At 37.7% G+C, this 121,896-nt stretch overlaps 1 protein-coding gene and 3 long non-coding RNA genes across 4 annotated transcripts; 2 read left to right on the top strand and 2 right to left on the bottom strand.

Annotated features, from left to right (window-relative positions):
- The first annotated feature begins 699 nt into the window (after nt 1-699).
- On the top strand, nt 700-49,252 carry TINAG (tubulointerstitial nephritis antigen). The gene is made up of 11 exons (XM_080586010.1): nt 700-1,593; nt 5,931-5,994; nt 7,015-7,104; nt 8,706-8,820; nt 14,030-14,153; nt 15,598-15,748; nt 24,233-24,413; nt 24,867-24,912; nt 29,055-29,160; nt 44,995-45,040; nt 46,069-49,252. The coding sequence occupies exons 1-11, from the start codon at nt 1,224-1,226 to the stop codon at nt 46,177-46,179; spliced, it is 1,404 nt and encodes a 467-aa protein (XP_080442136.1). The 5' UTR covers nt 700-1,223; the 3' UTR covers nt 46,180-49,252.
- A 4,116-nt stretch (nt 49,253-53,368) lies between these two features.
- On the bottom strand, nt 53,369-58,699 carry LOC308192432. Its single transcript, XR_013948812.1, has 3 exons — nt 58,632-58,699; nt 55,024-55,121; nt 53,369-54,111 (listed from the first exon to the last, which is right to left on the bottom strand). It is a non-coding gene; the product is annotated as an uncharacterized lncRNA (long non-coding RNA).
- Nucleotides 58,700-58,829: 130 nt separating this feature from the next.
- Nucleotides 58,830-80,883, top strand: LOC308192430. Its single transcript, XR_013948810.1, has 5 exons — nt 58,830-58,957; nt 63,888-63,985; nt 64,712-69,326; nt 77,293-78,274; nt 80,362-80,883. It is a non-coding gene; the product is annotated as an uncharacterized lncRNA (long non-coding RNA).
- Nucleotides 68,382-69,914, bottom strand: LOC308192431. The gene is made up of 2 exons (XR_013948811.1): nt 69,516-69,914; nt 68,382-69,378 (listed from the first exon to the last, which is right to left on the bottom strand). It is a non-coding gene; the product is annotated as an uncharacterized lncRNA (long non-coding RNA).
- Nucleotides 80,884-121,896: the final 41,013 nt, after the last annotated feature.

Below are 121,896 nucleotides of genomic sequence, written 5' to 3'. Positions count from 1 at the left end.
CAGTTGTGCTTTCAAAAGTAGCTGTCCTTTGATTCTGTGACCTTCTGCAGCACTGAACAATCCAGTAGAAATCACAAAGGGAAAGATTCCCTTCATTCTCTGCCATTAACTTCTTCAGGGTCCTCTCATTCACTACAAAATGGAAAAGGAAGAATGACATTTTTTTTTTACCTCTGCTTTTTCAGCTTTGAAGACTTAAATTGTCTTGTAACTGTTCATATTTCAAAGTATGTTATTTTTCTGCAACTTAGCCTTGTTATCTCTGCTAGCAGCTTCAAAATACTTTGCTCTTTTTTTCTGAATCTTTTAGGTTTTGTCAACTGTACCATGCATATTTAAGTCTGCAGTCAAAAAACCTGGAGAGCACGGAACAATTAATAAAGGCTGTTATGCATGTGTTTTGATATCTACTGTTTATCTTCATGGTTTTATTATTCCAGCCATTTACTTTTTAAATTGGAATGAGGACTCACTAGTTAGTATTTATTACCCTATTTACATAGATTTCCAAGTTCATTTTGAATCAAGAAATGTGAACTTAAAAAGAATATCTTTTGGGTAATATTTTATGTTGAATATCACCTGACTTTTAAAATGTGCCCACAGTAAAACAGCGCAAAATTAAGCATATAAAGGAAACCTAGATCACTGGAAACAAGATAGAAAAGGGGGGATGCAGGATATGTTTACTGCAGTGAAAGTCAATGATATATAGCCCTGCATATCAGATAGGAAAATGAAGGTGAAATGTAATCTAAGTATAATTTCCAGTCATCTGGAGAACATATTAGTTACAGGTAAATGAAGCCAGGAGGAAAGAGACACTCCTTTAACACCATGTGCTCATTCTTCACGTTTTGATTTTAGAAGCTTAAAGTATAGAACTAAGATATTGGACCGTGTATATTCTGCATAAGAAACCTTTACTACAAACTTTCTTACTCACAAAAGAATTTACCCAACATTTCATAATGATGGATACATAGCTGTGGCTTTATTTCCAGTATCTTTTTTTTTTTTATCTTGGGCAAATAAAACAGTTTATAACATGTCTGACTAATGATTAACAAATACAGAGCCTTCATAAAATATTGTAGTCTGCAGTTTTCTGTTCAGATTTGTTTCTGAATAGTAAGTGGAGGTATTGCATCTGCAGTAAATGGATATTTGCTGATAAAAGTCAAGCACAGAGAGACTTAAAAAAGGTGTCTAGAGGTGGAAGAATGTGGCTCAAAAGTAAGATCTTGCTCTTATATTGCATTGCAAGTGAAGTCTGGATGGCAAAGCAGCTTGACTCTAGAAGAAATTTGCCCCGGGGACTTTACTCTGTTGAAGATGGTGGTTCTTCAGGGTGGGACAGGCTGAAAAGGAGTCTGTATCAAGGAAAGTCCTGCAGGATACGAGGCTGCTGCACAGGAAGAAACGATGACTGCAGCTTTACCATTGCCTCCAGAGCAGCTATATGTTACTGTGACCAGTTCTGTGCCACAGGTCCTCCTGGCCCTGTGGACTGTTGTGCTGACTACTGGGATGTCTGTGACAACACTGTTGAGCCCACCAGGTCAGATGAGCCTTGGCCACCTCCAACATCAGGTAGGTATAGAGAAAAGACCCAGTTGGTATTACTGTACCACAAGAAAAATATAGTTGGAAGTAAAATTGCTGATTAATCTTTAAAGTGTGTACATCCTGAAAACGTTCCTACAGACATAGTGGACAAAGACATTGTTTATAAAGCTGAAATAAGAATTATGCTTCCTGTTATTTCTTTGCCTCTAGGGATACATTTCTAGAGTTGGCTCGATTGTATCTCTGTTGGCCAGAACCTCTGTTTCACCTGTAACTTTTCTAGAGATAACCTCATCAGTTTGAAATTAATGTGATCTCATCAATCTCAGCTTCACAGATTAACACAAGATGAACAGAAAGATCTAAATTTTGTACCCATCAGTACAAACAGATCATTCTGAAAACTGATGATTATCCTAAATGGTACTGCTCTGAGGTATTCTGTAATGGCTTAGATCCACCAGAGCTCTCCTCTGGGACACCACTTTTCTTGCAGCATCTCAGTGCAGGATTAGCTGAAGGGATGTAATTAGAACAAGGATTTCTGACTGGCATATTGTCCTTTTATAGTTTCTTGCTGCTTAGCTTGTAGTGGAAGTTCCTCCAAAACTAATCTTAGTCTATTGTCTTTAGAACTAAAGATTGAAAAAAAAAAAAAAAAAGAAAAACCACAAAAACAAACAAACAAAACCCACAAATATGTACAAGCAGCATTTACAAATGGTTTCTGTGGAGGGCAAATCTCTGCTGGTGATACAGTTTTAGAATTGTAATTTTAAGACTATAGCTTCTTGCTAGGACAAATTTATCTGAAAACGTAAAGACTACCAAACTTGCAAAAGCCTAAAATCAACAAGAATACTACCATGGCTTTTAAAAATTAACTGTTCCTATGAGATATCTCTGCTGTTTGTACTCTAGCACTCAGACCACAAGCTCTTCATGAGCCTGTGCTCTTAAGCCAGGCACACAGCCAAAATCTGATAGGTGGGAGTAACAAAAATGCCAAACGCTGCAAAACAAGCTTGATTCTCCAAAGTGTTTCTAATCCTCTGAAAGAATGTTTTATGATTTATGTAAATAAAGACATTTGTTCCATACTTATTTAGGATGCACTGTTGCATATTATTTCCAACAGATTGGGGGGTTGCTGTCATAAGCTCTGTGTAAGCCCTGAGCACTGTTTCTGCTCCAGAGCTGACAGCCTTGGGATAAGGTTTTGCAGACTGCTTAATGGAGGGGAATCACTACAAAACCTGCAGCATTTTGCCATATGGGTCCTGTGACAGGCCTACCTCTGAAAGGTAAAAATGTAACAGAAGTTTTAGGTAACGGAATAAGTGACAGGTAATATTTGTACTGTTTTTCTCAATCCAACTTTTGCATGTGTGTTCACTGTTTTGTAACTCCTGGGTTATACAAGCCTGACATAGGTGGCAATGCTATTTAATCTATTCAAGCACATTTATTCATTCTATATGTGAGCTGCTATCTTATTTAATTTATATCTCACATCAAAAGATGCTGATGTTTTTCTGGTACAGAAAGTGTTTCATTGATGGAAAGTATGTATTTTTCTAAAAATCTGTTTATTGGATATTTGTTATAGAAGTAGTTTAAAGGGTTAAAGGAGAATAACAAAGCAGGCAAAATACAGCAGGTAAAAATATCAGTCAAGAAGGAACTTTCTAGAACTGAAATGACTGTGGGACAGGGAGCAAAGAATGAAATTGGAAGGAAAAAATGAAGAAACAAAAAAGACTGAGTGTCAGAAGATTAAGCAAACTATGAAGCATTTTTAGAAATGCCATAAGTATATTGGCTAACTTTTAATAACTGAGACTGCTTCTGCCTTTGGCTAAGAATTATTTAAGAACTACCAGACCACATACACCAAAGTACATTTCACCTTGAAGATTTTGATCTTTTGGCTGCCTGTGGTTTTGCTTTCAGTGCTTTCTGAGTCATATTGCTTTAAATAAACCAATAAACTTCAGTACTTTACAAGGGATAGAACGAAATGCAATAAAACTGCACAGTGCTGTGTTTCTGCATCCCAGCGCAGTGACTTGGTGCACAACAGTAGTGAGCTATTTTGTACACCCTAAGTGTCTGTCTGCATCATGCTGAGGACTCCAGATGTAAATGTGTGGAACTGCTTTGACTTTGTCTTTATGAACCCAGCATTCAGTATGTTTCAATGGCTTTCTTGTGCCATTTCACAAGAAGCTGTATATACTCATTCCTCTTTCACCTGTCCTAGACACTGAATAGAAGTTCTGGATTTGTTGTTATTGTTCTTATGAGAATTTTTAGAGTTTTATTTATAGAATACATTTATTATTTATTCTTTTTGTTTCAATTACTCTGATGGTACAAAAAGCGTTATCTAACTCAGTACACTAAATCTCACACTGGTAGTGGTATAAAAGGGATGCCTACAGAGTTTGCTAATTGATTTTACACTACACAGTCAGGATCTGGCCTACAAGTGTGTACATCTGGACACATTTCACTTAGAAGACTACTTACAACAGAGGTGGGGCAAATGAGGTGAGAATTATAGGAACTCAGGAACATTGAACCAGGAAGGAAGTCCTGGTTTATCAAGTCCTCTTCATTCCTACCATGATCTTCACACCATACAGTCCCATGAAGTCATCAGGCTGCATCTTAAAATGAATTAATTTCCCACATATTTCTCACTATATTTCCCACTATATATTTCCCACTATATTAATATTCCAGCCTAATATACTCATGGCCAGATAAACTACCTCTGTTCTTATGCAACCAGTGTCTTTTAGCTTAGACATCTCTACTCTGACACTGATATCTTAGACAAATTTACAGACAGCACTCCTGGCCTTTCAAGTCTTAATTTGGATAGGCTAATGAAACTGTTCTTAATCTTCTATTCCTTAAGCATGTATTTTTTGAAAGCTTCTTCTATACTTGTTCAGGCTTGCATTTTTTTCTCAGGCATGGGTTGTGAAGGCTGCTAGCAGAGCTCATATGAAGCTTCATCCTGTCTCTGAGACCACTGCTTTAATACTTCCTTCCCTTGCTATATTTTAAATAACTTGCTCTATGCCTCCTTCCAGCTACTGTCTGATGTTGGCACTGGGGCACACTATGATAAACTGTGACACTTAAGTAATTTGCCTTGGATATTCTCTGAAAAATGTCTCAATTCCTAGCAGAAATTGAATTAGAGCAGACACTTTGGGCCTCAGACTGCTTGGGCGAAATCACCTATGTCTGCACTAGTTAATGTAGTCTGCTGTATGGCTAACAGGGCAAAATAGGCATTTATAATTAACTAATTGGTTCTAGTCCACTTCTGCACTTTGGTATGAAGTTCTCTCCTGTCAGTAAAGGAGGTCTACGTTGCTGAGGAGTGAATGTGTATGGACTCTACTCCTCGTTGTGAGATGGAGAATAACTTTCCTTATGCTTGAAAAGAAAAAAGCATGGTATAATGCTAATGCAAGTCAACACTTTATTCATATAAAATATGAATAAAGAGGCTAAAGGTTCTTGAAAATGGAGGAGAAAAAAAAAAAAAAGTTTGGAGTTCCTTGCTCCAACTCCTTCACTGGGGGAAGAAACATAATCCCTTTAGGATTATGACCTTTAGGATCACCAGTGTCTGTAGAGAAAGCATGACAAAAGGCTGGAAAACAGAGCCCCATATGATAACTATTCTATATTTATTATAGATTTGATTCAAAGCCCACTGCAGGCATTCTGGATCTTTCTTTTAGTCTTGGAAGTTAAGTACACTGAATAATATGTTTATGTGGAAGATCTTATAACACACGCAAGGTCTTTTCTCAGTGAATTATTATCAAAAAAAGATATATACATAGGAGGAGTGTTGTATTTAAAAATAATTGCTCTCTTTTTTTTTTTTTCAAAAATGAATTAAACTCTGCCAAGAAAAGATAACATAATACAATACCTGTTTTGAAACAGGTATTATTTTTAAAAAAATCGGTAACTCGAAAACTGAATTCTATTTTAATTACCTATCCAAAATGATCTTTATTAAAATGTATTGTTTTATTACTAGAAAATAATTTGATTTGTGTTGTTGTTTATATCTAAGATAATCACTTTTCAGTGAGTGTTTTGAATCTGTTGTTGATTTTGTTTGGTATGAATAATAATGTAAATGGGAAAAAAATAAAATTCACCAAACTACCTTCATTACTGGGAAAAAAATGGAAATAGTTGTTTTCTTTCACCTAAATAAAGTATACTGCATACAACCTATTAATTCAATCGTAACAAAATTTTTGAATTAATTCAGTTCAAGAAAATTATTTTTTTCACACATCTATATGTTATGTTGGCAGGTTGTTATAAAGATGGCCGATATTATGGAGAAGGAACAATAATTAAAGACAACTGCAATTCATGGTAATGTTTCAGAGAAGAGCAAATTGAATTTAATTTAGTATATGTCATGAAACAGGAATTACGTTAGTGAGCATCCCTAAATTCATATTAAATGTAATCAAATCACAATGGTTGGAAGAGTAATTCTGTATTAAGATGTCATAGAATTAAACTACAGCCAACATAGAAGAATAGCAAGAGGTCAATGGGTTTTCTAATCAAGACATAAAACCAAGAGTATTAAAGTCTCCTCCCCACTGGCCTAGTTCTGTCCCTGTTCAATCTGCTGACTCTGACATGAGTGGAAATGGTTTTGGCATAGACCTAGACATTGACATGAATACAGAGAAAACCAATATCATTAAAATTTTGGGGAATATTTTTATAACGTTTTGCTCTGGCACAAGAGATGAACACTTTTGTAAGGGGGAGGATATATAATTTATGTAGGAAATGGAAGAACTGTTTGAACATCCCATTCCCCACCTTGGGACATCTGCATGGAGCAGGCAGGATGCTCTGCTGCTGGCCCTGGCAGTCAGCTGCCCCAGCTCTACCTGCTTTTCCTCTCCAAAAGCTGGCTCCATACCTCCAAACCCAGGGCAGCCCAGTGGGCTCCGGTGGCATCCACCTGCCTTGAACTTGTCCCAGGGTCTTTGGAGCAAAGTATCTGCAGCCATGTAGCTCCTTTCTGGTTCTCCAGAGTTAAAGATAAACTCTTTCTCTCTCTCTCTCTCTCTTTTTCTTTTTTTTTTCTTTTTTTTTTCTTTTTTTTTTCTTTTTTTTTTTTTTCTAGTGAGGCTTGGCCTTACAAAGATGGAAGCAAATTTTTTCAAAGATGATGTTTTCCACAAGCTGTAAACCTTCCCACCTCATTCCAATTAGGATTCATTAGGTACTGAAGTGACACTAAGTAAAATTGTGTTTTTGTAATTACTGTGACATTTATAGTTTAGGTTCCCCCCCTCCCTTCTGCTGTAAAAGTGCATATATTTCTTTTGACAATTTATTTTCTGCTCAATGATATTCTTGCCCTTTCAGCAAATGCTTCCAAAGTAACTGGAAATGTTCAAATGAAGTATGTCTTGTTCGCCCAGACTTGATTCAGAACATCAATTCTGGAAATTATGGGTGAGAATACTTTTATTTTAAGGTTTTGTTGTCATCTACTTTATTGCTTATAGTATGTAAGTGCAAATTACAAGTTATATGCTTCTCTCTGTCTTTTCCTTCCCCAGTTACATCCCATGAATATGATAGTAAAAGTGCATCTGTAAAACTTTTCTAAATCTCTGGCAGATTATAGAATTTTAAGTGGAAAGATACTGGAAGTCTCATGCTAGTAAGAGCTAATATTGTACACACCTATCTAAGACACTCTCCAAAATTCATATGATTTTATTTATTTATTTTTTTCCTCACAAAATGGTCTTTAGATCATCTTCCCTGATTCTTCACTTCAATGCTTAGGATAGATTTTTTTTTTAATTATTTTTTTTTTTTGGTGCCTACCCTCAAGAATATCATTCTACATACCAGGACTCTAAGTAGTGTTGGAAGAGGAGAGAATGGGCCAGATAAGGACCAAGACATCAGAACTTTGTGAGGTCCAGTGTTTTTCTTGTTACCAGTTCTTGTTCCCTGTAGTGCAGAAGGGCACCCTGGTATCAGAGCAGTGCCTTGGGAGCCTGCTGGTAATTTACAGACAGAGATATAGTGATTGCCTCCCTAGCAGCTGAGGTGCTAAATTCACCAATGAAACCTACACAGGTGCACAGATTTCAAGCTGTCACTCTGTACTAGAACATGTTGTACTTCATGGGAGAGATTCAAACCAATTGAGTTAGGACAGACAATTAAGTCAGGCATCTGGAGCCTGATAACCACAGAGTGCCTTAGTCCACCTGAGATATGACCCAGCTTCTTCAGGTGTCCATATTCTCCATTGATTACAGGCAGACCAAGAGTGATGAGGCTTCTCATTTAGGCAGCATGAATCTCACCTGTTTTCCTCATATACAAGCAAGAAAGAAATTAATGAAGAGAATGCTCTCTCCTGTGGCTCAGTCCTTCTCCAGTAATACATACAATTTCAGTTTGTTCAAAAAGTGTGTAAACGTAAGGTTTTTTTATGTTGTGCATATGGTTTTCAGGGTTAGTGCTAGATTCTGAGGCTAATCTACCTTCCTCAGGTAGAGTAGGGAGGGAATAATTAAAAAATGTTTCTTTTTCTGAATATTAATGTAAAACTGAGGCAGAACAGCTGGGCTTTCTGTGTGGTTCAGCAGTGTCTCACAAACACTGCTGGTGCGCCAGAGCTTGAAGTCAAAATAACCCACTATGTGAAGCTATTAGTTCTCTGTTGGCATCTGGTCTGAAGCATAATGTGAGCACAACTTCAAGACAACTGTAATTGCTTTTATTGAGCACCTTATTTTCTAGTGCTTCTCTGAAGCATTGCATGCTCATCTGCTGCAGGCTGACACAATGCTGACCTCAGATCATCACTTTTCATATCCTGCTGTGTTGCTCTAGTCTAAATTTATCTGTAGTGAAAACCCTGTACTAAAGATTGTCTCATGCACATCTAATAGAATGTCTCAAAACATAATTTGAAACATTTATTTCTGGATGTTATTTTTAGTCGTGCTCTTATAAAGAAGGAGCAAGGTATTAGTATGAGCAATATCTCAAATGTGGCTTTGTTTGCTTGTTTTCTGTCTGTGAGGAAGATGGAAAGCTGACAACTATAGTCAATTCTGGGGAATGACACTGGAAGAAGGCTTCAAAAAGCGGCTGGGCACATTACCTCCATCTCATTCTTTGCTGAATATGCAAGAAACTCCAGTAAGTATCAGGTGATTTATTTATTTTTTTAATATATTCATTATTGGAATAAATATAAGATTATGATTGAGGTATTTAACGCTAAATGCTTCCATGTTGTATATGAAACTCCCAGAAACTTCCAGAAACTCTCCTAGCCACAGAGATAGTCTGCTAGCCATAGTCATACCTATTGACATTCAGCAAGGAGGAGCAAAATAAAATGGTATCAATTGGGAAGCTGTGCACCATTATTCACATATCAGTGTTAGAGTTATAGAATGGCTTGGGTTGGAAGGGACCTTAAAGACCACCTACTTCTAATGTCCCTGCCATGGGCAGGGACACCTCCCACCAGACCAGGTTGCCCAAAGGCCCATCCAGCCTGGCCTTGAGCACCTCCAGGGATGGGGCATCCACAGCTTCTCTGGGCAGCCTGTGCCAGGGCCTCACCACCCGCTGAGTGAAGAACTTCCTCCTTATATCTCATCTAAACCTACCCTCTCTCAGTTTAAAGCTGTTACCCTTTGTCCTATCACTACACTCCCTAATAAAGTGTCCCTCTCCAGCTTCTGCTACCTTTTTGGTACTGGAAGGCTGCTATAAGGTCTCCCTGGAGCCCTCTCTTCTCTTGGTTAAATAAGCCCAGCTTCTCAGCCCTTCTTCATAGGGAAGGTTCTTGAGCCCTTTGATCATCCTTGTGGCCCTCTTCTGGACTCAGTCCAACTGCTCCATGCCCTTGTGCTGGGGGCTCCAGAGCTGAATGCCGCACTCCAGGAGGGGTCTCACAAGAGCAGAGTGTAAGGGGAACAATCACCTCCCTCGATCTGGTAGCTATGCTTCTTTCAATGCAGCCCAGAATACAGTAGGCTTTCTTTTATGTCCAGCCTATTGCATCTTTGTTATTAAGCTTCCTGTAGCTTCTTTGACAGCTGCACTACTTATGGCCTTTGTTCTGCCTGAAACATTTCTCAGGCACGTGTTGTCTAACTGCTCTCTTTTTACAAAATCTGTGAGCCACAACCCAAATATCTTTGGCCATGCCAGAAACCCTAGGAGCCTGAATGCATTCTTCTCCAGAAATCCAGCTCCATGAATTTTTCCATGTAACCCTCAGAAAGTCATAGATGTTGCTGGAAGCACATGCTTTGCACAGGAGTCTAAGAAATCTTTCTATTTACTTACAAAAGCTAAAAACATAAAATAATAATCTCTGTATGTCTTTCCCAGCTTCTGGAGAATTCTCTTTTTACAAAAAAATTATTCTGAATTGTACAGGAGCCCATCGTCTACCTATGGTTTCTCTTCAGAAGTATTAAAACTTCCTTGTTCCTACCCTAGGGGTTTCTGTCTTGGATTGTTTTGATTTAAAAATGTTTTTCTCTGAAACTTCCTGTGAAGCTCCAAAGCTCCCTGATCCTGTCCTCTTCTACAGTTTTCAAGAAGAACATCAGATCTTAAGTGTCATTATTCTGCCTCAGGAAATTTTCAATCTGCCACATTTTAATACTTCCCAGAAATGTAAGAAAACATGCTTTTATTCCCTTAAGCCAAACTTTAATCACTGTATTAGGTGATTCCATGTGAATCAGCAGTTATCAGGACCTAAATGCCCACTGTGTAAAGATGTGATAAATCATCTCTTCATAGCTGGCCCAATATCTACTGTCATTGAATGATCCAGAAAGCTCGTAGCATGGATCAGGCTCACCAGAGGTAGAGACAAATTCTTCCAATTGGCAGACCAACAGTAGTCATGGAGATAACTCCCAGGCACTTTTTAAGATATGTGTCTTCCTAGATTTTCAGATAAACTTGCTTTGGCTTTCCCTTCCATCAATAATTTTCTGTAACTGATATTTTGTGAAGCATACAAACGCATTTACAAACACGTAAGTGATAAAAAAAAAAAAAAGTGAGTTTTTATTAAAGTGTTTCCATTAAGCTTCTGCATCCAGGTGACAGCTCAGAAATGTGTAAAAATCTATAAATGATGAGAAATTCAGAAATGATGATTTTTAAATATATTTTTTTTTCAGAGGTTTTCTTCAAACTTTAATGGCTTGGCCTTCAAGTGACTTTGTTGAGTACTAATTTACCTGCAGGCCAAGGTACTACTTACTGTGGATAAAATAGGCACTATGATTATTACTGTCTTTCCCATTTTGCTAGTGTGAAAACTGTGAGTCACTTGCCCAAAGTCACATAGTTAGTCGATAAAAATGGTACAATTAGTGTTTGGGAGCTTTTGGCTCTATCTAGTGTTGATCTGATTAAAAGCTGCTGGCTTTGCTAATGGAGAAAGAAAACCATAGTTATCTATTCATTAAATACAACATTTTCTGACTTGAAATGAAAGCCATTTCTTCAGCATGCTAATGGTCTACTATCTTGAATATAAATTACAGCATTTGGTAACTAAGGGGCTGCTGTTTCCTTTTGTGTTTTAGGGATTCTTGAGAAAACCATTTTCGCGTAGAAGGAGCTCTTTACTCAATTTTGTACGACGAAAAAAAAAGATTCAAGAATGCAAAGCCCTTCTGTGTTAATCACTTTATCTACATCAGATTCTTAGTTCTTAGCAGTGTTTTGTCGTGGAGTAAAGGTTTTTTAGTTGTTTCATTGACTTGACATGTTCAGCTACAAATTTGGTTTCATAATATTACTCTGTGATAGAGCTACTTTCAATCTTAGGGAAAACACAGAATTCTTGAAGTTACTTACAAAGCTTTTAAAAATTCTGTTATTGTCTTTACAAAGCCCTGTGATGTCCACACCCCCTTCTTATTTTTTATATTAAAAATAATTTAACATTAAAAAAAAATCCCTCAGGAAAACAAACAAAAAACTATTTTTACATTTGTAAATTCAGTAACCTTTTTTTATCTGATGGGCCATCTAACATTTCTGAAGTCATAGGTGAAATCTGAGTATTCTTCTATATCTCCTTACCTTTCCATTTTGGCCAGACTGCTAGCTTCACTGCATAGAATACATATGAAGGTTTAAAAATGGTTTGCCAGTCATTTTTCTGATTGCTTTGTACTGTCTAATGGTGGTTTATGGAGCATACATTGAGAAACAATTGTCTAGACTTACCATTTATCACAGAACAGCAGTACTTCTCAATATCAGGGTAGCAATTTCTCAGACAAAAACTAATGTTTCTGGCTACAGGACAATCTTGCATTTTGAAATGACAAGGCTGAGGGTTAATAAGGGATTTGCTCTGGGATTTACAATTTGAGGCTATTAAATACTTTGGCAGTAGTTTAGGAATATATAAATTAACACATTGGCTTGGACCAAAGGTCTATTTATTTATTTATTTTTTTCAACTACCTCATTTGGACTGTAAATGGTCATTGCTCAGGCAGGCATGCTAAGCAAAATTTGCCAACTTTTATTTGTCTACTTGTTGATAGTGAGCAGGTTTATCAAATAAATGAAACGCTCTTTATCTGCAATTTTGCCAGTACGATTCATCTTCAAAGTAAATCTTGTGCTTGTGCTTGTTCATTAATAATTAACTTAATGAAAATTTAGCAAGATCTTTAACTTAGCAGTTATTTTGTGCATGACGTTTGTGGTTGCAAGTCTCATATTTCCAACAAGCTTTTGAAGGAAGCAGGCTTTCGAAAGCAATTAATGAAAATATTGAGATTAAAATCTTAGCAAGATTAAGATTACTGGTTTGTTATGTGTGAAGGTAAAACTTTCAGAAGAACATAAGTGACATACGAGATTGCAATATACTTTTAAAATGACTAATGGTATTTAGGACTCACAGCCTACATCTAAAGTGGTAAACCTCAGGCACTTCAGAGTTATTGGATCTGGGTGTAGGTACAGACTGTATCATTCTGTCTGCAAGTGCTGTATACCAGTCTAATATCAGATAAAGACCTGATGTACAAGCTTCCTTTTTTCTTTCTCACACATTTCTTCTCAACTATTGGTTTTATGTGGGAAGGAAATCCAGGTGTACAAGCTGGATGGAGATGTTGCTGTTTCCCAATACAAGCCACAAATTTATCTGTACGCAGCCAAAGTGGTAAAGTTCAGTTGCCAAAGAGTCCTGAGATAGCTTGAAAGAACTGGGCACAAATATGCAAATCATCTTAGAAAAAGGTACTTAGTCTTGTAAGTCACACAAGCAATTTAGAATAATAGTGCAGCAAGGACACACCGAATTAGAAGACTAAGGATAAGTAAACCAAAATAAAATAAAGGATTTTGATCAGGATAGAAGATTTTGTACTTCTGGGTGTGAGCCTGCAAAGAAACAACGGTAAATGTTATGTTTGGGAACAGATTATCATATTTCGTATGCTGTATATTCCTCTGGAACAGATGTTACAACCAATTGTTTGAGACAAACTGCTACTGGATGGACCAATCCTGTAGTTTTGTATAGCCATTCCTATTTCCCTGTGCAGCAGAAGCAATCAGTCCATAAAGTTAAACAATTTAAAAAAATAGGTCAGTGATTTTGATATGTCAAACATAGAGCAGATTATTAGCAGTTGTACCAGATGGTTCTTGCGTATGTGGATATTTGTTCAAAGCGTGGAGGACATAAATTAAAGCTGAGGGATGAAGATGCCAAAAATGGCTGTCCAAATGGCTTTACTGAGCAGGCCATGAATTCTCATCAGCTCAACATCAGATTGCAAACCAGAACGGAAATCACGGCTTTTCATTCTGGAATGAAAGTAAGTGCTGGAAATCGAAAAAGCTCTGTGTAAAAAGTGAATTAATGATACACTCTACTGATTCCCTACTAGTAACTGGAATTTTCTATTGCCAGCCATGTGGAAATATGTAAAGCATGTCAAGGAGAATAGGGTAGCAGGTACCTGACTTCACTACTGTTTGCAGCAGGCGGCTTTTTCTTCCAAAAATGCCAGCTGGGCCATAATTGACATGTTTCATAGGGAAGTGTTGCTTGAAATAAAAATCAGAGGAAAACTGGACAGGTTATTCAGGTTGGCAGCTGTGCAGCTCAGCTTTCCAGCTCAGACAGGGCAGTGCCAGAAGCCTCTGGCTCTCAAGGCAGCTTCAGCACACAGACAGGGTGGTTGCCACGTGGATGCTTGGCGAGCCACAGCTGCCGATGTTTTAGGTTTCCTCAAATCAAACATTAAGAATTTTTAAAACAAAATGAGGGAGATATTGAAGGCAAAAGTAGGAAATGAAGCATATACAGATCTCCTACATTTTGTTTTAGGGAAGTTCACCTCCGGAAGGAAAATTTCCTGAGTTTTTTGCAGCCACTTATGCATGGCCTGAGTGGATTCATGATCCTTTGGATCAACGAAATTGTGGAGCATCCTGGGCTTTTTCAACTGCAAGTAATATTCATGTTTTTACCTCCATATTAAAATATAATTCTAGGTTACATGTGTAATGAAAATGTACAGTGATTAGTAATGATGTAATTTCATTTAGCAATGAAAATTTCCACTTTCTGTTAACTTTTTATCAGCAAATAGTAATGTTTAAAATTGCTACACCTCTCCCTCTAATATGTCCCAAAGACAAAGAAACCAATACAAGCGGTAGGGATTTTTCTTTGCTTTTCATAAGTTTCTGTATCGTATGAAAATTTTTGATGACAGAAAGTAGCAAATGAATTGACTAGTAAAGTTTATCATAAATGGTGGAGTAACTTTAAACAAATCTGCATTCTTTGCTTGCACAACTGCATGCTTGACTTGAATGCTTAAAACAGGAAGGCATCATTATATATATATATTTTTTCATATCTGTGCATTTGCCATTGCCTAACCCTTGCTATTCAAGTACATTAGGTGCAATCTTTTTGATGATTTTATGAGAAGAAAACCCTGAAATTGGTCAGATATTTGTGGAAGAAATTATTTTCAAGGTTTATATATAAAAATATGTCAGTAATAAAATCATGTGTTACAACCTCTGGTTTTATGATAAATGGACATGAGTATTTGTGTCATTTTTCCCAAATAAAATATACTGATCAGTTACGTTCATTTATCTCATGCTGCAATAAATCTCAGTACCTATTAAGATATCTAAAGATGGAGAAAAAAATATTAAAATAAATCCTTATTACTTGATCTGGCCAGTGGGTCCTCATGGGTGAAGATTTCTTATTTAAATCACAACATTACAAAGAAGTCGTTTGATTTCACTTATAATTTAGTTAATTAATCTGCCTTTAAACCTCTGAATAAATATGTAAATACTTAGAATCGTGAATGCCTGATCTAGTTCAGACATCTAAGGTGACTATCTCAGAAGTAGTTTTGTGTGAATCCCATATTTATACATTAATATGAGCAATTCCAAATATTCTTTCAAAAAAAAAACCAATACATATTTTCAGTCTTGAATAGTCCTAAAGGAAGAAAAGGTAAAAAAGAAAGAAAAGGGACTTGGAAATTCAGCTTAAGAGATGTGGGGAGTATTTGTATCTTCTGCTGAAGATAGATGAATATGAATGTAGATGAATATTCATGTACAGACATAGAGATTATCAGACTATATTATCTAAAGGTCTCATCTGATGTTTATATTTAAGTTTTGATGATATTTGGTAAATCTATGGATTTATAAAATTACAGTGAAGTTGCTCACTGTGCTTTGCAGTTTCACAACTCTCTTAAGATTCTGACAGATAATATCCAAATTCTTTTGCAAAAATGTCTACAGACAGAAAATACTGATGTTATAATTTCAGTCACTCTTTCACAATAACTAGTAAAAAGCAGTGAGTAATTATTTGTTTCTAATAACACAAAATTTCTTTCAAAACAGGTGTTGCAGCAGATAGAATAGCAATTCATTCTGATGGTCAGATCACAGACAACCTTTCTGTTCAGAACTTGATTTCTTGTGATACCAAGAATCAGCATGGATGTAATGGTGGAAGTGTTGATGGTGCTTGGAGATATCTGAAAACACATGGGTAAATATTTTATCTGTTTAGTTTATCTGAACTTGACCCAGTCACTTAATTTACATGTGTGATAATGATGATTTCTGACCTTTCAAGATAGAAACATTTAGCTCTGTCTTAGGTCAGATTACCTGTGTCACCTCATCAGGACAGTCACTTTCTCTGGTTTACACCTTCTTTAAAACACCTTATTGAAGCCCAGGAGCTATGAATCATTCCCAAAGAGATAAATGAAGACTATTTTGAATTAGAAAGATAGGAGCTCTTGCTGAGAAAACTCTTAAACTACCCATCTCCTCTTCAAGACTTATTATATCTGGATGTTGTCTTTAGTTATAATACTATGGAGAAAAAAAGTAACTTCTCTAACAGCAAAAAAGCAAGAAAAGATTTTTTTATGTCTAGGAAAATACCATAAATGCACTCAAAACTTCTATAGTTATAGAGATACAGGCTTTTCATGTTAAACGACCTTGAGAAAGCAACCAGTTGCAAAAGACAATATTTTGAATATTTAAAAGGTTCAGACGTTGTCTTTATATAAAACAAATTGTAATCATACTGTATCAAGATTGTTTCAGAATGTAACACCGTAGCAAGGACTGTACCTGAATTTTTCTATCTTCGAGTTGGACTCAGCAAAATTAATAACCCTCAAACTCTACATGAACAGTTAGAAGCTTTTTGAAGTGACATGTAACAATTTATAGAATTACAGGATGACTTAGGTTGAAATGAACTTTTGGAGGTCACCTAGTCCACTGTCCTGCTCATGACTAACTCTGAAATTAGATTAGGTTGCTCAGGGCCATGTCCCCTGTCATGTCGTGAGTATCTCCAAGGATGGGGGTTCCACAGCCTTTCCTGCAATGTGTCTCTGGGTTTGATCATTCTTGCAGTAAAGAACTTTCTTCTTTTATCTAATCTGCATCTTTTTAGTAAAACTTGTGATCGATGCCTTTCATCTTTTCACTGTACCTCTTGAGTCTTGTTCTGTCTCTTCTGTGGCCTCTCCTTACGTAGCTGAAGACAATACTTAGAATACCTTTTAACATTCTCTTCTCCAGGCCGAACAAATTCATCTCCCTCAGCCTCTCCTTGTATAACACACGCTTCAGCCCCTTAAGCACCTTTGTGGTCCTCCACTGGACTTGACCAGCTTGTTGATGTCTTTACTGGGGATGCCATAAAAGAGCACAGTACTCTAGATGTAACCTTGCAAGTAACAGTTTGAGGGGGATAACCACTTTTCACTATGTCTTGGCAATGCTCTTGCTTAGCAAGATCAAAATCAGTATTGTGGGCCCACCTTTATCAGGAGTGCCCACTGCTAACCTAGGTTCAACTTACTGCCCATCAAGACCCCAGGTACTTTCCTGTAAAACTGCTTTCTCTAGAGGTGGTTCCCTGCCTGTACTGCTGCATGGACGGTTCTGGCTCAGTGGTAGGATGTGGCTTCAGTTTTTGCTGAACCTTATGAGGTTTCTGTCAGCTCATTTCTCCAAACTGTCAATGTCCCTGTGAATGGCAGCCCTGCCCTACTTTCCAGCATACCGACCACTCACCACTAATTTGGCATCCTCCACAAGCTTACTGAGCATTCACTATGTCCCACTGTTAAGGCTTTTAATATAGATGACACAATGTTGACTCCTGAGGAATGTCACTAGTAAAGAGCTACCAGTCACTTTAACAGTCAACCTTCTATCATGGCAGCCCAGTTCACTTATGGAAATTGTAAGCAACTCATCCAGTCCCTCTCCAGTTCAGCTAGAAAACACTGAAAAGGTTGCTAAAGTCAAGGTAAATTACATCATCTGTTTTTCTTATTCTCCATGGAGCTAGCAATTTCATCTCACCATCTCATCATGATGAGGCATGATTTGCTCTGGTAAGTCTGTGCCGTCTGTTCCCAGTCAAATCCTTGACCTTCATGTGCCTGGAAATGGCTTCTAGGAGGATATGCAATAACCAGATGTTATATACTCTATAATTAAATTCAGCTGTTTCTCACATTGTAAAAGTTATTTTTCTGTGCTTCCTGTTCCATACCATAATCTACTTCCCCTTGCTTTCATACACTCTCACCTTTTATTCTGTCTTTGATGTAGCTCATACCTGTAGATAGAGAGATCTCAGGCCTGCTGTCTGTCAACTTTTAATTTTAGTTTAAAAACAAACAAACAAACCATGAAAAGATCAGGAAAATGTCAGATGTGCTGCATCAGACGTCATAGTTGTCATGGCAGCATGGGGATCTAGGTGAAGACCAAAGCGCTGTCATTCACACAGTCACTAAGAATACGAAGTGATCATTCTGCTTGTCTTCAAATGCATTAAACAGGTGAACTATTTTTGATCTGACAAAGATCTCAGGGCTTCAACATTAAACTAGTTTTGACTAGTTTTGAGTGGCAGGCCCTTTAGGTAAGTGATTACTGTGGGAAGTAATGGATTCCACCCTGGTAAAGGCCTCTCAGCACCTCATTTAGGCAAAGGTTTCATTCATGAAGAAATGAAAGTTATAGCTTTATATTTTAAGTAACTCTTTTCTATATCTAGAAGAGCAGGCTCCTTTTAATCTGTAGCTCATGCTCTTTACAGAGTAAATATAACTCTTTCTCAATGAACTGTTTGCTTGCTTACCATGTTAAGGATGGGAGCAGAAGATTTGGTAGTGTAGATAAGATAAAAGATTCATTTTAATCAGTATTATCTCCACAACAGTTGGAGACAGCTATTTTTAGAGGGAAAGCCCTAAAGAATGAAGGAATCCTGCAGCCTCCTGGGTTTCTGCTCCCCCTGACTGTCATCCCTGTATGGGCATAACCACCATGAACCCGTAATAATAAGATTCTTCCTATACCAAGAAACTCTATCTTTTTTCACCTGAAGCAGTGTGATTAGTGACACAAAGCACTCTTCAGAGATAGTTTAGGCATACCAGAGTTAATATATTTCTATAAAGAAAGCAAGGCATGCTGAAGCTGTATGAGGCATTTTGCTATCTACCCAGCCATGTCTATACTCCAGATTTCAAAGTATGTGCACTATTGCTCATTCACTTGAGACATGACTTGCAGCTCATTCATCTGATTCACCAGTCTTGCAGCTGACTGAGCAAACAATTTGACAATTTGCAGAGCAGTTGTGGTGAGAACCATCAAGAACTTTTGAAGGCTATCTAGATATCTAAGAAATTTCTGCAGTCCAAGATCATCTTCTTAGCTGACCTTAGCTTTCTCATCCCTGTGGAGCCAGCTCCTACACATACAGCTTTGCTGCTCTTACAGAAGTTTGCCTGCCTTCCATGCTTACCCCCAGATTTTGCTTCACCATCAAAGTACCAAACATGAAAATATCTCTACTTACCCATTTTTATACACAATATTTCTAAATCCTGATTTTTATTCCTCAAGTTCAGATGATATTTCAAATCCTCCTCCAACTATTCTAGCCACAAATAAACACCTTAGATAGAAAGATAGAAAGAGTGAGGACAGATGCTGGAAGAGCACTAGAACGGTTATGCTGGGTCTAAGCAAGGGTCCTTCTAGTCCAATCTTCTCTCTCTGACAGTGGCCAAGAGCAAATGTTATCACATTTACCTGGAAAAAAAAAGTAAAAAATTTAATCCACTAATGCTGATGATTGAATCATTTTTATAGCTAAAACCCCACAACACTTTACTTTTGACTATGAAAAATTGGAATTTTATGGGATAAATTCCAAAGTGTTTTTTGAATGAGCCCAATTAAGTGGTGCTTGCTTCCTCACACTTTCAGGTAACTTTTATTTTATGAGCCAGTGTATTGCAATCTTTTTTTTTTTTTTTTTTTTTTTTCATTATCTCCATAGCTTGCAATAGGCAGAAAGCACATTGATTTTCTGTGTGGGCTTGTAAATTTTCACAGCAGGTGTTCAAAGCTGTTTTAAAGCTTCTGGCTTTCTGATTTCTGAAGTGTGCTTATCTCAAGTTTTTGATAGATTTTCAGGAAAATATAGTGCTGGCCTAAACTATTGCCAGTGAAGTCAAAGGAAGACTTCCATAAAGTTCAGTGAGGAGAGCTTTCAGAAAGGCTGAGCACCCAGTTAACAGTGAAATCTGCTGTAAGAGGAGCTGAATCACTGTCTAACTCTCTCCCTCTCTCTCTGTCTTCCCCCATTAATTAAAGAATAAATCTAATTATTAATAATTTTAGGCATCTCAATTACAAGCCATATTTTCATAGGAATCAATTAGGTTTGGAAGCTTTTTTTTTTTTTTTTTTAATCTGGTAATGGAAATTAAAGCTTACAGTCTTTATGAATGAGAAAGAAATATTTTACTTTCAGGAAGTAAATGGTTACACACTTGAATACAAATACTGCTTGTAATCAGGACCTGATCTGTTTCATAGCTTGGGCTCCTAGCGGTTGCAGGGTTTGATAGGGATGTTATTGTAATTAGGTTTGGCCAACTTGCAATTAACATAATCTAATATTTTAAACTATGTCCTCATTTCTCAATTCAGATATATATGCAATAAAAAAGGAAATATTTTGATAAAGCTAAACACATAAACATGACTAGATGAATTCACCAAGAATGTATGAGAACACCACAGGCTTATGATGCTTCTCCATGGATGTTGCTTGGTCCTAGTCCTAGTATTTATTTATATGCTTATATATATGTACACTTAAACCCATTAACATTTGTTTCTGTTTTTCTTCTATGACTCATGGCAAGGACTTCTCTGATCCACTTCCCTTAAAGGTTTTTAGTGTTTAATGTTGTACTGATGTTTCAGGATGTACAAACAGATGTTCTGGCAAGGAGTTAAAGGCAATCTTCATGTTAAATTATGTCAATCATGATGGCAAAAACTGTAGTTAGTGAAAGAATTCAAAAGTAACTGCTATTTCAGAATGAGTTGTCAAGTCTGTAATACTACACAGATCCAGAATGCCAGTTAATCATTTGCTTCACTTCTGTTACCATAAATGTAAGAGCCATCCATGCAGAATCTGTGACAACTCCAATGGGGTAATCAGACTGAAAGAAGGGGGAAAAAGATCCCCATCTCATGAATGCAGTTGTCCTCTGTTCTTTTCCATGGTGTTTCTAAGCACACTTACACTGGGTTGCAGTCACTTACTTCTGCTCTGCTTATGAGGGATTGTGTTCTAAGGGCTGTATTTACCCACCTTACCTGCTTTGCAGGCCTGACTGCACTCATCAGCAATGCTGTATTTCTCTTGGAATGCTATGATCAGTGGTGACTAGAGTAATTACATATATAGATACATTATATAAACATTATAAAAATATATATATGAAAACATACACATATATATAAAACAAAGTATTATTTCTACCCAGTGGAAGAAATAAAGTATAATACTTTTTAAAACAAACAACAACATCCTATGTACATGTAGCCTAAATACTTATCATTCCCCAGTTAAAATCTGGGGAATCAGACTATCTTCAGCCATTTCAGAAGGAATTAAAAGGACTTACCAGTAAGTAGGTTGAAGACCTAAACAATAACAGCCTGATTGCCCTTAGATGTGCAGTCTTTTTTTTTTTTGTAGGCAGAGTTACTGTTTTCTGCAACTCCTGAGTGTGTTGGTCTAGTTTGGGCAGAAACAATTTGCTAAGCAAAAAGACACTCCTCAGGGTCAATTGCTCTATAACCGAAGACTTAATGGGAAAATGCCAGAGTAGCTGAAGCATGAGTGTGCTCATCTTTTAAAATTCCTAATGACTAAGTAAACACAGGCAAATCTAATTATGCCTCAAACTGCATGGAAATGCAGTTTATTCTTTTTCAGATTCAGTAAGTTCAGTATAATTGTTGAGCTACTAAAATACATATCCTTTTCATAGGACTACACATTTCAAAATATTCTGTTTCAGTGAGCTACTTTATTCCATTCCTTAGAAGAGCCCTTCTGATATGCTTCCATGGCAACATCATAGAAGCGTGTATATTTTTTTAGAAACATATAGTGCTATAATGTAGAAAACCAAAAGGTCCCAAAATCTCATAAAAATATATAAAATAATGGTAGATTCTGGGTGCTTTTACTTAAATGTTTCATATTGTTAGTAAGTGTATTTTAAATATATGCTTTACTTGAATAAAGTGAAGCAAATAAAAAGGATGTTCAGTTAGTCAGACAGTCAAAATGGCTGAATATATCAGGATAAGCTACTGTATGAAGAAGCAGTTCATTATAATTAAGGTTTTGATGTATTGCCAAGGTAAAGAATTAAAACCTCTCCTTTCCTCTCCATGAAACTACCCCTTATTTTCATTACCAGTCTCCATTCTTGGATGCAATGGGGGTTCTTAACCCGTTCTTCAAAGCTCCTTTGATTTAGCACTTTGGAGATTTTCACATCCAAAATTAGCATGGGTTTAAACCTCAGGTGATTTATTGTAGCTCTTCCACAATCATTACTTTGACAGCATCAGCGTTAAATACCTTTGAGTCTTTGAAGCCTACAGCTAGAGGAGTGTCATCCAGAGGAATTTTTTCAGTTCAAAGATTTGTCTTTGATTGAGTTAGAACTATAAATTCATTTCACAGATTTTTCTATTGAACATTTCCTCCAAGATTCTTGCAGTAAATGGATATTTGTGATTTTGAAATCTTCATAACAATAGAAACTGTCCAATCATTACTGGACTTAATATTTAAAAAACATAATCTTTCTAGAATATACAAGTTTATTTAAAACTGTTAAAAATGAGTCATTTTCTATAACTAAACTCTAAAACCTTGAAATCAAAACCATTAATGCAGATTTATAGTGAGCAATATGAAAAAAATTAACTGTTGTATGTGTGAGCAAAAACTCAGCATTTGGAAAATGTTTTGATATAGATACTTTTCTAAGAAGTAGATAGGATGTGTTCAAGAGCTGCAGAGAGCAGACACATACTGCTGTTATATCACGGCACGGTCTGTCATTTCAGTTTCCTCAAAAGGGTCCAGCTGTCAATAACCAGAAACCTACAGAAGAAGCCCTGTGGCCTCATCATCCCAGGATAGTCACTGACCTTTTCTGAACACCAGATGCCACATGCTTACCAGCCATTTAAGTTTACCTCAGCAACCTGATCTAGTGGGTAGCCTCCCGGCCCATGGAGAGGGGTCGAAGTTAGATGATCTTTAAAGTCCCTTCCATGCCAAGCCATTCTCTGATTCTACGGTTTATGATTCTATACTTCTGCTTGTCCTTTTGGTTCGTGTTCACTTCCAGGCACAAGCCTATACTTTTCTGCTTCCTTGAATTTCTCTATCTTGAATTATACTTTCTGACTTCATCCTGAGTTTAACCCCGTCAAGAACAATGTGATGGGAAAATGAAGATTACAGATAAAGCAACCTTATTTAATCATACTCACATTGGCTTTATAAGCATAAAACATTATTGCAAAATAGTACAATTATAAAATCGCAATAAGTCCCACCACTTTAATCCCTACTAAGTTTCACACTTTCTCTGTCATTTTTCAGTGCTTCAAACTAGGTGAAGTCCCTTCTGTCAGCATCACTCCAGAGAATTTTATTTTTCCCATGAATCAAGATAAGGCAACCCAGTTACCAACCCATAATCAAATGCTTTTCCTAATACTTCTCTACTGTCAGATAGTTCGTTAACTTACTTAAGTTCAGTACTTAACACCTTCTCAGGTCGTGTTCTCACTTGTACTTATCTCCCATGTATTTCAGGTAGTAAAGTTCCCTTTTAAGGAGGTGCATTCACTCCAGAGGTTTGTTGGTTCTATTAATTAAGCATTACTTAGGTATTAACCACTAAGCATTGGACCTTTCTTTGGAAGAACCAAAAAATTTACTCATTTGCCAACAGACCAATTATTTTTACCCAAACCTTTAAAAAATTTAATACAGGATTTTTTACGTCAACAAAAGTTCACAAGAAAATATGAGCAAATATTCTCTTTATTTTGTGAGAAAAATGTAAGTTCTAAGACTTTTTAGCTGAAAGAAACAAAAGGACCTGTAGCTTCTCAGCAAAATTCCTGTAGAAAATGTAGATAAAACTAGAAAATGATTCATTTCCCTTAAAAGTTTTCTGCTGCAAATATGCACATTTCACAAGCCACTTTTGACAAATTGATACTGTTGAAAAAGTTGGTAATTTATTGATTTTATTCAGTGTGAGCATTCATGCATTCTTAATGAGGTGAATGAGCTAGGTGACAAAGGGCAGTGCTGACACATTTTCTACCCTACCTCTATTTAGAGAAGGGCGGGGAGAGAACTACTGCAACTGAAACTTGATCATAAGCATCATACATACAAAATGAAGCAAACACCTTCCTGTTGAAGCTGTCAGACATATTCATATGTTTGAAGAATGATTCTTTCTGTGAACTTACAGTAGCAAAATAATTAAAAACTTGAAATAAAACAAGTTTAAAAATACTCTTATCAACTTTTTTATTTTATATTATTTTTTAAACTGAACAGGGTTGTATCTTACGCTTGTTATCCATCATTTTGGAAGCATCACTTGGATCCACCAGGTGAAAATCACTGTTATGTGTCAAGTGAATATGGACAAAACTATACAAGTGGGCCATGCCCCAATGATTTAGAAGAATCCAATCGGCTATACCGCTGTGGCTCTCACTACAGGGTCTCTTCAAAAGTAAGTTCATGCTGTGCACTCATCCTGTCATTATGTTTTTTCCTTTGGGAAAAAATATCTGGCATGTGGAAATATGTCTGTTTTACTTGAAGAGTGATAGAGTGAGTCTTCATTTTTATTGCCTTTGTCTTTTCAGAATTGGTTTAAATTTCCTACTTTTTTTTTTTGTTTTATGTTATCTCTTCAAAGAGACGTTGCTTTGTGGTCCTATAGGAAATAGATAAGAAATTATGCAGCTGGAACCGTGTATTAGTGATTCTTAAACATGTTTCTGAAGGTTTTGCTCATTTGGTAAACCAAATATTCTGTAGCAGAAATACAAGTACAATGACATATTTTTTATGCATCTATATACATATGTATACAATGATAAATTAGTATGTGTTTTTTAAGTAATTTAACAGAATGTATTTTCTTCCCTTGCTGTCTCTGCTGCTGCTTCCCTCCCATCAGGAAACCGATATAATGGAAGAAATCATGGACAAAGGACCAGTGCAAGGTATGGTAAGTTTGAAAGATGTTAATATTGTTATTGAAATAATCAATGTACAATGATCTTGTATCAAAGTATTAGAAATCATAAGTTACATTCCACAGTGAATAAAAGAGGCATATGCACAGACTCCAGCATTTATGTAACTTTTGTTGTGTAAGGAGCCCTCCTGCAACAAAGGACTCAAGTCCTAGTGCAATAAAGAGACTTCAGCAGGGAGTGAGGGGAGGGAGAAGAGTTAGTTGTTTAGCTTGATTGGTTGCAGCCATGAATGATGCTGACATCATCTGGGGATTTGGAAAGGGCATTGTGCAAGATGTCCACCTCATGGATGGATGACCAGTGCAAAACCAGGGGACCTCTACATTTCTACTGACCTCAAGTATAGAATGAATGATCACAGCCTCCAATTCATTATTAAAATCTTCATTATTAGATATAATTCATTTCAGTGCATCATGGTGTTGAAGTTACTTCTTACAGCTTGTTAGGTGGGCAGCTGCAATCTGAAGCTGAGCCTTAACAAGATCAATAATATTAGTCTATGTTCTGCCCAACTTTGTTTGCTAAAGGGAAATGTTCTTTCCCATGCTGCATTTGGTGAACATAGTATTTCCACTGATTTCAAGAACATGCTAAAAGTGGGATCCTGAAGATAAAATTTCAGATCACTCTCTAATATTGCATTCCTAAAATATGTACACACAGTTTGCTAAATTAATCTGCCCATACTAAATATTCCATATAAAGTAATCTAGATTCAGCCATTTGATACATTAAACCACTCAATAATTCATATGATTTTGGTATGTCAATGATTTTTCAGAGAAAGTGTCTGTATGAGGTAAAGCTAATGTTGTATGTGGAAAATTAGATCTAAAGGAGAGCATATGTCTGAGAGTGTCTATTGCTGGGTGAAATTGCTTTCCATACTTTCCTTTTGCTGTAATGAGAATCTTAACTGAGTCACAGTTATGATCCAGTAATTTGTCACTTTTTTTCCTCAAAGCACCCTGCAAGTGTTCTTCAGCTTCTGAAAATTATTTTCCGTTTTTCCTTCACCTGTCATTCTTCAAGAACTTACAAAGTGCTAATGGCTAATCTTATCTAATGTAATAAGTAATAGTTAATAGCTTGAAAACATTTGAGAATCTTTCAAGATAATGACATAGAAAGTGATCTTTTTTGAAGATGAATATACTTGGATTTTTGTGCATATTTAGCATTAAGAATAATATGTATATTTTCAGCAATTATGAAACAGTAGACATAGAAAGGTAATTAAAAACTTTCTAATGCAGCTTTAAAGTTTGAATGACAATTTATCTCATCAAACATAATTGTTTTATTTGATGATGCGATCCAGGAACTGAGTGATTAGCAGTTTCAGGTACAAATGATGAAAAAGTTTTTTAAAAAAATCAGTATTCAAATAAACACAGTGAAGATTATTAATTCTTTGAAAACTTTCAAATGGGCATTTAAATACTACCCACAACATTCTTTAATGGAAATGCTCTGAATAGTTACTGTGCTGACATAGGATAACATTCTCTTCTGTCACATTACTCAGTCTCAACCAAAAGAAAAGTGAACACATCGTTGGTAATACATAAAGTTTTCAACCCTAACAAGTATTGAAAACTTGTAATTTCAGCTATCGTGATTTTGGAAATAAAGGAGTATCCGATTTGCTGCCACAATAAAAAGATCTGGAGAAAGCACTAAGCTACGTTAATGTGCAGTGTTACCCCCTTTTTTTTCTTCTGGTAGCAACCAAATTTTTGGGTTTGTATCTTCACGTGTCTAAGACACATGGATTCTAATTTAAGAATTTTGTGCAGAGGTATCAATAGTAGAACAAATCTTATAATCTGTTGTATTTATACATGGACCTGACAGCTCAGCATGACAGGTAGTTCATGCATGACAGGTAGTTCATGCATAAGCTACAGTAAGATATTAAAAATTGCTGCCTCTTCTGATTCATTAATAATTAATCCATTCATTTTGGAAAATGAAAAAGTATCTGTGATGTGGGATAGTACACTGCTGGTTGGTGTAGTGTGATCATCTCATCCCACCCAAGTCACAGTCCAGATCAGAACATTGTCACTGAGTAAATAAAAACATCTCAGTGCTTGATTTTGAGTTATCATCTCTGTTTACTCTACACTTCATGTACCTAGTTCCTGATTAATTTGCAGGGTATGTATATATGTACAGATAAGTATATATACGTATACACAAAAATGTATACAACTATACACATATCTGCACACACACACCATATGTGTAGATTTAATACACAATCAGCTGAAATTCTTTCATGTAGACTAAATCATTCTGGAAACACACTTCAGAAATTTCTATTTCATTTCAGTGAAAGTAATTTAGGTATGATGTTTCTTCAAAGAGCCAAGAACATGCTTTTGATTTAGAGGTACTCTACAGAGTAAGTTGTTTCCTGAAATTGAACATATAGATCTTGATATAGTGGTACAGGAACATCCAGAGGAGTTAAACTCCTAGATCTATACACTAGTGAGCCTGGGGGCAGAGGGAAGGGGTAAACCTTTACAGAAAACTCTAGTGGAGTCCTGACCTTGCAACTAGAAAGCAAGAGTAAAGCTTGTGCTATTTTCCCCTTGGTCAGTTGCTGTCAGTATCTGTGAGCTCTGGTTCTGCAGACAGCTCTGGCAGAAGCTGTAGCGTTAAGTCAATTTAATTTATTTATTTATTCTTACTTAACTGATATAATTCTCCCCAAGACTTGCCACTTAGCATCATGGTTTCTAATTCACTGTGTTGCTATCTGCATACATTTTGGATGTGAATTAACTAGCAATGAATATTTTCAGCCAAGTTTCATGGGTAGGTGGGTTTGTCGTGTTTTGAGCTGTTCTTTGCCTTCCCATCTTCTTCCCCCCTAAAATTTGTGGAAGTATTTTGTTTTCAGCCAACTTGATAGAGGCCAAGAGGTCATAACGACAGTTAATTTCCTTCAAGTTTATGACAATATGCAGCTAGGGGAAAGTAATTTGAAAACATTCCAGATGAAAAAACTGCAGCACGAGCTCGACTTACTGGGTGATTCAGATCTATACCAGACACGTATGTTATAAATGCTCCAACCACATTAAAATTGTCAATGAAACTAGTACTTTATTGAAATCCCAAGGCGCAAGACTTTAGGACGGGGTTTCTTTAATTCTCATGTTCAAAGCTGTGTGGCAGTCTGTGTGTTAAAATCATAAGCTAAATGTAGGCTGAAGTTAAGCTTGTATTTATGCTTCTGATTAGGTAATGTAAGTCTGGAAAATATTTTCTTGTCTCTGGATCTTGTAACCCACCAAGTAACAAAGCAAATGGTACTATGGTGGCAGAACTGGAAAGAAGCCAAAATAATTTCCTTAAAAATCAAATAACTGATATTCCTCTGAAATAATGAATAGTTATAAAATGCAAATTGTAATATTCATTCTCTTGCACAAAATTTCCAGTTCATCAGCTCTTTGGCCTTATGTTGTTATTGACACAGTTTTTTGCTCCACTTTTCTACAATACTTTCTACTGAAAGTCGGCAGGAATATAGGTACAGAAAATCCATTTTTCCATAAGGATATTCCAGTGTACTTGATGAACTCTATATGAGGTTCAGAAAAAGCCATACAAATCAGCACTCTGCCATATTTCACAGGATGTTATATACATGGATAAACATCGACTGTTAAATACTTTTCTTGACTATGCAGATGCTTGTCAGAACTGAGGATTTTATGCATGAACCTTGAGGAGATTTGTCTTATTGGACTGGATTCGATTGGAATTGACAAAACTTGTGTAAGCCTTCAAGAGGAGATATCTCTTCTTACTGTATTGGAATAAGTCCATGATAGGGAGTTCCCATGACAGGGAAAGCCAAGTAATTTGATAAGAGACCTTTGAGAGACAGGTGCTGCAATATTTTGCCTAATTTACTCGCAGTAGGGAACTTCTGAGCAATTAGTAATTACTCTAATTATAAAGTACATTTATACAGTACAACACACACACAAAAAAAATCTCATTGATAAAATCCAAGGAGCAAACTACAGTACAAGAAATATTTACTGACTGTGCTATTTTTCCTATTGTTTTTCTTTTAGCTATAATGAAAGTGTATGAAGATTTTTTCCTTTACAAAGAAGGGATCTACAGACACTCCTACAAAGCAGGTTCCAAATGGAAAACACATTCAGTCAAACTCCTTGGGTGAGTAAAACATATTCTTTTACCCTTTTCTCTGCTAGTTATGAACTTAGTAAAACGTTATTTCCCAGTTTGGAACCCAATGGCTTCATTGTCAGAGGTGTAACGCTGTTACCTTCCAATGTAAGATTATTGTTGCTTCATTTTTCAATATCTGAGAATTTCAGAAATCACTGGAAAGAGCTATAGACCTATGACTTTTTAATCCACTCCAACATTTACTCTAAGACTTCAAATACAGTGGTTTATAGAATAACATGTTTTGGTGCGTGCTCACATATCTTCCATGTACACAGCAAGTTAAGAACAAAACAGAAATGATTAAATTGAAGCACGTCACCAAGCAGAATGCAAAGTGAAATATAAAAATTGCCAGTGGCTTCCTAAGTAACAAGCACAGGTGTGCTTACACAGCAGTCTGGGCTCTCCATACCCATACAGAAATAAGCTGCTGCTAGGGTGCTGGTTATTTTATCTGGGATGCACAAGAAATACACACCTAGGTCTGAAACTGCTGCAGAAGAATATGAATAATACACCAGTGGATCTTCCCTCAAATGTAGAACAGTGCCACTGTATTGAGATGACAAGTATCTAACAATGTGCATGCACTTGAATTACAGAATACACCTCAGGCCTCTTTTCTCTGGCATGGAGGGAATATACAAGGATGCACTTATTAAATCACTGAGTGAATAGTTACATAGACAAATGACTAGAGATAAGCCTCAAACAAATATTTTGTAGGCGATCTAGAATATCAAATAAATAATTATTCAGGCCTGTGCTAGGAAGATTGCTGAGACTATCTTCAACATGTAGTTCAAGAAAATAATGTAGTGAAATAAATTGCATTTTGTACCTGTGATCTTAGTGAAGATACCTTTGCAAAGGACAAGGAAATGCTTACGGTTGTGCAAAATGCTGGCTAGGAATTATGAATGTGCCTGCTAGTGACACAGCAGCAGAGAGAAGCAGCAGGCTTATACAGGATCAGCCTTGAGCCTATACAGTTGCAAAAAGTATTGACTCAGACTAATAGAGGAAAAGCTCCTGAAGTAAATGTTATGAAGCAAGGAAAGTGAGAAATTGGCATGGACTATGGAACAGAGGACTGCATTAGGAAAAGATGTTTAAAAATGAGAGCCTGTATATGTTGGTTTATGTATATATATTTAAGGTATATCTGAAAGATAAATTAATAAAATTAAACTATAAAATTTACACTACAGTTTGAATACCTCAGTTCAAGGATGAGCTGCTATGGAACTGTGGGTGCAGATTCTGGGAGACCTATGCTTGGTGAAAATGTAGGGTGGTAATAACTTTTCCCTCAGAGGAATATATGCTGAGCAATTTACAGAGGGGAGTGATTAGACAACACTGGCACAGGGGGGAAATGTGATGGCTGAGAAGGGAGAAAGAGGGCTGTTAATGTGTTGAAGTGGCTGTTGATTTAAATGGGAACTGATAGACTGTGCATGGGAAAGTTAACCCTTAGGTAAGGAGCCATTTATGAGCAAAACAATGAAAGCCTTGACTTAGACCAGCAGCTTCCTAGAGGTGATCATGTTGACTGGTTGGTGCAAAACACTGAGTAGGAGGAAAGGCAAGTGGTCTAATATGCCAAAGGACACAAGCAAGAAAGTGAAGGAAAAAGAAGAAAAGTGAAGGTAAAGAAACCTCAGGCTGTTAGGAGGTCAATATGGTGGAAATGCATTTACTTACTTATTTTCACTGAAAATTGCTGAAGTATCCAATGGATCCAACAATATAAAGAATTACCCATCCTTCCGTTTTCTAACGTATAAGTGTTCTGACTGCTGAGATTATGCCACATAAATATCTGCAGAAGTGTTTAACTGTAAAATTGGATCCAGGTTTGACAAGTTGGAGGGTGTTAGATCCCAAGACCAGGTGTGCTTAAATTTCTAGCAATGATAAATCCAGTGATAAAATGTGACTCTGCACTATGAAGTCTAAAACAGTTTTGAAAAGACTTACATGTCTTCAGGATAAAACTGTCATTTTTTCATATCATTCAATAGTTTGAACTAATTTGAATGTAAAATATATGGCCCGGATATAAGCTATTTGCCATTCTTTGCTTGGTTTTTGTTGTTGTTTTGTTGTTGATTTTTTTTTTCAAAGGACAATGCAAACTCCTTGACCTAAATAAAAACTCATGAGAATCTAATTAAAGTTGAACATGAAACAAAAATATTGATGATGGTTTTCATTCTGATTCACAGAAATGGTTTCTAGAGAGAGAAAAAGGGGTAGACATGATGATGTATGGTAAAAAAAAAAATGCAGCTTTGTACAGGCTGATATTTATAGTAATCTGATTTTTCATTTATGACTCCTTCTGTACAAAAGAGTCAATATTTGTAAAAGGCAGCTATAATAATGATTGACCATATTGAACTGATATTTGCAAAATCTAAAACATTTTTGAAAGTGCCATAAGCTGCTCATGCATTCAACTACATATAAGGTAGAGGAGTGTTATAAAATGGAAAGAAATTTTAGTGAAGCTTTCCAGAGCTATTTTTAACAAAAACAGATTTGCACATAGAAACTGTCTAACTGATCACTGAATCATAAGAATTGTGAATTAATTGACTGAATTCCATTGACTGAATTCCATTGTTGTGCAATTTAAAATTGTTAGCTATTTTCTATCATTTTAAGGCTTCTATTTCATAAAACCAGCTCTGATAGAACGATGAATCTTTCTCCAGTGAGGCAGTGTGTAACCTCAGGCTCAAGGAGAGAATGGGAAAACAACTGCATGGAAGCATGAAAGCAAAATATGGAGCAGCCAGGTGGAGGCAGTTGAAGGTAGCAGACGGTTTGGGTTAGAACGTGGTCTCTGTGGACAGTAAAACAGGGCTTTCAGGAGGCAGGACTGGCCTGCTGACATTTCGAGAGAGTAGGATCTCTCAAGCAGTTTCTGTGTCTTGTCTGCAGAGGCAGGGAGGTAAGCAGAAAAAGTGAATAATGGAGACTGGGATTCATAAGAGCTAAGTTTTGATGTGTAAAATTTAGATGTCATATCTCTGCTAGGCAGTCATGATTCTCTTTATCATCCATGGCTGTTGATCTGCTCTTTCCTACCTATCTGTCTTTAAGTGAATCGAATTGCTTTGTTGGATCCTATTTCTTTTTGTTGACTATAAAAGAACCCCTGAGGATAATGTCAGACTTGCAGAGCTAACATTAAAACGTCTACGCTAGATTAGATGAATCCCACTTGTAAAGGCATTATAAAGTAACTTAAACAACAAACTGACTGGTGCATTATATTTGTAGTAAGATAGTATCTTCAAGATGTCTTGCATATATATGTTTGTATATATGTACACACACACAAGGATTTATGTGTATATACACATATATTTACAACTCAAATCACACCATAATGAGAACAAGCTAAAGAAGCACAAAAAACCTACGAAGAACAAAAGGGAAAAAGGAAGACAAATTGGTTGAATTTAGCAATTTTCACATTTTCAGCTGCACTCATTTTAAGAATACTAATGACTGAAAAATGATGTGAAACTGTACTCTTTATCCCAAGTATCATAAAAACAGACTAAATTCCTATCAAAGAGGAACTTGGTTGCTGATTTACCTACCAGATCTAGACTTTTAAGTTGGAGTTGCCAAACGAACATGTCAAGTCTATTCTATAGCAGATTCTTTATAAAACTAGTCCACCTTTTCTTCCACTTTTTTTCCTAGTTTTCTACTCCTCTGACCTTCTTAATTCCACTCAGGAAAATATGACAGGAGAGAAAAAGAATGTTTATAGGGATAAAAAAGAGTGAGAGCGAGGCAGGTTTGGATATGGTGTAAAGATGTCAAAGTCTATAACTATAGAGGAAGTACATTGGTTTAAGTAGCTACGCCTCTAGATCAAATATTTCTTTTTTTTTTTTTTAAAAGATAGGCATAACATAGTAAAGAATCTATCACTAATTTCTGAAACCTGCTCAGACAAATTCTCCCTCAGCCTTATTCCTCTGCATCAGTTTAGCATCAGGGCCAGGCTATAATATCTGATCTGTCCACACAAAGAACTGCATCTGCTGCTCCCCTGACACTGAAAAATTCAGAAAGGCCTTAAAAAAGGCCAAGTCTTTGGCTACAATCAAATCTATGAACTGTCACCTTAAAGATCGGAGCAAGAATAATTGTATTAAAAGCCTTAGATACTGATTCATGAACAAGATAGATTTTCAGATATGTAGAAGATGCTCAGAATGACAAAGGACTTTCATAAGAGGACACCAAGAGATGTACATTAATAGGAAACAAATTTCCCTTCTATTTTTATCAGTGATTCACTGTAAGCTTTAAATTCAATAATGCACCAGACTAAATGGCATTGGAACAACTATGCCCTGAAAAAGCATGGGCTGAATTCATTGCTTCTTTACACAAAGAGGCACACTAATGGAGATAAAATTGACACGTGAAGCAAAAACCTGTATTTTAGCATTGAGGGGCTAGTCAGACAGAGCAACAGCACTTTAACATTTAATACAAAATTAAATGACTCATCTGTGTGAAGTCCAAAGGCTTAAAAAAGATGCCCATGACTACTGTTATTGACGCTCCAATTTTTGGCTTTACAGATATTGTTTTACTCTTAATTTTCCTACTCATTCGTCCTTATTCCACCTCAGACTCTTAATAACCAAGAGGCATCATCTTAAACCACCAAAAGTCATAACCCAAATTATTTTCTTCCCAGCTAAAGAAACTTTGGGATGAGTACCCTTTTTCTTTCATGAGAAATAAGTTCATTTTCTCTAATTTCTTTCTCTTTATTTCAGGCAATCAATATCAGATACTACAGTTTAAAAAACTGAACAGCAACACACAAAAATATTTTACAGCAAAGATAAATACAAGATCACAGGGAAAAGATACACAATGTTTAGCAATTCTTGCTGTTAAATTCATGAGACTGTTTCCTATACAATTTGTTATGACAGATTTGTGGGAATGATTTAACTACTGACTCACTGATGATTTCACTCATCTCTCATGCTAAAATGTCCAGGCAAAACCATAGGTTCAAATTCCAGTAGCCGTTTTCTGAAAAATTTTGTCTGGCAGAGAACACTAGTCAGTGACTCTGACCTTAAAAATCAAAGATTAAGAACACAATTGTTCTCTAATTTAGTAGATTAAAATCCTAGTCTTTAAGAAGGTACTGTGTTTTTGTGTACCTGCAGGTATTCAAGAACAGGACATGCCCTACCATAGTTATGTTTTTTTTGTTTGTTTGTTTGTTTGTTTGTTTTTTTGGCCTGGTATTATCATGACAATTATACAACCAGGTCCAGGGAAGAAGTGAGATGAAAAGTTTCAGAATGCAAGTGCTTGTGGCCTGCTCTCTTTTTATTTGTAGAAGAAGGTACTGTGACCCTCATATGAAAGCAGAACTTTTCTATTAAAATAAACCAGGTCAAGATGAGAGGACTGAGTAATCTTTGTATCATCTTCCTCAGTATATGTAGTCTGTGGGAAGACAGTCATTTTGCAAAGAAATTTCTTTCTTTTTTTTTTCTTTTGGCCAGTGTGGTGACACTAAAATAACATTGCCTACATAGAAAACACAGTATTAGGTGGACAAATGAGCCCATTTTATTAGCATTGGCTGGGGTCAGCACTTAGGAGAGATGTGTCTTCAGGAGTTATTCTTCTCTCTTGATTGCAGAATGGTTCTTTTCCTAATTCAAAGTCTCAGTTAACATAAATTGAATGGGATGAATTTGGACTACACCAAGTCATTTTTGATCACCAGCTACTTTGGGGGGATGGAAAGAGTCAGAAATATCTCATTAAACATATAACCATATAAATAATGTGATTTATATTGTATCGGAAATTATAAAAGGTTTTTTAGTTTACCATTTGACCTGAAGATCTCTGTGAATGTAGAAATAACTATTTGAATTAAAAAAAAAAGAGCATTAAGAAAAAGTAACAATATGAGTCTTATATTTTGTATGTAACTTTAAAAACAGAATACATGCAATGTTTCCTTCATAATTCTTTTGAGTATGCTGTTTTTAAAGACTTATATCTGTGCTTCATCTTATTCAAAGAAATGTGACATGATCTTCAATGTGCACACTCTTAAGAAAGCCAGGGAGAAGCCATGGCAAAAAAGTGAAACAAACAAACAGCAACAGAGATAAATCTTGACATTATTCCTGCAAACTGGGAGTTTTGTCATTGACTTCAGTGAATCCAGAATTCAACCTAACTTGGAAACTGCAACTGTGAATTAAAGCTGATAGAAAAAGAATTACAGAGTGATATAAAATAGCATTTTACTGTTTGTGTATTTTTGATCGTAAGATGGGGATGGTAAGTATGTAAGAAGAATCTGTTCTAGATATAAGTTGTTGGATGGAAGAAATTATAAAGATGATGCAGAATGCTGATTCCTAGAGCATCTGTGTTCAGTAAACAGTTTAACTCCTAAGTTAATGCAAAACATTGACCTCCAAATCCACTGCATGAATCTTGAGCTTGAGATTTTAGCTCACATTTGTCTCATTTTCCTTCACTCTTATGGCCTTATTTCTTTTTAGTTGACATCTTCACTCTTAAGGAGTCAGTTAGTATATATTTCAGAATGCTCTCCAGATCTCTTCACTCTATTTGCTGTTAACAGCATTTTACTTGCCAAGCTGAATGTAAGCACATTAGGATCTAGTCTCTGTCCTCCTACAAAACTGACTACACCTCCATTTTAAAGCAAATGCTGATAGCTCTTCTTGTTTTTTAGGTTATACTTCTAGTTTTGTTCTGTATTCAATGATATTTAACTATGAGCTGCTTCATTTTCCCTGAAACTTGTTTTATTCCTCCTGTGCCTCATGAGGTCCATCTACATTGTACTAATGCAGACTCTTGAAAAAGAAACTAAAGAATGTTCAAACAAAACCAATTTCCATGCTTTGAAAAACTCTCCATATTCTAGTTTTTTTTTTTTTTTTTTTTTTTAATGTCACACATTGTTGTGCATTCAGAGCCTACTTCTACTGTATTAATATCAAGGGAAAATTACTACTGAAAAAGACAACCTCAGAATTGGACAAAAAAATTATGAAAATCCTTTTATGGAAGAATGCACGTGCTTATGCTTTTATCTAAGGAGTGCAAGAATTGTGTTTTCAAAGCAAGTTGGAATTGATGTCCCTTGAGGAGTATTTTGCTTATTTTTTTTCTCCCAAAGGGGACTGAATACAGGTTGGTGAAATTATTTCTTTTTATTCGAGGTTATTTTCAGTTGAAGATCATGAATGTTTTGTTTGGCAAAACTAAGTACTACATTTTTAACAGAATAGATTTGCCACAGAAAATAAAACTCCATTTTTATGTAATTTTCTATAACTAATAAGCAGACCTTCTCCTTAATGATTCCTTAAAATTGTTTCTTGTTCTTAATAAAAATGGAAATTCTGTAGAGGGTAATGTTGAAAGCTTTTCCAAAAAATACCAAAGGTTGGGACATCAGCGGTCTAAAGCTTTGTTAAAAATAAGCCTAATAGATTCCTTGTCTCTGTGAGTAATGAGGTCCAGCATTTGTTTGCATTTGAAATGTCATTCATTTAAAGTAAATATCAAGATGGAATAATCACAAGAGCAAGAGACAAAAAGTGCTTTTAGATTATTTTGGTCATTTTCCAGAAAATGTAATATTGTTCTCTGTAGGATGTTGTCCAAGAATCTGTCAAGTCACTTTTAAAAGTCTCTGTCATTTCCCCTTGGGAACAATTCCCCTGGGATTTAAATTACTTCATTATCAGGAGATTTTTCCTTGATGTTTTCTTTCCTTGATTTCTTCCCACTCTTCTATCTACAGACTAATATACAACATTGAATTCTCTCTTTCTCCTTGGGCTTTGAGCCCTACACATATCTAGGTTGCTAATTATTGTATATATATTTTTCTCAGTTCCTCATACAAATAGAATCATAGAAACATATAATATCTTGAGTTAGAAGGGACCCACAAACATCATCTAGTCCAACCCTGTCTCCACATAAAGGAATGCCCAAAAATCTGACCATGTGCCTGAGATCATTGTCCAAACACTCCGTGAACTCTGACAGTCTCAGTGCCCTGCCCACTTTCCTGGGCAGCCTGTCCCAGTGCCCGACCACCTCTGGGTGCAGAACCTTTCCCTAACACCCAGCCTGACCCTCCCCTGTCCCAGCTCCATGCCGTTCCCTCGGGTCCTGTCGCTGTCCCCAGAGAGCAGAGCTCAGCGCCTGCCCCTCTGCTCCCCTCGTGAGGGAGCTGCAGGCCGCCATGAGGCCTCCCCTCAGCCTGCTCTGCTCTGGGATGAACAAACCAAGGGACCTCAGCCGCTCCTCATACATCTTGCCCTCTGGACCCTTCACCATCTTTGTTGCCCTCCTTTGGACACTCTAATAATTTTAGGTCCTTCTTACACTGTGATGCCCAAAACTGCATGCAGTACTCAAGTTGAGGCTGAACTAGTGCAGAGTAGTGGGGGATACCTGTTACATTTACTCTTAATTATTTCCAGTTGTGTCTTCTCAGATTTAGTGTAGTGCTCCAGTCATACACTGTACAGTTCTTCACTGAAAACATGCATGATCTTGCTTACATTTAATCCCAGCTTCTTACATTTCCTTTCTAGTGTTATTAACATACCTAAAGCAGATTCCGTGTCTAATTTGCTGCTCTCTATCACATCATTAGCATTTTCCCTCCAGCTTCCAAGGCCTTGGCTTTCCTGGAGATATTGGAAATCTCTGATTATTCAGCTAGGTCAGAATATCATTAGCAAGGAACATGTAGTTTGGATAGGTGTACTTTAGGAAAAATTGGTAGTGAATATATTGGCAGATCTACAGGATCTCAGGAATAAGCTGTCAGAAAAAAGAACTGTAGAAGGAGATATAATACTGACTGTATTAGACAAATTATATCAACTAACAACTCTGACAAATGTCAATTTTTTTATAAAGTAATGACAATCATTCATTAATTCCAACTGATTTTAACTTCTTGTCAAATATCAATATCCCTCAGACTCATGAATAGATTACTGTCTTTTTCTTTCTATAAAGATTACTTTCTGAAAGCAGATAATAGCAACAGGATTTACTCTTGTACTGAATCATTTTCAAATACAATGCCCATCACAAAGGGATTCTCTTCCATGATTAAGACTGCAATGCACAGATGTTATACAGTAAAAATTAAATAGTGTAATTTTCCCTCCCAATCTGTTGTTGATCCCTCAACCAGCTCTTGTTCTGAGCTATAAAGGAACATAAAATGCAGTCCAAATTAGTTTAACAACCTTTTTAGCACAATAAATTCCTGGTGTAATTTTGTTCAACCAAACTGTATCATCTATGATTTTGTGCTGTGTTGTGAGAAACTGATAAAATATTTTATGCCTTGTTGTTTATTATGATAACTTCACCCCCTCTCTAAATTCTTTGATTTTATCCCTAGTGATTTAAGAGCTACAGAATCCAAGTCCTTCAGTGTGTAGTGTCTTAATTCTCATAATTTATTCTGAAATTATGCACTACAGCTGTGTATATTTGGAAGCTGATATAGTCAATTTCTCCAACAAGTGGATGAAAATCTTTATTTAAAAAGCAAATCAGCTTTGATGACTTTTGGAATTCCAGGGTGAAATCTGACTGTAGAGTTTAAAAAATTAATTTTGCACGAGACTGAGAATGACTATTATTGTCTGTAGTTGTTTACAATTCATGTAAAATAGCACTCTACTTCCCTTTCATTTTTTTAGTACATGATTTATAATCCTTTACAATTTCATATTTAATTTATTGTGTTTGCAGTCTTCTATACCTACACCCCAACAGTCTTCTGAAGGCAATATTTTTTCTTCCTCATAACTGCTGTTTTTGTTTGTTGTTGTTGTTGTTCTTTTAGATGATATTTAATTCATATGAAGATTTTAAATTATTACTACTTTTATTAAAATATCACAGCACATTAGTAGCCTTGCTGATTCCCATTCCAATGCTTTATTCAGCATACATTTCCAAATAATTTCCAGTCTTCTCCTTCACTCTACTCACACTTCACTAGGCACTTATGTCAGGACTCAGTTTAAGATTCAGTTGCCTACTCGTATGGTTCAGCAGGTAAGTGTGATGTGCTACATATCCAAATTTTCATCTCAGAGATGGCGATCTAGACAACATAAGCAATGGAGTCTGGAGAGCAACTCAGTGACACCCGCTTGTGAATCCATCTGTTCCCTTTCCCCCAGGTAGTTAGTGCTGCCAGAAGTGGGAAGTTCCCACCTGGCTGTGTCTCCAAAAAGACATGGTTCTCTCATAGGTCCTGTGTCATGTCTGACAGAAACATGTAGATATTCCAGGCATCCTGAGGCATCTCAACACCCGGCCCTAGACACCTGCACTTAGTCAAGTGATTGGATCCCAATGTTTGCTACTGTGGGACACATACAGTTTCATTTCTTAATCTTGAGATGTATCTCACGGTGTTCCTGTCAGGAAAAAGACAAATTCCATTTCCAGTTCTGACATTAACATTTACACTAAAGATATTAACACCAATGTACTGCTTAAATCTCAGAAAACCCCAGTGCAACTCTAGTACAAAATACATTTTACATTGTAAAGCAACTTTTATCTATTCTATTTTTCCTCAGTATACCCATAACAACAATTTGCATTTTGTAATAATATCATTGTACTACTAGTGCCTTTCCAAGCTATATAGATTTTTCACTTTTCTGGGATAGAAGTGAGATGTTTGAGTGAGATTCACTTTTAGACCCCAGTGGTTTACTTGTCTCCGTCAGCATAATACTTAGCATAATTTTACTTAATAATAATAAGTAAGATTACATGTATAATAAGTAATTATTATTAACTTAATAATTATGTAATTATTACTATGTATTATTATTATGTAATTGTTATTACGCAATAATACTTCTAGATGCTCTTTATTTTTTTTTATTTTACATTTTGATTTCAAAGATTTTGCGGGACCACTGAATGTTTTCTCTGAGCTAGTACTCTCCAGTGAAAATGATTGGGAATGTTATCATTTTTCACTACTGCTATCAATAACATAACAGGTCATTTTTTACATGTAGTATATCTTCCATGAGGACTTTTTAGTTTATTAGTAGATAGATCTTTGCAACTAATGTCTGTTTTAAAATGTAAAAGAGATAAAGAAGTCAAATCTCAAAGATGACCCAGATTCAGTAAAAGATATTTACACAGACTCCTATCTTATTATGAAAACATATATGATGTAAACACCATTGAAACAAGACTGATTTCTGAATTTTTGAAATAACACGCTATCCAGTTCCTATTAAACCTAGTGGATGGCTAAGAGTTTTAGAATGTTCACATTTCCCCTGACTTTTTTTTTTTTTTTTAGGTTACTGAATATTTTCTGCTCATTTTAACAAATTTTTCTCAGTCAGTCTTCGTACTTCAGGTAGCAGTACTTACAGCAGCAAGTAAAACAGCAGCTAAAATTCAAGCTGACTTTATTATTATTCATTGCTATAATATATTTCTTTTTGACTCAGAAAATTCACCCTCAGATGCCTGACTTAGCAGCAGAAAGGATATTTAGGGATTTTTTTTTCCCTGAGGAATCTGAACTTAAATTAAGCTTTAAGTGGAAGCTGTGCCTGGGTACTGTAACGTGTTATAGGTACAACCAAGGGATACAATGTGGAATTAATTCATTTCATCAGTAAGACTGAAATCATGAAAGCTACTGAAGTACAACTTTATAGGCAAGAAAAGGAAAAAAAAAAAAAACAAATTGCAAAGATTAAATGAAATATTTCTCCTGAGAAGTCTCGTTTGGAAAATTGAGAAATCTATTTTAGAAAGTACTTTCTCCTTTTCTAAAGGTACTACTGCAGAAACACTCTTCACTTAGGAGTTTTTTGCAAGAACTGCTTCCAATATTCTTTTGGGAATATTGCTTTAGAAGCTATATATTGCTTTAGAAGCTATATTAGGATGAACAAGCCAAGAAGTCTCCAGAAATGCTCTTAGCTGGAGCTGACATTCATTCCCAGAGGCAGGATGTCAAATCAAACTGGCAGGGGGCCAAAACCACTGTATCATTGAACAATATATATCTTTTTGTTTCACAAAACAACAGCTGTTTTCATTACAGCTGATTGCTTTTCAGACAGAGAGAAGCACTATAGCCTGGGAGAAATGAGAACAAATGAATCTCAGCCAGCCTATAGAACAAGCCTGAACCAACCATGCCAAGTTTTAGGAAAGGCTTTGGCAAATGGGCCTGGCAATTCATGACACATTTACTGCCAGTAAAGGTCAGCATCTATGGAAATGTCAGTCTGTTCCACCTTTCCTGCTAAAATCCTGCTCCTGATTCACCCAATAACCTCAAGACTGGCTTTGACCAGTAAACAATAAACCAACTTTATTATCTGCTCTTTAGACTACAGCCATTAAAAAACTGGCAAAATCCCTTGCCTCATCAAAATCTATAATCTATTACTTAGTTATACAACTGTTACACAAAATCTATATGTTGAATACAAAATAAGTTAATAATTCATGGAACCACAGATTAGTAGGGGCAGCATAGATCAAGTTGCTTAGATCATTAAGTAGTTTATGCTAGAAAGGATTTCTGAGGTCATCTAGTTCAATCCCCCAACTGAGAGAGACAGCTTCAAACTAAGTTCAGGTTCCTGGGGCTTCTAAGGTTGCCTTTTGGGTATATCTGAGGACAGATATTGCACGACCTCTTACTTTGAATCACACATTTACAACATTCATGTTGTAAAATACTTTTTCATCTTTATGTTCAATCGCAACTTCCCTTGCTGAAAACCGTGACTGTCATCTTCTGTCTATTGGCTGTGCATATACCTCAGGAGAGTCTGGTTGTCTTCAATATACCATCCTTTTATAAAAATAAAAATAAAAAAAAAAAGAAAAGAAAAGAAAAAGAGAGAGAGAGAGAGACAGCTAATGATTCTAATTATCAATCCTAATCAATCTAGCAATTCTATGATTATAATAGATCTCCACTGAACCACCTCTCCTGAGCCAGCTGCCTTGTACGTCGTGAGCTACAGACACAAACATGTCAGTGGATTCCTTCTGGTTTTGTTCCAGCCTGTATTTTGTATACAGGGGAGCCCAACACAGTGCTCCAAGTACAGAATGGCAGGTCATGAATAAAGGAGAATAGTTGTTTTTCTTGACCTGCTGACTGCGCTCTTGTATACTTTAATATAATGTATTTTAGTTTAGAATATTTGAATTAATGACCTTGGGGATGGATTACTGAGTAAGCAGCTCTTCTTTCTAAACTGTAAGATAAAATGCATATATCAAGTCTTTCTGTTTGTATATGACTAGAATGGAACAAAACCTGGGAAATTAAATTCATGGCTATATATAGTCAAAGGTAAAAAAAAAAAAAAAAAAGAATCAATATACTCCTATCAATGAACGAAGCTAAAAGTTGAGATTTTTTTTTTTGAAAATAACAAGCATTAGAAAACAGTTTAATGGTACAAATGTGAGTCTGAAGAACTGCTCATCATCCTGTTCAGACAAATGGGAGAGAGAATGTATAGTACTGAATGCAGGAATACAAGAACATAAATTTGATGTAATTTTCATCTATCCTTAACACTGATGTAAGTATTGGATTTTCATACTGCAGCTGATGTAATTTTTTAACAAAATGGCCACCAGAAAAGAAGTAGATCTCAACTTGATATGAAATGAGATAGCCTATGTATATAATGTATATCTATTTTTAAATTTATGATCATGACTAACTGTATCTGAAACACATTTGGCAAAGAAATGACAAAGATTATTAATAATCCCTAAACATTCACATGGTAGTGCAAACAAAATGTACAATGAGGCATTTTTTTAAAAGACAACAATTAGATTAAATGCTCATTATCACCAACATAGTTTTTATGATTTCTTGCATTGAGTGAGCAGTAGCTACAATATGCTCTTGCATCTGTAATCTAAACTTCACCTCTATGCTTGTCGCAAAGCTTTTACTTCCAAAGTGGACATTTCTATCTATTGTTCTGCACTTCTTCTTCTCAGACAGTATTAAGCCCATGATTGACAGTGTCTGGAAAACAAGCAGCAGCACAATGGGCCAGGTAGGGATTTTACCTCTAACCTGCAGTCATACTATCCAATTGAATTTGTAGGAAATTGAAACAGGAAATCATCATCAGGCAGAACTTGTGGCTAGATGAAGAGTTAGATACACATTGCAGTACTCTGTTTGTTTCCTATATGGTCTTTGTTAAAAAGAGGAACAGTGTGGTCCCAGAGCCTGCAGTGAGATGCCTAGTAATCTGAAAGGCTGGAAAGATCTTTAATTTCTCAGTTTAGATGCAGCCATGGTGCTACAGCAAAAAACTGTGAGCTTATTCTGCTCAGTGTGCCTTCATATCAAAATTATACGGAAAGATTTGGTACCTGGGGTTTTAAATATGTCTTTTTTTGCCTTTTTTTTTTTTTTCCCCCTTTGGCTATTAATGCAGGTGTTCTACACAGATCATAGTTTACTGTTAATCTAGGATAATTTATTTCACTGCAGCTGTTTTTTTACAAAGATGACACGAAACTCCAGATTTCCCCATCCACACCATAGGATTTCTCATTGTATTTTTCCTGCTTGCCTTTCAAAGTGAATGAAGCACCACAAATACAGCCAAATCATGTGGCACTGGTGGGATACTGGTGCAATAAACATCCTGTCAATTTTATACATTCTAGGATTAATTTACACTGTAGCAAAACTGCAATAAACGTTCACATCTTTTCACATCTTTACTTTTCTCTTTATCTGTCCCCCTTGGTAGGTAGCCAGCATCGTGGTCAATGAACAGTAACTAGACAAGTATTCACCGTATAAATGCAAAACAAGATGGGGCTCTTTAAGCAATCAGTAGACATACAAACATACCCATCTACCTAAGGTATGCAGTACAGCATCACCCAGGCTACATCAGACTACACCCAGCTGATGGCCTTGGACCTTCTGCTGCAGTGTATATACACACAAAACAAGGTTTATCAACTCGTAGTACTGAGCAATTCAGCTACAACTACACAATTATGAAAGGCTTATTACTCAGAGGAGGGGACAAGATTCTGCATGGCTTCATGGATATTGCCACAACACTTAGCATGTCCTGAAAGACATCATAGAAAACCTCAGGTTTACAGGTCATTCACTTCGCTGTGCAGTAAATCAAATTAAGGTGTCAGCAATTCAATTTTTGCTGAGAGCAGCTGGGAACACTTTTAGTCCCAGCTCACAAGTGATATTCATAAAGGTATTGGATGAAATCTTTAACAAAAATGTTCCTAGGGATCTTCAGCTGAACTGAAGAATTGTGTTCACATTAATTTAAATACTCCTACACAGTTCAGTTAGTTCAGCTGGCAAGCTCTCCAGAGGAGGGATTCTGTCAGTGAAAACATTAGGTAGTTGCAATGAGAAACTAAAGATACACTTGTACTCAGAAGTTTTTCTAGTCCCTTATGGCAATTTGGCTTGTGGCTAGCAGGACAATTTTCATCATCATCAGAGTTTGTTGTTTAAACACGGAGACATCTATTAGTCATGCTGTTTTCTGTTCCTGGTATTAGGACAACTAACTAACATAAGCATTACCCTTGTGTTTGATTGTTTGAAGTCACAAAATGTGAACAAATGCATTAAAGGTTTCAATTGGATATCTCTTGTAACAGGTGGGGTTCATTACCTGACAAAAATGGACAGAAACAGAAATTCTGGGTAAGTGACTCCTTAGCACTCTGTTTTGAGGGAGAAGACAAAATTTCTACAGTATAGATTATCAAAAAACAACTTTTCTTTCATTCCCTCTCTCAGTATCTACTTTTCCCTTCACCTGTAAGTCTCCTGTATAATTCTGTTGCTCTTCTGGCAAACTTTTATCCTGCTGGCCCTTGAACTATAGCATCACTTGTCTCAGTTTCAAAGCCTGTTTTATCTGATTTCCCTACACCTACATCTGTGGTTTTTCCCACACCATCTTTTCTGTCTCAAATCTTATTCAGGTTTCCCATGAAGACTTTCTTCATTTTGATTCCTGAAAATGAGAGTCAATAATATATATATCAGCATTAATCATTAAACCATTTTGAAAAGAAAAGCTATCTATTTAAACAGCACTGACAATGCCTTCCAGCTATGAGTAAAAAATTAAACATTGGCTTTCAATGATTTAGAGTAAGTCAGATTTTATCACTTTGGTTATGATTAATAGCTCATTCCTGTGTTGAGAAGGTAATTTGGAGTTTACTTAGCTGATGGCAGGGTTTAAGGTAGTTGGTTTTACTGACATCTAGGGCAAAGCTCCTACTGACTTCATTAGAAACTAAATTTCTCAAAATGTCAATAGCTACCTGAATGAAACTTAATTTATTAAAAGTCAGCTTTTTCATGTCTAGGTTCTCTCTTTAACATATTATTTGTAATTGGAATTTTGACCACTGTTGTTTAAATGACTGTTTCCTTCAGGCAATGGTTGGATTATCTAATGATATCTGCTTCAATATATCAAACTGCCTAGTAGAAATAATAGTCCATTATTATTAACCTTGACTTTGGAACTAAAACTTTTATCAAAATAAACAATTAAAAATCAGGAAAAATGCATTCTGATTCTCGCTGAATCAGAGAAACTGTTTCTTTAAAGAAAACTACCACAAAAGATTAATTTTACATTTTACACCTTGCATTCTTAAATACCACTTTATAATAATGAAAAATGTATATTTTTCCTCTTTCTTTTTCTTTAGATTGCTGCAAATTCCTGGGGAAAATCTTGGGGAGAAAATGGCTATTTTAGGATTCTACGTGGACAAAATGAGTGTGATATTGAGAAGCTGATTTTAACTACTTTGGGATAGCCATAGTCTTCTACCCTAAAGCGTTATACTATATGCTGCTCTATGTATCTATTCTTTTCATTGTTGCATATAGAGTCTTTCTAGAGAAATAAAAAATTCTTCTCTGTAAATTATCTTTCTTTCTATTATGGGTTGTTAGGGTTTCCTGACTTGAACACACTGCAGCTATCATAACACTGTTACAATCTCACCTTGCACAAAGACTCCTCTATACAAATAACAAACTGTTTCCAAGACTACTGAAAACCTTGGTGTCTCACAGAGCAGGAAGTTCCCTCGCCTGTTATTTACATCTCACCACTATATTGTTATATTAATAATGACTGATTCAACAGTGCTTGAAAAATGGGGCTACATTGTTAGTATTAATCTCTTTATGTTGCATACTGTGGTCACAAATCCTTTTAGAAATATGATATGCTCTTCCACACAGAGTTGCCTCAGATAGCTCATGGTCATGGTAGATTAAATAAAATAAATATATAAATAAATATCACTAGAATTCTCATCCTGTTAGAGGACAAACGTTTCTTATCCTAGATTACATTAATTGCATGTATGTATTATTTTCTCTTCCTGGAAAGTAATGTTTTACTAGCAGATTCCATAAAGTTGATGTATTTAGAGTAATATAAAAATAGCTTATGATGAAACAATATATTCCCATTACCACAAACACAATTAAAGATGTACATTGTAGTAGTTTAATTGAATGAAAAAGAAGAAGAAGAAGAAGAAAACATAATTTTCCCTCAACAAAATCTAGTCAAGTTTCATTCCTGAGCTGCTTGATTTCCAACCTGGGAACATGCATGTGACTGGTTTCTTATCATTCCCCAAAACCTATTTCTGTTGTCCAACAGAGTGTCAGAAAAGACATTCTGTTGTTTGTCTGTCATCTCTGTAGTCTAGACACAGCTCCCAGTGTTGGCCAACAGGATGTCTACCAGTAGTTCCTTAGAGCTGATGAGAGACCCAGGGGCCCTTTCATTCCTAATGCTCCCTTAGCTGCTTCTGTCTGAAGAAGCAGCCTACTGGAATGCATCCCCTCCCATCAGCATTGCTATAGTTCTTCACAGGCTTGAGGACCATTTGGCTTATTTATTTATTAAAATATAGATATTACCACTACCAGTATAAGAAGAAGTGAGCTACTCTCCCTTTTAGTTTCAGTTAATCCAAAGGCCAATTGCCAATTCTAATCATTGGTTATAAAATTATCTGCAAAAGAATCAATGTTGGCATGTTAAATATAAGGGAGAAAAAGCTGCCATGAAATTACAGTAAACGAATTTTCAGTGACACTTTCAGTGTCTTTAGTAGACTATTCCTTCCTCATTCTTTCACTTCTAGAAAATGAAGAACTTGACTTCTAGTATCATCAGCAAAGGAGTAATAGTTTTTCCTTCAAGAACAGTTCATATTCAAGAGATGTCCTTGCCACTAAAATAATGTTTCTTAAGCTAAACTCAGGCACAATTTATATTGGATCATTACTGGAAGACCTATTATTAAAATGTATCATATTGCTGCAGATCAAGCTCCTCTGTGGCCTCTAGTGTCATACAATGAATTTAGACACAAAAACCTTCATCACTTGAAATTTATAGTAAAATATAACAAAAGCAATTTTAAAAGAGCTAAGCACTCTGAGAGAAGAAGTAACCTTTCTAGGTTTGGTGAGCTAATCAAGTACTTCTGAGGAAAATGCTCTGAGCCATCTACAAGGCCACTTCCTACACACTTAATGCATATTGATTCTATAAGCTTCAAGATTTCAAAAGAGTAGGACTTAGCTGTGAAGTGAACAATATTACAAAAACACAGACAGTCCTTTGCAGGTTTTATTTTATTCAAGTCCGAGCTGTTTTGTACTCCTATAGCTCTTACAGTGACTGTTGCTACTCCTGATTTGCTTGCAAGACCTGTCCAGGATCTGAGCAGTCATGTTAAGCATCTTCAGTAGTAAGAAGGCTCAGAATTAGTCTTCTAGATCTTTATCTGCTCAAATGGTCATATTAACTTGAACAAAACACTATAAGCAAGTGAAAAGAATCTCACCATGTCAAAGCAATTTAATTTTTAGCAGTGATATCATTTTACCCATCTTCTGTGGTTTACCTTTGGTACTCTGAGGAGTTTGTGCAGCACCTTATTCATGCTTTCTCAGTATCATAAATCTGTTTTCAGTTTGCTAAAGTATCTGGAATTTAACAGGCATCCACAAGTTTCTGTGGAAAAACCACTTTACACTTTGAAAACTACCTTGATGTTGCAGCAACTCCTCTGCTGTTGTTCAAAGTATGAGCAAAGGGTCTCCTGTCTGTGCAGGTCTTCTCACTCACACTGATCAAGAGACACTGGGACCAGAGCCTCTCATGAAAACTATCTGGAGACATATTTTAAATGTCAGACAGGCTTTGAGCTCTAGTTCACTATCTGGTGGGAGTATGAAGAAACTTGCTCTTCATTAAGATGCCACCTTTCTGATTTCTCTCCTTTTTTTTTACCTCTCCCTCACTAATGTTCTGCTGTGCTTGCTGTCTTGGACTAAAAGTGCCACCTAGTTTGGAGCTTTTTTCTGTATGAATAGAAAGAGACAATATGTGGTTCAGGTTAACTCAACAAAGAACGCGTTGGCTTTAAATCACTAGCATTATTAATGCTTTGCAGGAATCACAGAAAAGGGTGGTAGCAGGAAGGGAAGGCAATGCAGGAATAGCCTTTTGTGACATGGTGTTAACTTTCCTTTTCCATAAATACTGGAAGATAACATTGTTATGGCAAGATAAAAAAAAATCCCCACTCAGACATCCAGATTATGCATTACAGAATTTCTTGTTAACAAAATGTTATATGAAGTTTTGATTTGCTGTTAGTCTGTGTAAGTTTTAAAACTGAGTATATATCTGAGAATATATATATATATATATATATATATAACTGAGAAATATCTAGAAAAGCGTATGTCTTGGGACCTGGGACCTGACAGTATACATAACTAATGTAAAGTTCCTTGTCTAAATTCCTGTATATTTAGAAAATATTTCAAATAAAACTCTGAACAGAAATACCTGTAGGCTTCATGAGAGTTTGAATCTTTCCAGTACTAACTGAGCAGAACAGGCTTCTTTTTCAGTTTATATTAGTATTCCTTTTGGTCTTTCCAGCAATCAGATCCTAAATGTTACTGACAGTATCTAATAGTTGAACAAGGCTATTACCCTTTCAAATGGTTTTAAATGAAAATTTACTTAAAAATTAAAATGGCTAACAAGTCAACAAAGGAACCCTGTTATTCTTATGTTACTGTTACCCTTTTTTCTATCCTACTGTGATGGAAAAAATGACCATCTGATAAATGATAACAAATCACACTCTGAAGATTGGCTTACTGTGCTATGGAAGCACTATCAAGCCTGGCTATATTCTGTGGGTTTGTATCCTTTTGTTTGCATATGGGTGCCCTGTGTGTCTTCTGTATCATTTTGTTTGCATATATGAGTGCCTGGCAAGCACTGAATTCCTGAAGGCAATTGCTCTGTTGGGGAATCTGAGTCACACACAGGCACCGGAGTCTCAGGGAGCTACTTCTACATGTGGCTCCAGGCAGAGATTTTGGTGGGCCTGAGAAACATAAAGATATCCTTTCCTACCTCACTAACAATCACTGCACACAACTTGGCAAGACCGGGTTTCCCGAGCTCTGGAGTTTGCTCATTATCATTAGGAAATCTACAAATTGATGGCACCTGCCACAATATTCAATACAATTTTGTGTAACTGTTTCAGAATCCTGAGTGTGATGAAAATGCTTTTACAAAGCCATACAATATCATTAAACTAGACAATGTACATACTCCTGATGAAATTAATTAAGAAAGTTGAAGCACTTGAACATCACACCTAATGAGCACCCTTGCTTGAGAACAAATACTAAAGGCAGCAAGGCTGCAAAATGTGGTTGGAGCAGAGGGAAAGGTTTTGCCAGTGTGGCATTTAAACACTTCAAATTATTATGGGAGAAGGAGAGGACATGGACAACCTCCTGAATTCCTCCTGAATGCCTGTGCCAGTGCACCTGTAGTTGCTACCCTGCCTCTAGCTGGGGGATGCAATACATAGTTTGGGTTTTACTAACGGCTTCTCTATCTGCTGTTTAGTGTGTTATTGCCTGTAATTTTCCCTTAGGAGGCTGTGGTTAGGTAGCAAAGAAGGGTTTTAAGGTGGTTGCTTTGTTCTGGATGTCTGGGATGACGGCCCTCTAGCAGAGCTTTCCTTGAGTATCTGGGCTTCAGTCTGGCAGCCAGCACTGAGACTCAAACCTGCACAGCTTTATGTATAGCTTAGTACAACAAAGACTTTGTTATTTGGGAATGCAACCTAAAGCAAGCAGACAGGCAAAGCTATGAGACGTAAGGCACTTGCAGCTGGAGCAGTTATTAGACAAGCCCTAAAAGAAATGAAAAGGGAACCATTTCGCCATAGTTGCAGGATCAAGACAAGTTGCTAGATGGAGAGAAACACTGAAGAGAATGAGCTACCCTCCCAGGATCCAGAGGTAGAAGGAGATTTGCTTGCAATTGTCTTTAGCTTAATGTTTGACTAGTGGTGTGACAGGACCTCAAGGCAAAAAGGATGGAAGGAATGGAAAGTGGAGGAGGGGTTTAATATTTCTTTCTGCTTTTAGCCAGGACTGGAAGAAAAAACTAAACATATTTTTGCCTCAGAAACAAAACTAGTTTTGCTGGGTTTCAGCTCTCTCTGAAACGAATATTTTGGTTATGTTTGCAGACTTTTCAGCAAGTCTGGGCCAAGCTTTGAGAAAGTCCAAACCAAGAGTACGTCTCTATGAGAAGCTGGGTTTTTCTCCACCCAACCTGTTTTGGAACTCACTCCCATTTCACTTTGACTTCTTCATTGATTGTAGTCCAAAAACAAAGTGGACCCTGACATGAGATTAACACAGTCACAGTGAAGCCAGGCAGCAGTTTTTTTTTGTTTTTTTTTTTTTTTAAATCCACTTTTGATGTCCAGTCAGTGGATCCTGCCAAGATGCATACAACAGTGTTACATACAGAAATGTTAATGTTAGAGCACCAAGGGAGAGGCTGCCCTCATGGCATTCTCAAGTAAATAATTGTGTAATGATTCACACAGAAAAAAAAAATAAAAAAATTATAACAAATCACTCATTTGTCTAAACTCTGAAGAATTAACTGTTCCATTACACTGGAAAACTTCCTCGTTTTGAGTGAAGTTTGGATGAACAGATGGCATTTCACTAATTGGCTATTTTTAATGTGGATTTTTCATTCACTCTTCTGATGCTTCTCTGCTTCCTCATGGGGTGTTGCCTCTTAATATGTTTGCATTTGTGTATTACCCTTGTTATTACTGATATGCTTATGTTTTTGACAGTAAAGGTGATATTTAAGTATAGTTGAAGGCAAGCCATCTGTGTATGCTTGGAATATTGTGCTCCTAAACGTTTCCACAGTATTTCTGAGAGGCTACAAGAATTTACTTTAGCAGAGCAGGAGAACAAGAAAACTAACCTAGTTCCTGCATACTGAATTTTCTCAATGGGCGGACCACCCAAGTGACAATTGCAGAGAGGGGAAGAATATAAATGGGCATAACAGAAGTTTTGATATCACCTATAATTTCTGATGCTATTGTACTCTCCTTTCAGCCGGCTTCCTTCTGTGCATGGTAGTTCATGAGCGCTCCTTGCTGGGGTAATCTGCTGACTCCATATAACTTTAAAAAACAGGGGGGGATTTATTTATTTATTTATTTATTCCCAGCAGGGACTTACCCTAAGGAAGTGGTTAATGATTAGTCATCAGAAGATAAAATCCTGAGAAACTGGTTATACTTCATTAAAGATGCTAAGCAACCCTGTGGTTCAAGTCTGAAAGTCCTGGCCCATTGTCGTGCTGATTTTGGGTGAATAAGATGCTGGGATAGTTCAGACTGATACCCCAGGATAGGCTACTGTATGTGGAGTTCTTAAGGCTACTGAGAACTCACTCTGCATGAGATACCCTGAATCTTCACATACCTACACACACCTCCCGGGAGAGCTAAAGGCTATTGGGATGTGTGTGCTGCAGAGGACAAACAGGGATCATGCTCAACAGCATAACAGGAGCTGCAGTACCTGTTTGCATCTGTGGATACATGGATCGATGTGTCGGGGTAAATACAGAGAGAACATTTTGTCCAAAGCACTGACATGGGGCTAGAATTGTCCTAAAGCGGAGCTAAATCCAATTGGCAGGTAATTCAGGTAGCAAGGATGTTCAGAGCTGGATAAATCTTAGGAAAGAGACCATTTTACAGCATTGGTGGATAGAGGAAGAGCAACTGACATGACCTACCTGGACTTGTGCAAAGCATTTGACACTGTCTCCCATGATATCCTTGCCTCTAAATTGGAGAGACAGATTTGACAGATGGACCACTTGGTGGGTAAGGAATTGGCTGGATGGCTGCAATCAAAGAGTCAGTATCTCAACGTCCAGGTGGAAATCAGTAACAAGTGGTGTTCCTCAGGGGTCAGTATTGGGACCAGCCCCGTTTAACATCTTTGTCAGTGACATGAACAGTGAAATTGAGTGCACCCTGAGCAAGTTTGCTGATGACACTAAGCTGTGTGGTGCAGTTGACACACTAGAGGGAAGGGATGCCATCCTGAGGGACCTGGACAGGCTGGAGACATGGGGCTCCGTGAACTTCAAGAGGTTCAACAAGGCCAAGTGCAAGGTCCTGCATCTGGGTGGGAGCAATCCCAAGCACAAACACAGGCTGGGTGAAGAATGGATTGAGAGCAGCCCTGAGGAGCAGGACCTGGGGGTGTTGGTGGATGAGAAGCTCAACATGAGCTGGCAAGGTGTGCTTACAGCCCGGAAAGCCAACCGTATCCTGGACTGCATCAAAACAAGTGTGACCAGCAGGGCGAGGGAGGCAATTCTCTCTATTCTGCTCTTGTGAGACCCCACCTGGAGTATTGCATTCAGCTCTGGGGCTGGAGCACCTCTACTATGAAGATAGGCTGAGGGAGTTGGGGTTGTTCAGCCTGGAGAAGAGAAGGCTCCAAGGAGACCTTATAGCAGCCTTCCAGTACCTAAAGGGGGTCACAGGAAAGCTGGAACAGGACTTTTTGTCAGGGAGTAGAGTGATAGCACTGGGCGCAATGGCTTTAAACTAAAAGATAGTAGATTTAGATTAGACATTAGGAAGAAATTCTTTACTCAGAGGGTGGTGAGACACTGGAACAGGTCGCCCAGAGCAGCTGTGGATGCTCCATCCCTGCAAATGCTCAAGGCCAGGCTGAATGGGGCTTTGGGCAACCTGGTCTAGTGGGAGGTGTCCCTGCCCATTGCAGGGGGTTGAAATTAGATGACCAGTAATGTCCCTTTCAAAACAAATCATTCTGTGATACTAAAGGCAGGTTGTAAAGGTATCAATAGAAAGGAGATGAATTTGCTTTGCTGAGAACACTGACTAAACAAGCTAGGACTGTATGATTATTTTCTTCCTGAAATAATTTCAAAAAATAAAAAATAAATATCATTATACATGAACTAATGGGTAACCAGAGGCCAAGGACTTACCATCGGTACAACACAGCAAAAATATCACATCCTTCAATTTCAGTGGTGATGCACTCTCATACAGGAGGAGAATAGGCAGGAAAGGGGAAAGAAAAAATGTATACACTTTCATAATGTATATTCTAGAAAATAAAGATTTGAACTTCTGTAGCATCTTCATGAGAGAGATTTACACTGGTTTGTTTTATTCACCAGCTTCCTTTCAACAAGAAAAACCCAGAAGAACAGTTTAGCATGCTGAGTGTACACAAAGGTTAATCTCTGCCCAGGTTTCAGTGAGACTGATGTCCTGCTTGTAGACCTAGTTGAACTGGGGAAAAAGAGAAATCACTGTTTTTTCCTTTTGTTTATTTTGAAAGTATCCCTCTTTCTTCAAACCCTTGAAAAAAAAAAACAAGGCAACATACTTGCTCAGTGCTCATATCAGTCTGAAGGGATTCAGTTACATTGCATGTAAAAGCACTCAGGATGCTGTCAAGACATGGCCTTAGTGCAGTGCCGGTCTGGGCAATGGTAGTTGTCTTTACACTGGGTCCTGGGTTTGACCCCAATAACAATCTGTGGGATTGCCTGCATCTACATACATGAAAACTAACTCCAGAAGAATTCTGTTAATATGTGCTTCAGTGTTTGTAGAGACAGAAATATTTATGCCTTTGTTATGACTTTATTTGGAGGGGTGGCATGGTGTGGGTGAAAATTTCTTTGACTTCATATTTTCTTTTCAGAAGAGCAGAATATAGCAGAGTTCCACATGCATTTAGTAATTTTTGACTATGATGAATCTCCTAAGGAAACATAGTACCACTATAACTGTATGGCATGCATAATGCCAAATTGTAACTACTGAAAAATAAGACTGTTCCTGACTCTTCACTGAAGAAATCTTCTTTTGTGGCTGCTTAACCTTTCAGTTTTGCTTATCAGTGGTTATTTGTATGCAGGAAATCTATGATCTTTGCATATGGCCGTTATCAAACCTATTTGTCACTGGCAGTAGGAAAAAAACAAAGTATTGTAAAAGAGTACTTTTGCCCATGGAAAAAGCCTGAAAACTGGGATAGGTTGGATGTTAAATTATTTTACAACAAATCCTCCCATTCCAAATAAATTCTGTCCCACTGCAGCCCGTGTGTGTTTTTATCCTTCTTTAAGCAGACGGGCTTCAATTATTATTTTTAATAACAGTTTAGCTGTCAAATACATATAGAGTGTTACTTACCTGGCTTTGGGTATCAGTATGCCTCCCTTGGCCTGAACTGCCTACTTTCCCCTCCCAGGATTGGGCAATTGGAGAGAATAGCCAGAGCTGTAGGAAAACTTTGGACCATACGAAGAGAAAGGTAGCAAGGAATCAGCAGTTTCTTTCCATTAATTTGTTTTCCAGGGCTGATGTTCACCCAAACAAAATAGGATGAAGCACTTGGTGTGCTCAGGACCGAGGACAGCATGACATGGCCCTTGATGACATGCCCCTTCAAGATATAAGTGCTGGCTCCCCACTTTTTTCTTGCACCAATCTAAGTTTAAGGTCTGTTGTGTTAAAACACCTTTTGGAGTTTGAGGGTGCATCCGTAGACAGAGCTAGCACATCCAGAGGCAAGGCATCCCAAACCATTTGTCACGTTGTCCAGAAGTTCTTTCTTTATTCAAACCAACTACTTTCAATGCACACAGAAAGCATCTGTGAGGTATTGATTGCCTTTTTTTTTTTTCCTCCCACAAAGTTATTTCTATTGTTGCTGTATTCAGAAACAAACTGGTTGTCTCTAGTATAACTTTTTCCTCACTGATACATTCAATAGCAGGCATGCAGGTAAGGTCTTCTGAAAGTGCTTAAGAAAGCAGCTAGTCACGCTCTATCGATGCACAGGGAAGCTGGGTGAATTATTTCTGGGTGCTTATGAAAAGCCCACTTATGGCTATTAGAAAACTAGTTTATGTTCATAAAACTCCACTCTATGCAGACACAATGTGACTTAAGAGAACATCTTAATGGAGTCTAGCTAGAACCTAAAATCAATATTTCATTTCTCTTAAAGAGAGTCTTTGCTTTCTAAAAGGCACACAGTAGTGCCTGGAATAAGGATGTGAGAGATTCTGACTGATAAGGTCATACAATCCCTCATCTACCAGCACTACCACGATCCGTACTCTTTGTTCACTTTGTACTTTACACAACAATTTGTCTTTTGGTATGAACCATTTTATATATGATTTCCAGTGATTTTTACATTTATAATTAAGAGCCTGCTTTAAAGGTACAGGTACACAATTTTGTGCATGAATTTACATACAGTTTCTTGTACCAATGCCAGAAGATTTTATAGATGAGTTCTCCTCTCGGATCTCCTGTGATCCACCAGAACAGAGGTCTGGTTACAACGGTAACAGTACATGGGGTTTAACCTTCTCTTCTCACAAAGATAAAGCTCCTTATCACATAGGGCCGTCCTTATCACATAGGGAGTCCTTCAGCATTGCTAGTATTTGCTTACTGAATATCAGCAAACATTGTAATGCAGGGAAGCCTTTCAAAAATTACTTATAGCTACATTTCCATTCTCTTCAGACTCTAGAGAGGCACAGGCTCTTTTTCTATCTGGGATTTCTATTTTTAGAAGAGCAGTAAATTTCATTAGTAGTTTCTCCAGGCTGGCTGTAACTCTGAGCTGAATGGAACTGAAAGAATGAAGTAATCCCATTCATTAGTTTCTTTAGATGTGCATCATTTGAAATGGCGCTATTTTGCTGGGCCTTATTTAGCTTGACTGTAGGTTGCACTTGATCTAGCTTTAATGAAGACAATCAATTTCATGTTTCAAAGTAAAAGCAGCCCATTGCATTCTTTAATAGAAAAATCTAGCTAAATCCTACAGTTAAATAATTGTAAGTCAGACTTCAAGGAATCAAGAGTTTAAGTAAATCACAAATATATATCGTTCTGTATCTAATAGTGATGTGCGCATTTTTATAAGTATTTATTCCTTAGCCAGATGCAATAAAGACTCTGAATGTTAGAGAATTTGGCATGTTTGTTAGGAAATACCGTAGTGTGCTGTGTCAATTTGAAGCTAGCTGCTAACAATAGTTATTGACATTTCCTCTTGTTCTAGTGCTATAAAACTGATTTTTATTATTATTTTTTTTTTAATGTGCTTCCCAGTGTTAAGTGGTGTCACTTCACCCCTTCCCCAAGACCAATTACAGGTGACATATGCATATTAGAAGACCTTGTAAGTACTTAGTAGAAGACTTCTTACTGGAATAGAAAAGGTCTTTTTTAATCACCATGATCATATCTAGTTCACACATTCCTATAAAAAAATGTAACAGTCACTTAGAGCTGGAAATTTCATTCCATTTTCACTGTAATAAAATTATCCTTGACTGGTGGCTTTAGATGGCAAGCTGAGTTACACTTCAGCTTAAAAGCTAAATATATAGTCTTGTTATCAACCTGAAAAGCTCAGAGTTAACCTCTGTCTGTGCCACCCAGAAATTTCTGCATTTTTCTGTGCTTTGGTTTCTCATGTATAGAAGTAAATAGTCATTTTCCTACCTCATAGTGCACAAATACACCCCAGGTTCTAACTGTTGCTCACAACAGCACTTCTGGTTTATCTGATGAGTACAACATAAGTCTGAATGATTTTGATGCCAGACAAGGAACATGATGTCTCATTATTCTTACTTTGAACAGAGTAGAAAAAATACGGTAGCCTGTATAAGTTCAACAGCTCTGACATTTAGTAAAGAGAAGCTTTCCTTGTTTAATAAGTATTTTAATATTAGACATTTGAACCTTGATTTTTATCCTACACCGAGCTCTAACAGCTCATACTTTTGAAACATTCAACGTAGTGAAGTGAGGGATTGCCAAGAGCCACCAAGTGAGTAATTAAGATATCTATCCTTTAACTTCCAAAATGTTTGGTTAGGAACATAAATTGGAAGTCCAGAAACATGAGAACATAAGGACAGCAGCTGGGCTGGGTCAGACAAAAGCTCTATTGTATTTTGTCTCTGATAACAGCAATGTTATGTGTCTAGGAGATATATATAGCAATAATTATTTTTTGAGGAATATACACTTTTGAGAATTCCACGTCTGGTATTTTTGGATGTAAAGTTGACTAAGTATTCAATAATTCCTAGTGGATTTCCTCATTCTGACTAATAAGGTAAACCAAACAACCAAATATTAATTATTTAACTTTCAGAATGTCTTGAAATTATTTAAAATTCTTAATAAATTAATATTAATGAGGTATGGAAACATATCTGTTATTTTAAAAATTGAGGAAAGAATAAAGCACTCATGTCCCATCACACAGAATTTCAGTAGAAAAAAAGATTATTCTGTTGCATTGATAAAGGAGAGCATCCTGTCAGTATAAAATCCCCTAAAGTGATCTAGTAATTAGGAGAGAAATATTTAGGTCTCATAATGAATTTTTGAGCTTTATTGTTATTAGTCTTCTTTTTTTTTTTTAATAGCTTTTACTTCTTTAAAATGCTGTTCTCCCATTGTTGACTTTTACCCTGGTTTCCTAATGTGAGCTGCTCTCTTCCCTTAATAACCTATTGCCAGCTAGAGCCTAACTCAAGGGTAGAAGACTCCTAAGATAACCCATACATCCTTGGCTGCTGTGGAGAGTACTCCTATGCAATGGGACATCCTTCTACTTTTAATTGGATCAAAATCATTGTCCTGTAAACCAGTTTACAGGAAGTACAGCAAAAAGGACATAGCTGCAAGAATTAAATACTAGCAGTTATAATGTTCATAGAAAAACTAAGCAGGAAGGTAAACTTTCTTACATCTACCTGGCAGTTAGCCCTGGTGACCACTCTGACTTGTGCAGACTCCTGCTCCAGTGGGATCCAGTGTCTTTAAGCCTTGTCTTGGTACTTTAGGACTTTCAGCTTCCTTTTATAACAGAACTCACACCTGGGATTAATCCTGCTGAAATCATCCAGTCTTCTCTGCCTGCCCTTTTCCCTGCCCACTTTGACTTGATAAAAGTGAAGCCAAATTGTCTTAATCTTAACATTTCATATTTCCAGGCAGTATGACTGTGGAAATACAATTTCTGTGACCTTTTGTCAGGTGCCTGCAGTGCTTCCAATATAAATTCCCTGCTCTGAGGAAGGTCAGTATGTGCATGATGGGGAAAAATCTATCAGAGTGGGCACGTCCGTTGGGGCACCACAGAAAGTCTGTGCCACCTGCTGGCTGCGAGCATCCAGGAGATGTCAGTATTTCTGTCCTCTGCCCAGGGAGCCGCTCCTGTTCCTGGGGCAGGGTGAAGGTGGGCTGCTGCATGCTGTGAAGGCTGCAGTGGGATACAGCTCAAGCTAACAGGAGGAGGAGGGATATGAGAACATAGATGGGGCAAAAGGTCCAGACAGGAGCTAACATGAGTAGGCTTAAGAAGCAGGAATGGTGGAGGCTCACGCCTTTTTCAGAACAGTCCTTGTCTTTGCCTTTGCCTGCACAGACCTTCCTCGCCTGTTCTCCCATCTTTCCAAGGCAGCCCCCCTGGCAGCCCCGCTCCCAGCCCCACAGTAACCCATGAAGGCTGGAAGGGTGCTGGGGTGCTGCCCTAGCCCTTCTGAACCTCCTTGCTCTGTCCTCCTCTAGAAAGGGCAGATGGCTGTCCTCTGAGAGGTGCTTAGCTAGCCAGCAGCACGATTAAATACTTTGCTCCTCGGGATTCAGCCAGAGGGCTAGGTTTTGGACACTCCTGCTTCTGCTAAAGAACAAAAAGAAACTTTTGCTTCGTCTATTCTCATATTGGAGGGTACGGCTTTGATGTAGGTGGTATTTCTCTCCATTCCAGTAATGAGTAATGTAAAAGATGAGTGTTTTCATGGGGGAAATTTATTTATTTATTTATTCCTGCTCCACATTAACAATTACAGTATTTTCCTTTAAGGGATGTATTTGACAACCAATTTTAAAAATATGCCTTTCTAAATATAACAATAACTCATAAAATTAATAACAGAAGAAAGTACGCTAGGGAGGGATGATTCTGTGTGTACTGTTTCTTATGCGTCTTCCCAATTCACCTGTACTAATTCCTGACGGAGACAAGATGCAGCACTAGGCAATTTGCTGGGGCCATTAAGAACATAAAAATCCTAGTATATAGGATAGTTAAGCAATCTTCCATTATGCACTTCCTGTAGCTAAGAGCAATACAGGCATTTTTATTTTTATTTTTTAAATTTTATTATTTTTTTTAAAACTACTAAAGCTGCATCGTTCTTTTGAATAAAACGCGAGTAGGAAAACTTCATTGGCTTGGATTATGCCATTTCCTGCAGAATGAAACACAAGTACACAAGTCAAGTTATGTCAGTGAATAATAGTCTAAAGGTTTTGAACAAATGTGGAACATTATTCTTCTTAATTTGAAAGAAAAGCAAAGAAAAAGCACAAAGCTCTTTGTTTCTGTAATGAAATTGCCATCAGAACAAATACATTACAGGTACAAAAAGCAGAATTCAAAAGCAGTAGTTGTCTGTGTGCTATTAAGACATGGAAACAGTATGTTTTCAGCTGAGTGACCATACTTCTTTATGATCCATTAGGCAAGCAGAACTTAAAGTTCATTCCAGCCTACATGTAATTCCAGTAAATAAAACAAAACATGATGTCAAAGCTGAGGAATCACTGATGGCCTTAGCCCAGCACAGGAACAAACTAGAATGGGACTGACAGGAACAGAGCAATATTGCTTTAGACCTCAAAGATATTTAATTTGAGTAAAAGTCTTCTTTTTTTTTTTTGAGAACATTTTGAATGGCAGTATGATTCATTGGTTACCCTGTACAAGCACTATGCTGTACTGCAAGAGAAATGCTATCAGGCTTTCAGTACCACAAGCTGGTCTGAGTAGACTCAGAACTGAGCTGCAGGGAACGTGTGCTTGAGATCCAGGAATAAGTGCTGGATTTGAAACTATAAATAGCATACTTGTAAAGTGACCAAATCTTAGTGGAAGAGCAATGTCGGAAATGAGTATCTCCTATAATGACACTAGTTATACAATGTACCCTACTGGTATTAACCTGTGCACTCTTTTCTTTAAATATAGTTTTGCTCAGAATCACAGAAAATAAGTTAGGGATCAGAAAGTCCACCTCATTTTTTCCTCCCTTGTTTAAAGCTGTAAAACCATTCCTGACAGATCCCCAGTGAGTTCTGAAAAACTTGCAGAGGAAGAAGTTCCACATAATCCCTGAGCAATTTCCTCAGCTACTTAACTGCCCCTCTCATTAGAAGCTTTTCTGGCTGCCTAATGTAAACCCGCATTGCTGCAAGTCTAGCCAATACTACTTGACTCATTCACAGTAGAGATGAGAAAAGTTTATTCCTTTTTTTTTTTTTTCTTCCCCCACCAGCTTTTTAAGCTTTTCATCATGTTCCCGCATAGGTTTCTTTTCTCTTGACTAATCAAATCACATTTTTATGTTTCCTCATAGACCAAACTTACTGCATCTCTAATTCCTATGGGCTCGTCTTTCTGAAGTGTAACGTTCACCACTGGAAACATACGACCTCCCGGGGAGGCCATAGCAGTGCTGAGTAGAGCAGAATGCTTACTTCCTGTGATTCACTTCAAACAACTCAACTTTTTATCTTTCAGTATGAGGGCTTTTGGTAGAACTATTTAATTATGACTAGTCTGTAAACAACCATTACCCACATTCTGTTTTACATTCATATTACTTGAGGTTGATTGCTGTTTAACTGATTTTGTGCATATGATTGTCTCTGTTTCTTATGGACACAGAGACATAAGACTTTATCATTTGTTTTTCTGATGGTTTCTCCCATTACTCAAGATAATGTTTCATTCTCATCTTCCTCCTCCAGTAACCTTACAGCCCCTTCCCAGATGGTATCTCTTGCACATTTAATAAATAATCTTTTGTTCAGGTCCCTAATTAAAATATTTAAGATTATGGAACCCATAAAAATTTCCTATACCATTTAACTCATCCTTTAATTTTTAACCTCTTGAAAATTTTCTCCAATTGTCTATCCATTTTGTGGTGTACTTCTGGAGGAAGTCAAGTGAATGTCCTGTTACACAGGGTCAATAGTCTTATTAAACTGGAGATATATGCTTTCACCAAACCACAAGATTTTTTGTCATGTCATAGAAATTGAATTGGGGTTCAACATGATTTCTTTTTTACAAACCCATACTGACTATTGTTTATCTTTTTGGTATCTTCTAGGTGGTAAGTAGAGTTTTTTTTTTTTTTCTTTTCTTTTCTTTGATATTTCTTTGAGAATTGAAGTTAGGTTGATTTCAGTAGCTTTTAGACTTAATCTATTTGGGATGTTTTTATTTTCCCCTGGGAATGAAACACTTCCTGATGTTATGATTACTGTCTCCCAAACTGCCTTCTTCCTCCATGTTCACAATGAGTTTTTGAAAGGTGTTCAGAATTGAAGTCGCTGTCCTTCAGATGCTGTCTTAAATTCCTGGATGTAAAGCTGTCCAGCCTTGTCCTGCTGTCTCATTCTCTTTCTTCAGTGGGTCTGCAGCCATGTATTTATGGCTCTGACCAGGTGTGGCTGTTGTGCTGGGCTATAGACTGAAGATCATTGTCTCACCCCATTTCTTGTCTCCCTTTTCCTCAAACCCAGAGCCTGTTTTCACCTCTGCTCAGGTGTCATCTGCAACACAACATTTTTTTTTTAATTATTATTTTTTTGGACAGAAAAGTGGAAGACACATTCTGTGGAAACCTAGACCAAGATATAGTCTGAGAATTTTTGCTCCGCAAGATAGAAAACATTTTGATGAAACAGAACTCCCCAGTTTGCTTCTTCCTGTCGGGGTCTTTCCAACTTGAATTTTTGCTTCAAATGTTGTTTCAGGTTCAGGTCATGAAAGAGTTTAAATGCATGTTCTCAAAACTATCTGAAAAGACATTGAAGACAGACTAGATTAGCATTCAGAAGGCAATGTGTAACATCATAAATCAAGTTGTAACATGGTTTTTTTTCAAAGATAATATAGAGCCTGGGGGGGGGGGGGATTTATTTATTTATTTATTTATAATCAGGAAACTATCAATTCAGATCCATTAACATGGTTATTTCTTTAGACCTAATAGTGTGGGAAACATGGATCTAGTAGTAAAAAGCCCAAATCCCACCTCTCACCCACAAAAAAAAAAAATAAAAAAAAATCTGGAAATATGTCATTTTAAAATGCTGGAAAACAATGAACAAACATGTAATAATAGTAAGAGATAGCCATGACTGACTACTGACTATCAGATAGAAAATTTACCTTCTTTGTCTGTTATAATGTCATAGTATGAGAGAGCATCTCTTTACAGAGAATATCATTATTCTGTTCTGTTTTCAGACTTCAAAAAGCCTTACTAAGTTGATTTGTACTAAAACTCCCCCAAAGAGAATACATATAAACAGATACAATTTATTTTAATTGTGTTTTCTGAAGGGTGGCTTAGTCTATAAACTTATGGGAAATACCTTTAGGAATTCTCTGTAATTTTAAGTATTACAAACAGTAAAATTTCATATTGGAAGGATGATAAATGCTTCTTTGTTACAACATTATAGATTACTGTGTTAAAGCAAAGAAAGTAAAATATGGTTTTAAGAACAAAACAATGAAAACAAAATTTAACAGAACTTGTGGTCTAGACATATTCAACTCCTCATTGTAAAATGTGAGCATAATATACACAGCAGGTCTGATTATTATTTTTATGTAGTAACTGATTTAACTCAGAATATAGCCAAGAAAAATACATTTTCTGTGCAAGGTATCTGCTTTCTGCAGAATATAGGCAAATATATTACAAATAGATTTACATATTATATATACATATAAATATATGTACATACATGCACATACGTATATATTACACACTTATATACAGTTTTCAAATAGCAGAATCTTCCTGACATTAAAAAAATCAGTTTTCAAGTAGTCAGCAAAAACTTTATCAGTTGCAAAAATTGTAGCATTCTATATAATGCTTTAAGAAAGAGAAATAAAAGTGTATCATCTCCCATTTCAGATCCTGCAGCAGTGCTGTGTCCCATGCAAGTTACAACCATTCAACTACTGGTGCACTACTTACATGGGAGAAGAAGGCAGCTGGGACCATGATCTAGAGTGCGTAATAGAAACTTGAGCTATGACTCTTGTTGTGATGACATTGTTGAACACAAATTTTTGTGGTCTCTAGAAAAATAAATAAATAAATAAATAAATAAATGGTTCTAATGTACAGTAGAATTAACAAGAGCTGGTTGTAACTGATGAAGAATACAATGTAAAATATCCACTGACATTATGGCATGAAGCAAATATACTTCATTACTGAAAAAAAGAGGTCATTGCAGTGGTAATTTAAAACAAGCTAACATGCAGGAAAACCTCTGGGAGCTGTTGAGCCCTCATTGATGCCAAGGTCAAAGATAAGGGCTATACTTAGTAGGTATACATCAAAAGAACAAATTGCTGCAGCCACTTACAGTGGTTTCTGAATAACTATTAACACCACTGGGATATGGGTCAAAACAACTAACATTTTGAGCACTTCAGATATCTATTATGTTACTAAGCATGTCTTAGACTTCTAAGAGCCTAACTCAAAGCATACTTGGGATTTAGAGGAAGATCAAGCAGGAATATGAATCAGTGACCTAGTGGTTAGAGCTCTTTAATAAGTAAGGGTGAGCCTTTGGACACCTAGAGCCTTTAATAAGTAAGGGTGAGCCTTGCACACAGGTCAAGCTTCTGTGGTTGTTACTATTTCTTGTTTTTCATTCACTGCTAATATGAAATGTATCCTAGGGAAAGGACTGAGGATCCTTTTTTCCTGCTCCATCTCCCTAGTATCATTACCACCTACTTTTGACAGAAAGCTCTCCAGGACAGGATCTGCAGTTAGGAGTGAAGACGTCCAGCTGCCATCCTGAGCAAAGAATGTGGCACTCAGCAACTCCTCAAGGCTCACCATAAACCACCTCTTTTCATCCAAGGACCCCAACAAGAAGCTTAAAGCACGCACGTCTCCTTCCAAGCCAAACATGCCAACATACTTGCACTCCAGGAGGGTCAGGTAGCTAAAAGTTAGGTGCTGAAAAGTGTTAATGCCTGAATCCTGAGTTTAACAGGGGGGAAACATATCATTTACAGAATTTGCTCAAGTGCTGTAGGTAGTGGAAAAGCATTGGTTTGTTGCATGCTGTAAAGGCAGCATCTCAATTTTACAAGCAATGTTAATTGGGAAACCTTTAGGGAAAAAGGCTGAATTGTGATTAAAAAAAATCACTGAAGGATAAGTAATTGAATTTATTTTACTGAAATCAATAAAAAGACCTTTAACTAATTGCAGGGCTTTGATACAAGCCCTTACAGTGATTACAAGCTGTGACTAATACTGTGTCTTCCCAAAATGCAGAGGCACAGCAAGGATTTTTCTGAGAAATCATGGAGGTAAATAAAGGGAGAAAGCAGTAATATACACAAGGGACCAAAACAGAATTTCAGTTGGATTGGTTTGGAGTTAGACTCCAAAACTGATGCTGAAAATATATTTTTTTAAGTTGCTACTGGACACTGAAGGCACCTACAAAAATAAATACTTCTACTTCAATGGTCAAACCAAACTGCTAAACACTAATTAGCCACCTGAAGGTCTGTTTCTGGTCACTTGCAGTATCAGCTTTGCTGGCAGGACTCAGGGGCCAAGTACCTAGATCCTGCATCTCTCCTTGCTCCATACCAGTAGAGAAGGGGCTCTCCACCACAGCCCATCAGGTCATCAATCTCTGAGCTGCCACCAGACCCCCTCCCCCCGGCCATTGCACACATGCATAGACAGAACTGTGATTCACGTCCAAGTGAGGCATTAAGTTGGTCTTGCTTTAAGAGTAAATTATGACTTTCTGTCCAAACAGTTTGGACAGCATATGAGAAACAAGCAATCCCAAAACCCAGTCCTTATTTCTACTATTTTACTATCTTATATGGTGTCTTTTTAAGTCAGTGGCCAGTGAAATAGTTTCAAGAGAAGCAACCAGCATCTGCTAAAGCCTGATGATAAAAGAGATGGGAAATTGTAGTGTTTCATTTTTTGTATATAAAAGATTATCAGTTTCCAACATCCTTCAAAATTTGTAAGTATGTACAGTCTAAGTAACTGTGTTAGAGTTGATCCCTCTTTTTTACTTCTTTTTTATTATTGTGATTTTTTATTTTTTAAAAAGAATTTGTAGGCATGAGAGGCTTATTTTAGCATGAGCTTACACTTGAATGCAGGAAAATAACTTTGTTATTAGACTTATCTAAAACTTCAGTAATCCTTTCTGGCTAGTGGTTGTTCGTTTTCATTCAGACCATCTTCTGTCTCGAGGTAACTTTCTTTTCCCATTCACTGAATAGAGAGCTTATATCACAGTTTAGGATCCTATACTAAACATTTAAAGAGTAATTCAAAATTTGATTTTTTTTTCCTTTAGCTTCTGGCAGCAAATATTTAATTTATAAATTGTTAAGAGAAAACTAGTTAATCAGTTTGATATTCTAGTTGTCCAAAAAAGAACCCTAACAGATCTTTCTGATAAACAGTTTTCTATTTTTATTGCATCCTTAATGGCATTTTACTGTCAAAGAAATCTGGGAGATTACATTGCACTGAAAAATAATTGCTTGATTTTCTGTCCTAAAATATGTCTCTCATATTGGCATCTGAGCAGTTACTAATAGCATGAAAGGATTCATTATCTGACAGCCCATTGCCAAAAGTGGATGAGTGTAGAAACCTGGATGGTATTCATTAGTTTGCTGCGTGACCTTCAAAAGACACTGGAAATCTTGTGTGTATGACTTCTCTTCTGTAAAACAGGATCATTTATATTTTTACATGATTGCAGAAAGCTTGAAGAGGGACTTTTTCAGGAGTCATTTTTTCCTTGTTGTCACTTCTTGAAGGTAGAGCAGAAAGTCTTGCTGGTACCAGGTCTGAGCAAGGAGGAGAGACCCTGTTGACTCTTTAAGGCTTCCTGGACTTTCCAAGGCACAATGGGAGGATGATTTGTGAAAAAATTTTGGGGAAGAATTTTTTGTGATGCTTTGTGAAGATATTTTTTAACCTCGTCTTTTTTTTTTTTTAAATCTGTGAACTTCCATTGCTTTATATAACATAGGGGAAACTTCATATTTCATAGGGATTGTACGAAGACGAGTTTAATAATGCTGGTGAGGTGCTTTTATATACCTATGTCTGTGGTTTAAAATTTGATTATAACTGTCAAAAGTAACATGAGTGGAATGGAGCAGAGCAGGGTGAGAGTGTAGAAAGAATGGCAGAGCTACAGAGAAATGTTATTTAATACAATAGATGAAGGAATATTTTCTGACCTGCTCAGCTCAGGGAGATGTGGGCATCTTGCTTACCTCATGCTGAATGCTTCTCATGGCTTAATCTAGTTCAGTCAAGATGTAACACCCCAGACTGTGTTTGGGGAATTGAGGGAAGAAATGCTTTTAGAAATTTCTCTGTACTCATTCTGAGTGTCAGTTCTGATGCCTTTTTTCCTACCACCATATGCATCTTCTGTTTGTCAAATCAACAACGGAGCACTGTTATCCAAGCTCAGGAACATTTCAGGTGTTCCAGGGCAGGCTTACAAAGTGAAGGTGGAAATTGCAAAAGAGAGTGGAAAAAGGTGATCAGTCATAGGACTGGCTGAGCAGCAACTCTTCATCAGCAAAAGGGCAATGCAGTAATGGTCCTCCTGTTAGCATGGTTCAGCAAGACTCTTTAGAATATGGCACCAGAACATGGTTGCACCGGCAAAGGCTCAGATGCTGAGCATGCAGCTGACACTGCTGACTCCCATTAGACTTGCGCAAAGGATACTGAAAAGGATATTAGAATGATCTCTAACAGCAATCCAGCATCAAAGAGGCTCCCATTCTTTGTGTCCACACTCACTGGAAGGGAAGAAAGTGAGCCATTAGTAATGGGACAAAAAAGAATGGATAGGGAATGGAAATGTCATTCATTTCAAGCTAAAATTGAATTTTTGGATCATTTTGTTTCATCTCTGTTTCATTTAAAGCTTTGATTAACCAGGCCTGGCTTTTGTTTAATAGAGACCAGAATAACATTGGCTTTGTAACTAATTTATGCTTATCACTGGCAAGGCAAATGATTTGATATGGTCTCTTAAGTCCAGGTCTTTACATGCACTGATAAAATAAATGCTTATGCAGATTTCATCCTACATGTTCCCACACTGTCAAATTCTGATTACTTCATCTGGATATCCACTCTGACCCTATTGACTGATACATCTTACAAATGGAAGAGATACATCCAAAGAAAATGTAAACATCATCACCCCATGTCTCTGTATTTTCCACCCCACCACCCAAACAAAACAAAATGAAACAAAACAAACAAACAAAACAAAAAACAGCAACAACAACAACAAAAATTCTATTTATTCAAAGGCTGCAAAGATTTTAGGTGAAATTATATTTCTGTTGAAGGCAATGTCAAACATCCCACCAAGTTCAATCAGGTCAGGATTTCACTGTCTGGTTTTATAAAATTGAATAATAAAAGAATGGGGCATATGGATATATAAAGTGATCAAATCACAGAAGGTGAACTATGCACTGTGTGAGCTGGGCTTTTATAACACAAGAAATAGGGTCTGAGATACTGAGAGTTGCAAATCTAAAGCTGATGAAAGGGGAGTGTTTTTATCCTGTGCATAGTCACTTCAGGAACAATGCGTCACAATCTTCACATCTCTGAATGAAGGGCTGAGAGTCAGCATTAGCGGTTGCATAAAATCAGGCTTGAATTACAAAATGAGAACATGAAGGTATAATCCTCCACAGATAGGGAACAGTCCACAAATAGGAAACAACAGGGAATAATCATTACAAATATCCATCATCAATAAAAAAAAGATGAAAAACAAAAATAGATGAGCTTTGGAAAAATGCTTTGATGTAATCATACATTTCTGAAATCCAGGGAAGTAAGAGTAATCATAACATATTCTCATAGACCACTCTTGGTTGCCATCTTTCCTCAAGGAACAGAGTTGCACTATACAGAAGAGATTCCATAGTTTTTGTTGAAAATAAATATTAACAAAGAGATGATACTGTGAATATAGGGTGCATATTGTCTGCACCAGCAGTAGATAAAAGGGTATATAACATTGGGTAAGCTGGTGTTTCCCAACATGGGCAGAAACTGCACTCTGTGCCCTAAACATAACTAAACCATAACTAATGTGTTTTCTCAAGGCTGGGTTGAGTTGTGGATTCCAGAGGCCTTTGCCTGAAGTCTTATTTGGATTTACTCAAGGCTGCATTAAGCTGTGGATTCCAGGAGCCTTTTCCTGAAGTCTTGGATTTACTCAAGGCTGGATTGAGCTGTGGATTGCAGACACCTTTGCCAGAAGTCTTATTTGAAGAACTGGTGAGCCTTCTACTTTCTGGAAATAGCTGAGATCCCTTGTATAGTACAGCCGCTTAAAGAAAAACAAAACAAAAAAACCAAATGAACAAACAAAACCCCCACAAAATTTGAGGCAAGCAAAAAGTTAAGTCCTTAATTAAAAACTTAGAACAGGATAGGAGTGAGGGAATGGGGGCTGGAGTAGATGACCTGATATCCCTTCCAACATGAAGGGATGATCCTATGAAAACACAAGAGGATAAAAGCTCAGAAAAGCATCAGATCTCAGCCTCCTGTCCTCATTGTAGTATGGGATTTCTCTGATCACTTTCCTGGCTTCAAGGGGCAAGCTCAATAGTACTGCTCCTTATTGAATATCTCTAGAATGTCCTTATTAATCTGCTAACTAGGGGTTATCTGTATTTTTGCCTTGGCTTAGATATCTGACACCTGTGAATATTTTAATGTATCACTCTTGATTTTATCTGAAAATCAGTAAGATTCTCCTCTTCCTAATGCAGATTTCTCTACACATCTATGCCTAGTAAATCAACTGAGTTACAAACCCAGATTTCCAATATTTTGCTAATTACGTATTGCTAAGGTATGTTTTTTTCTTCACAGCTGTCTGCCAGTTTTTACAGAGACTATTAATAGCATATGAATTCATATCTTCCCTTTTAAAGGGCATCCTGTCACAATATGTTATTGGTCTCCAGATCAGAAATATGTTAATAAATTCACGATATTAAAAGCCAGAGCAGTCTGGGAAAAAATGATTAGAAAAAAAAAATCAGAACTTTTTCATGAAAAATTCCACATTGTTTTACTAACAGCTTGAAAATAGCATCATTTTTCAAGCATTCTAATGCAGAAAAGGCTGAGGACACATAGTAATGTGTCAGTCACCCTAATCAGTGATCACCACTACTGAATAACAACTCACACACAATTTTCTCTTTCCATTCTTGCTGGATTTATTTCATTCAGTCAGAAGAATAAAAAAGGTGATGACTTTACCTTTGTTTCACTTGGATTTAGCAACTGAGGTATTTGTCCAAATTGAGTACTCTAATGTTTTTTTCCTGCTATATGTCATTCTGCAAACAAGATACGAGTTTATTTAAAGACCATGGACCAGATCCTGGAGCCCACTGAGTCTGTAATAGCAGGTTTATTATGTAACTGATTCAGCTTTGATTTAAGTTCAGAATGTTTAGCTTTTAATTGCACAGAAATCTATAAGGCGGGAGATGAGGGAAAAGAATCACTGTGATTCACCTAGGGACTTTGTTAGAGAGTCATTTGGGGATCTTTCCTACACAAAATTAACCTTGCAAACATGAATTGATTTAATCTACTGGCTAAAGGAAAAAGAGTAGCACCTGAGCTATATTTGTGCCGTAATTGATTTTGCATCTCTTTCTATACCTCCCTTCAACATCTTGCATCACATCTACAGAACTACTTGTTAGCTTTTCATAAAATGTCTGATGCTTATTTTAACAAAATCTATGAAAAATAACTGAATTGAATTACTTTCCTTAGTGAAACTAAGAATTAAAATCTAAATATTATTCTTTTTGCATTTTGAATAAAATTGGTCCTAGGAAGAGAAGTTACTCTTGCGCCGGCAGATTCTAAAGTCCTTTTTATCACACCAGAAAATCAAGCTCCTTGAAACTGCACGGTTTTTTTTTGTCAGTGACATAAAGAAAAATCAAATCGATGAGCAGTGAGTAATTCTATGAGAAAAAATAGCTTGGGCAAGTAAGAAAAGGCTGGTCAAATCTTAATAGGTGTATATCTGACAATTCAGGTCTATGGAGCCACTATTTTTAATCTGAGAATCGCCTTATCAAATTACAGAGAACACTGAAGAGAAATTCAGTAATCAAAGTTTCCAACCATGGTCACTTTGCTGTTTAAAGAAAGAAAATGCTAATGAAGACCCAAATCAAGAGTAGATGATAAAAGTGGCTTATTTGGCTACAGTCTCATTTGGGTACTTCTGCTTTAAGTGCTTTGATGGGGAATATTCCTTCAGGATGGTTCCCTCCTGAAATAGGATTAAATTACTTATTTAATAAATTAATGGTGAGTGTTATCTTACTGTATTACAGATAGTAAAATTTGGGCCATATAATTTTATTTAAGGGTTGGGAATATCTGCTTAGAATATTTATGGAAGACTTGAGTGAATTTGTAAAGTGGATAAGTGTACTGATCTTATCTGAATTTATGAAATTGATATAAGTATGAAAAAGCTTACAAAAACTCCATAATTGAGATTGTTAAAGATAGGCTAACCATTTACATAAAGAAATTAAAATCTGGATGAAATTCCTCTCTTTAAGAGTAGCATGAATCAGTTCATGCACCCCTTCCTAAAACAAGTAGTAGAAAAAAAAAAAAAAATTTAGTACCTTAAACCATAACAGATAAGGCTATTTTTAGTCCAGAATATTCTGGAGCTGTACAATAAAGTCAGATGAGACGGACACATATTTTTTTTTTATAAATCTAACTTTGTATGACTTAAGTCATGACCCAAATGTATCGTTTTGTCTTTTAATACTCTCACAATAAATAAATTAATTTAATTAAAATTGACTAAGTCATTAACATCTCTATAAGAAAAAAAGTAAGTTTCATATCTTGTCAGAGATTCAAAACTTTATCTTATCCCCTTTGCCTGAAATAGATATCTGATGTAGGTCCTGTTTCAGTCAGTTTGGCATTACCCTGGTGGCTTAGGAGATGTCATTGCTGGTTGGTTGACAGCTGACAAAATATTGCTAATTCTTAGAGTAACCATTTGCAATGCATTATAATGTGTAGTGACAAAAAATAAAATTCTTTTGTGCAAGCCATGCTTTTGAATAACCAGTGCTGACAAACATCTTTTTGTAAATATAGAATGATGTAAAACAGTAGAGAAAGATTAAGGCAAAACAGTAACTACAAAAGCTACTTTCTGTGTCTTTATAAATATATTTGGGAGTATTTATGGCCAAGAATGTTAACTCTTTTGAAACCTTAATTTTGAGTAAGATAAATCAAAAGGTAGACAAAATACTTGTCCCATGTCATTTCATAACATAAATAAATCAAATCCCATTAATATAAGTACCAAGTATTATCTCCCAGAATGTTTAGCATCACGGGTACAAACAGCAATAGAATCATAGAATGATTTGGGTTGGAAGGGGCCTTACAGGTCATCTAATTCCATCCCCTCTGCCATGGGCAGGGACACCTCCCACCAGACCAGGTTGCCCAAAGCCCCATCCTGCCTGGCCTTAAACACTTCCAGGGATGGGGCATCCACAGCTTCTCTGGGCAACCTGTGCCAGTGCCTCACCACCCTCATAGTTAAGAATTTCTTCCTAATATCTAATCTAAATCTCCCCTCTTTTAGCTTAAAACCATTACCCGTTTTCCTATCACTACACCCCCTGACAAAGAGTCCCTCCCCAGCTTTACTGTAGGCACTCATTAAGTATGGGAAGGCTACTATAAGGTCTCCCTGGACCCTTCTCTTCTCCATGCTGAATGATCCCAACTCCCTCAGCCTCTCTTCATAGGAGAGGAAGTCCTCTTTTTAGGACTCTTGTATGGCTGCTAGTAACTGCCTCAGTTCATTAGGCAGTGTCTCTACCCATGACATATATGACATGCACACAGCAGTAGCTTTCCAGAAACTCAATATCAATTGCAGATTGAAGTCCCATATAAGAGTTCATTTTGAAACTATTTTAATGGAGATATCAAAACTGTAACTTCACTGAAGTGAGAAAACTGTTAAGACAAATAGAACAAAACTAAACTTTCTCTTCACCATTTGCACTAGGCCTTTATCTAGCTTCCCATGCAGAATGTCTTTTGCATTCACAAGTTATATATATGCATTTTAATGGCACAGCCTCTTCCATTTTAGTTTAAGGTACATAAGGCACGTTTCTCTGGAGAGAGAAAAGACACCTTGTAATTTTTTTCTCAATTGAGTGTCTTCTAGATAATTTATCATTATTATCTGAAGATATTCATATTATTATCAAGAAGACAGCAGTTTTTAAAGGAGATATTAAAATGTCTTTGACATTCATGCAGCAGTGGGTTTTGCAACAGTGAGAAGCTGGTCTGTTCCAAATTGTACAGCAATTCTGTAGGGAGCCAGTGTGGCCCCCTCCTTGCTCCAAGTCTCATGCTCAGTGCTTGTTCCTGTGTTGCCTGAAGTTGACAGTGAAAGAAGCTAAGTATATATGAAGACCTGCTAATTTCTCTCAGTTTAAATGCTTTGTTACATATGATATGAAATATAAAACATAGAAAATTAGACTATTAAAATAAAAAAATAATAAAATAAAATAAATAATAAATAACAAATAATAAAATAAACGATATAAAATTAGAAAACAGACTCACATCTTTCAGTCAGTGTTCGTTTTGCCTTTTCTTCCTTATATCGTAACCACCTTTTTTCCACCCATGCTTTCTAATGGTTACCTGAAGACTCCCTGATAAAGCAGTAAGTATGATTCTAAATGGTGGTGGTGGATGTACTCTGTTTTACTCAGTATACACTTTTTGAAGTTTAATGAATTTTCAGTTATATATGCCAAAATTATAGGATTTTACTTACATACAGATATTTTTTAATTGTCTTTATTGATGTTTTCAAGCTTTTGATAATGATTATTGCATCACTTCTTAAGAGTCAGGTCTTCTGTGTTCCTCTCAAAGTTAATATTCTCTGCTTTCTTGTTTATAATTATAATTTTTTGCTTTTAATCCTTTTTCTGTGTATTAGTTCCACTGAAACCTGACCAATTCTGTCCTGCTTTGATGATTTTTATAGCTCTTCATTTCCTTTTAATTTTGCCACACTATATGATGTGAGATACTGTCTTCTAAACTACATAATAAAAGCACAGCTATTTAACAGTTTTCTGATATTAATAATAACTGCATTCATTCAATATGTTTTGAAACATATCTATGAAGTTATTAATTATATAACGAAGTATAAAGCTAAAATTTGTTTCAGATGAGATTGCATCATCACGGGGCTTAAAATGAATGGAAACCTGTGTAGATTTCATGGGTCTCAATGAAACAAACCACTAATCTTAATTTAATCTAAACACTTAATCCTTACTTTTTTTTTTTTCCTTTTAAATGACTATTTTTCTATTCTCTTCTGCAAAGAGTGGAACTTTATTCTCTGAGTTGCTGTCTCCACTGATCTGACACAAAACCTTTTCCACGTTGTTCTGTTTTTGCTTTTTGTTTGATTGTTTGGTTGATTTGTTTATTTCTTTAGCCATTTTCACAGGAAAAAAAGGTGAATTTGGGCAAATACAAGGGAGTTAGTTGCTTTTTTGTAGTTTTCTCCACAAAAAAAAATGTGGAGACAACTCACTGAGAGGGCACAATTATCCCTGAAGCATGGACAGAGAACTTATTACTTTTTCTTTTTCTTTTTTTTTTTTTTACTTCTACTGTAACTGATGTCATGATAAAAGAGCTTCATTTTTTTTTCTTTGATATAACCATTAGATGACTATTTTCATGTAAGTCACTTTTTACGTTTGAGGTGAAAAGTTATTAATATCAAAACCTTTGTAAGCTGTCTGGATGTGTCTAAAATTATAAATACTATCTTCAACTTGTATCCATGTTGAAGAGCAGAACTGAATCAAGAATTGTTTCAGGCTATGGAAATAGCTGGAAGCTTCATTTTCAGACTCATATTCTCCTGTATCTTTCTACCTGTTAGAATCTAGAGCCTCTTAGGGATTTAATCGTTCAACCTTTTGGAGCGAGTTCATGCAAGAGTTGAAGCTAGCTCTCTGTATAATCTACATCAGATATTTGTGAAGTATATCGCATGTGAAATCTGAGCATGATGTTCTGCAGACTTCACAGGCTCACACAAAGTGTTCTAGGTCTGTATAAGTATCCAAACTCTAAATATTTACTTCATCTGATATCTGAATTTTTGGGGTGGGCTACTACTAATTCTACCTCCCTGTTTTCTTTTTTATGTGTCCTTTTTTCAAGACTCTTCCTTATTTTGGCTCTTCTGTTTAATTATATGTGGAAAGAAAGATCAGTCTTACAAAAATCCCTTTCTTACCTGGACTTCCCAGGCTCCACATCCTTCTTAGTCAGTTCATTCAAGTATTTTCTGGTAGCAATTTATACAGTGCAGTGAGCATAGGTGAATTACTTGTTTCTAAGGATCTGCCAGTCATTACTGCCTTAAAGTGAATCTGCTCTCTCTTTCCCTTACAGTTGCCCTTTTTCTCATGTACATTGCATTTCAGGTGTTTATACATTTAAAGGCCAAACTGTGCCTTGACACAACAGTTTATACAACCCTGGGCAGTGAGATCATATACTCTGACACATTTACAACTGCTTGCCCGACGCACAAGAGAATGACGGCAAAAACAGTAACTAATTTAAGGAAAATCCTGCATTAAAAAAAAAATAAAAAAAATCATTACAAAGTGCAGACAATTTGCCACTGGTATTTAGCTCACTCACAGGGAGCATTTAGCTGAAAGGCAGCAGTGCTGACTGTTGATTGACACCATGTCTTTGCTACAGACAGCAGGACCCCATGAAGCACAGGTGACCTATCCTGAAAGAAGATTATACCACAGCATAAAAATCTACCATTCCACCTGCAGAAGCAGAGGGGATGTCAAAGTAATCTACATTTTTAACTTTTGTTTATGTTCAGTGCTGTGCAGGCTGCAAGATGAGATATTACCTGAAATTCCCGTGGCAGACGGCAAAGCATAATGAAAAATCAAAACACTGAACAAGGGATTGGGCAGAAAAAAAGGCTGTGAGTGCCAGCTTTCCATTTGGAACAAAGCTAAGCACAGCTGGGGAGCTGACAGGAATTATTCACACCTTCCAGACCCATCCAATAGGTGTGCACAGCACACGAAGTGGAGATAGGAGGATGTATGTGACAGCATGAAAATGCTACTGAATGAGCAGCGGTTGCAGCCTGTATTGCCTATCCACACTCAGGAGACCAATACCCATTCTTTGCAAATAAGATGCATTTTCAACTCAGAGAGTTTTAAGGATTGAAATGTCTTTGTGTTCTTATGTATAACACCAAGGGCTATCAAAACAATATAATTGAGAAATTTGTGTGGTTTTCACTTAAATAACTCACTCATTTTTAAGAGCCTTTCTTAATTTCTAGGCAAAGTAAAGCAGCGACCATGTACTGAAAGTCATTCTTACATGTGCTTTGCTGCTTAGCTAAGTGTCGTGTCTCATTAACTGTTAAGATTTTAACATTTTAGTTAATGTGCAACTGAGGGTGCAATGACAACTTTTCTCAATTCTGTTCTCAATACTGTTCTCAATAGTATCCCTTCTATATTTTTACGTAATGTATTTTTTCCTAATCCAACTTTTTTTTTTTTTTAATTTTTATTTTTTGATTAAATGGATTCATCAGATTAAAGTTTAAACTGATTAGTCTACATTTTTGTACTCTATGTCTGTAGACACATTTCAGGCATTGCATTGATGAACTTCTAGTCTACCTGATTTCCTCCAAACGTTTCTGCCATCAAGTGTCTTGATATTGGAACCAAAAGCTGTGCACTTTCTTTGAGTAACCCTGGAGAAGTGAAGAGGTCTGTCTCAAAAAAGTAAACTAATAATGAATATATGAGAGATGAAGATATTTCTATCTTTCAAGGAGGCTGATGCCATTTTCTAAGTTTCCAAACTTTGAATGCTTTTCTTCAGAATTCTTGAAGAACGCTTTTCTTCAAAAGAGTAATAATAATTTGTGACTTTCTAAGATGTTCTTGGTAAGTACTTGAGCAGGATCAATGAAGAACATGATTCAGAATCTAAATGCGTTATGTTTTACTAATCATTTGGGTGCACATTCTTGGGACTTATATTTGCCTTTGTATATCTATTTTCCTTTATATATCAGCAAAAGACAAGAATGGAAGAGGACAAAAGTAGACAAAGAGAAGAAGAGAAAAATCAATACAGAAAGAAGATGCTATAATGTCCAGAGAAACAGAGCAACTTAGAGTTCATTGTTATAAGGAAAGTGAGAATATTATTATTTTTATGACCTGTTCCACACACCATATTTTCTAAAAATTAAGGAACAATCTGGAAGAAGAAAAAAAAAAAAAAAAGAAAAAAAAAAGATGAGTTGAAGATTTGGGGAAAAAAAATAAACAACAGAAAAACCACCACCACAACAACAAAATACAAACAACAGAAGGTTTACAGAATGGTTTCTTACACATTAAGCACTTTCTGTTGCAGATAGATGACAATAATAAATGAGTGAGATTACAAGCAGAAAAAACAGTTTTTGAGATTCATAAATAGCCCAGGACCTAATGAATATTCTTTCATGTTTGGTGGCCTGGTGGCCTACATCAATAACAGCTGCATTGTTTCAGTCACGCTGTACTGAAAAACAGAAATTTGTTTTGTGTGCAACTTCTGTATGTTGCTCTGATTTGTGCTCTTGCATCTCCAAGAAGCCACTGCATTTTAGATCCTTAAGTGCATCTGGTTGTTTTACAGAAAGACATATGTAAAACAAAGGCAGGCCTGTAGGTTGGTTTTTTTCCCAGTTAGTTTATTATCAAACCTGACAAGCATGGAAAGATAAACAGCATTTTTTTAGAGGGTGAAAGGATATGCAAAAACAAATTTGTACAGAATTAACATTCTGACAATCAACAAATGAAAAGAAAAATAAATTGAGAGCAAGCATAAAAAGCTTGATGTTCTTTTAACATCAGGATACTAAGGAAAATAAAATAAAAAATAAAATAAAATAAAATAAAATAAAATAAAATAAAATAAAATAAAATAAAATAAAATAAAATAAAATAAAATAAAATAAAATATTGGTCATTCCAAATATTAGTATCCAGGAAAAAAATATTGTATTTCTAAATATAACTGAATTATTTCTCTGAGGTATCAACCTGACTGATGATCCGTACAAAACCTCATGGTGACATTTTCATTAAACCTTTTATCATCAATTCAATCATACTTCAGAAAGTTATATGGATTTCATTTTTCTTTCTTTTTCTTTCTTTTTTTTTTAAATGAAATTGTACTTATTATTTCATTTTTAAGAATGCCTATCTGAAGTGGAATTATCCTTTCAAAACCACACTTTTAATGCTATGTTATTTTATTTGTCTGTTTTCTCATGGCGCTAATAAATGGTACATCAATAAGCAGTAATTCACAATAATATCAAAATCTTGATAGATTTTATTTTAAACTTAAAAGGGAAGATGTTACTACTGATTGAAAATGCTTATTTTCTAGAACTGAATGTCTACTTTATTTACTTTAATAAAACACTATGGCTCTTCAAACAAAAGAACATGAGCTCAAAATATACTGATTATAAGAACAATAAGTTTAGGTACTTTTTTTTTTTTTTTTTAATAGTGAAAACAATTCAGCATCTATCTTACCTCCTTCAGCATAAATGGAGTACTCATGCTGTGTAGCACTAAATACCTGTTTTATCAGTCTGGTCTCTCTTTCTGTCAATACAGTTTATGTAAAAAAAAAAAAAAAAAATCAGTTATTGAGTAAGAGCAGAAGTTTTATATTCTCTAAAATGCTCCTACTCTGCTATTCACTGAAAAGTGATGGATAATCAGGCTGTCAGTTTAGGGATCTAAACTGAAGTGCTTAATGTAGGCACTGCAAATGCTTCCTATCTTCAACCAGTATTTACCCAAAATCATCAAGAAAATTAGAAATAAAGTTATGTATAATTATATTATGCCATAGTATAGTCTGGGATATAGAATGATGTATTGAGTTAGATTGCTGCTGGTACAACGTGTCACTATTTGATGAAATTTCATGCGGTAGTAGATGTCTCGTACAGCAGCAATGTTTATATGCAATAAAACATTGCAATAGTAATTAATAGACCATAAATACTTTTCAAGGATTCTATACTCTTGTGATGTTGAATTTCTCTTTTCCCCTGAAATGAAATATCTTCAGAAACTCTTTGTGAAAAGCTTTTTTGTTGTGGGCTAGCCAGCTGCCCACCCAGCTGCTCTCTCAATCCCCTTCCTCAATGGGACAGGGGGAGAAAATGGGGTGAGAAATCTTGTGAGTTGAGATAAAGACAAGGAGATTGCTCACCAGTTACTGTCACGAGCAAAACAGAATCAACTTGGGGAAAAATAATTTAACTTACTGCCAATTAAAATGAATTAGAGTACTAAGAAACGAGAAACCAATCATTAAAATGCCTTTCCTCCATCCTTTCCCAGTCTCAACTTCCATCCTTCACACTTGACTCCTCTACCTCCCCTCGCCCCAAGCCGCACAGGAAGATGGCGAATTGGGGTTGTGATCAGTTTGTCGTTTCATCGCCGCCACTCCTTCCTCTTCACTCTTTTTCCCTACTCCATCTGGGGTTCTTCACATAGGCTGAAGTCCTTCAGGATAAACCTGCTCCAGCGTGGGCTCCTTCACAGGTACCTGCTCCTGGAACACATCCTCCCCTTCTCTCACCTTGTTGCTCACAGGGCTGCTTCTCACACTTTCTTTCCTCACTCATTCTGTGCAGTGTTCTACCCTTTCTTTAATACATTCCCCAGAGTTGCCACCATCTTGGCAGCCGGGCCCAGCCATGCCCTGCAGTGGGGCCATTGGAGCCATTTGGAAGCAGTCGTCTCCAGCATGGGGCAGCCCCAGCCTTTCCTCAGAGAGGCCATCCCACAGCCACCTGCTGCCAGCACCCAGACACCTGCACCAGATACAATTTTATAGGAATAAAACCAGATTTTGCGTGGTTAATAGTGTCAGAAAAGTGAAAAAAAATAGCAGGATTTCAGAAGTTTTTATATCACAGAATATCCTGAGTTGGAAAGGACCCTCAAGGATCATTGAGTCTAACTCCTGGCTCCACAAAAAAAACACCCCAAAATCAGACCATGTTTCTGAGAGCGTTGTCCAAATGCTTCTTGAGCTCCGGCAGGCTCAGTGCTGTGATCACTGCCCTGGGGGGCCTGTCCCAGTGCCCGACCACCCTCTCGGGAAGAACCTTTCCCTAACCCCCAGCCTGACCCTCCCCTGTCCCAGCTCCATGCCGTTCCCTCGGGTCCTGTCGCTGTCCCCAGAGAGCAGAGCTCAGCGCCTGCCCCTCCGCTCCCCTCGTGAGGGAGCTGCAGGCCGCCATGAGGCCTCCCCTCAGCCTGCTCTGCTCTGGGCTGAACAAACCAAGGGACCTCAGCTGCTCCTCATACATCTTGCCCTCTAGACACTTCACCATCTTTGTTGCCCTCCATTGGACACTCTCTTTAATAATTTTATGTCCTTCTTATACTGTGGTGCCCAAACCTGCACACAGTACTTGAGATGAGGCCATAACGGTGCAGTAACAATATATAGCAAAGATAAGAAGGCCATGATGTTAAGTCATGTCAACCACAGGTAGCCCTAGCACAACAAAGACTGAAGTATTCTTTTCCATAACATCTGAGAGGCGCTAGGAAAAAAAAATAAATCTAAAGACAGTGCAGGGAAGTCCTGCAGTAGATTCATTTTGTTGTTTAAAACACAATAAAACCTCTGGTACTGCCAGTCAGAAAATAGATGCTCCCCATTCAAAAAAACTGGTGCAGCTATTTAAAATCCTATTAGCACCACAAATGTCTGATTTATAAACTGTTTTATGGCTTTTGATGCTTTACAGGCATGATAAACTTTCAGATGCATTGCTACACATAGTCAATAGTTAATGATGCTTTACCAGGCAAAGGCTACACATTTTTTTTTAAGAGCAGAAATAGTATCTGATGTATCTGGTTCAATACATATATATATATATATATATATATATTTAGTACCTGTGAATGGGTGGTTCTGCTATTCCATATCTTGTTTTAGGCTCCTGATTAGATATGCCAACACAAGTGTTGGTGTGAGGAGCTGGAGAGATGATGTCAAGCCATCTCACACCTTGACTTATTATGCTTTGGTACCATAAATGTAATCTTTACACTGCATTTTCATTTCTGCCTGGATGCAGGACGTTTCTCTGTTAGCTGTTACTCAGTACATGTGCCTGACATCATGGCAGCTTATGTGAAAACATAGAGCATTTCATAAAAGACACGGAACCTTTTTGTTTGTTTGTTTGTTTGTTCCTAATGTGGCACAAGCTTTGGAGACTTTTTGACAGTAGTCTGTTGTTTTGTCAGGAAATAATAAAACCTTTCCAATTTTTTTTGGCATAGCTATCAGTGGCTCAGCAGGTGTGCTCTTTTCATTTTCTGCATAATCAAAGTTAGTCTATTACCTTTGCTACATACTGTTCTTTATACCACAAGGCTGATCTTTATTGACTCATAATTTAGGGAAAAAGAAAATCATTGCTTGTCAAGCATCTCAAATCCATGCTTTGTAACGTGTAATATAAAAGGGTATTGCAGGTATTTCTTTTCAACATGTTTGAAAAATAGAAACCTAACATTAAGGTATTATTAGATTAAATGGCTGTTATTGTTCAAGAAAGCAGTGTTGGCCAATAACTAGCAGGATCTTAGATGTTTCCAGCTGTTTCCTGCCATCATAGCCTCACAGGTTGAACTTGGCCTTGTGTGTTAATGGGTTGTCCACTTGTAAAACTGCTTTTTGTAAGCCTTTATAATCCTGAATGTGATCCCCAGGTAAGTTTTGAGTGCATCTAAGGGTAAACTGGAAAATCCATTGTCATAAATGTTTCTCAGGAGTCATACTCACTAATATTTTCTTGCATATCTAGTGTCATATTAAGGATGCAATGATCTTTAATGATCATTTTCTGCAATGATTGCTGGTTAATATACATTTTAAATCATACTTGTACCTTTCCTGAACAGCAAAAGTGATGGCTAAAGTCAGGCTATCAATATTATTTCTCAATCCCAATTTGAGCAAGTAGCGGCGTTTTGTAGGAGAGGTGTGAAGTCAATTCACAGAATTCATCTCACAAAGCAAATAATTGCTACAAGCATCCAAAACACTGGAAAAATGCTGTAGACATAACTGTCAGATTGCAGAGGAATGGAAATTGTGGATAAGGTGGTTTATCCAAGTTCAGGAATAAACTCAATACTGGGACCAATACTTGTTCAATATTTTCATTAATAGCCTAGATGAATGTAAGGGTTGTACTCGTGGCAAGCTTGTGGACAACCCCCAGCTGGAGGAAGCAGTTGATATGTGGGAGGGCCAAGCTGCTCCTGGGCAGCCCTTGGGACCTGGGCAGACTGAAGAAATGGTCCAACAGGAACCTCATGAAGGTCAACAAGGACTAATGACAAGTCCTACAGGTGGAGAAGAACAACTCACCACACCACAACAGGCTGGGAAGCAGCTCTATGGGGAAGGACTGGGGGTCTCAGTAGGCAACAAGAAGAGCCTGAGCTAGCAGTGAACCGTGAAAGCAGGGACAGCCAACAGCATCCAGGGCTGCATTGGCAGCCATGCAATGATCTTTTCCTTCTGCTCAGCACTCTCTTCGGAACTAACACCTTATTACGATTCTCATCACAATGTCTCTGTAACCTTTAGTGCTTCAGATCTGTGGTATGGACAACAAAGTCACTTTCTGTAGTAGATTTTCCTCCATTTATCTAAATGTTACTTGTTTTGCTGTCTTCATAAATCGTTTCATGAATTCTAATATATTAGCTGAATTTTTATTTTTTTTGCCCCTGTATTATTGCAAAAGCAACCTTGTCACTCTACGTTTAGTCCTGAATTGGGTTATCCCACCTTATATTCAATTTCCTCTTTTCTGCAGTCTGACAGCTATGTCAAGAGACTTTTTTTTCCAGTGTTTCAGCTGCTTGTAGCAATTACTTGCTTTGTGTTTTCTAAAATTACCTTACAACTCCTCTCCTATTATCACCACCTATCATCATCACCTATCATCATCCTAAGCATCACCACCTGCTCAGGTTGGAGGTGATCTCCCATGAACTACTATGTGTAGGCTCAGTCTGGTTGTGGCTCAAGCAACAGGTTCAGGATGAAGTTTGACATATACATATGTAGATAAACTTCACTAACATGTATTCATTGAAAAAGTAACAGTTAACGCTGGTTAAAATGAAAATAAAAAGCTAGGAATTCAGATGAGGTTTAAATATCCTCAGCTGTCTTTCCTTCTAATTATTAACAATGGCTGTTTAGGTGCACCTCTGTTGTACTTCAGTTCACCCCTTTACAGCACAAAACAAATAGTGCCCCATCCCTGTTGGGAAAAGGGAAGAAGAGGCTGGCAGCAGTCCCAGAGCTTCCAGCCATTGGTGGCTTTCTAGAAATTTAGCTGTTACAAGAGTAGGCCATTTAGATGTCATTCAGGTTAGGTTTGAATGATTTTGAGCAGAAATTACTCCCACCAGAACTTCTCAGGATTAAAGGTACAATATAAATATGCTGGCATCTAACTGTATAGCATTGCTATACCTAAAGGGACAATCTAGGCCTAAATACTTTTCTGTTGTTGTTCTGAAAGGCATATGCACTGTAGAAATTAAATTTAACAGCATAGTTAAATTTAACAGCATAGTTGTACAAGTAACTGTACAGCAAAGATGACTACAACTATGGTAATAATTCAAATAAAAAATAAATCTTTTTGAGATTTCTGTTTTCCAGGATACATGACATTTCTTCAGATAGTCACCCAGAGCAATAAAATTTCTCATGTTCAAGTCTTGCTTGATACTGGCTCTTCAGTTCAGTGGAAGCTGCACTCTACCTTTATTTTTGTCATGTATCTCATCATTTTTGTCTTGCAGAACAGTGATTCACTCAGCTGTAGCTGAGCATGTGAAAAGCTTACTACCTAAAACATGCTTTTTAATATTCTATAATTGACACATATTTCAAAAGCACTAGAGATAGTTTTCAAATATTGGAAACAATTACATATTTAGAACACTACAATATTCATTGTACCTTAGAAAAGGTTGCCCCAGGAAAGAACATTTTGGATGCATCAGCCTGTTTTTGATCAGTCCCAAGACAGGAAAAGGGTGAATTCACCAAAGTGGGTAAGTGAGAAGAATATAGATACTGACAATACAGATGCAAAGATGAAGAAACCTAGACTACAAAGCCCATCAATGGAAGATGTTATTTACCACGCACTCAAAACATATTGTCATAATGATTCATACAGATGACAAGTAGTATTGCCTGTTATTTTGCTGACCTTGCTCAGCTGTTCAGCAAGTTTAGAAGCAGTGACCTTGCAGGGAAAAGCTTCAGTTACTCCTGCAACAGGTAGAGCTGTAGAAAGTGCTTCAGAGGCTGCAGGGCCAGAGGGGACCACAGTGATAAGTGAAGCTGAGCACTGGGGAACTCAACACATAGTCCATGAACTCCATCCGCATACCTGAAAACCAGCCCAAAGACTAGCTGACCTCTCCTTGTTCAACAATAAGAGCAGTGGCTTTGGGCTAGATAAGCCCTGATACTGAGTTTAATCTGAGCTTGTTTTGTTGCAGTAGTAAAGAAAGTTAATTTCCTGATCTGGAGACTTTTGAACTGTATCTTCAAGACTGAAGCTGCAGAATAAAATGATGAATAGATAGCCAGAAGTGCAAGTGGATTGTTACAGGGTGGTCAATGTATTGTAAGTATCAGAAAGTTCTCTGCCTGTTGGGAGAGAAGAGGATGGAAGGTGTGTTGTCTGAGGCATGCTAAGGGAGATGCCGAGGCTCACCTAGGGCTGGGCAGCCCTGTGATTCCAAGTTTAGATTCCTGGTGAATGATCTCTGTACAACACGTGATGGTGTTTAGTACCTGGAGGAGATGCTAATGGACGAGGATAAAGGGATTTAAACCAAAAGAGTGTAGATTTAGTTAAGATATAAGGAAGAATTTCTTTATGTGTGCCCCATCCCTGTGTGAGTGTTCATGCTCAGGTTGGATGGGACTTAAGGCAACCTGATCTCATGGGTGGCATCCCTGCCCATGGCAGGGGGTTGGGAACTAGGTGATCTTTAAGGTTGTTTCCCACCCAAACCATTCTATGATCAGTTTTTTTTGTTGTTGTTGGTTTTTGGTTTGGTTTTTTTTTTTTTGGTTAGACACTAAGCAGTGATAATATGAATATAATTCTATTCATAAAAAGGAAACCCTGCATACATAAAAAGAACTTCTTTTGAAAGCAGAGTAGACTCCACAAGAGCCAAGACTGTGTTGTGGTTTAACCCGGCTGGCAGCTAAACACCACACAGCCGTTCGCTCACCCTCCCCCCTCCCTCTCTGGGATGGGGGAGAGAAACGGGAAAGTGAAGCCTGTGAGTTGAGATAAAGACAGTTTATTAAGACAGGAAAATAATAATAACAATAATAATAATAATAGTGATAATGGTAATAGTATTAACAATAATAATGTGTAAGAAAACAAGTGATGCACAATGCAATTGCTCACCACCCGCTGACCGATGCCCAGCCTATTCCCGAGCAGCCGGCCCCCCCACCCCGGCCAGCCACCCCTATATATTGTTTAGCATGACGTCAGATGGTATGGAATACCCCTTTGGCCAGTTTGGGTCAGCTGTCCTGGGTCTGTCCCCTCCCAGCTCCTGCTGCACCCCCAGCCTGCTCGCTGGCAGGACAGAGCGAGAAGCTGAAAAGTCCTTGGCCTGGTGTAAACACTGCTCTGCAACAATTAAAACATCAGCATGTTATCAGCGCTCTTCTCATCCTAATCCAAAACATAGCACCCTACCAGCTACTATGAGCTACTTAACTCTGTCCTAACTGGAACCAGGACAGATATCCACCCCTTATTCCATACCATTTATGTCATGCTCAGGTTACACTCTGTCCAATACATTCTAATTAATCACCATTTTCATCTATGATATATAGCAATCATGGTAGTGATGACATACATTATTATATAATAATTAACATACTACAATTCAACTCATGGGCTATTCTCACCCAGTATCAAATCCCCTTGAGGTACACACCGGACCTCCCCATTCTTTTGCATTACCCACCAAGTGCATCCAGGTCCCTGAGCAAAAGCAATTCCACGAATGGGTTTGCCTTTTCCTGAGGCAGGAGTAGCCCAGACCGTTTTACCCAGCATGTTTCTTACGTGCACTACAGGAACTTTATCCCCTTCTACAGTGCGTAACAGGTTTGATTGGGCAGGTCCAGCTCGGTTGGCAGATCCCCTGGTATTGACTAACCAGGTGGCCTTTGCCAAATGTGTATCCCAATTTTTGAATGTCCCAGCACCCATTGCTTTCAGTGTAGTCTTCAACAGTCCATTGTATCGTTCAACTTTTCCAGAGGCTGGTGCATGATAGGGGATGTGATACACCCACTCAATACCATGTTCTTTGGCCCAAGTGTCTATAAGGTTGTTTCGGAAATGAGTCCCGTTGTCTGACTCAATTCTCTCTGGGGTGCCATGTCGCCATAAGACTTGCTTTTCAAGGCCCAGGATAGTGTTCCGGGCGGTGGCATGGGGCACAGGGTATGTTTCCAGCCATCCGGTGGTTGCTTCCACCATTGTAAGTACGTGGCGCTTGCCGTTGCGGGTTTGAGGGAGTGTGATGTAATCAATCTGCCAGGCCTCTCCATATTTATATTTCAGCCATCGTCCTCCATACCAAAGAGGTTTTGACCGTTTGGCTTGCTTGATTGCAGCACATGTTTCACAGTCATGAATAACCTGTGCTATAGTGTCCATGGTCAGGTCCACCCCTCGATCACGAGCCCATCTGTAGGTTGCATCTCTACCTTGATGGCCTGAGGTGTCATGGGCCCATCGGGCTATAAATAATTCACCTTTATGTTGCCAGTCCAGGTCCACCTGAGCCACTTCAATCTTAGCAGCCTGATCCACCTGCTGGTTGTTTTGGTGTTCTTCAGTAGCCCGATTCTTGGGCACATGAGCATCTACATGGCGTACCTTTACAACCAGGTTCTCTACCCGGGCAGCAATATCTTGCCACAATGCCGCAGCCCAGATGGGCTTGCCCCTGCGCTGCCAGTTGTTCTGCTTCCATTGCTGTAACCACCCCCACAGGGCATTTGCTACCATCCATGAATCAGTATAGAGATAGAGAACTGGCCACTTTTCTCGTTCAGCAATATCTAAAGCCAGCTGAATGGCTTTTACTTCTGCAAACTGACTCGATTCACCTTCTCCCTCAGCAGCTTCTGCAACTCGTCGTGTAGGACTCCATACAGCAGCTTTCCATCTCCGATGCTTTCCCACAATACGACAGGACCCGTCAGTGAACAAGGCATATTTCTTCTCATTTTCCGGTAGCTTGTTGTACAGGGGGGCTTCTTCAGCACGAACCACCTCCTCCTCTGGTGATATCCCAAAGTATTTGCCTTCTGGCCAGTCCATAATCACCTCCAAGATTCCTGGGCGACTGGGGTTTCCTATTCGAGCCCGCTGAGTAATCAGTGCAACCCACTTGCTCCATGTAGCATCAGTTGCATGATGCGTAGAGGGGACCCTTCCTTTGAACATCCAGCCTAGTACCGGCAGTCGGGGTGCCAGGAGGAGCTGCGCTTCAGTACCGACCACTTCCGAAGCAGATCGAACTCCTTCATATGCTGCCAATATCTCCTTTTCAGTTGGAGTATAGCGGGCTTCAGATCCTCTGTATCCCCGACTCCAAAACCCCAGGGGTCGACCTCGAGTTTCCCCAGGTTCTTTCTGCCAGAGGCTCCAGGTGGGACCATTCTCTCCGGCTGCGGTGTAGAGCACATTCTTTACATCTGGTCCTGTTCGGACTGGCCCGAGGGCTACTGCATGAACTATTTCCTGCTTAATTTGTTCAAAGGCTTGTCGTTGCTCAGGGCCCCATTCAAAAGCATTCTTCTTACGGGTTACTTGGTAGAGCGGGTTTACAATCAGACTGTAATTTGGAATATGCATTCTCCAAAACCCCACGACACCTAGGAAAGTTTGTGTTTCTTTTTTGCTAGTTGGTGGAGACATAGCTGTTATCTTGTTGATCACATCCATTGGGATTTGACGACGTCCATCTTGCCATTTAATTCCTAAAAACTGGATCTCTCGTGCAGGTCCTTTAACTTTATTCTGTTTTATGGCAAAACCGGCCTTCAGAAGGATTTGGACTATTTTCTTCCCTTTCTCGAAAACTTCTTCTGCAGTGTCACCCCACACAATGATGTCATCGATGTACTGCAGGTGTTCAGGAGCTTCCCCCTGCTCCAGCGCAGACTGGATCAGTCCATGGCAAATGGTAGGGCTGTGTTTCCACCCCTGGGGCAGCCGATTCCAAGTATATTGGACTCCCCTCCAAGTGAAAGCAAACTGTGGCCTGCACTGTGCTGCTAGAGGGATGGAGAAAAATGCATTAGCGATATCAATTGTGGCATACCACTTGGCTGCCTTTGATTCCAGTTCATACTGGAGTTCTAGCATGTCCGGCACTGCAGCACTCAGTGGTGGAGTGACTTCGTTCAGGCCACGATAGTCCACTGTTAGTCTCCACTCACCATTAGACTTTCGCACTGGCCATATGGGACTATTAAAAGGTGAATGAGTCTTGCTGATCACTCCTTGGCTCTCCAGTTGACGAATTAGCTTATGGATGGGACTCAGGGAGTCTCGGTTGGTGCGATATTGCCGCCGGTGCACAGTTGTGGTAGCGATCGGCACTTGCTGTTCTTCAACCCTCAGCAACCCCACAACAGAAGGGTCCTCTGAGAGACCAGGCAAGGTAGACAACTGTTTAATGTCCTCTGTCTCCAAAGCAGCTATGCCAAAAGCCCAGCGGAACCCTTTTGGGTCCTTGAAATATCCTCTTCTAAGATAGTCTATGCCAAGGATGCACGGAGCATCTGGGCCAGTCACAATACGGTGCTTTTGCCACTCATTACCGGTTAGACTCACTTCAGCCTCCAACACAGTTAACTGCTGGGATCCCCCCGTCACACCATAAATACAGATGGGCTCTGGCCCTTTATAGCTTGATGGCATTAGAGTACATTGTGCACCGGTGTCTACCAAAGCCTTATACTTCTGTGCGTCTGACGTGCCAGGCCATCGAATCCACACAGTCCAATAAACTCGATTGTCCCTTTCCTCCCCCTGGCTGGAGGCAGGGCCCCTCTAGTCCTGGTCAGAATCTTCATTTCTGTGTTTAAAGGACTGCCTGCTGGAAGTTGGAGCAGCAAACCTTTCAGAGAACTCCTTTTTCCCAATTGTTTTCCTTTGCAATTCACGTACCCGTGCCTCTAGGGTCGCAGTAGATTTTCCATCCCATTTTCTCATGTCCTCTCCATGGTCACGTAGGTAAAACCACAGGGTGGCGCGGTGTGTGTGCCCACCATATTGTCTTCCTTGCATAGATGAACATTTACCCCTAATAGCTGAGACACTGGTTTGTACAGGTGGGGAGGAAAATAATCTCTCTTCAAGTTGGTGGATCTTTTCAGAAAGTTTCTCCAAGGTATTCTCTTTTAGCTGGTGGACACTAGTTCGTTCAGGTGAAGGGGAAGATAATCTTTCTTCAAGTTGGTGGATCTTTTCAGAAAGTTTCTCTAAAGCATTCTCTTTTAGCTGGTGGACACTGGTTTGTTCAGGTGGAGGGGAAGATAAATTCTCTTTAAGTTGGTGGACCTCTTCAGAGAGTTTCTCCACAGCTGAGACACAGGCCTTTAGGGAAGAGGAGAGATTTCCTTCGTACTGCCGGAGTATTTTAGTCACTTCATTCACTGTGGGATTCTCCTCCGTTTTCCAGGCTAGTATTGCCAATGAGCTGGCATATGATGATGGGGCACTCTGTACAAACTTCCGCCACATGGGTAGTGTACACCGGACTGCATCTGGATCTGCGGATGTTTGTGCGTCGTCTAGGTCCTTATAAATTACTTCCCGTACGGCCAATTCCCTCAGGTACTGAATTCCCTTCTCCATGGTGGTCCATTTGCTTGGTAAACATACAAGTTCTTCCTTGAAGAGATACCTTTCCTTCACAGCTGACAGGAGACGCCTCCAGAGGCTGCGAGATTGTGCTCCATCTCCAATTGCTTTGTCAATGCATGCGTCCCTAGCAAGGGATCCCAGCCGCCTGGCTTCCTTGCCCTCCAATTCCACATAATTGGCTCCCGTGTCCCAGCACCGGAGCAGCCAGGTGACAAGCTGCTCGCCTATACAGCGACCAAAATCTTTTCGCACATCTCGTAGCTCACGCTGGTATAGAGTCCGGGTAATTACTGTTGATTTTTCGACATCCTCATCCTCATCTTCAGTCTCCTGCACCTTTGATGGCTGGTATGGAGTCCGGGTAGTTACTGTTGATTTTTCGCCATCCTCATCCTCATCTTCAGTCTCCTGCACCTTTGATGGCCCAGCCTCGTCTTCACTACGCCCAGACTTAGCAGAAGACTGTCTGCGTTTTGAACGACCTGAGCCTCTATACCATTTTTTCACCTTGTCTACAGGGGCAACTTGCACTGCTACAGCTCGTTTCTCTGACCCAGACACAGGGTCTGCCACAGGGGTTGGAATACCCTCTGCGGGGTCAACTTGCACTGCTACAGCTCGTTTCTCTGACCCAGACACAGGGTCTGCCACAGGGGTTGGAATACCGTCTGCGGGGTCAACTTGCACTGCTACAGCTCGTTTCTCTGACCCAGCCACAGGAGTGGGAGCAGCTGCACGAGCTGGGGCAGCTGCAGGAGCTGGAGCAGCTGCAGGGGCTGGAGCTGGAGCGGCTGCAGGAGCTGGAGCTGGAGCGGCTGCAGGAGCTGCAGCTGGAGCGGCTGCAGGAGCCGGAACGGCTGCAGGAGCTGGAGCTGGAGTAGCTGCAGGAGCTGGAGCTGGAGTGGCTGCAGGAGCTGGAACTGGAGCGGCTGCAGGAGCTGGAGCGGCTGCAGGAGCTGGAGCGGCTGCAGGAGCTGCAGCTGGAGCGGCTGCAGGAGCTGGAGCTGGAGTGGCTGCAGGAGCTGGAGCGGCTGCAGGAGCTGGAACTGGAACGGCTGCAGGAGCTGGAGCTGGAGCGGCTGCAGGAGCTGGAGCGGCTGCAGGAGCTGGAACTGGAACGGCTGCAGGAGCTGGAGCTGGAGTAGCTGCAGGAGCTGGAGCGGCTGCAGGAGCTGGAGCTGGAGCGGCTGCAGGAGCTGGAGCTGGAGCGGCTGCAGGAGCTGGAACTGGAGCGGCCGCAGGAGCTGCAGCTGGAGTGGCTGCAGGAGCTGGAGCTAGGTTGCTAGTAGCATCAATTGCAGCTCGATAGGCACAAGCCAGACCCCAGCACGCTACAGTGATTTGTGTCACTTTGGAACTGCCAGAGTCATGACACCTTTTTTTCAAGCATTCTGCCAGCTTTTTAGGATTTTGCAGTTGTTCAGGGGTGAATGTCCAAAACACTGGAGGTGACCACTGCTCTAGAAACCTGCCCATATCCTCCCACACTCCCTGCCACTCGCAACTATCCCGCCTCAAGACAGATCTCCGGATGAGATTCCTAAGTAGTTGTTTAACCCTCCACAAAATCTGAAGCGCATTCAGGAGACATAACAACAAGAGCAGGCTGGTCTGAGTATCCCAAGGATATTCAACATCTCGGAGAACCACCGTAACTAGCTCGGGGGATAAGAGGGTGGTGGTGAAGGAGAAAGGGAGAGTGAACAGGTAGGGAAACATGTCTTCCCCTGTCCCCTTCACAGATTGGCTCCCTAACGAAAACAGGCAATAGGTGTAATTGCTAATAGTTTCCGAGATATGGGTTCCAAAGTATAGAGTCGACGTCAGTGCTGAGTACAAATACCAGGTTAAAGTCGTGACCAGATATTTCATCATTTCATAAGCCATTGCTACACCGCACAGTACCATAACAATCTTAAACCAGGGCCCGGAAAGGATAAACAGTGCAACAGGGAGCACATACAGAAAGTAACGCACCATAAAACTCAATTTGGAATACAGGTACAGCAGACTGGAGATTAAGGCAATCAACATCGTGACTAGCAACTATTAAGCAGGTCCAATACTTATACCAATTTTAGTTTAACACACTCTGGTCAGATTTGTCGATATCTCAACCCTTCGGGCCCCACGTTGGGCGCCAAAAAGACTGTTGTGGTTTAACCCGGCTGGCAGCTAAACACCACACAGCCGTTCGCTCACCCTCCCCCCTCCCTCTCTGGGATGGGGGAGAGAAACGGGAAAGTGAAGCCTGTGAGTTGAGATAAAGACAGTTTATTAAGACAGGAAAATAATAATAACAATAATAATAATAATAGTGATAATGGTAATAGTATTAACAATAATAATGTGTAAGAAAACAAGTGATGCACAATGCAATTGCTCACCACCCGCTGACCGATGCCCAGCCTATCCCCGAGCAGCCGGCCCCCCCACCCCGGCCAGCCACCCCTATACATTGTTTAGCATGACGTCAGATGGTATGGAATACCCCTTTGGCCAGTTTGGGTCAGCTGTCCTGGGTCTGTCCCCTCCCAGCTCCTGCTGCACCCCCAGCCTGCTCGCTGGCAGGACAGAGCAAGAAGCCGAAAAGTCCTTGGCCTGGTGTAAACACTGCTCTGCAACAATTAAAACATCAGCATGTTATCAGCGCTCTTCTCATCCTAATCCAAAACATAGCACCCTACCAGCTACTATGAGCTACTTAACTCTGTCCTAACTGGAACCAGGACAGACTGATATTGCTAAAGGTCCATATTTCTGAATACAACACAGCTAAATTCATATGTGAAAGAACAGGCATGCTAATGGACATGATCATTGCAGAAATGGATTCTAGGTAGGGAAACGCTTCAGAACTAAACCCAGGACAACCACATTTTGAATACCAAAGGCTACTGCAAAAAGCCTATTTTTTTATTTTTTTATTTTTATAGCAAATGAGTGGTGTGGATGCAAGCTTAACATTTTGGTATTTATCATCACATTTTCCAAGCTATCTATTGTTACTGCTTGCATCATATTGTCTTCCTCTCAGCTCTGCCACACTACCTTTCCTCATCTCAGCTGTCTGCCAGGTCAGCTGTTAGATAATTTTCAGGTTCTCTGGGGGAGGGAAAGGAAAGATTTCTTACTGCAAGACCACATGTCATGTAGCTCAACAGACCTGACATGAGATTGGAGTCTCTAATCACTAATGAAACATTACTCACCGGGTAAACAATTTGGCACAAAATCATTGATTCCATTCTTATTGGAAGAGGGCTTCATTTTCTAGTGTTCAGGATTACATTTTTTCCACAGAGTTTCATAAAGCCAGAAAAGTCTTCTTGTCTGTCAAGTGTCCTCCTCTTTATATCTGCAAATGCTTTATTTTAAAAAGCTGCAGAAGGCAGAGGTCCCCAGTGTTTCATTCCATTTTATCTTGTATTTTCCCCCTTCATTGATAGCTGTTTTTACATTTCTGTGCATACCTTTCATTTTAGATCCTACATAAATGACCCCTCGACACCTGAGGGGGAGCAGCTCTGTGCAGAGTCCTTGGTAAGCAGAGTACTCTTGCAGGACTGAAGGCTACAATGCAAAACCCTTAGGAAAAGGGTTGCAGCTTCTTGGACTGCAAGACAGACAAGGTGCAGCAAAGACTTTGAAGATGATAAGCCGCAGCAGTCGTAATATAAATTTTTGGCAGGGATGACAAGTGTGTACATTAGAGGGATATTGAGGAGTCCACAGACGAAGATAAGAAGACAACAGTTAGGCTTTTCCCTTTACACGGAAGCATGTGACTAACAGCTATCTATATGCAGCGGAGTGAAATACAATGCAATTATAATACATCTGTTGTTCTTCCATGCCAATATTGCGAGTTGTGTGGAGAAAAATTGCACTGAACTCTAGAATTGCTTTCACATTGTAGCATATTGCAAAAAAGAAATCCATGGAATATTATGTTCTTATGTGAAGCATGTTCAAAACCTCAGATTTTAAATACAAAACTTAATACAATTGTAAAAATACCACTATTCAAAAACACATGATTTAACTAGAGGTTTTACAATTTTTGCTTTAACCTGAGTCCACTCTATAAAGCTCAGACTAGACTTCTATATGTCTATGAATAAGCTGTAATGCCTAGATATGTTATGTTTAATTTATATTAACACAGTTTTGAAACTTCATTTATAACATTACGAAACATTAATGAATGGAGCAATCACAACTAAGCTCACAACACACAATTTAATTTATCCCATAGAAGAGTCTAGCAATCTCTTCTCAAGACAAAGTAACTGGCAAGTGATCAAAGAGAAACATATAACCCCTTTATGATCCTTCTAAATCACTGATGCCTGTAAAATGTATGTTTTCAGAGATCATAAAAGGTTTAAAATAAGAATGCCAGGAAAATGTTGTTTTTGTAAATCCCCATGGGGCTTGATTGTTTTTTTGGCATTGGAACAACTTCTGCAAGAATGGCTAGTTTTACATGGACTGCATTTTATCTGCAGAAAATTTGTTGGGGAATTTTAAGTGCAGCAAGAGTGAAATGTGCTCTAGTGCATATATGTCATTGATACCCCAAAGCTTGGATAAAATAACTAAGAATATATGCGCTCAGATCAACATCCTGCTCCAAACATTGCATGAACTCAAGTGACCTATATTGGCACTGACTATTGGTATTTGTTCTTAAACCTTTTCCTGTTTCTTTTTTGTGAGAACTTATTTTCATTTGCCTTCTGTGTGTGTCTTTCTACTCAGCTCCCTGCCATACACATTAAAATAACATGGAGAAAGGAAAAAATTGCAGAAGCAGGAGGAACAATCTCAGGAATGTAAAGACATACTCTGGTCAATAAAGGATGACAGAGTGGATCGGACTGAAATTAGACTTTTCCATTTGCAAGTATTAAGTAATCACATTATTAGAACAGATAATTCCTGACTGATTGTCAAGAGGAGGAGAAAAGGAGGCAGAGGTATGCTGGAAAGCTGCAGAAGTTGGGATCACTGGGCATAATTAGGACAAGGGGATTAAAGACCAGCAAAAGTGGGGCTTCGTATGTATTGGTCTTCCTTTTTAAAGTGTCTGTAGTCAACAATGCAGTGCGAGGGACTGGAGAAGTCCTAGCAGAGATGGAAGTCAGTTTCCTAGCCTTAGATGCAAAAGTCAGGTTTATAAGGGAATGGATTATGATTTTAATCCATGGAAAAGGACAACACATCATATATCACACACTGTCTACTGTGTTCTCTTGACAAAAAATGTCGGTTGCCTACGTTGTAAAATCAACCACAGCAGGCAATTTCCTTCATTCTGCAAGTGGACAACATACATATAAACAGCACAGAGACAGTTCAAATCTAACTGAATGCTCACTCATTATAGTTTCCTATATTACCCATGTAATCATTTGTTTTAATGTCCCTCCAAAGCTACAAACATCTCTATGAAATACAGACCAGTTGAATATTGCTTTGTATTTCTGCAGGATGGAGTTTACTGTCCTATTTTTAGCTCAGTCACAAGCAACAGCTAGTTAATCTTTGCTCTGTGCTTTTGTGCTTTATTTTTGTACAACTACTTGATAGCTATCTATCAAGATTCATGCTTAATCTTGTCACTCATCTACAGCATCCTAGTCATCAAGAAAAATGAAAATCTAGGGTTAAAAATAAATAGCAGATTTTTTTTTTGGGGGGGGGGAGCAGCATGAGACAATTAAAATGGACAGTGTCCCAATGAATCAAATTCCTGAGGTTTGTGGGTTTCTTCTGTAGTTTTTGCATTTCTTTACATTCATTTGAACTCCTAAGCTAAAAAGAGCGATGCTTTTAAGTTCTTCATTTAGAAATAAAGTTAGTATATAAAACGTTTAAAACGTTAAAAATCTCAGAATATAAAAACTCATAAGTGTCCACATTTCACCTGTGTTTTGGGAATGCTACTGAGATAATTTGGTTTTGAGGATACAGAACAATAAATATAAGAGACTGCTTTCAAAATCTCATTAATCAGAACATTGCCTGTCTCTTGTCTTCAAAACAATCAATTAGGAACCAGACTTCTCAGTGAATAATTGAAATATATTAAACATAATGGTCAGAATACAGATCAGAATATTTTTCCAGAGCTTATTTGTAGTATTACATTAAAAGCAGTCCCTTTCTTGTGATAAAGAGTTTCAGTCAATATATAAATGTACAATAAACATGAGTCTTGAATACAGATGATCAGAATATCAATTAAAATCTTTTTGCAATGAGATGCTACCTTTAGCAGCAATGCTACCTTAATATGTCATAAGCCTTGCTGCAAACATTAATAGTTCTATTGGAAACATCTTTTAAACAAATTAATCTAGCCATTTAGATACAGCCACTGCCACATCACTACAGTGGCTGATCATTTCATCATGGTTGTGTGTGTCCCTACCATATTGCATTGAGGTAGGGAAACCCCACCACCCTTTACAATAAACACATAAATAAATAAATAAAATAATATATATTTTAAAAACCTGAGTTGTTCAAGGATCAAAGGGCCAAATCCAAATAAATACTTTCAGTGATTAAAATAGAGCTTAAAACATGATAGAAATCCATGCCCAAAATTGTGCTTCACAATAACAGTTCATAGGCTGTTCCACACAGAAGGTTTTTGTTGTTGTTGTTTAAACAAACAAACAAACAAACAAAAAAACCAAAAACATTTCATGGAAGTGAAAGAAATCCTCTTGTTCTTAGCTGTACACACACCTAGACCATGTCTAGCTTAAGAAAACACTCTTTCTAGTCTCTACAGACTTAATGGCATTGTGCCTAAATTCCCAATGGACCATATTAATCTAATATACTCACAGAATTTCCACTCTTCCTTCCCAGTACGAGTCTTGCTCTCTGCACAGTGTAATGGTGCACCTTTGGAAAAAGGGTTGCAAAGCGCCCAGCCAGAGTGGCTGCCTTTTGCACCTCTGTGGCATTTGCTGAAGAAGGGAAAGGCAGGATCTACCAAAGGCAAGACAGACTGGGGCCCTGTACTTCCCCTTCCATCCAGCTAATTACACAGACTAATCTGAAAATGATCACAGAATCATTAAGGTTAGAAAAGACCTCCAAGATCATCTGGTCTAACCGTCCCCCTACCACCACTATCACCCACTAAACCATGTCCCTAAGCACCACGTCCAACCTTTCCTTAAACACCCCCAGGGACGGTGACTCCACCACTACCCTGGACAACCCGTTCCAATGCCTGACTGCTCTTTCTGAGAAGAAATGTCTCCTCATTTCCAACCTAAACCTCCCCTGGAGCAATTTGAGGCCATTCCCTCTAGTCCTATCACTAGTTAACCGTGAGAAGAGGCCAACCCCCAGCTCCCCACAAATTCCTTTCAGGTAGTGGTAGAGAGCAATAAGGTCTCCCCTGAGTCTCCTCTTCTCCAGACTAAACAACCCCAGTTCTCTCAGCTGCTCCTCATAAGAGGAGCTTTCAAAGCTGTTCTTTCAAAGGATCACTGTTGACTTTTATAGTTTTGAATAGATTAGGATATTAACACCCAGATTAATGTAGGGTTTGTGCAGGGAACATGGCAGTCCTTGACCAAGGCAACAGCTCGTACATCACCAATGAGCATTTCCTAAGGCTAACTACAGTACTATCAGTATGATCAAGGAAGAGAATTGGACATTGCCTTCCATACTACCAACAGGTGATCTCACAGATGACTAAATTTGAACAATAGTTGTTGGGTTTTTTTGAAGCTTTCCCTGTAAAAATGCCAGTGCAGTACTTTTAAAAAAGCAAGTATTTTCCTAGAGCTTAACACATATTCGGAAAAATGAGTTCACAGAGGACTTCCAGACAGAGCATTTCAAACCACAGCAGCAGTACAACATCATCTTTGTCTGAGAGAAATTAGGTCACATGGCCATACAGACAAGTTTGGGTGAATTTCATGCTTCACGTCTTTGTCATGGACTTATGTCTATATCATTGAAAGAGCTATCAATTGACATTGACTTTAAGTATGTATAATGAGGCTACATACTACAATGTGATATATGCTGCAGCCAGTAATATGAACAGTCCTGAAGAAGATAATGCTGAAACTCCACATCCACCTCACTAGTGTCACTTATGACCAAAACTGCAATGTCCATTTTTATTTATTTTTTAATCCTTTTAACTGATGGAACCTTTCTTTGTGCATGATTTAACTTAACAATATAACAGAGTGGTTTTGGACTCAGCTGGCAGTGACAGACCCACTTGGGGAGACTAGGACCAATAGCACAACCTCATGAATTGCAAATCCTATCTCTCAGGATGGAAGCAGCTGGTTTACTGTTCAGTCCCCACCATAAAATTGCAACTGCGATGGGTCAGATTAAATAAGCAAGCACACACACAAAAAAAAAATTGTACATGAATTTATTGTGCTAATAGGTCATTGAAAGCCCCAATGAAAGTTCAATTATTTAGGTACCAAATAAGCAAGTCAAGTCAATTAACATGAAATGCCACTGATTTTCTTGATTTCATAATTTCAAAAACAAACAAACAAAAAACTTTAGATTTCTTAACTCTCTCACTGCTCTCAGTATTGCTCCAGGAACATACTGCTTTGCATAAAATTACCTTAAAAGTGGCCTTATAAAAATATTAAATCAAAAGCTATAATCCATTTGACATAATCTGGAAGACTTTGTAAGGATGCAGAGTAATATTCTCTTGTTTCTCTCTTCAAGGTGGAAGACGACCTTGAAACTTACAAGCTACAGAAAACACTTTTGAAATTGAGAGCAGCCGGAAGCAATGCAGCACAAAAGTATGAAATGTAGAAAGACATGCCTTTCTCCAGACAATGTTGTTTGCATCATGCCTTTCTTCAAACCACACATAGCATGCAATTCAGTAAAAAGATATAAACATTGACATACTGTCTCTTCATCTCATTATCAATGCCCGTGAAAAGGAAATCCAATCTAAGAAAAGGATATGGAAGGGGATACAGAGGCAGGTTTGTGAAGTTCTTTGAGCTGAAAGCTGGATGATTGTAGCTGATTAATTAACCATTTTAAAAGGGATTTGGGGAATTAAAAAAGACTTTCTTAAAAAAATGAGATAAACTATTCTATTGCATTTCTGTATTTAGACTTTTTAAAATTGTTCTGTCCTTTTAAGTTGATGGCTATTTGTACCTTTAAAAGCAACAATGAATTTTAAAATGTCTACCTGTACCAACATGTACTGCATTGCTATGATTTTTTTCACATTCATCTATGGCTGTGAGCTGAAAAGCAGTGATGGTTGTACTGCAAGACACATGAGCTTTCTGAGAAATGCGCTAAGCTTTTACTGACTCATTAATTCTCACTGCAATATCATAGGAAACTACTGGAATAAAGCCTTTCTGGAGGTTATGATTCAAAAAGAGTACAGCCAGCTTTCCTCAAGTACAGAATGACTTCACAGTCTTTTCAGATCACTTGTTTTGTTTTGTTTTTGCTTTTACATGCCGATGATAGCTAATCCTTGGGGTGAAGTGGGTGGGCAGGTAGAACAGAATGTCCTCAAAGAGGCATAACAGAAGTGATCCTGTCATATGCCTTTGAAGCATCTCATATCTGATTTATGTTCTAGGTTGAGCAGCTCAGCATTTAAGGAAATGGTATTTTAGTAAAAATCATAACAAAGTCAATATCTGTATCAGTTCTTATGGTCATAGCTATCATCTCATGAGCAGCTGCTAAGAGTTTTCTGTTAGTGGGGAGCCTGTCAGTCTTAGGTTCAAATGAAAGCAATTCGCTCTTTGTATACATTCTGTCTGCAAGCTGTCATATAACAATTCATATCACTGTTGTTAACAAAACCCATCTTGTAAAAACAATTTTGATAGCAGAAGCCCAGCTGTCATCCCACCCATCCCATAATGCAGATGCAGTTTGCGTCATGCCAAGAACATGATGGCCTCAAGTACTAAGAAGTTAATTGAATAAGGGGAACAAAATAGATAGTAAGCAGAGATGTTACAGCTTCAGTTCCTTAACCACGTGGAATTTCCACAAGCTCAACTGCAGGGCTCAGACATCAAATCAGGGCTTAATGTTGTTTTCGCTGGATTAGCAACCATATGAAATATCTGAATCTCCATCCAATTGTTTCTGTTTCACTGACTTCCGGCAATTTTCTTTAATAATAAAGCTGGAGATAGGTGTTTCTTAGTGTGTGTTTTACAGTATTGTGTTTGTGGTCAGTTAAGTCTAGAGCTGAGGGACAAGAGGGGGAATAAAACATACTCATCCCTTTTAGAACCAAAACTACAGTTCAGAATGTCCTCCCTGAGTGGCTGCTTGAGTCTGTGGATGTTTCATCTTCTCTTGATGTCCCAAAGTTGTTTTGCTCTGACCTACCAGTGAACAAACACAGACTGGCTATTTCTTTAAAGTGTGAGAATAAACTTCCAGTGCATTGAATATAAGTGGTCTCAATAGCCCACAAACAATCTTAGATTTTAGGGACTGAGTCAACCCTTCAGATTAAAAAGCAGCAAAATCATGCTCACCCTTCAGTTGTGTATAAATGAACAATGTTAAACTTCATTCCTTTTTAGTAAGATAAAATGTAATTCTTCACAGAAAATACATTAATAAAAAAGGATGTTTCATGCCAAAAAAGAGATAAAGGGGGTCAAAAAATTTGTGTATGTTACCTCAAACTTCAGCAACTTTTTTTTTTTTTTGTGCAAAAAGCAAAGAAAACAAAACTTTAGGAGTTAAATTAATTCTTATATTGGCCTTTACAGTAGGGGATTAGAGGGAAACTTCTGTTTCACATTCTGATAAGTAATACTTCAAAGCAAAACATGAAAAGTAATGGCAGGTAATCATTATGCTCTGAGAGAAAATCTGGGGAATATAAGGGACAGGCTCATTAAGAACCAGTTCTACCTAGTAGAGTAAGAGTTGCACTGAGGAGTACAGGAAAGAAGACCAGCAATGAGAGCTGCAGCTTCACAAAGGCATGTGCTGCTCAAGTTCAAAACATATGCAAAATTTGCACATATGCTGCAGGGGAGGAAGGAGGCGAACAACACTACCTACCATTCAGACTGTCTTTTTAATGAAAAAGATTTAGTTTTAAAAATCAGTAGCTGGAGACTAGTCTAATAAAATCAGAAAGTCCTGTATGAGGAAAAAATAGGGTAACTAGGTTTACAAGTGAATGATGAGGGAAGAATGGTAGGTTGCAATAAAGGGAGGGTGAAGAAAATGGCCAAGACACTAACCTCATTTGAACCTCTTCCACAGGAGAAAGATGTGATTTTACAGGATAACAAGGTTTTCCTTGCTGTATGTGAAAGAGCAGCTGATGTCTACAGTCAGGAAGTCAAGGTCGTCGGGAAAGGGGAACAGAAGTGTCAGTGTCACCAGTGTTTTGTACATCTTGCTACATAATGTAAAGATGAGGGAAGTGTTTGTGGAAAACACTTTTGGTAAATCACTAGGAAGCTTAAAGATGACAACCATCCTGAGAAAAGATGCATGTGCAACACAAGCAGGTGGCCCTCTTGGCTGACCTCCTAGAAGACTGAGGCAATTGGATCATAAATTTTGTGACAGTAATACCTGAGAATTTGAAACGTCCAGGGGGACAAAAACATAATCTTATACAAAAGCATAGTAATTGTCTCCAAATGTAACAGAAGCAAGGGGTTATAATTTATCAAAAGCAAGCAAGCAAGAAATCTGTGAATTTATGACAAAACTGCCTTTTATTTAGGAGAAAAGCATTATTGTGTCTATTCCTGCCTGCATGACCCAAAATGACAATTGCTGGCTATAGCATGGACTTGGGCAGTAGATTGTAGCAAATGGCAAGCTTTCCCAAAAAATGCAGTTTTAGTCATTCTGAAATTGCTGTGTGATATCAGAGTAGTATACATTTCATTTTGTTATGCGGGAACTTGAAATATTATTGGTCTAGGTTCATTTCACTTTTATAAGCATGGGTTATGTATATTCAGTTTTGTGTAAAATATAATGCTGTTTAGAATATTTTCACCCATCGTTCTGCCAACTACACTTTGTTTTACCAGATTTCCTTGTCTGTATGTTTTTTAAGGATCATTGCTCTTGACTACAGCAGCTCAGTAATTTAGCGTAATAAGTATTTTATAACGTGAATTATAATCTAGATCTAAAATATCTTTTCTTTTTCTTTCTCTTTCATTTATTGTGTTTCTCTTTTATTGCTTTCAGAAGAATCTTAAAATGACAATGAAAGAATCAGTTACTTGATTTCAAAGCTATGCAACATTTTTTTTTATGTAAAAGTGAGCTACAACCAAAGTTAAATGTTATGTAAAAATATATTAGTTGAATTCACAGAGGATTGTAGATGCAAAGGGAATGAATATTGTATACCGCATTAGGCTGTGTTGAGATGTAAGCAAGAACTCTTGCTTTAAAAACTTCAGATATGTGTACCAATACACCACTACATTCTTTTATAAACCTTACTGAGTTAGGGTTTTGAAAATCCCAAACTGCTTGACTGTTGCAGGATTTGGGGCTAGGTGCAGATGCTCTGGGCTGTGCCACCTTCTGTTCCATCACCCCAGCAGGCATGCTGCAGGCACATTGCTGTTCACTGCACATATTACTGCTCATGGCAGTAGTCTGCAGGATCACACCCTGTCTCAGTGCAGTCTTGTTCCACCAGCAGGGCTCTTTCTCAGGAAGCATGGGGAAGGACACAGATTTGCTGTCATTACACAGAAGTAAACATGCTTGCAGAAGGAGAAACCAGTCAAGTGAAGATGCGTTTAGAAACTCAGTGTAGTTGAAGGTGTTCAGGGACTGGATGCATTCATTGATTCCCAACTTTAGACCCTATTGCATGTATTTGCTATGGAATTGAAGTGATAACTTGCTGTGTGAATTCTGTGGTGTAGAAATATCCTTTTAGGAGGATACAAGGGTGAAGATTTTATATGGCTTTAACTAAATTGACAGTAGCTTATTAGTTATGGCAAAGGGACATAGGACCAGACAGTCTCTATAGTAATCTTTTGTCAGAAATGGAGATTATAATATTAACCAAACATGTATAGATTTAATAAAACACATGAAGAGTAGTCATGCCCAGTAAGATTGTGGAATTAGTATATAGTTCAGACTGGGTGGGGATAACTGGCAAGTGGAGTTAAACAGAAGCATATGGGGAAGTCCTTTAGGTATCTGCAGTTCACTGTTCCAAGAAGAACTATCCAATGGTACTTAAATAATTTACATATTGCTTGCTAGTCAGTTTAAAAAAAAAAAAACAAAAAACAAAAAACAAATAAACAAACATAAAAACACATTTAAGCATCTCTGTAGACTGCTTCTGGTCAAAGAAGCTTCTATTTGTCTTCAAAATCTAACCTTAAAGGTAAGCAGATAAGGAGTAAGCAGAAATGTGGAGTCACTGGGGAAGCAGAATGTCTCCAGGAGTTTTACACCTTCAGTAGATGCTTGGACACCTTGAAGGATTTCTAGGAGGTGCCAAAGCAGCTGGGAAGGATTCCTGTGGGGTAGAATTGCATTTTACACTTCTTACTTTTAATATTTTCCTTGCACATGTTGGAGTTAAGAGTTAAGAGTTACCTAAAGAAAATGAGTCTCTGTTTTGCTGTCAAGCATGTTAAATGCCAGGAGAGATGAAAGATCACTGTCAAAACAAAAAAACTTGTTGTGAAAGCTGGTGCCATCGGATCCCAGCTTTCATGTGGGTATAAATTAACAGCCACCTGCAGAAGCTAAGGGTGCCAGAGGAGATTATAACAGAAAGCAATTATGAGATTAGAAACTTTTTAATTTTCAGCTTAATCTTATTCTTGTTCTAACATTGTCATTTGGCTTAAATTCTTCTCGTTACTGTTACTTACTCTCCATTGCTCTTTCTAGCTTTCAAGTCTTCATTTTATGCTTAATAAATTGGCTGCTACTGTATGTGTATGACGTAAACTGTTAGAAATGGAGAAGGGTACTCAAAAAGAATGACCTGATATTTTAAACCTGTTAAGTAGCAATTAAAATTGTTCATCTGCCCAAACAGCAAATAAATGTCAATAGAAAGACAAGAAAATAATAATAATAAAATAATTATCTAGTCCTCCAAAATTCCTAATCTATGAAGCACTGATCCATACTACACAGCCAAAGACTTGCAATGAATCTAAGTAAATTATCCTAGTGATGAGCAAGAAAGCTCTAGGGCATAATTAATCAATATCAAATTGCTTTGGACATCTCATGTAATTATTGAAGAAAAACACTAATATTACTGCAGAGTTAGTTGATTTCCTTTACATGAATATATAAAGAGAGGGGGGAAAAGTATGTTAGATCATTCAAGAGCAGCAGGTTAGAAGCTAACTTAAACATGATAAACCAACTAAGTCTCAGAAAACATGCATCTTAAAAACTTTTTATCACTCTGCATCTTATCTATTATCAGCTGTTAGTATCAACCCAAGTATGACAATATTGTACAAACTTATCAGGTAGATATGTAACTAGGGAATCTCGCTGTAGAATAATTCCACGTTATCAAATATTATCAACTGACTGTAGTCCTGAGAACAGATTTGTGGGTATTACTGTTCACAAAACAGTATCTAAAGGAAGGCATCTTAAAAGGCTGTGCAGCTAAAAATAACAATTCAAGCATTCATGCCAGAGTTCAAACAGAAGTGGGTAAGAAAATTCTGAGCTTCAGGCATCCCTGGTGTGGACTGTATTTTTCACCATGAAAGAAGACTGATGGAAGAGAACAGAGCATCAATGCAAAGAAATTGTGTTATTAGTTCAGGTTTTATGCAGAGATTCATAATGCCATGGAGCAAGGAAATCTCACCTATTGAGCTCTCCAAGACACATGCCTGGCTTGAGGTTTTATAGGTCACAGCAGGTATGGTATCAGCAGAGACCTTCTGAAGTTCCTTCCACCTTTACTTAATGTGCAAATTAAAAAGTACATGAGGAGCTTTTAATCGTTTGATTCAGGAGGATGAAAATCATAGGGTCGTTCATGTCAAGCACAGAGCTGCAGATAGGAAGATTTTGTTCCAAATCTTAGCTGAAAGATTCATTCAAACACCTCCATATGCAATAGCTTGGAAGTATCATTAAAGTAGTGACATGGTTTGTAGTAATGTAATGACTGAACCTTCTATGTTTCTGTGAATCTTTAGTCACCATGCTTCCAAAATGGTCTATGCCAATGCAGAAGACAGCAGTTAATTTCAGTGAGGGACAGATAATTTGGCTATAATATTAGTTTTGCCTTTGCTTGGTAGAGATGAAAGGCAGGAAATGCCTAGGAAAACAGGAGTATTCTTGTCTTGTCTTTGACTATAGTCTGTTGTCAATAGTGTGGATCACACAAATGGATCAGTTGGCAAGAGAATTTGTGAAATGAACTCAAGTGACTTTTTTGTAGTCCATGAGATGGGGCCACAATTTTTCTTGAGCATCTTTGCTTTAGGCTTTTGGCGAGAGAGCAATGAAAATATGTTAAGCATTGATACCGGCTTACACAACTGAAACAGAAATACCTTGAAGAAATTTTGTCTTAGCTTCTGTTAGGAAAAAAAAAAAAAAAAAGAGTACAGAATCTGAGGATTTGAACTGAATTATGTAGCATTAAAGCTTCTCTTTGTTTACTTTCAGTTTATTAGGCAAACTATAACTTTATAACTATAACAACTGTAACTGCCCACTTTTGCTGGTGTTCTTTCCCACCATGGCACTGACCAGCTCACGCTCTGCCAGGGGACAGTGATCAGAGCCATTATGTCTGCAGCACCTCGTCCCCCTGTGCTGGCCTCTGGAAATTACAAAGCTTTCATCTTTGTCTGGACTCTCTCCATGCTCAGCCCCATGCTGCATTGCTCCACCTGGGTGGCAAATTGATGTCTGTCCACTCTTGTCTGCTCCCTGCCCCAAGGATGGTTCTCCTCCTGCTGCTCCTCCCCACCAGCCCTGGGACCTCCCTGTCTCTTGTGGTGGCTCTAGCCACCCTATGAGCTCCTGGCACCAGGGCTGGGAGCTCTACCAAACCTTCCTCTTTCAGCCACCTTTCCCTGCCCTCTGTGCTTCCCCTGGGACTATCTGTATAGCTGTCCAGCATGCAGACATACGTATGCATATTAATGATTACAGTGCTTTATGACAGAGGCACTGGGAGCAGCTTTTGCTTAGGAAAATATTATAAATCTAGGTTTGATCTCTTGCTATGCCCACCACCACTCCATGCCATGGTTTCCCATCAGACCAAATTGGGATATGAGGCCACATATCAACACTCATGAAATACAAACAAGGAAGCCAGAGGGGAGAGACAGCTCAACTCTCTCACTTGATTTTTAATGAGTGTAGGAAGCAGCACAAAGCAAAGTTGCCTTCCTTGTTTCAAAGTTATTTTCACGTGGGAGGCAGTGGGGAAAAGCCATGGGGAATAAACATATCTGTCCTTAAGCTTCTCAAAACAAACAAAGTCATCTTCTGCTTTGCCAGAAACAAGTGTGGTAGTTTCTTTACTGAACTCCCTATTTTCACATTTCATTTTCCAAACTCCCTGTGCACGTGTGATTGAAGCAGAAAGAAGGTGATGTGCACACACGTGCAGCCAGTTTCCAACATCAGTCTTTCTTGGGTGACATTTAAGAAGGTTTTGAAATTGAGTTGTACTGGCTTGACTCATTTCTCCTTGATGCCTACTTTGTTCCAGCAGCATGAGTATATGTATAAATAACAGCTTGTATCCCTTGACAACTTCCTGAATTAGACCAGCACTTGTGGTCAATCACAGCAGAGAGAGCATCAGGGAAATACTTTAGCCCAGCAGGCACAATCATGTCATTTGTTGACTAGTAGAGTGGGTGCTTGTGTTGCAAGTGATGGTTTTCAGTGATGTCCCTTTGCTTTCTATAATCAACATCAGGTTTTCTGCTGTGCTTTAGAAAGATGGTTCATCTGCTGCATTATCTCTTGACAGCTCTAATCTCTTGAGAGGAAATGCAGGTAAGAAAAACAGAGTTAGGTGACTTAGCTTCAGAGATGGGATTCAGATAAGCCTTTAAAAGAGGGGTTCTCCTTTTCCTTCTTCTTTTCTTCCACTAACTTTAACTTCTTGGGGCTTTAGGATGAGGATAGATCTGTAGCTATTGCTGCTTTTATGTCTCTAAGTGGTCAACTCTCCACAAACAGTACTTGGAAACTCGTCTGCTTATTCCTTCAGGAATCACAGAGGAGATCCTTCTGCAAAACTGTAGCCAATAAGCCTGAAATTCCTGTTCTTATGTAGGTAGAACTTAATAGATATCAAATATGAATAGAATTGATAAAACATATGTGACATTCATCTAAAAAGAGTTCAGAGTTTCCACATTTTGCTATCTGTCTCTTCTGCTCTATCACACGTGGTATTTATCAGATAAATATATGCTGTAGATTTGGACTCAAGAGCAATCTTAAAATGTGCTATAGACATAGAAAAAGTGAATTAGTGGGAAAACACCGGTTTTATTGATAAATCTAATAGTGGGCATCTGTAATAAATTAGCAAATAATGTTATCTGCCAGATTTCAAAATTAATATATTTTTATTGCTTTTATTTTATTTTATTTTATTTTATTTTATTTTATTTTATTTTATTTTATTTTATTTTATTTTATTTTATTTTATTTTATTTTATTTTATTTTATTTTATTTTATTTTATTTATTTTCCCAGCAAGTGTGTGGAGAGCCTTAGAAGTTCCAACTTAACTTTTCCTGAAAAGTTTTTCTATTGAAGGGAATGGTATGGGTGAGGAGTGGGGTGGACTTCATACACTGTACAAAATTCTGGAAATTCCAAATTAATGCTTGGTTTTAAAAGTGAAAGAAACTTTTAACGTTTCAGCAGTGAATGTACTTAGAATGAACTCATACTTAGAAAGGTTGCCATTTGCATTTCATTAGCTTTGTGGACTAGCACTATGATAAACTTCCTTGCTTCCTATGGCTCTATTTTATTTAAGTAAACTGCTCTCCATTTTTCATACCTACAGGTTGATTTTAATGCAGCAAGTCAGCTCACTCAAAGTTGTGTTTTAAAACTTGTCAATAAATATCTAAATTTGCTTCCTTTCATTGCTTTGACCCTGTCATGTAGAGATTTGCCGAAAGATAAGATCTATACTCCACTTTAGGATACCGTCATGGTATCCTGAAACCTGCTTTGGATCTTACTATAAGATAAATAACCAGCTAAATATTAATTATGGAGGCTGTCATCCTAATTTGTAATAGTGGTTACCTTAAAGCAATAAATAAATAGGTAACATATGAACATAGTTTATATATGAAGATATATTAACATAATATTCATTTAGCATTTATATATATATATATATATATGTATATATTTGTAAGTTGCCTTTCAGGAAACTGATGTTTATGCCTTTTATCCTCATTAACAGAAGCCTTGACACAATGAAGTGCAGTATTCTAAATAGTGAATACACTTCAAACATGCACAGGAAGAACTTTAAGTGAAAAGACCATTTTTCTTTAATTTCTATTTTATACAGGGTTTCTTTTTTATTCTGGAGACAAAGACTGAGCCCAATATGCTAAATCAACTCACCCTAGGTGGATACTACGGGCTTGTTAGAACAGCACTGAGAGTGACAAAACACTGTTTAATGCCCTCCCCCAGAGCAGTTCAGACCCCTTTGTTTCTTAAAGCTGACATACAGCATATAATAAATAAATAAATAAATAAAATAACCTTTTGTTTTGTTTTGTTGTGTTTTGTTTTGTTTCTCTCAAAATGTCAGGGTCTTGTTTGACAGAAAATACCTTTAAGTATACCAGTAATATCTGCCTTCAAGGCAATTGAAAAAACAGATTTGAAAAACCTCATTCCTAACACTTGTTATTGTCAATAGTGAGAACCCAGTTTGGTCCCATTTTGAAGAAAATGTCATTTAGGCATGCTTTAACAAATCTTATTAAAGAAGACAATGCTTCAAAAATTGAAAAGATTTATCATAACTGAGAAGGAAAAACAAAACCATAAAACCTTTAATCAAATACACTGCCATTTTAACAGATTGAATTAATATATCAAATCATGACTCATTCTGAAATGAACTGATGACTTTTAGTTACTAGCCTCAAATGGGTAAGAATGTGTCTGCTGTTGCCAGGTGGTGAGACTCTAGACAGTATGGTTCATCTTCTCTTTGGTAAAGATCTGTTAGGGGTCTGGAAAGGAGCATGAAGAAATTGAATGGAGAAAGAGAATAGGAAGAGAAAGAAAGAGGGGAAAAATCAGTCTGCAGAACAGATAAGACTGAGCATTTCCTCATGCCTGCTATGCTCTCTGTTTTTCTATATCAAATAGAGTACAACCCTGTTACAAGAATGCCCTTCTGGAGTCACCCTAAGAAAAAAATAATAAAAAAAAAATCAGTAGCTGGAATAAAAGAGGTGAGTATTGACAAAACTTCAGTTTAGTGAATAAAAGGTACGGGTTATGACAGTAGCAAAAAGAATGATCTTAACCAAAACCATAAAATTGCTGTACATGTTCCAGCTTTTATACATTTTAAATGACACAGAAATATATGAGTAATACCCTTGTGATGCTTAAGTTCTCTGGTATTTCTATACTTCCACTGAATGGTCTTTATGATACAGTAACTACTACTCCTCGGTCTTGTTTTAAGGAAAATGTTATATGTATGCACGTATACCTGTATAGGAAAGGAAAGTAGTGCATTTTTGTTCAGATAGTGTAATTCTTATTTAATAAGCAAGTGTCTAATTCTTATCGCATCATGGTATCCGCTTTTTGAACAAAATGTTTTGTTACAATTTCTTTGTGCTCTGCAACCTTTTGTTTTCATTTCCCAGAAGCTACAAATGTTCAAACCCACAATTCAAGTTAGGCAGTCTTGGATTTTTGTTTGTTTGATCGTTTTTTACTTTCAATACTATTTGAATAGGAATTACATCAAGTAGAATATAAACAAGCAGCAAAGAAGTGCAAAATTGCCTCTATCATGTTTCAGACTTGAAAGGGAACCATCCTCAGTCACAGGGATGATGGCTGTAAACGCGCAACAGAATGAAACATTATTTAAAATCTTGTAGAACTGAAGTCTGCAAAGGACTTAGGGGTTGCCTGCATGCAAGGCACTATGTAGTACTGCTCATATGAGTCACTTAACACTTCCATCTGTAAAACTCCACTCAATCTTACAAACATGTAGCTTCATCACCCTTATCTATATGGATTTGAACATCCACTCTGACTTCATGGCACAGCAAGGATTAGATTGTAAGGTTTTGTTGTACTGTGTTGCTGGAAAGTTTCCAGCTAAGTGTTAAAAAAGGTGCTGGGTTATTTACCAGGAGGGAAACTGTGAACACCCTGTGTGTGTGACATTCTGCTACTGTTGGTGTTGATGATAAGACCCTAACTGACTGAAATAATGTTAGATTTCACCTATCCTGCACTTCATTTTCAATGAGAATCAGTACAGAAAACTTGTAACAAGAGTAACAACTAAGACCTTGAGGGTCCTATGGAGACCTGCAAAGCCACTTTTTCTGTTGGCTTCTCTACAGTTTCTAGGACTATACTTCTTCATCTAGAGACCCTTCTGAACCTTGCCTGCAAAGAGGGGAAGAAAGGCAGGGGGGTGAGGAGAGCCATTACACTTGGGTTTGATCAGTTTGTTTTATTTTTTTGTTTGTTTTATTTTGTTTTCTTTAAACTTTTTCTCTTAAGCTACTTAGGTGGTGGTGAGTCATGGTTCTGTGTATTGCTTTTTTGAAAAAGCTGGTTTTTAAAGGATGAACCTCCTGCAGTTTTTAGGTCTCATGTAGGAAAATTTGATTTCTTTTGGTATCCTTGGAGCGTGTACAACATTAGTAACCATACAGCCCTTCTGAACCATCTAAGACTTTTTTTTTTTTTTTGGTTATCTAAGAATAGTGACATCTTGAATTAAACAATTTTTCTTGAAATTCTCTTTAGAGGCTTAGTTTTATTTCCTATTCTTCTCTAAACAGCAGGACAATGTGCCTTGTAGTGCCAGTCCACGTGGCCTGTCCTCAGGAAGCAGCAGCAGGAGAGGAGAGTGAAGCTTTGCATTAGGTTTGTCCTCACCTGAGAAAACTCAGTCTCTGGTCCTTCCTCATAATGTAATAGTGATATGCTGCATAAAGTAGCTTTGGTAAATTAAGGTATATATTGTCCTCACAATTCATGTCAAACTATATTTTATCTGTAATGCAGGAAGACTGACTGAGATCAGTTCCTCACTGCAATGGTTTGTTAAGGTCAAAAGTAAGCAGACACCTAAACCATCTGTTCTCTTTATTTCTCTCAACTTTCATGCAACCTTGATTCCTTTTTTTTCTTTTTTTTTAACCCACCCCCCCCCACCTCCCACCCCCCATTTTCAATACTTCACGCTAAGTTTTCAGGTCACTCGGATTTTCTTCCCACTTGTTCACTTGGTCTGCCATGCATCTGCAAATTCCTCCTCCTCCCTTTTCTTCTAATGCAATTTTTCTTGTCTCTGCAGGGCTCTCAGAATGAACCTGAGAGGCTGATTAATGGGAGGGAAGGTTGTCTTCTCTGAGAGCAAAGCCTTTTGCTGGCTAGGCTCCAGAGAATTCTCCTAAACGAATGAGGAAAAGCTCATTTGTAGGTGACCTGAAACCTGTACAGGAAATAGAGGTTAGATTTCTTGCCTCAATAGCTAAATAACTTATAATAACTTAGTGGGTTTTAGGTTAGTCCTTAGTCTGCATTTAGCACATTTAATAGAACCAGAAAGGTCTCATAAACCAAATCAGAAATAAATTCTGATAAGATTTTTTTTATTATTATTTTATTTTATTTATTATAATTTTTATTTTTTTTTTATTCTGCAATAACTGTGATTGTCCATTTCAAATAGTGTGCAACCATCTTTTTTTTTTTTCATTGTTCATTTAGTTTTGTGAAATCTCTCTGCCACAATGCCCTGCACCAAGTGAATGCAGTGATGGTCTCCCAAGAAAGAACATTAATCAAACAGTTTCCATCTCTCGTTTTTGGTTAAATACTTAGTCATAAAAATGTCATGGTATTAGATGAAATGCTTGTTCTTCATCTGAATATCTAATCTACACAATTAGTTTATGATGAGCAGTATACTTTATTATTATTATTATTATTATTTGAGAAAGAATCAGGATGTCATATTGCTGTAATTCTCAAACTTCTTTTGCTGATAAATATTAAATTGTTCCTCTTTTCCTGCATTTTTTTGGAAAATCTGTCAGATTAAACAGATATACAGGAGATGGCAGAAGCAGTACACAAAATTTGGATGGTGTGCTTGGCATACTTTAAAACACTTGGTGGAGCAGCAGAGAGTTTAAAAACAACTTAATTAGTATTAGTCAGGGACAGAGGCAGGTTTGTTGCCACTTAAAACATGAGTTTTTCTGTAAAAATGCTACATATCATCAAAACTTTTACCTGGCTAACTTATGTCTCTTTCTAGGCTTTTGGGCAGTGGAGTTTGACACTGTGTAAGGAAAACTCACTTCTAGAATACTGGAGTCAACACAACTTTGTTCAAAAAGAACATTTGCTTCCTTTCTTTCATTGCAACAGAAAGTATGAAACTTCTCTGACTTTTCTATTATTTTGTTGGCATTTATGTTCCAGTTTCATAAAGAAACCAAATTGTCTGTTTGGATTTGTTGTGTACTTTGCTTCTATGTCATCAGTCAGTGATTCAGTAAGCAGTAAATACGTTTGGACTGAAAAGTCTTAGTTTCTTTCAAGAAGAATTCCACTAATATCTCCTGTGAAACTATTCAGGTGAGTATATTATTATTTCACAGGGCTGTGGGTCATCACTGTAATCAGCCTTTAAGCCTTTGCTGAGTTCTGTTCACTCAAATTGGTTTCAGAGTTCATACTATTGTGCAAAACTTATTTTCCTCTTTCCAGTTTGCTTTTTTTGCCTGCAAACCTACCAGAAAAGTGGTTTCTCCTCTACTACCCTCTGACTTTCTCTATTATCTTCTCTTCCCTTTTGCGCAGTTAGTTGGTTTGGAATTTAAGAAACAACAACAACAACAAAACTGATGTCTTAATGGGTGTAACTGGGAAGTTTAGTGGATCACAGAATACCTGAGGCTGGAATGGACCTGTAGAGGTCATTGGGTACAAGGATGGTTAACAAAAAGAAATTACACAGTTTTCACACAGTTTATCTACAATCGGAATATCCTGAGTTCCTGAGGATCCTTGTGTCCAAAAAATCTATTTTACATTGACAGCTTTAACTTGGTGTGTTTGGTTTCTTGAGCTGAAGTCTGTTTAAAAGGTAGTTTAGGTATTTTTACAGGATAGTTGGGATGCCTTGATGCCAAGTATTTTGACCACATACTTTGTGATGTCTAGATAATTTTTATAAGGAACACAGAACTCTCACTGTTGTTTCAATATATGACACATGTTAAGACAATTAATGAATGCTAGAGTACCTCAAATATATTGGAGAAATAACTCTAGGAAAGTAAAATGTATATATGTTAAAATAACAGCATGCTTAAAAGGCAGTTTTGTGCTTATTCAAACAGTGCATTTCACTCTCTGTCTACTATAATGTTACTTATGAAATATCATTATTTGATTAAACCCTGTAATCAGAACTGCAGGCCTGGGATAAAACTAATGGAGTGATGATTGACTTAATATTTTTAGCAGAAAGGATTTAGTGGGAAAGAATTTTCTCGAAGTGAATCACATAAAACAGGACATTAGTTCATGCTAAATAAAAGTAAGAAAGCAGTATCCGCAGGATAGTTAATAAAGAATTTGTTACATGTCACTGGTGTAAACTCAGTGCTGACTCAGGCCTGAAGGGGGGTGGGGGGGGCTCTGAATGCCCTCTTGGACATAGGCAGTTCTAACATCGTTGCTAGGAAACTGTGGTTATACAGAATAAAATAATATCTCAAATGCCCTTAGAAATGCCTGAAAGCAGATAAAGAACTTCAGAAAGAAAAATGATCTATTGATTAATCCTTATCATATCTTTTTCTGATAATACATTTCTGACATCTCAAACTTCCTTTGAAACATTGTGTGATATTCCATATTCTCTCCTGAAACCTATGCCTGTGAACTTTTGGTACAAAGCCTTCTGTTACCATAGGAGCTGAAGGTTGTGGAAATCCTTTCTTCTTTATGATACCTTTTTCCTTCCTTTTCTCATGCAATTTCAGATGTCTTGACCATGACGACCATTGGTTCTATGCTTAAAATTACCAGTAGTCTAACACCAACTAGGCTTACTAAGTTTTACTAGTTATAAAATGTAAGGTGCAGAAAATCGGATACGTTGCTAGTACAGATCTATCAACTTCCATTGTGATGGCAGACTGCATTGAATGCAAATAATCATTGTATTAGTATATACATAATTCTTCTAGAAAATCTCGTCTCTGTCAGCTGCTAGCATCCTAAACCCTTCTGCCTGAAATGTGGCACCACATAAACGACTTGGAGGGAGAACATGGGTGTATTCTGTTAACTGTGAGCCACTAATAACCCGTACACTTTCTGACTGCAGAGGCAAAGAGGATTTCTCTCAAGTATTTTCTTTAAGGATAAAATCCAGGTTGTTATGGGCAGAAATTATTCTGGCTTCCAAAATCTCCCCCACAGAGCATGTTATTTGAGCCCTCTCAGAAGATATTGGGAAGCTCAGGAGTGATTTCTCCTGATTTATCTGGTGTTGTGGTTAACCCAGCAGGCAGCTAAGCACCACACAGCTGTTTGCTCACCTCCCAGGACAACTGCACAGAAGTAGACCTCTGGTACTAAGTGTGTGTAAACCATGACCACCAAACTAGTGGCTGTTAGTACTAGCTTTATTTCTACTGAATGTAGTCTGGTGTAATACTTGACACAGAACTGGATCTGGCTGCCTGTGAATCCTCACTGCTGTTTGCCACCACAGTCAGGATTGACATTAGGCTGTCGCTCAAAAGAAAATATCTTGAACCACAGTTTGTGAGGCAGTGAAGTACAACCCTCACTGATGCTAGATACTAGGTGTAAAATAAGGATAAAGCATGAGGTTTTCTTCTGCATTTTGGATTTGGAGAAGGAAAACCAAAAATAACCAACCTGAGATTTTTTTTTTTCCTTTTTTTTTTCCCAATGGAGAGAGAAGGGTGGGTTTATTTTTAAATGTTTGGATATGATGCATAAGCAGGCCATATAATTACCAAAATAGCATGCAGATTTAAGTTCTCACCTGCATGCACAAAGTTGGATTGTATTGGGTAAGATTTAAACATTGTTTTCTACGGAATTTAAATCAATCCAGGAAATAGTTTAAAGACATAAATAGCAGTTGGGTATCAAATTTATTAAAAGTAAAGGAAAATCAGGCTTCTTCTTTCTACTTGCACATTTCAAATTTTCTCTTTTTTGTGTCCATAACAATATGTTAAATCTTTACTCTGAAGAACAGCATAAAACAAGAAAGAAGAAATAGAAAAAAAAATAGTATTGAAGTGCCTCTGCAAATCTGAATTAAACTCAAACTTTAGTTACATGACATATGCAATATTTCTTTAGTAAATATAATGTACTAAAAACATTTTTCACTGTATCCATATTAGCAAATACAGAATTAATTACTGACAAGATAAAGCTCTGTTAACTAATTTTTAATTACTCTATGTGACCATTGCCTAATAAGAAAGGTTCTGAGCTAATTTGTGTATGTGCTCAGATATTCAAGGGAAATCAAAAGCTAATTCAACACATTTAAATTTTAGTATGTAGCTTAAATGCTTACATGAAAAATAATTTGCCTATGGGAAAAATAACAGACTTGTATTTTTTGATTAACTAACATAAACACAATAGAACTTTAGCTACAGAAAGGATAATGCAAGTCACTTGAGCTTGAAAGAATAAAATTATCATCAACATAAAGTTGCATCCTTCCCACTCACAGAGCTTTCTCTCATGTGGTTTGACCTGCTGCTTTCCTCTGCTCTTTTTCTAAAATTGTACTTTAAAATAGTCTACCTCTAGCCAGCTGTATTACTCAAAACCAGCACTAATATCACATGCATTACAGGTTTAAACTTCCATATGTGAAGGTGCTTTTCTTAGTATTGAGATTATGACAGCATATTACTTGTTCATTTATATTAATCATCAGTGGTATCAAAACAACCAACACATCCCATACAGAACATAATTTACACAAGGAGCATAATAAATTACAAGAAACTAAAGTGTAGGATCAAATAGGTCTAAGATTAACTTTATTTATTTATACATTTATTTATTTATTTACTTGATTGTAGCCTAAGACAGGCACCTTAGCATCCTGTGTGATCAATGGAGAGAAAAGGGCACCTGAGAGAGGTGTTTACAGCACGTGAAATGAACCTTCTTCTGGATGTGTCTTTCAGTTGGTGTAGTGGTTTAACATGGTTGCAATGAGTTGCGATGAATCCCATGCTCACTAAACAGGGCATGTACAGCAAATCCCAAAGGCATTCAGTGAAGAGATTTTGCCTTTCTCCTTATGCTTGAATCAACATCAACTTGAAGCCTGTAGTTTTCCATAAAGCTTGTGATTTTTCTTGAAATGGATAATGGCTCCCAGCAGCTTTACTTAGTTACTCTAATCTTGTGTTTGTGGACTTCTAATAGGAATGATTTCTAAAAGTAGAGTAGTGTAATATAGAAGTATTAATGGTGCTAAAGAGCTCCTCACAAGGGAGGCTAGTATTGAGTGCACTCAAGTAGCTACTGCAAAATGGCAGCAGAGACTTGTATAATGCCATTTATGCAAAAACTCATTTTTGCACAGTCAGAAACTCACATATGGACTAAACCTGAGGCTGTTATGTCACAACTAGCATCAAAGATGTTCAAAGGCTGGACTGAGGTCTCAAAGAGACTTGAGCACGGAGTGCCTCACCTGAAACCCAAACAGGATAGAGTAGAGTAAGCCTTTACCTGTGGCAAAGTGCAGCCACCAGGAAAGCACACTGAGTGTTCCCACTAGCAGTGTCAATGTATGCAAGTACATTACCACGTGGATCATAGGCACCTGCAAAAGCTGTGGTGATGAAGTGGCATTACAGTTCTATGGCTATTTTAATAACTTTAGTTCCGATAAGAGAGAACAAATTGACTTTTTTTACTGCTTTATCTTTGCCCCTGTATTTACAGACGAAACGGGTTTGAACATGAAGCATAGGAAAGCTCTTCTGTTATTTTTGTGTTTGTTTGTTTGTTTTAATAAAAGGAAAAATATTGTTCACTGTCACCTCAGTATAAATAACTGGACATGTATGAATCAGGAAGTACTGCACCATTTGAATTTGAATGCTATACTTATTAGTTCTTGGCAGCTCAGTTTCCATGAGGTCTGTAATTAACACCTCCTCTCCTTCAATAAAATGGGACTCTGCTGACTTCTTTCATCAGCAGGTTTGTAGGTTGTTATTTGGTGCTTGCTATTTTGTTTCACCACGGGAAAAAAAAAAAAAAAAGTACTCAGAAGATGGGTTCTCCCTTACCTATAGGTAGAAGTGAACATCATTAAGTATATTGTTGAAAAGTAGATTCCTTTCCATTCCTTTCCTTATTTTTTTATTTTTTTTAACTGTCCAAAGCAGTCGAATGATGCAATCAGAGTTAGTTGCCTCACTCATTTCTCAGGATGGCAGGTCCTTTTACAGTGAGAAAATCTACCAAAATTAGTGGTCCTATGAGAAAGAGGTCCTTTGGCTTTCATGTGCACAATCTGAGGCTCTGCATGCCTCTAACATCCCTAACGAATTCAGTAACTTTCAAGTCTCTTTCTCCCTTTATGTGGATCTTGGAACTAAGAAAACTGAATGAGTAGACCAAAGGAGCTCTCAAAAAAAATTTAGATTACTCTCTCTAACAATATTGCCAAGATGTGACCAGGTTAGCAATTTAAACTCTTCCTGTCCATTTCTACCATCATACTCACAGGGAGGGTAATAAGCATCTTAGTTAAAAAGCCATCTCAGTTGTGTACACAAATGGGATCTTTTCTTATTTTGATCATCTCTGCTGGCTGGTTGATGCCTGCTGGCCCTACATGTAGGTAGCTTTCTGATGTTGCTTCCTGATTTTCAACAACCTCAGATTTAATTCTGTCATATTCATCTGTAGCCATTCTGACAACAACAAAACTCTGCTCTGAAGTGAGTGTTGGGATAAAAACAAAACTCTGGTGTGCACTGGGCAACAGGTGCTTCACATCATCCCATTCCCGTTGGTGAGTGGTGATGATTATTTAAACATTGCCAGCAGTTACATATTTTTCCACTTGGAACTTGGAAGGAGAAATCATGTTACAGATTTACATAATTTATTTAGTTACCTTATTCTGATGTCAAAATTAGAATATGTTTGAGAAATACCATAACTTTTCTCTTTCTCTTCAGAAAGAAATTAAATGAAAGGCAGAGCCCAATAGACCCTCTTTGCAGTGGCCTGATTGTCAAGTGTATAGTTTGGGCCAATCTGTGAAGATAAAGAAAGCAAAGACAAGCCTGGGTGTTGTCAGGCTGTGTAGAAATATTTGATCCTTCACACCAAGATCTGTGTCAAACTTGCTGCACCACTTTTATACGTTCATTATAAACAGGATTTTCTTCTGTTGATCTGTATACAGCCATCAATTTGTGGGTACAGGCCTGAAGAGAAACGTCCTATTTCCCCTGCTTGTTTCTGTGAATTTTAAATAGGAACACAACACTGATGCAGAAATGATCGTTTGTATGAAACTTTTTCATGCATATAGAAATGTATATATTCTCTGAATGATCTTCGCTACACCTTGAATTTAAAAAATACTTATAGATACTACGGCTGGAGATGGGGCAACTGCTTGATATTCAATCAGCTTAAAGGGGATGCTGAGATAAATGGGATAAATAGACACATGCTCTGTAAAATATCTAGGAAGATGTACATCTCTGCAAGGTCTGAAAGGGGAAGGGAAAAAGAGTGGAAGCAAGCCAGGCCTTTTTCTTCCTCTCCTAGTGGGATGTTTAGGACACCTGCAGGACCCAATGCAGCCTAAGATAGCAACAAAAACCTTGAAGGGAGAAAAAAAAAAAAAAAAAACACCAACCAACCTTTGAATGTTTTTGAAGAGACTTACTGATCACTTACTGATGTGAAAATGTATTTTTCTATTCATGCGCATCCTCCTTGCTCCTGCCCCAAATACAGCAACGTAGATTTTATTTCCACCAAGACTCAAACAATGCTGATGAAGCTCTCTATCCTTTAGTTTCATTTTCTGTGGTGACAGGAAGACACCTGCACAAAATTACAAGGAAGCACGTCCTCTTTTTCAGTCCCAGTATAACATTATACTGAGATCTTGGCTATATTCAAAGGAGGGCTACGAAGATGGTGAAGGGTCTAGAGGGGAAGATGTATGAGGGACAGCTGATGTTTGTTCAGCCCAGAGCAGAGCAGGCTGAGGGGAGGCCTCATGGCGGCCTGCAGCTCCCTCACGAGGGGAGCGGAGGGGCAGGCGCTGAGCTCTGCTCTCTGGGGACAGCGACAGGACCCAAGGGAACGGCATGGAGCTGGGACAGGGGAGGGTCAGGCTGGGTGTTAGGGAAAGGTTCTGCACCCAGAGGGTGGTCGGGCACTGGAACTACTCCCCAGGGCAGTGGTCATAGCACCGAGCTTGCTGTGGAGAGCATTTGGACAATGCTCTCAGACACATGGTCTGATTTTTGAGTGTTCCTGTGTGGAGCCATTATTTGGACTTGATGATCCTTGTGGGTCCCTTCCAACTAAGGATATTCTATCATTCTGTGATTCTATGATACTCTCCTCAGCTTCTTGTCCTGTACCTGTAATGATTTGGTAGTCAAAGGAATTTCTTGTCCAGCGTCTTCCAAGGGCAAGCAGCTCATCCACTATACCAAAAAACTTAATGGAAGTCCTTGTGATTGTATCCATACCAGAAAATAGGGCCAGTTCTCTGGCTCTGAGGGCAAGTGGTGTAGTACAGTTTGCCACAACTCTGTTCCTTTCCCTGATTCAAACAGCCCAGCTTTGTCCAAATTGCATACTGGAAATGTTCCCTGGCTCATGCTGTTCCTCAGACCTCTCCTGACCATTATCTACAGACCTAAAACATGCCTAGAAGCCAGCTAGGAATGAAACACTATGGATGGTAGGAATGATGCTAAGTTGGTGTCCTGGTCCTGTTATTTTATCAAGTTGCACATAAATGCCTTTGGGCCTCCTGCACGTCCTTTGCTCTGTTTTTCCTCCAGGCTAGCCCATAATATTAACTGCTTTGGTAGCTTTGCAAAAGGGTATGTGAAGAGCAGGTACATCTCTGATTTGACAGTTTCAAACCTCAGAATTTCTTCCTTTTTTTTTTTTTTTCTTCTTTTTTTATTTTTTATTTTTTTATTTTTCCCCCATAAGTCATTTGGTGTAGCCCTGCAGTTCTTCCCAAACCAAGAGATTTCTGTTTCCTGATGGTCTTTGATACATTGGTCAGAAATACATTAAAAAAAAAAAAAAAAGAGAGTATTAAAATATGAAGCATGGGTAAAGTGAACTTCATTAACTTCATTTTTTAAGAAAATCCATCCAGTTTCTGTTTACTTAGGAATATTTAATGTTGGAAGTAGCACTGATTTTAATGGTCAGCAATGGACCTATCTTCCATTTATTTCCTTGCTTGAATTTCATTATAATCTGTCCTCTCTAACATTTTCATCCAATGAGTTTTATTTTATTACACATTATGTAGAATAAAGCAATTCTTTTTAGCTATAAATCTTCTAACTCTGGATTTCATTAGTCGTTCCCAAGATATTATAAATTGTGAATTATCTATCCCTACTCACTTCCTCCACATTTGCTGGTTGTGATTTCTAGATCTTTCTCATAATCTTCACGTACATTTTAGCCAATTTTCCTTTCTTTTTTTTTTTTTTAGTAATTCATCAAACTTTTTCACATCTTCAGACATCATTGTTACCCTTTTGATTTATTTTATTGATATAGATGGTCAGGATGGTATTGAATATTTAAGATCTGTGTGAAATATTACATACTGGCAGAAAAACATGAGATTTCTGTTTTGTCTGCAGTTCTTAATACATCTAGCAATCAATTTACCTGTTTTGATTCTTGCTGAGGACTTGATCTTCCTCCACTCAACCTCTGGAATAAAATCACTTTCTGCTTATTTCTATTCTGTGCTTTTGTACATAGGAGTTATGAAGCATTGTTCTAGATTGTTTACTTTTTTTTTCAGTTCCACTGGGATCTACAATCATCACTTCCTCAGATGCTTCTCCCAGATGAAAAACAGGATGATTTTTTTTATTATTTTGGCACTTCAGAATGAAGTTGTGTTTATTGTAGTGTTTTGAGAAATTGTGAAAGCATGTGTTGAAG

The sequence above is a fragment of the Anser brachyrhynchus genome (genome assembly GCF_964034855.1).
Source record: "Anser brachyrhynchus genome assembly, chromosome: 3".
NCBI lineage: Eukaryota > Metazoa > Chordata > Aves > Anseriformes > Anatidae > Anser > Anser brachyrhynchus.
This window is presented reverse-complemented; position numbering and strand designations above follow the sequence as displayed.

What these genes read in the sequence shown, in the direction of transcription:
- TINAG (XM_080586010.1), top strand. Translation starts at nt 1,224, where the DNA reads ATGTGGCTCAAAAGTAAGATCTTGCTCTTATATTGCATTGCAAGTGAA. An exon ending in TTGGCCACCTCCAACATCAG is followed by an intron (nt 1,594 to 5,930) that starts GTAGGTATAGAG and finishes TTATGTTGGCAG; the next exon opens with GTTGTTATAAAGATGGCCGA. An exon ending in TGAATATGCAAGAAACTCCA is followed by an intron (nt 8,821 to 14,029) that starts GTAAGTATCAGG and finishes ATTTTGTTTTAG; the next exon opens with GGAAGTTCACCTCCGGAAGG.